The sequence below is a fragment of the Triturus cristatus genome, chromosome 1_2 (assembly GCF_964204655.1).
Source record: "Triturus cristatus chromosome 1_2, aTriCri1.1, whole genome shotgun sequence".
Taxonomy (NCBI): domain Eukaryota; kingdom Metazoa; phylum Chordata; class Amphibia; order Caudata; family Salamandridae; genus Triturus; species Triturus cristatus.
In genome coordinates this window covers 1168405962-1168550140 of record NC_140580.1, presented here as the reverse complement: position 1 = coordinate 1168550140, position 144179 = coordinate 1168405962, and the positions used below count along the sequence as shown (strand labels likewise).

Sequence of the window (144179 nt, the reverse complement as noted above, 5' to 3'; positions counted from 1 at the left end):
ACTTTTGATACTACACAGAGGGCCACTTCCATTCTGCTCATGCTTAAAGGGGTTATCAAATTCGCGCCAGAGGTCTTTAAAGACCCGGTCAGAGCCAGGGTCATCAACCCTCGCATCGAAAAGAAGTATAAGGCCGCCGCTACAGACACCACTTACATCAGAGGGCCCGCACCACTAGACTCCCTAGTAGTCTCCACTGCAAGGAAACGTGCAAACTCCCAGGCATCAGGCGAGACACCACCACCTGATAAAGAGTCCAAACTCCTAGATGCCTCTGACAAGCGAACTGCATCCCAGGCTGCCAACATATGGTGCATTGCAAACACCCGAGCGCTTTTAGCACGATATGACAGGGCACATTATGATGAGCTAGAAGCCATAATGCAACACCTCCCTGACAAATTCAAGAATAGAGCCAACGAGCTAATCCAGGAGGGTAAAACCATCACCAACACCTCCATACGCTGCGCCCTCGATGTTGCTGACACCGCCTCTAGGGCAATTAACACCAGCGTCCTCCTTCGTAGGCATGCCTGGCTACTGATTTTGGGTTTTAAACCCGAGGTGCAGGCTTCCATCCTCAACCGCCCTTTTGACCAAGAACATCTCTTTGGCCTAAACATTGACCTTGAGAAAATGAAGGAGGACACCGATACGGCAAAAACATGGGAGCCTTACAGTCACACCCTCCTAGGCGCTCCTTTTGCCGTTCTTCCTTTCGAAGCACCTCCAGAGGCTACTCCTCCGACAGCGCCTCTACTTCCTATAGAGCCCCTACACAATCCACCTTCACTAGGGGTTACCAGAGAGGTGGCTACAGGGGTAACAACAATAAAGGTAGATGCAAAACTAATATCACCCGCTCTGCCTCCACCCCTACCCAATGACCTCCCTCCACTCCCCCCAGACCATCCCACTCCGGTCGGGGGCAGACTCCACAATTTCCTTCCTGTCTGGACTACCATCACCTCAGACAAATGGGTAACACAAATAATTCGGTCCGTCTACTGCCTCGAACTAAAATCTACCCCCCCCAAACATTCCACCCAAACAACGCCCAATGTCACAGGAACATTTGTCACTTCTAAAGCAGGAGGTAATCTCCCTCCTACAAAAGAGTGCGATAGAGCCAGTTCCTGCCCACCAACAAAATATGGGAGTTTACTCCCTATATTTTCTCATACCAAAAAGGGACGACACTCTAAGGTCCATCCTGGACCTCAGACCCCTAAATCACTATATACACTCAGACCATTTTCACATGGTCACATTCCAGCAGGTACTTCCCCTGCTCTCCCAAAACGACTTCCTTGCCACCCTAGACCAGTAGGATGCCTATTTCCACATTCCCTTTCACAAAGCTTACAGAAAGTTTCTTAGGTTTGTAGTGGACAGTCAACACTATCAATTCAAAGTGCTCCCATTCGGAGTCACCACAGCACCGCAAATGTGTTTACCAAGTGCCTAGCGGTCGTGGCAGCACACCCGCGAAGACAACACATCCACGTCTTCCCATACCTGGACGACTGGCTAATAAAAGCCAACTCATACAACCAGTGTGTACAACACACTCACACCACTATCCAACTACTTCACGACCTGGGCCTAACAGTAAACCACACAAAGTCTCATCTGCAACCGTCCCAAGTAAAACAATACCTCAGCGCCACTATAGACACCTCAAAACCGCTAGCCTATCCCAGTCCTGCCAGGATAGCAAGCATTCAGGCTCTCCGCGCCAAATTTCAGCCAGAACACACTCTTCCAGCTCGAGTGTTCATGCAACTTATAGGAATGATGGCCTCTTGCATATTCATAGTACCTCACGCAAGACTCCAGATGCGTCCTCTCCAAGAGTGCTTAGCGCGCCAATGGAACCAGGCCCAGGGTCAATTAACAGATCTGGTGTTGGCAGACGGTCGTGCCCATCGCTCTCTGCAGTGGTGGACCACCAAAAACCTTTCCAAGGGCGACCGTTCCTGGAGCCTGTTCCTCAGATAGTACTGACAGCAGACGCATTGCTCTCCGGCTGGGGAGTTCACCTACTACATCACACCATGCAGGGCAGGTGGACACCTCAACAAAAGTTACTCCACATCAACCATCTGGAGTTACTAGCCATATTCTTAGCACTAAAGGCATTTCAAACACAGATATCAGGCAAGGCCGTCCTAGTCCTCACGGCCAACATGACAGCCATGTACTATATACAGAAACAAGGCGGTACACACTCTCTGCAGCTCTCTCAGCTAGCACAGAGCATATGGAGATGGGCCATACCCCAAAAAATCTTTCTCCTAGCCCAACATGTCCCAGGAGTCCAAAACACTATGGCCCATCTGCTAAGCAGACCAACACAACAGATCCACGAGTGGGAACTCCATCCACAAGTTCTTCACCCGTACTTTCAAATGTGGGGGCATCCACACATAGACCTCTTTGCCACCCACGAAAACGCCAAATGCCCAAGCTTCGCCGCCAGGTATCCACACCCATTGTCCAAAGGCAATGCGATATGTATTAACTGGTCAGGCAAATGTACGTACGCTTTTCTGCCTCTCCCACTCATTCCATTAGTGGTGCGCAAACTACAACACTCCCTTACTCTCATCCTAGTAGCTCCAACTTGGGCCAGACAACCGTGGTACACCACACTGCTGTAACTATCTGTAGTACCGTACCAAAAGTTACACCTCTCTCCACGCCTCTTAACCCAGAACCATGGAGAGATCAGGCACCCGGACCCAGCTCAGCTCAACCTTGCGATCTGGCGCCTGAAATCCTAGAATTTGGTTATCTAAATCTTCCCCCAGATTGTATGAACGTCATTAGAGAAGCTAGACGACCTACCACTAGAGCTTGCTATGCAGCCAAGTGGAAACGTTTTGTGGTTTATTGTCATAGCAATAACTTCAATCCCCTAGATGTGTCCATTCAACACATCGTAGGCTATTTATTACACCTACAAAGATGCAATCTAGCCTACACGTCTATTAGACTGCACCTAGCAGCCATAGCAGTTTATCTACAAAACAGGCAACATCTATCACTCTTTAGAGTACCTGCCATAAAAGCCTTCATGGAAGGCCTCAAACGAATATTTCCCCCCAGAGTGCCACCCTCACCTGTGTGGAACCTAAACATCATTCTCACAAGACTAATAAGGCCTCCCTTTGAACCTCTGCACAAATGTGAACTTCAATTTCTAACATGGAAAACTGCATCTCGCCTCCACTGACCTGACATACATCCCCACCATACCTGTGCCTTGTTGTGAGCAGCCGAACCAAAGTTTAATATAGTCTTTCGGCCTCGTGATTGTATAGCATAAAGTGTGGGCTAACAAAGATATTCAGAGACACTTATGTACCCATGTTTGGATGCCTCGTTGAAAGCTTCATCAGTTCAAACCACCACTGAGGTCATCTCTTTGGTCCTTGACATTACGCTGTAGCAAGGATTGTTTGTCGTGCCTCACCCTAGTCCGACTAGTCACCAGTACTAAGAGATGGGAAGTATCGGTGTTTCCTCTACAATGAAAGAGTAGAAAAGGGGACACTCTTGGTTTCTATTGTGCAGACACAACGTGGGTTTACCATCAGACACAGGGACCTCCTAGACTCCTTTTTATCCTATGTCCCTGTCATACCTGGGCCATCTCCACGTGCGTCCAATCTGAAGCTGAGCAATGTCTAGAGAAATCAATGCTGGTACAATGCAATGATGCAGCTAAGGGAAGCGCTACAGTTGTTGTAAATGTCTTACCTTTTCAAAACTCTGCCTCCGTGCAATCCAAGAACACTCAAAGGAGGCGGTGCCTATCTTCAACAATTCTCTCCCAAAGCCCATTGGGCACCAGAAGGATCCACGCTTCACATTAGTGTCCTGGTGCCGGGGGAGGAGGGGGAATTGTTGTATCCTCTCCAAAGAAGCACAGATTCTCTGGTGCCGGCTGCTGCCACACTATATTTCTAGATCAAACATCTGTCTATGCTGGTGAGGAACCGTACAGAGCCCTCAGCAGATCGAGCTTTGGTCCTGGAAGACATGAACATGATCTTATAAGAGTGCCTCACCTGCATGAGGACATGATCGGTGGTGGAGGTCCAATGGTGGAGGTCCACCCCGAAGAATACGATCACAAGCATTTGCAATGCAATAGGTCTCACATTTTTTACAGTTAGAGCTATTGACGCTGTGAGCAGCAATGTTTTTTGCATATGCGATTTGGTTTCTAATGTATATTTACCGCGTGGTATTATGCATTTCAATTTTTTTTTCATATCAGTTTAAAAGTTGTATTATAGAGATGGCTAATGTTGCTCGTTTTGTTGTCATTTTGTTTTTTATGAATGCCATATAAACCCTCTTATAAAATATTTAAGCCTGAACTGAAGGTTGATGCCAATGTATCCAGCCAAACCTGATGTCCCTGTAATGTAGCCTTGTGGAACAGGCATGTATCGTTTGACAGGTGTGTGAAACTGTTGCCCACAGAGATTAATAGTTGGCGGGGGTGGTGCTATGGAAATTAGACCTTTGCTTGCAGACCGCAAGCCCAGTTTTTTGCAAACAGACACTAGTGGTATTGTTTGTCCTTGCTGACCTTGGAAGTGGGCGGAGCTGGCATAGTGCCTCTACGCGGGGTTCCGCTGAGTTTGAAAAAAACTCCGCTCCCTCCCAAATTAATCAAAAAAGAAGGCACTGACCTGTGTGGCTGCCTCCTCCTCTGCCTGGCAGCTCCCCTTCCTGCTCCTCGCCGTCCTTCTTCTATGAAAAAACTTCTACATTGTACGTCTTGCGCGTGCGTAGTTAAGTGCCTTCTTTATTATTTTTAATTAATTTGGGTCGGTGGAGGGGCTGGCTAACTCTGCTCCGCCACGAAGGGGAGTTTTGTCTAAACTCCGCGTTCGCAACAGAGCATGGAGTAGGCAAACATCTGCAAACTCCACTGGTGGAGCGGAGTTACCCACCCGGGGTTAGGGAGATAACCATATCTTTACTTTTATATTTTGAAATGAGGCAGTAAGTTCTGTGCTAATTGCCTCTACACTGTTTTACGGGTTGATAAGGCAACACTGGAGAAGAGCATGCTATCCTAGCCTTTTAGTGGAAATAAACGGATTTATGATAAAATGTGTGACTGGTGTGACTATGGGGAATGCCATTATCTTTCCTTTTGAGTGCACCATAGCACCGCCATGTGTCATTCTATGCACAGCCCCTGCATTTATGCTTTTTGCAGCACTGCATTTCTGTGCGTAGTTGGGCCAAATGGAAAGCTGTGCGCAGGTGGGATAATTTCAAACTGCAGTGCAAAACTGTGAATAGGTGTGAGAAATACGAAATGCAATGCAAAGCTGTGTGCAGGTGAGACATTTCTTGATAAATACGAAACGCAATGCAAAGTTGTGCACAGGTGAGACATTTTGTGATAATACGAAACGCAATGCAAAGCTGTGCGCAGGTGAGACATTTCGTGATAAATACGAAACGCAATGCAAAGCTGTGCGCAGGTGAGACATTTCGTGATAAATACGAAATGCAATGCAAAGCTGTGTGCAGGTGAGACATTTCTTGATAAATACGAAACACAATGCAAAGTTGTGCACAGGTGAGACATTTTGTGATAATACGAAACGCAATGCAAAGCTGTGCGCAGGTGAGACATTTCGTGATAAATACGAAACGCAATGCAAAGCTATGCGCAGGTGAGACATTTCGTGATAAATACGAAACGCAATGCAAAGCTATGCGCAGGTGAGACATTTTCAAACTGCAGTGCAAAGCTGTGTATAGGTGTGAGAAATACGAAACGCAATGCGAAGTTTTCGTATGTTTAGGACAAATCCCAAGCACTGTACTGAGCCCTCATCCGAAACCCTAAGACTCTTAGTAGATGTAAGTGAAACCTTTACAGGAAACGGCTGCCTGCTGTCAGATGCTCTTGAGGGCCCAAGGATGGTCTGTTGCGCTGAACAAATCTGACCCGTTTCATTGCATATTCTGTGTTTATTTACATCAGCAATGTGTTTTCGAAACGCGTGTTTGCTTTAAGCCATGTCTCATGCAGCACATTTTGCCGGAATGGCTCTTGTTAAAACATTTACTGCATCATTCTTTAATTCTTGGTCAGTTAAAAACGTGTAGACAGACTGTCGTGTGGCTCACCCGAGGTAGAAATGGGTTTTCATTTTTATCAGACACACTAATTAGTCTCTGGGGTTAAAGGTGAAATATATAAGTTGCTGCAATTACTTACATAAATGTCGCAGTTTAATTTAATTAAACCCTCGCCGGGTTTGTGAGCATGGAGGGGTGCACTTGCTTTGTTTGCGCCCTGACTCTCGAGACCCCCCCGCGGGCATGAGCACGAGATAGCGACCTCGCCGGGGTTTGTGAGCATGGAGGGGTGCACTTGCTTTGTTTGCGCCCTGACTCTCGAGACCCCCCCGCGGGCATGAGCACGAGATAGCGACCTCGCCGGGGTTTGTGAGCATGGAGGGGTGCACTTGCTTTGTATGCGCCCTGACTCTCGAGACCCCCCCGCGGACATGAGCATGAGTCAGCGACCTCGCCGGGTTTGTGCGCATGGAGGGGTGCACTTGCTTTGTTTGCGCCCTGACTCTCGAGAGCCATCAGCGGACATGAGCACGAGGCAGCGACCTCGCCGGGTTTGTGAGCATGGAGGGGTGCACTTGCTTTGTTTGCGCCCTGACTCTTGAGACCCCCCCCCCCAGCGGACATGAGCACGAGGCAGCGACCTCACTGGGTTTGTGAGCATGGAGGGGTGCACTTGCTTTGTTTGCGCCCTGACTCTCGAGACCCGTCAGCAGACATGAGCACGAGGCAGCGACCTCGCCGGGTTTGTGAGCATGGAGGGGTGCACTTGCTTTGTTTGCGCCCTGACTCTCGAGACCCGTCAGCAGACATGAGCACGAGTCAGCGACCTCGCCGGGTTTGTGAGCATGGAGGGGTGCACTTGCTTTGTTTGCGCCCTGACTCTCGAGAACCCCCCCCCCCCCCCCCCCCCCGCGGACATGAGCACGAGGCAGCGACCTCGCCGGGTTTGTGAGCATGGAGGGGTGCACTTGCTTTGTTTGCGCCCTGACTCTCGAGACCCGTCAGCAGACATGAGCACGAGGCAGCGACCTCGCCGGGTTTGTGAGCATGGAGGGGTGCACTTGCTTTGTTTGCGCCCTGACTCTTGAGACCCGTCAGCAGACAGGAGCACGAGGCAGCGACCTCGCTGGGTTTGTGAGCATGGAGGGGTGCACTTGCTTTGTTTGCGCCCTGACTCTCGAGACCCGTCGGCAGACATGAGCACGAGGCAGCGACCTCGCCGGGTTTGTGAGCATGGAGGGGTGCACTTGCTTTGTTTGCGCCTTGACTCTCGAGACCCCCCCCCCCTCCCAGCGGACATGAGCACGAGGCAGCGACCTCGCCGGGTTTGTGAACATGGATGGGTGCACTTGCTTTGTTTGCGCCCTGACTCTCGAGACCCGTCAGCGGACATGAGCACGAGGCAGCGACCTCGCCGGGTTTGTGAGCATGGAGGGGTGCACTTGCTTTGTTTGCGCCCTGACTCTCGAGACCCCCCCCCCCCCCCCAGCGGACATGAGCACGAGGCAGCGACCTCGCCGGGTTTGTGAGCATGGAGGGGTGCACTTGCTTTGTTTGCGCCCTGACTCTCGAGACCCCCCCGCGGGCATGAGCACGAGGCAGCGACCTCGCCGGGTTTGTGAGCATGGAGGGGTGCACTTGCTTTGTTTGCGCCCTGACTCTCGAGAGCCATCAGCGGACATGAGCACGAGGCAGCGACCTCGCCGGGTTTGTGAGCATGGAGGGGTGCGCTTGCATTGTTTGCGCCCTGACTCTCGAGACCCCCCCCCCCCCGCGGGCATGAGCACGAAGCAGCGACCTCGCCGGGTTTGTGCGCATGGAGGGGTGCACTTGCTTTGTTTGCGCCCTGACTCTCGAGACCCGTCAGCAGACATGAGCACGAGGCAGCGACCTCGCCGGGTTTGTGAGCATGGAGGGGTGCACTTGCTTTGTTTGCGCCCTGACTCTCGAGACCCCCCCCCCCCCCCAGCGGACATGAGCACGAGGCAGCGACCTCGCCGGGTTTGTGAGCATGGAGGGATGCGCTTGCTTTGTTTGCGCCCTGACTCTCGAGACCCCCCCCCCCCCCCGCGGGCATGAGCACGAAGCAGCAACCTCGCCGGGTTTGTGGGCATGGAGGGGTGCACTTGCTTTGTTTGCGCCCTGACTCTCGAGACCCCCCCGCGGGCATGAGCACGAGATAGCGACCTCGCCGGGGTTTGTGAGCATGGAGGGGTGCACTTGCTTTGTATGCGCCCTGACTCTCGAGACCCCCCCGCGGACATGAGCATGAGTCAGCGACCTCGCCGGGTTTGTGCGCATGGAGGGGTGCACTTGCTTTGTTTGCGCCCTGACTCTCGAGAGCCATCAGCAGACATGAGCACGAGGCAGCGACCTCGCCGGGTTTGTGAGCATGGAGGGGTGCACTTGCTTTGTTTGCGCCCTGACTCTTGAGACCCCCCCCCCCAGCGGACATGAGCACGAGGCAGCGACCTCGCCGGGTTTGTGAGCATGGAGGGGTGCACTTGCTTTGTTTGCGCCCTGACTCTCGAGACCCGTCAGCAGACATGAGCACGAGGCAGCGACCTCGCCGGGTTTGTGAGCATGGAGGGGTGCACTTGCTTTGTTTGCGCCCTGACTCTTGAGACCCGTCAGCAGACAGGAGCACGAGGCAGCGACCTCGCTGGGTTTGTGAGCATGGAGGGGTGCACTTGCTTTGTTTGCGCCCTGACTCTCGAGACCCGTCAGCAGACATGAGCACGAGGCAGCGACCTCGCCGGGTTTGTGAGCATGGAGGGGTGCACTTGCTTTGTTTGCGCCTTGACTCTCGAGACCCCCCCCCCCCCCCTCCCAGCGGACATGAGCACGAGGCAGCGACCTCGCCGGGTTTGTGAACATGGAGGGGTGCACTTGCTTTGTTTGCGCCCTGACTCTCGAGACCCGTCAGCGGACATGAGCACGAGGCAGCGACCTCGCCGGGTTTGTGAGCATGGAGGGGTGCACTTGCTTTGTTTGCGCCCTGACTCTCGAGACCCCCCCCCCCCCCAGCGGACATGAGCACGAGGCAGCGACCTCGCCGGGTTTGTGAGCATGGAGGGGTGCACTTGCTTTGTTTGCGCCCTGACTCTCGAGACCCGTCAGCGGACATGAGCACGGGGCAGCGACCTCGCCGGGTTTGTGAGCATGGAGGGGTGCCCTTGCTTTGTTTGCGCCCTGACTCTCGAGAGCCATCAGCGGACATGAGCACGAGGCAGCGACCTCGCTGGGTTTGTGAGCATGGAGGGGTGCCCTTGCTTTGTTTGCGCCCTGACTCTCGAGAGCCATCAGCGGACATGAGCACGAGGCAGCGACCTCGCCGGGTTTGTGAGCATGGAGGGGTGCGCTTGCTTTGTTTGCGCCCTGACTCTCGAGAACCCCCCCCCCCCCCCCCCCCCCCCAGCGGACATGAGCACGAGGCAGCGACCTCGCCGGGTTTGTGAGCATGGAGGGGTGCACTTGCTTTGTTTGCGCCCTGACTCTCGAGACCCGTCAGCAGACATGAGCACGAGGCAGCGACCTCGCCGGGTTTGTGAGCATGGAGGGGTGCACTTGCTTTGTTTGCGCCCTGACTCTTGAGACCCGTCAGCAGACAGGAGCACGAGGCAGCGACCTCGCTGGGTTTGTGAGCATGGAGGGGTGCACTTGCTTTGTTTGCGCCCTGACTCTCGAGACCCGTCAGCAGACATGAGCACGAGGCAGCGACCTCGCCGGGTTTGTGAGCATGGAGGGGTGCACTTGCTTTGTTTGCGCCTTGACTCTCGAGACCCCCCCCCCCTCCCAGCGGACATGAGCACGAGGCAGCGACCTCGCCGGGTTTGTGAACATGGATGGGTGCACTTGCTTTGTTTGCGCCCTGACTCTCGAGACCCGTCAGCGGACATGAGCACGAGGCAGCGACCTCGCCGGGTTTGTGAGCATGGAGGGGTGCACTTGCTTTGTTTGCGCCCTGACTCTCGAGACCCCCCCCCCCCCCAGCGGACATGAGCACGAGGCAGCGACCTCGCCGGGTTTGTGAGCATGGAGGGGTGCACTTGCTTTGTTTGCGCCCTGACTCTCGAGACCCCCCCGCGGGCATGAGCACGAGGCAGCGACCTCGCCGGGTTTGTGAGCATGGAGGGGTGCACTTGCTTTGTTTGCGCCCTGACTCTCGAGAGCCATCAGCGGACATGAGCACGAGGCAGCGACCTCGCCGGGTTTGTGAGCATGGAGGGGTGCGCTTGCATTGTTTGCGCCCTGACTCTCGAGACCCCCCCCCCCGCGGGCATGAGCACGAAGCAGCGACCTCGCCGGGTTTGTGCGCATGGAGGGGTGCACTTGCTTTGTTTGCGCCCTGACTCTCGAGACCCGTCAGCAGACATGAGCACGAGGCAGCGACCTCGCCGGGTTTGTGAGCATGGAGGGGTGCACTTGCTTTGTTTGCGCCCTGACTCTCGAGACCCCCCCCCCCCCCAGCGGACATGAGCACGAGGCAGCGACCTCGCCGGGTTTGTGAGCATGGAGGGATGCGCTTGCTTTGTTTGCGCCCTGACTCTCGAGACCCCCCCCCCCCCCCCCCGCGGGCATGAGCACGAAGCAGCAACCTCGCCGGGTTTGTGGGCATGGAGGGGTGCACTTGCTTTGTTTGCGCCCTGACTCTCGAGACCCCCCCGCGGGCATGAGCACGAGATAGCGACCTCGCCGGGGTTTGTGAGCATGGAGGGGTGCACTTGCTTTGTATGCGCCCTGACTCTCGAGACCCCCCCGCGGACATGAGCATGAGTCAGCGACCTCGCCGGGTTTGTGCGCATGGAGGGGTGCACTTGCTTTGTTTGCGCCCTGACTCTCGAGAGCCATCAGCAGACATGAGCACGAGGCAGCGACCTCGCCGGGTTTGTGAGCATGGAGGGGTGCACTTGCTTTGTTTGCGCCCTGACTCTTGAGACCCCCCCCCCCAGCGGACATGAGCACGAGGCAGCGACCTCGCCGGGTTTGTGAGCATGGAGGGGTGCACTTGCTTTGTTTGCGCCCTGACTCTCGAGACCCGTCAGCAGACATGAGCACGAGGCAGCGACCTCGCCGGGTTTGTGAGCATGGAGGGGTGCACTTGCTTTGTTTGCGCCCTGACTCTTGAGACCCGTCAGCAGACAGGAGCACGAGGCAGCGACCTCGCTGGGTTTGTGAGCATGGAGGGGTGCACTTGCTTTGTTTACGCCCTGACTCTCGAGACCCGTCAGCAGACATGAGCACGAGGCAGCGACCTCGCCGGGTTTGTGAGCATGGAGGGGTGCACTTGCTTTGTTTGCGCCTTGACTCTCGAGACCCCCCCCCCCCTCCCAGCGGACATGAGCACGAGGCAGCGACCTCGCCGGGTTTGTGAACATGGAGGGGTGCACTTGCTTTGTTTGCGCCCTGACTCTCGAGACCCGTCAGCGGACATGAGCACGAGGCAGCGACCTCGCCGGGTTTGTGAGCATGGAGGGGTGCACTTGCTTTGTTTGCGCCCTGACTCTCGAGACCCCCCCCCCCCCCCAGCGGACATGAGCACGAGGCAGCGACCTCGCCGGGTTTGTGAGCATGGAGGGGTGCACTTGCTTTGTTTGCGCCCTGACTCTCGAGACCCGTCAGCGGACATGAGCACGGGGCAGCGACCTCGCCGGGTTTGTGAGCATGGAGGGGTGCCCTTGCTTTGTTTGCGCCCTGACTCTCGAGAGCCATCAGCGGACATGAGCACGAGGCAGCGACCTCGCTGGGTTTGTGAGCATGGAGGGGTGCCCTTGCTTTGTTTGCGCCCTGACTCTCGAGAGCCATCAGCGGACATGAGCACGAGGCAGCGACCTCGCCGGGTTTGTGAGCATGGAGGGGTGCGCTTGCTTTGTTTGCGCCCTGACTCTCGAGACCCCCCCCCCCCCCCGCGGGCATGAGCACGAGGCAGCGACCTCGCCGGGTTTGTGGGCATGGAGGGGTGCACTTGCTTTGTTTGCGCCCTGACTCTCGAGACCCCCCCCAGCGGACATGAGCACGAGGCAGCGACCTCGCCGGGTTTGTGAGCATGGAGGGGTGCACTTGCTTTGTTTGCGCCCTGACTCTCGAGACCCGTTAGCAGACATGAGCACGAGGCAGCGACCTCGCCGGGTTTGTGAGCATGGAGGGGTGCACTTGCTTTGTTTGCGCCCTGACTCTTGAGACCCGTCAGCAGACAGGAGCACGAGGCAGCAACCTCGCCGGGTTTGTGAGCATGGAGGGGTGCACTTGCTTTGTTTGCGCCTTGACTCTCGAGACCCCCCCCCCCCCCCCCCCCCCCCCCTCCCAGCGGACATGAGCACGAGGCAGCGACCTCGCCGGGTTTGTGAACATGGAGGGGTGCACTTGCTTTGTTTGCGCCCTGACTCTCGAGACCCGTCAGCGGAGATGAGCACGAGGCAGCGACCTCGCCGGGTTTGTGAGCATGGAGGGGTGCACTTGCTTTGTTTGCGCCCTGACTCTCGAGACCCCCCCCCCCCCCCCCCCCCCAGCGGACATGAGCACGAGGCAGCGACCTCGCCGGGTTTGTGAGCATGGAGGGGTGCACTTGCTTTGTTTGCGCCCTGACTCTCGAGACCCCCCCGCGGGCATGAGCACGAGGCAGCGACCTCGCCGGGTTTGTGAGCATGGAGGGGTGCACTTGCTTTGTTTGCGCCCTGACTCTCGAGAGCCATCAGCGGACATGAGCACGAGGCAGCGACCTCGCCGGGTTTGTGAGCATGGAGGGGTGCGCTTGCATTGTTTGCGCCCTGACTCTCGAGACCCCCCCCCCGCGGGCATGAGCACGAAGCAGCAACCTCGCCGGGTTTGTGGGCATGGAGGGGTGCACTTGCTTTGTTTGCGCCCTGACTCTCGAGACCCCCCCGCGGGCATGAGCACGAGATAGCGACCTCGCCGGGTTTGTGAGCATGGAGGGGAGCACTTGCTTTGTATGCGCCCTGACTCTCGAGACCCCCCCGCGGACATGAGCACGAGGCAGCGACCTCGCCGGGTTTGTGAACATGGAGAGGTGAACTTGCTTTGTTTGCGTCCTGACTCTCGAAACCCGTCAGCGGACATGAGCATGAGTCAGCGACCTCGCCGGGTTTGTGCGCATGGAGGGGTGCACTTGCTTTGTTTGCGCCCTGACTCTTGAGACCCGTCAGCAGACAGGAGCACGAGGCAGCGACCTCGCCGGGTTTGTGAGCATGGAGGGGTGCACTTGCTTTGTTTGCGCCCTGACTCTCGAGACCCGTCAGCGGACATGAGCACGAGGCAGCGACCTCGCCGGGTTTGTGTGCATGGAGGGATGCACTTGCTTTGTTTGCGCCCTGACTCTCGAGACCCGTCAGCGGACATGAGCACGAGGCAGCGACCTCGCCAGGTTTGTGCGCATGGAGGGGTGCACTTGCTTTGTTTGCGCCCTGACTCTCGAGACCCCCCCGCGGGCATGAGCACGAGGCAGCGACCTCGCCGGGTTTGTGAGCATGGAGGGGTGCACTTGCTTTGTTTGCGCCCTGACTCTCGAGACCCGTCAGCGGACATGAGCACGGGGCAGCGACCTCGCCGGGTTTGTGAGCATGGAGGGGTGCACTTGCTTTGTTTGCGCCCTGACTCTCGAGAGCCATCAGCGGACATGAGCACGAGGCAGCGACCTCGCCGGGTTTGTGAGCATGGAGGGGTGCGCTTGCTTTGTTTGCGCCCTGACTCGAGACCCCCCCCCCCCCGCGGGCATGAGCACGAAGCAGCAACCTCGCCGGGTTTGTGGGCATGGAGGGGTGCACTTGCTTTGTTTGCGCCCTGACTCTCGAGACCCCCCCGCGGGCATGAGCACGAGATAGCGACCTCGCCGGGTTTGTGAGCATGGAGGGGTGCACTTGCTTTGTATGCGCCCTGACTCTCGAGACCCCCCCGCGGACATGAGCACGAGGCAGCGACCTCGCCGGGTTTGTGAACATGGAGAGGTGAACTTGCTTTGTTTGCGTCCTGACTCTCGAGACCCGTCAGCGGACATGAGCATGAGTCAGCGACCTCGCCGGGTTTGTGCGCATGGAGGGGTGCACTTGCTTTGTTTGCGCCCTGACTCTTGAGACCCCCCCCCCAGCGGACATGAGCACGAGGCAGCGACCTCACTGGGTTTGTGAGCATGGAGGGGTGCACTTGCTTTGTTTGCGCCCTGACTCTCGAGACCCGTCAGCGGACATGAGCACGAGGCAGCGACCTCGCCGGGTTTGTGTGCATGGAGGGATGCACTTGCTTTGTTTGCGCCCTGACTCTCGAGACCCGTCAGCGGACATGAGCACGAGGCAGCGACCTCGCCAGGTTTGTGCGCATGGAGGGGTGCACTTGCTTTGTTTGCGCCCTGACTCTCGAGACCCCCCCCCCCAGCGGACATGAGCACGAGGCAGCAACCTCACCGGGTTTGTGAGCATGGAGGGGTGCACTTGCTTTGTTTGCGCCCTGACTCTCGAGACCCGTCAGCGGACATGAGCACGAGGCAGCGACCTCGCCGGGTTTGTGAGCATGGAGGGTTGCACTTGCTTTGTTTGCGCCCTGACTCTCGAGACCCGTCAGCGGACATGAGCACGAGGCAGCGACCTCGCCGGGTTTGTGTGCATGGAGGGGTGCACTTGCTTTGTTTGCGCCCTGACTCTCGAGACCCCCCCCCCAGCGGACATGAGCACGAGGCAGCGACCTCGCCGGGTTTGTGAGCATGGAGGGGTGCACTTGCTTTGTTTGCGCCCTGACTCTCGAGACCCCCCCCCCCACCCCCCCAGCGGACATGAGCACGAGGCAGTGACCTTCCCGGGTTTGTGAGCATGGAGGGGTGCACTTGCTTTGTTTGCGCCCTGACTCTCGAGACCCGTCAGCGGACATGAGCACGAGGCAGCGACCTCGCCGGGTTTGTGCGCATGGAGGGGTGCACTTGCTTTGTTTGCGCCCTGACTCTCGAGACCCCCCCCCCCCCCAGCGGACAGGAGCACGAGGCAGCGACCTCGCCGGGTTTGTGAGCATGGAGGGGTGCACTTGCTTTATTTGCGCCCTGACTCTCGAGACCCCCCCGCGGGCATGAGCACGAGGCAGCGACCTCGCCGGGTTTGTGAGCATGGAGGGGTGTGCTTGCTTTGTTTGCGCCCTGACTCTCGAGACCCGTCAGCGGACATGAGCACGAGGCAGCGACCTCGCTGGGTTTGTGTGTATGGAGGGGTGCACTTGCTTTGTTTGCGCCCTGACTCTCGCGACCCCCCCCAGCGGACATGAGCACGAGGCAGCGGCATTGCCGGGTTTTTGAGCATGGAGGGGTGCACTTGCTTTGTTTGCGCCCTGACTCTCGAGACCCCCGCGGACATGAGCACGAGGCAGCGACCTCGCCGGGTTTGTGAGCATGGAGGGGTGCACTTGCTTTGTATGCGCCCTGACTCTCGAGACCCACGCGGACATGAGCACGAGGCAGCGGCCTCGCCGGGTTTCTGAGCATGGAGGGGTGCACTTGCTTTGTTTGCTCTCTGCCTGCTGGGGAGTTTTGCAGCAGCGATTCAAAAGCCTGGGCTGCAAGGAGAGATCTTAAATGTCATAGGTGCAAAACAATGCAGGCGCTGTGCCCAAAAATTAAAGGTGCGTGGCTGCCATGGTGTGTGATGTAGCGCACGACGTGAAGCACAGATCATGAGTACAAACTTCATCGTGCCTGAAGTAGGAGAAACTCATTAGCGAAAATAGTGCTTACAAGAGTAAATAACACGTACCCATGTAACAACCAAGTAAAGGGCCAGTAGCCATGGGAGGTTACAAATGACGATATGGCTGTACTAAGGAGGGACAAACAAGCCTATTTAGGAATCAGAAGACAGCATTTACGAAGGACAAAGACTCAAGCCAATGAAGAATGTGGGTGGGGCTTCTCTCCCGTACTGAACTACAACAGATCATCGCCAGAGCAGCACTGGCTCAGGCTCGACCTAAAAACGTTCACCGCCTTCTACGAACGATGAAGAAACCAGTACTTCCGACCTTCCTAATTATTTGTAAGAGGACACAAAGGTGATTAACCATGTGACATGGAATCGTGTGCAAGGAGAAGCCTGCTAGAAAGGAATAACTTCAGTATGAAAGTGGGTAGGAGCAGAGGGAGCCATCTGCTTTCCTTCCTTATATTCCTTCCCTCTTTTACCTTTCATAGAGTTGTTCCCTAGATCTCTGGACTGGGAGTGAGGAGGACAGGACTACAGCAGACCGGGTCAGAGATTCATGGGGGTGTTCAGCTGCTACGCCTCGCCTTCTTGGCACCTTCCAGGGGGTGTGGTTGCTGCATCACAATCCAGCAGTTACCTGTTTCTCACATGTGAACAGTTCTCATAGAAACACACAGGAAATAACTAAAACTGTGTTTGAGTGGACTATACTCATGTCAATCATGACCGTCTTTCACTGGTGGGTGAATATTACCCTTATCACACAGCCAACCTGTTTATTAGCCAATAAGGGCCGCACATTCGTATCCTGGGCTCTATGAGTGTTTAGACCAGCTTGCATCAAGTTCCCTCCAGACAAGAGGATGAGGCAATAGAATTTTTAAAATACGTATACTACTGAAAATATTACACCTGTTTAGGGACCTACAAAACGGCTGAAAAAATTAGACTATTTGTTGCAGTTTATTATGGGAATAAAAGAAACCCGGGAAAGCCCTTAAATATATCAACCCACCCCTAGATAAAGGTGGTTGGGAGTGTCCCAAAATTAGATATTTTTTTGCAGCTGTATTACAACATATACATTTTCTAGTTATAGGGACGGAGTGACAATTTGGAAACGGAGAGAGTGGCCTCCATTGATGAAATAAGTTTTGGGAAGTTAGCACCTAGCCATCTTTTGAAATTCAATGAATGAAGCAATTATAAAAAAGTGAGCTTTAAAGCAGTTCTAGCCGCGGTGGGGCTAGGACTACACGCCTCAGGAGTGATTGCGGCTCTGGCTGCCAATGCGAGACCTGCCACAGCCGTTATGCACCCGGAGGCACACACTTAGCCGGACTTGCCTCCCGCTGAACGGGACGTGCCTGGGCAAAGACTGGGCCTGTCTTCGCCCATCATCGCCTGGAGGAGGCTGTGTGCCCCCCCCCCCGTGGAGCTGCAAGAGGAATCGACCTGGCCGAACGCAGGCTATCACTAGAGGCGGGGGGGGGGTCTGGTCCGTCTCTTTGGGGGGGTAGCCTGCTCCACAAGATCATTCAGCACCCCAGCCTAATTAAAGCCTTTCCTGCTTGCCTTCTGTGGCTCATCCCAGACAACCCAGTTATGGTAACCCCTAAAAGCAGTCTATGCTCCCCCCCAGCCCAAAAGGAAGAGGCAAACCAAACAACCAAATGGCGTGGGGCCTTAAGGGACTTTCAGATGCATCTACCACTCAGCCTACTACCCAGCCCAGCGCTAACTGTCCGGTCCCATTGAGTCTCGCTGCCATAGACTGGGCAGATTTGTTTGGCAAGCTCAAAGACGCGATCCAGCTAAGCATTGCCCCTCTGTTCGAAAGAATATCCGCGCTGGAGACAGCTTTAACAAAACAAGCTGCTGGGCTCGATCCACTTAAGGATGCTACAAACTCAATCTGCTCCTTGGGGGGGGAGGAGCACGGGGGCTGATTTGCTTATCACACATGGACGGGATACCTTGCGAGACTTGGGGCAGCTATTTCCACTTCCAACCCCCACCTGCTGCTCCCTCAGCCTTTGGCTCCTCCAGTCATACTAGCTGCAGCGGCTAGATACCAAAGGACTCGTGTGGGTCATTCAGTACCTGGGGGGGCAGGCTTGTTAAGCCAGGTGTACAGCTCCCATGTTTAAATCTGCAGCCGGGATGTTGTCCTTACACAGCCATCCTGGCAGGGGTCCCGAGGTTAAATGCTAAAGATTCTGAACATTTTGGCCAATTGAAAAACAAAGTCTGCTACTGGCTGCCAAGCATATAAGGATTATGATGACATCTTGTTTGTCAAGAGGGTAGGGTGGGTTGGACCGATGCATATGTTCTTAGAGGGTTATTGTGTTGTAATCAGTTGTAGGTCACCTGACTTGGCCAAGCGACTACTTCACAGCTCTGTATCATTGACCATCAAGGAAGCCAGTATCAACATCCTCCCTCTTGGTTTTTTCTACCGGTACTTGCAGTCCCCACCCCCCTCCCACGGACAGCATGATCCCCCGTTCCTTTAGGCTATGAGCCTTCTCCCCTGCACAAATAGCTATTCCTGTGAGAAATCAATACAAAGAATAAAAAAATAAAAATAAATTGCTATTCCTGTGAGTAATAGATTTGACCCCTTAAGTGCCATGGACCAAAATGATCAATCCCCTAAGCTCAGAGAAGGGTCTCCCAAACTCACTACCTGCAGAGCTAACACCATCAAGTGTCTCATGGCACCCATTAAAAATCTTAAACTGGAATATAGCAGGCATCAGAGACAAGCTAGCTGACCCTAACTGGCTCATTTTTACCTCTGAGTTTGATATTATTCTGCTACAGGAGAGTTGGGCTCTTGACCCGGTTGGCCGAGATGGATACGAAAGTTTCTGTGCGGTAGCAATCCCTTCCTCCTGGTCGACGGCCTCGTGGAGGCCTAATCACCTCAGTAAGATTTGCAGCTAACTTGAGAGTATATCCAATCCCCGTTAAACATAGTGGCATTCAGATCCTTTGGGTGTATATTACTAAAGATTTTAACTTTTTCCTTGTGAATTTGTATAACTCTCTTGGGGACCCCGGGTGCCAGATCGAGGAGCTCTTTGAAGCATTATCGCGACTTGAGCGTAGATAGTTTGCCTACCTCAAATCCTTCAGTTTAATAATAGGCAGGGACTTTAATGCTAAGCTGGGCCAAAACTGCCATGAAGGTAATCCATTGGCGCCAGAAGACTTTGTGATTAGCGACTCAGAGTCTGACCAAAGGGGCCGGACGCTCTTGGTCAGGTTGGGTTAAGAAATGTAATGTCCGGGTGCCCTAGTCCGACCAGGGAATTGCCCACCTTTGGGGATGGGGAAAAGGGACCATTAAAGACTACATCTTTATTTCGAGATCCCTTGATAGCCTGGTTAGCCCTGGATTGGTCCACAAAACCACTGTCAGCAACAATAACCCCATAGACATTGCAGTAAAACTCAACGTTGGCCCGGGTGTAACTCCTGACCCTGGCTTGACTGGCTTAACCACTAGGGATAGTGTTATATTTCATATCGGTACCTTAATACAGGTCCAGGGAACATCGTACATACACTTTCCCTACATCAGCACCTATTATTTCATATGAACGAGCCTTATAAGGACATATCTCCAAATAAGGACAGAATGCCTTAAAAGGACTGCAGCCTTTTATGGACTAAACCTTTCACCTAGTTCCTTGCAGAGGGTGGGTTTTTCCCCAATCGATATTGCTAAGACGTCTTCCTTAGCACATATGAATAATTGATGAGTAGTACTCTCCAGGAGGTATACTTCACCTCTCCCATCGACACACAGGTTTATTCCCCAACGTCATCCTCATACTGAACAATGGGTAACACACATACGTAGACTGTATAAATACAGCACCTCTTGCTATCAGAAAGCAGGAGGGAACCGAGACTTCGAGGCCGACACACTGACCTGAGACGCTGCATCTCCGGCATGCCATCGCTCCAGCTGACAGTGGTCTAACGATCCCTTGCAGGGTGTCCAGCTCAAGTACAGGATGAAATCCCACACCCTCACTAATCAGGTATAGGGGTTTGACTAAATCCTAGTAGGATTCTTGGCTCATAGGGGCTTAGGCTCTGTAGCACCTACTCACGTGCTAGATACACTTAGGTACATCTAGTCCGGCATCTTAGGAGTACGCACTTTATTTTATAAATGCATTTCATATTCAGGTATGTGTTCATGACTATTGCAAAATGGTAGAACAATACTATTCCTTTTTATTCACTGTACTGCTGGTTCTATATCTCTGCTACTGTGTTACAGTCGTAACAGCGCACTTATCCTACATGAGAAGAACAGTACAATAAATTCTTATTGTAAACACGCTGGAGTGTATCTTCTCTGTATCTCTCAGAGAACAAAACAAGCAAGCACGAGTGACTTGGTGAAAAGTAGTATATTGATTCCACGAGTCTGAGGTTATTGTGTTCTAAGGTTGCCAAAAACGAAACTCTCTGATAACAGGAGATTCTAGTTGCACTGCGAGCTAGCTAATGCAAACCATAGGCTAACATATGCGGTGGGGGTGTACGGAGTCAGTCTGCCACCAGACCCACAGTATAGGTTATCCGTAAACAGCGTAGGTCCTGCATGACAGGGTACTATTGGGACTACACTACAATAGGGGATTAAGGGTAACCTCCCAATGGCCAAAGTGAATAAATATGTGGCGATACAGAATATTGCTATTATCTTGGAGCCCCTGTTAGCCCTGGATACATCTCCCGCCCTACTGGTGGAAGCCTTCGATCAGTTAAAGGAATACACTGTTAACGCTATAAGGGATATGGCGAGTAAACCCTGGGGTGCCAAGCCGGGCTGGTTCAACAACATATGCAGGTCCGCAGGCAATTACTTGCGGGAGGTTCTGAACACTTTGCCCCGCAACAAGGAAAATATTAAGGAGGCCAGGAGGGCGTATAAACTTGCCTGAGGGAAGCGGAAGGCAGAGCTCAAAGAAGCATCTTGGGACCGGTTGGTGTCTACATGCTCCTCTAGAGACTCCAGGGGCTTTTGGGCAGTGGTCAATGGAAGGCAGCCCAATCTGGCTGCCTAAGATGATATAGGCTCCTCCATCCCCCCAGCCACCTGGGTCACACATTAACAAAAGGTGTATGCGCTGGACAATGATCTCCCCTTTGGAGATTAGGTTTGAGATGAGGAGGTATACAAGGCAATCATGGGCAGTCCGTCCAACAAAGCACCCGGGCCAGATGGAATACCTATGAACTTTTACAAGGACAAACCTCATCTCTAGGCTTCAGTTCTGGCAAATGTTCTTAATGCTGTAACCCAAATAGGTCTCCCGCCGATTTGGAAATCAGCCACTATAGTCCCTGTATTTAAGAAGGGGAATCGGCAGGACCACACCTGTTACAGACCAATTTCGTTGTTATGCTCAATAGTAAGTGTGGTTGGGTGTATTGTCCTTCAGCGAGTTGAAGTCTGGGCTCGGGAAAAAGACATCATCTGCCCTGTCCAATAGAGATTCAGGGAAGGAATGGGCACTGTGGAACCCTACATCCAGACTCTCCGCCAAGATAAAAACTATGGTGGGAGAAGGAATCACCAACAATTGGATTACAAAACACAAAGCTAAGTTTCTAGTGGGTGACGCGCCTCGGACCCCAAGGTTCTATACCCTTCCGAAAACCCATAAAAACAAGGACCCACCTCCGTGGAGACCCATTCTGTCAGGTATCAGTTCAGTCCTCGAACCACTATCGCAGTTTTACGATTGGTTCTTAGAACTGATCATCCAAACATCACCATCATATCACAAAGACACTTAGGACATCTTATGCCTCCTTAGGAACATAGAGATCAACCCAAGAGAAGACTGATTAATCACCATGGACAAAGAGGCGCTCTACACAAGCATTCCGCAGAGACGCACTCTAAGTGTTGTGGAACACATTCTCCAAGAAAAAGAACAAGACTTCATCACTCCTCGCAGCTTCATTATGGAGTGTGCAAAGATGGCTCTAACTGAAAATTGCTTTGAGTACAATGACACCATCTACCACCAGATTAGGGGCACGTCAATGGGAAGCACCTTTGCTCCCAGCATGGCGTGTTTTTACGTACACCAATGTGAGGACGATTTCATATTTAACCAAGAGAGCCCCTTTAGACAACAACTGAAACTCTGGCGCCGATATATCAATGATATCCTCATCGTTTGGCATGGAGACGATCAACAAGCGACCGAATTCTGCGAGTGGATCAACACGAGAGACGAACATCTCAAATTCAAGTGCAACATCAACAAAAAAGAGGCAGTCTTCCTGGATCTTGTGATTACACTGGATGGAGACAATGTAAATACGAATGTATACAATAAACCGACAGACAAAAACAGCCTCCTCATGTTTCACCCCAAAGCCCTACGACAAAATCTTCCTGTGGGCCAATTCCTCTGCGTGAGGAGGAACTGTTCATCTCTAGAAACATACGACCACCAAGCACAAACTCTGGAAAACAAGTTGCTCCAATGGCATTATCCAAAGAAAATGGTGACAAGAGCTAAAAAGAGGGCACAAAACAACCGTGACGCACTGCTGGAACACAACGTGAAACAGGAGAGTGACATAATTGTGTCTGTGTCACGACGTACACCCCTATCTCAAACAAAGTGCAAAACATCATCCTGTAAACATTGGTTCATCCTGAATGTGGCAGGAAAACAATGGCCTGCGCCCATGTTTGCATTTAAAAGGAATTCTAACATCAGGGACACACTCGTCCACGCCAAAGTTTCACCACCCACTATGGAGACCCAGACAACATTATGGGATCGGAATAGACCCGTCGGCCACTACCCATGTGGGAACTGTGTAGCGTGCCAATTTACCCATTCAACCAAAGAAGTCAATATCAACACAGATCGACCGTGGATCCTGAAAAACCTGACCAATTGGAATGTGGTGTATCTAATTAAATGCCCCTGCAACCTTCTATACATAGGCATGACATTATGTAAAGTAAAGGTGAGGATCAACAAGCATCGGAGCACCATAAGATGCAAAAAGAGCAACACAAAACTCACACAACATTTTTTGGGGCAGGGACATTGTGATAAAGACCTTGAGTGGGTTATGTTGGAAAAAATGCACCCTGGTAGTCTCAACCTACAAACAAAACTGCACATACGAGAACAGAGGTGGGTGTACCACTTTAAATCGAGTGACCATGGGTTAAACGACGAGATACCATGGCTCCATATGAACTAAAACGGTTCTGATACCTAGAATGAGTGAGATGCAGCTACATATACTTTAACCTTTTCACACTTGACATGTGATGCGGGTCGACACCCTCCGGAGTCTGTCTGACCCTTATATCCAAATAGTAATAGAGGCATTGCAAACCTTTTTTTCCCTCGTTTCCCTTGCTCTCCTTCTGCGCATACGTGCACTTTATCTACTTGTAGGTCCTTTCTTAAAACAAATATTTATTTTATCTTAAAAATACCGATCCTAAAATAAGCGTTTATTTTCACAAACCACTCGAGTTATTTTGAAAGAATCAGTTTCAGAACTCGTGGGTCTTCCCAATCTCAGTTTACCTTTTACACGCATGCGCGACTAGCCTAACATTGCGCATGCGCAACTGAGTAAACGCTTGGCCGGACAAGGTCCCGACGAAGCTCTGATTGGGAGGGGTTCTCCAAATGAGTCGGCACTGACAGGCATGCGCGTCAAGCCCAATATCGCGTGTGCGCGACTGGGTGAACACTGAGCCTGACAACGTCATTTCTTCACGAGGACGCTGTGATCAGGCTGGCTAGGCAAGACAGCGGAAACAACACGCACTATTCCAGCATCTTATTTAGTGACTAACAGTCCACAGGTGCAAGTCATGAATTTAGTTAGGGTCAATTAACGACCGATCCTCGCGTATATATACCGCACCACTTTCCCAACCATTCAACATCGGGGAAGCGAAGAAGACGGATATTAGGAATAAAGCGAGGGACGCACCTTGACGTAGTAAGAGTGTGGATGGAACTGTGAGATGGAAGTTTTCCACTGCTATTTTGAGTGAATGCATGTTTGAATCCACGCTGTGCATTATCTATTTTACTCTAACGCTCGCTTTTATAACTTGGTTCTCAGTTTGACTACAGGGGTCCTGTAATGTTGCCTGAGTCGGGCCCGACCACTTATTACAGGGGACCCAGGCGAGGGGTCTTGCAGGACCTCCCCGTGAGCGTGTACACAGTGGGCGCGCCTGACGTGCTGACTGAAGGCACGCCCGTGAGTGAATAAAGAGCCCAGGGTGCTGGGCGTGAGAGGCATGTTGCAGACCACCACCCTAAGCACACGTGTGGTCCAGATCATTTCTATGCCCGAGGCCTAAACACTACAGTGGCGACGAGGTGGTCTCGCCACCCCATCGCGTGCATCGCTACATCACGCTCTTGCCCAAGGAGCGGATCGACGCAGCCCCTGCAGCCTCCCTCCTCCTTACAGCCGAGTGCCTGTCTCTGCCGTGCTGCGTCAGCGCGTGTGGCCCCAGCTGCCCCTGAGCCGTGGACACCTCGCCCAGCATCTCTGCCTGCCTCCCCCCATCTGGCCGAGCTCGAGGCAGCCCCTGGCCCCCAGCGACCGCCTCCTACCTGCCCGGAAGCCTTCTGCCTCAGCGGAGCCTGCTCCCGCGGAGCAACGTGACCGGCCTGCCGTTCCTCACGCTTCTCGCGTGCAAGGAGTCACCGGACCCTGCTGTTTCTCACGCATCTCGCGTGAGGTACCATTTTGGCTGTTTGAAGGCCCCTGGTCGCTCCTCCTGCGCTCCCAGGCGCCCCTGGTCGTCGAAGCAGCCCTGTACACCGTCGAACACCGCCTGAACAGCTGGCGTACCGTCCCCGAAGTGTGCAGGTGAGGCCCCCTGCTGCCCGCGCCCCTCCTCAGCGGCCATGGCCAACGTGCCCCCCCTGGAGCCGTTCGCAGTCACCGGCACCCCCCCCCGTCGCAAGCCGCACGGTGGAAGAAGTGGGTGGAACGACTGGAGAACTACTTCATGGCGGCGGAAGTCGCGGCTGAGCGGCGGCGTGCCATGCTGCTACACCTAGGAGGAGAAGCGATTCACGACATATCGAAGGACGTAACCGAGGCTGGCCCGCCCAGAACATACGCCACGTTGCGCGACGCTATCACGGCGTATTTTGAACCTTTCGCAAGCACGGACTATGAATGATTCCTGCTCCGCCAAGCCCGCCAGCTCCCAGATGAGTCAGTTGACGTTTTTTACGCAAGATTGAAGAAGCTAGCCAGCACGTGCACTCTTCCAGATGTGGACGACGAGATCCGCGCCCAATTCATCCAAGGCTGTGCGTCTTCGAAGCTGCGCGAGAGGGTATTGGAGGCAGACAACATGCCCATGCGCGACATCCTCGTACTAGGGCGATCAAAGGAGCTATCCAAGGCCAGAGCTGCGCACATGGAGCCAAAGGCAGCGGTCGCCGTCAAGACAGAGCCCCTGTGATCCCTCAAGACCGTGGCCACCGAGAAACGCACGAGACAACCCAGGCGAAGAAACCCAAGATCGGCTCAGCCCTCCCCCAGCCGCGCCTGTGCGTGGTGCGGAGGCGCGACGCCCCACAGAGGAGCATGCCCGGGACAAGGCAAGATCTGCAGCGCATGTGGAATAGCCAACCACTTCGCAAGTGTATGTCTGTCGGCATTAAAAAAGAAGCAGTGGCCCGCCCAGAAGGATAAGACAGCTAGAGCCACTGCCCAGCACCTCTACCAGCAGTGACATGGACGACGATGAAGCGGACGTAGCCTCCGTCCATGTTGTGTGGGTGCTCAACACCCTGGCAGCAACGCCGTCTGCAGAACCCATGTGCACAGTCAACGTGCAGGACCAAGCAGTAGCGGCATTGATCGACACAGGCGCGTCAATCAACCTGATGGCCGCCAGCGTGTACCGGACACTAGATAATGCACCAGCACTCCATCCCACGAGGGTGCTAGTATACGATTACGGCACCAGTTGCCCACTACGCCTATGTGGGATGTTCCGGACGAACCTATCCCACGACGCCACTCGCCTGCAAACCAAAATCTACGTGTCGCAAGAAGGATCAGGCTTCCTGCTGGGTTGCAGAACAGCCCAAGACCTTGGGCTGATCCAATTTGCACTCACAGTCCAAGCCCGCAGCCTTGACCATCTAGTACTAAAGCACACGCCACTATTTGAAGGAATCGGCTGTTTGAAGGGACCCGCCCTCCACCTCCACATAGACAAATCGGTCGCCCCAGTGGCCCTCCGGCACCGACGCATTGCGTTCCACCTACGACCCAAGGTAGAAGCGGAACTGCAAGTACTCGAGCAGGCTGGAATCATCGAAAGGGTAAGCGGGCCCACTCCCTGGGTGTCGCCCATAGTGGTAGCCAAGAAGCCGAAGCAGCCAGACACCGTGCGGATCTGCGTGGACATGCGCGTCCCCAACCTCGCTATCAAGCGTGAGCGCCACCTGACACCAACCATAGATGACATTGTTGGAGAGTTGTCTGGCTCAAAGTGGTTCTCGAAGATGGACCTGAGGTCTGGATACCACCAAATTCCCCTACACCCAGATTCGCGCCAGATTACCACCTTCTCCACTCACGCTGGCCTCTGGCGGTACACCCGGCTCAACTTCGGGATATCGAGTGCAGCGGAGGTGTTTCAAAATATCATCCAGAACGTTCTGCAAGGGCTGGACGGCGTGTTAAACATTAGTGACGACATTTTAGTCCACTCCCTGACCTTGGACGAACACATCCGACGCCTCCAGGCAGTGTTTACCCGGCTTCAAGAGCGAGGTTTGACCCTCCACTGAGAGAAGTGCGTCTTCCTACGCAAGGACATTAGTTTTTTTGGCTACAGGTTCTCCGACCAAGGAATAGGCCCGGACCCAGAAAAGGTCAAAGACATCCACGCAGCCCCCGCCCCTACGTCAGTAACAGCAGTCCACAGCTTTCTAGGGATGGTCACCTACTGCGGGAGGTTCATCAAGGACCTGTCTGACCTCACCGGCCCCCTCTGCAACCTCACAAAAGCCTCTGCCACCTGGGAGTGGGGTCCGGAACAGCAAGAGTCATTCCAGAAGACCAAGGCGGCGCTCTTAGCTGACACGACCCTCGTCTGCTTCGATCCTCGGAACGAATCACAACTCGTGGTAGACGCTAGCCCGACTGGTCTAGGGGCCGTGCTGACCCAGCGACAAGCATGCGGAGAATGGGCCCCCATCGCATATGCTAGCAGAACCCTCACCTCAACGGAACAGCGGTACTCGCAGATTGAAAGGGAGGCCATCGCCATCCTGTGGGGGTGCCGGCACTTCCACATCTACCTGTATGGGCACCCGTTTGTGGTAATCACAGATCACAAACCCCTCGTCCCGCTGTTCCAAGGCTCCTCCTCGCGGCCTCCTCCTCGGATTGAGAAATGGGTGCTCCAGCTCCAGGAATTCAAGCTCACCGTGGAGTATCGACCAGGCACCCGAAATCCAGCCGACTTCTTGTCGAGACACGCCCGCCGGCCACTGACTCAGAAGCTGCGGAAGCCGTGGCCACGGAGGAGTATGTCAGAACGGTCAAGTCCTCTGCCAATCTCTCTGACTGACGTGGCGCAAGACACCAAAGACAACGACTGCCTACAGATCGCCATCCAGGCCGTCACATCGGGAAACTGGAAACCACTCCAAAGCCCATCATCCTTCCGCACACCGGGTGCCCAAGCAACGCTGAAGGCGCTTCACCAAGTCCGGAACGAACTGTCCGTGTCCCCGGAAGGATGCCTCCTGAGAGGCCCCTGCCTGGTGCTACCCGGCTGTCTCACCCAACAGGCCGCCCTCTTGGCGCGCACCAAGGCATCGTAAAATCAAAAGACCGCCTTCGAAGCAAACTCTGGTTCCCAGGCCTTGATAAAGCAGTGGAAACAATCGTCCAACAATGTCCTGTGTGTTTGGCGACCAGCTTACCCAACCCTCCGGCATCAGTGATCACCGAGGAAGGACCGACGTCTCCATGGGTGCGAGCCAGTGCAGATTTTGGCAGCCTCCCCGGGGGAAAATACATGTTGGTTGTGGTGGATGATTTCTCACGGTACCCCGAGGTAGAGATACTGGCCTCGACTGCTGCCTCCGAGGTAATCCCCAAGCTGGAAAAGATAATTGCCACCCATGGCCTCATTGGGGAACTGCGCACGGACAATGGTCCACCATTCAATGGCGCCGAGCTGGCTGAGTACCTGCAATCCCACCGTGTCAAACACCGACGCATAACCCCGAGGTGGCCTCAAGCTAACGGGGAAGTCTAGAGGCTGATGAGGACCCTAAACAAGACTATTCAGATAGCACTAGCGGATGGACAAGGCCTGGAGCTAGCCATCTACCAATTCCTCCGCGAATACAGGTAGACGCCCCACTGCACCACAGGTATTCCTCCAAGCCGCCTCTGTTTTGGCAGGGCAGTCACAGACACTATCCCACACCACCCCAGGTGGGCGTCATCACCAAACCCGCCTAACCGATCCATGGAACAGAGAACAAAGACCAATCGCGAAGCGTCCCAGAAGAGAAGGGCCGCCGACAGCCCTATCAAAATTGGGGACAGGGTGCTAGTGAAAGACCGCCTTCCGGGTGGAAAGTTCCGCCTGCCTTTCGACCTAGATCCTTGGACTGTCACGAACATCAACGGTAGACTGATCACGGCGGTCAGGGACGGCGAAGAGGTCACAAGGAATGTGTCATTCTTTAAGAAGGTCCCACAGGGAGTCTAGGAGGAGTTTTCTGAGCCAGAAGATTACCGCCCAGCGTCATCCCAAAGTCCTCGAGAAGCCACAGAGGAAGAGACTCCACGCAGAACAGACAACACCGGGAACGACTCGGCCACGCATGCCCACGGAGATTCAGTGTCACCAGGGACACAGAGCCGCCCAGACGTGGTTGAGACCGACTGTTCGGAGGACATGTTCCAAACCCCTCCAGAAGGGCGCAGCCAGAGGAAGTACCATCTACGCCCCCATCTGCAGCCCTCCCAGAGGTACCGAGACTTTGTGGCCCGCTGCCGACTGCTGGAGTGAGAGTGGGCTGTACCTCCGCCAATACCAAGTAAGACTGTTCCATTTGTTTTGGTCATGAAACTTACAGAGACTGGGGTAGATGCCTAAAGACTTTTTGCATTATGTTTGCTAGTTGTTAAGTTTTTACATCTCCGGGTAAAGGAGGAATGTAATGTTGCCTGAGTCGGGCCCGACCACTTATTACAGGGGTCCCAGGCGAGGGGTCTTGCAGGACCTCCCCCTGAGTGTGTACACGGTGGGCGCGCCTGACGTGCTGACGGAAGGCACGCCCGTGATTGAATAAAGAGCCCAAGGCGCTGGGCGTGGGAGGCATGTTGCTGACCATCACCCTAAGCACAGGTGTGGTCCAGATAATTTCTAGGCCCGAGGCCTAAACACTACAGGTCCCTCCACTCCTCCCTTCCCATGGGACATCCCTATACCTATAATAGGGTAAGAGTGTGAGCTGGTCTCATAACTACTTTTGTTTTGGAGCACCACGTACGGAGTGACACGTGTGCTCACTATAGGCACCCTTAATGCTTACTGTGCATGTCTCAATCTGATTTCTATCTGGACAGCATGAGTTTAATACTGTCTTATTTACACTGTTATACTTCATTTTGACTTTACTGGTGTTCTGAAAATTTGACGGTAGAGCTGGATTAGTTCCAGCCTACAAAAAGTGGATTCATCTTTGTCTCTTAGAGACGAGATAGGCGCCCCCTTTTTCCCCCCCCCCCCCAACGCCCTGATGAATGCCATGGACCCTCCTGGCCGTATCAGCAGAAACATGTTGGCAATACAGATGAAGATGGGGTACGAAACCCCCTAGTCTCCACTACTAATTTTTAATATCGAGCACATCCTCCACTATTAAAAGAATTCACGCAGAATTGTGCATAGGTTTTTAAACACCACTCACTAACTTTCTCAGCACGGGCCCCCACTTAGTTTTAGAAGTGCCTCCCTGTCTCCAGGTGCAGGTCTGCCCTTTATCAAACGTGGTTTTTAAAGGGCGAGGACAGCCGATGATGAAGCATGACACCTGGTGGTGTGCGAGGCCAGTCTATACAATTTTTGTAATGGCCAACACCACCTAAACCATTGACATAAAGTGCCTCCATATGCATTAATAATCAGAATTGTTAATAGGGTAGCTTCTTGTTGTGTGATACACTGTGGAACAATGCCTTAACCTCAACCTTATTATAGGGAAATATGTCGTGGTGAAGCAGGGATCCATTTTACCTGCATTCATGGATCTCAGTAGCGCTTTCGATCGGGTGAACAGGTCCAAGCTCTGGGACATTCTTAGGGAGCTGGGACTGTCTGCTGACCTGATTAACTTTCTTAGAGCTTTGCATATGGATGTAAATGCATGCATTGGATACGGCACAGCTGGGGTAACTAATGAATTGTTTTGCCTACATTGTTGGCCCCATTATTGTTTTTAATATATATCAATAGCTTGAACACACACTTGACCGAAAATTGAGCCGATCTGCCGAGGGTAAAGTCTAGCTGGGTCCTATCCTTGCTATATGCCGACAACGCGTATGGATGGCTTGGACGGCTAATGGTCTAAAACTCCTGGTGGACCGGTTCGTGAAGTTCATGGATGGCCTTGACCTGGATACGAACCTCTCCAAGACACATTATTTGGTCTGCGGGAGGAGGTCAGCCAAGACGGGGCTTATTGATCTTAAAGTGCAACACATCACTAGGGTCTCCACTTATCCTTAGCTGGGAATTTTATTCGATCACCAGAATAACTGGCTTCCTTGTATTTCCAGCCGTTCTAAATTCACCCAAGCCTACCGTGCCTTATTTAGATTTTCACTGTCAGTAGGTAATAAGCCCGTTCTGCCCCGGTTGCAAATACACAGGGGCAGATCTACAAGAAAGTGCTGCAGTGCAACACCAAAGCCCTTTGGCAGTGCCAAGCTGCAGCACTTTCAGAGCACAGGAATGTGACATATTTACAATGATATGTCGCATTCCTGTACTCTCCCCTGCGCTGGCGCACAAACAGCTGCTATGCGCTGGGAGAGGCACCCTTGCTGGGAGAGGCACCCTTGCACCATGGCGCAAGGATGCCTGCGCCATGGGGATTGTTTTTGTGCAGGAAGGTGCACAGGCATTTTCCTCTTTCAATGCGTGCTGTAGAAAGCAGCACACGTGGAGGAGAAATGAAAACATTTCTCCTCGTTAATAATAGACAAATTTATAAAGCGCATGGCTACACTAACTAGTGTGTATCCGCGCTGCGGCACTAAGAAAACCAGAATCAAAGCAAAAGAATGAAAACAAGAGAGATCAGACGGGGGGCTGAAAGAGGGAGAGAGTCAGGTCTTTAGCTTTTTCCGAAAAGTTGTCTCCGAAGACTCCAGCCGGAGCCTCGGGTGGAGTTCATTCCAATGTTTGGCTGCTAAAAAACGAAAGGAGCGACCACCCATCCTTGCTCTCCTGATGGTCAGAATGCAAACCTGCCCCGTACCGCTAGATCTCAGTCGACTGGTCGGAGAGTATGGAATAAGTAGGTCATGCAGATAGGTGGGCCCCTTTCTCTGTAGGATACGGTGGCTGACACACAAATCTTTAAAAAGAATTCGATCCCTTACCGGGAGCCAGTGAAGGGAGGCTAGGTCCTTGTTGGAAGGGGCTCTCCTGGGTAGCATTATGACGAGACGAGACACTGCATTCTGAATGCGTTGGAGTCTCTGTACACATTTGGTACTAGCTCCCAGGTAAAGGGTGTTCCCATAATCCAAGCGAGACGTCACCAAAGCGTGGACCATAGTTTTCCTTACTGTAACTGGCAGTACGTCTAGAGTCTTCCGGAGTCCTCGCAAAACCCTAAAACATTTTCCCGCCACTCGCCTGGTGTGGTTCTCAAAGTAAAGCTTGGTATCCAACCACATCCCTAGATTCTTTACCTGATCACAAGGGGAAGGGGTAGGTCCCAGAATCTGAGGCCACCACGCTGAAGACCAGATCGAGGGAGCTTTTCCTATCACTAGAACTTCAGTTTTGTTACCATTACGTTTAAGGCAGTTGTTAGCCATCAAGGACGTCAGCTCCTGTAGGCATGTCGAGAAATTGATGGCTGCCTTCTCATGATCTTGTGTTAGGGACACCACCAATTGCGTGTCATCAGCATATGACACAACACGAACACCAAATTTTTCAATAATCTCTGCCAAGGGGGAAATGTAGAGATTAAAAAGGGTGGGGCTGAGAGTAGAGCCCTGTGGGACCCCTTGATTCAGCTTGATACTTTTAGAGTGATAAGGTTCTTGAGACACCTGGAAACTACGATCGTGTAAGAAAGACTCCAGCCATTCCATGGCTCGGCCAGCCACTCCATGGCTCGGCCAGCCACACCTCCTTTCCTGAGGGGCTGAAGTAAGGTTAGATGGGCCACAGTGTCAAATGCGGCACTGAGGTCTAATAGGACTAAAGCAAGCGTCTGTCCATCATCTACATATTTGCGGATGATTTCAGTGGAAAGCAGCAGAGCAGATTCGGTAGAATAGGATGCACGAAAGCCCGATTGAGTGGGGTGAAGTAAACTATAATTACTAATGTGTGCTGTCAATTGAATGTTAACCACATTCTCTGCAATTTTGGCAAAGTATGGCAGCAATGAGATTGGACGAAGGTTCTCCAGTTGGCTCATGCTAACATGCGGTTTCTTTTTTAAGGGGAGGACGATCGCCTCTTTCCATCTTTTAGGGACAGTTCCTGGGGTAAATTGCGCCTGGCGACGCCACCCCTAGGGTGGCGTAGCCAACTAACACATTTCCAGATTTATGATTTCTTGTAAATCTATAAATGTGTCTGGTTCCATGGGTGTTGCGTGGGAACACCCACAGCAACACCCATGGAACGCCCCTTTCACGCAAAGTGCTGCGTGTAAAGGGGCCTTATTTACAAAGACAGGAAAAGTGACGCAGGGTGGCTTTTCCTGTCCTTGTAAATATGGGGCAGAGAAATGCGCTGCCAGTGCGTCACAAGAAGTGATGTACTGGCAGCACAAGGGGCTTGTAAATCTGCCCCACAGAATTCAGTGTCTCCCAGTCCTGAGTTACGGAGCTGCGATCTGGGGGTACCATAAGTGCAAAGGAATCCAGCTGGAAGAGGACCGATTCTTTAGGAAACTCTTGGGGGGAGTCCAAACAGTTCACCCATGAGGAATTGGGTTTAAACTTTGTGGAGGACCAGGTTAAACTGGGTCCTTTGTTACTATGGATTTCTGTCTGGGCTAATGAGAGTCTGTGGTTTAACAGGAGTGTGATTGAGGACTGTATGGCCAAAAGATACCGTGGATAAACTACAAAAAATTGTTTGCCTGCTCCCTCGATTGCATGGATATCTTCAATAGGCCACATCTCCTCAAATAGGGTGATCACAATCTCCAAATGGAATTATTTTAAAATAAGAGGAAAGGGAAGATCGGGCACACACTCTGTTGCATGATTTTAAAATGTTTACTTAAAGTGAATAGATATTTAGGATTGGTTGTGAAATACCTTCCATACTGGACGTTTCTCTGGTCTCCACTTTGCACTTACGATTCCCTCTTTCATGTATATTTTCATGCCTTGTTGTTAGAGATGTTCACAATGTAAACAATTGGCTAAAGATAACCATGCACCTGGGTGCTTTGGTAATGGAGTCTTATGAGACAACCATTATGAGCATGGACTCATGTTGTTTATTTGTTTATAGCCCTGATAAAGTCAGTGATGTACACACATCAACTCTGACGAAACGTGTTGGCTGTGGCTATATGAAGAGAATTTTTGTGGTTTTTGAAGAAGAGTGACTAACCTCTGAAGAAGTCCTGTTGAAAATAAACTAATTGGATAAAGAGAACAAGGCATACTTTCATTGTACACATTTGGTGCTCAGGATAATTTGTGGACTCCATTAGATCTTCCCTGTTGCTGAAATCTGTTAGTTGCCCCGAAAACTATCGCACTGCAGTTAAGCACCCGATGGACAGATCTTTACTTTCTAAATTTCGTTTGGGCACTATCCGTAGGATGATTTGCATCCCTCTGGATCAGTTTGATCCCCATGCCCTTTTAATTTGTCCTCGTGATGACCGTTCCCCCCAGACCCTAATGCACTTTGTCTTATTTTGTAAATATTATGAATTTCTACACAGAAGATATTTATTACCACTTTTAAAAGAGCGGGGTTTAACTCAATTCAGACCTGCTTTCCTATTCTTACAGTTACTACAGGATGCGGCGGTGATGACGGCAGTCATCGGCTATTTAAAAGGCGCCTTACACTGGAACAAAATAATGTGTGCCTAGTAACAACGATGCATATGTTAGGCCAGGGACTGGATCTTAAATGGACTCTCCATGTTTATGTTTTTTTTTTTTAAGTGTATGAGTTGATCTGGCTTGTTTTTAATAATGGGTTTTAACGTTTTGTGTGTTCCTTTTTAACATGTGTTCTTATCTTTTATGATTATAAGATATAATCAAATAAAGATTAATATCAATCAATCAAGAGGTGTACTAGAGTGAACCTGGGTGAAGGTGAGGTACCATCTAAAAGATCTTTAAAGACAGACATAATCACCCTTAAGGCGGCTAAATTGAGGATGCAACTTTTCAAAACCATGTTTAATCCTGATTATACCCCAATCAAATTGCATGCGTGGGGAAGGAGGCTAGACTCGGATGGGGGCACTGAACAGAGACATATCGTGCAAGTGCTTGCTACGTGTAAGGAGCTTTATGAGTATTGGGAAAAGACTGCAGGATTCCTTGGTAAGGTATCTCGGTACACAGGTTTCTCTTACCCCAGAAGTAATTTTGCTTGTCCAGAATAAATTGTCTGTCTCTCTCAACCCAGGACACATTATTCAAATTTTGTAGCAATGGCGAATGCCAGAATCGGCACCACACCTGACTGGTTGAGACATGCGCTGGCATTTCAACAATGGCTGTGTGGATATATATCTACTTATCTGGAATTCGCCCTATATCTATGTAAAGGAAAAAAGCTAAGGGATTGGGTATGCACATACGGGGTCCTTTCTATCCAGACTTGATCAATCCCAGGTTCATTAACAGTGACTAAATGATCACTCTTTGTATATTGTTCTTTTCACGTGCACTATTTGTCCATATCTTTTTTTTTTGTTGTTGCAGATTTATATAGCGCGAACTCAACCCGATGGCATCAGAGGCTTTACATGAGAACCCGCTGCGTTACAGACGGACACATCCATCTTTTTTGGTTAGGCACGGGGAGATTAAGTGAATTGCCCAGAATAACAGACTGTTGAGCGTCCCTGCCGAGACTCGAGCCTGATTCCCCAGCTTCGAGGTCGACTGCTTTAGCCGTTAGACCACATCCTCCCTAGATTGATTAGCGTATTTAGAATGGATTTGAACCGTATGTATCATTAAGTATTTAGCAGGCAGAAATTTCTTTGGAAATTTGCTCAGTTTTTGAGATGTATGTATCATTTATACATTGACATCCTGATGACCTTAAGCATATGTACTCGTATTTGGCGAAGCCATTATGACCCGGATTCTATTTTCTGCCCTTCGCGTTTGTATTCCCCCAACAAAAATAAAGAAAGCCTTGCCCCCTCTTCCCGCATTGCAGCCACATTTTTAATTTTTAATGCTTAGGCCACAAAGCATATTTAATAAAGATATTCTAGAAAAACAAATGCAACTATGGCCAACAACCCCCCCCCCCATCGTCCGCTTAATTTGGCCCATTCATTTGCTCACCTGCTACCAAAATCACCTCTCCGTCGAACATTTAAGCCCCAGCTCCTCTGAATACCCCTTCTACAGCCAATGAACAACGGTACCAAAAGCATCATCCGGAGTCAAGCATGAACCCCAAACTTTACATTCCCAACGCAACACTAGTTGGCTGGAAATGAACAAAGCAAGTGCATCTACGACCATATCAGCTGCAAAATGAGAGTTACAGGTAAGAAGCATTTTCCTTTTCCTTGTAGTGGACGAATTAGAGCTCGATTGGCATTATCCAATATTAAACGCAATAAAAGGCACACATCCCATATAGTTTATGATGAGAAAAGGCATTCTGTAGATTCGGGCCAACGTGCAGTTCTTAGGACTAATGAGGAAGATCTGATGAACAGCCAACGTGCCTCTTGATGCCTTATTGAATTTAGGAGATCCAGTATTGGTTGAAATACCTCTTTCAGGTTGTTCTTTTAGAATACGTAGACGCAAGGGAATATGCCAATGTTCCATTGATGGTTTGGAACTGCTATTTTTTGTTTATTTAATTTAAGAGACTGCAACTCTTTTGAACCAACCATTGTAGAATTAAAGTCCTTGACATTCCTGGCTCAGTTCACAAAGCTTTCTTTGATAAGTGGGTGCAACTTAACCATGGAAATGCAGCAGTACATAGAGAAACATCACACCTTCTCTGTAAAGTCTTTGTGAATAGGGCACCCATGGTGGCACATTGAATGTGCAGAAGCAGTTTATTCTACTTCCCCCTAGCTGAAAGATCTCGCATAATTGGAAATAATCCCTTTGCTTCAGGGGAGCCGGATCTGTTGCATCCACAGAAAGCTGCCGGTTCTCTCTTCTTCCAGGTCTTTGGTGCTGGAAGAGAGGCGACTTCTGCTGTTCCCGAGCACGCCGAGATCTGGCCTGTGTTTTTCCAATACAGGTAAGAACAAGCTGCAGGCCAGGTCTCTAGCCCTTGAACCACATCATAGCTTTTCTTTAGCCCAAAGCCTACTGAGTTTAAAGAACTCCACTTCACTATTCATCATATAGATATCTTTCGCAGGAGACATTAAGAGAGAAGCCCATAAAAGGAGCATTGAAGAGCTTCTGCTGCACATGAGTAGTCAGCCATCACCGGGAATCACAACCGCCTCTGCTGGAGGGACAGCTCGTGGGATGTTATTGCTATACTGAGGGCGAGCTGCGGAGTGCCCAAACCCTCCTTGATTTTTGATTGCTCTATTGGCTCACTCATGTAAGGAAGATCACCCACTGGAGATGTAAGAAGTCTATATGTGTGTTGTTCCCAAGACCTATCCATCTGATATTGCACTGGGGGGGGGGGGGGGGGGGGGGGAGCTGGTGTTGTATGTCCTCGATGATATCAGTGTTTGGGCCAGTTATGTTTGGGCGGATGGTTACACGATGTGAAACAGGCTTTCCAAGCGAAACGCATCAGACGCTGCATTTTTGGATCTGCCACGCTGAATAAATACCATTCACATCACTGCGAGGGGTGCCGTTCTGTTTATAACCAAACAAATGTGTTTTTAATGTGTGTGTGTGTGTGTATATATATATATATATATATATATATATTTATTTATGTGTTTGTTTTATGTGTGCGTTTCCTTTAACAAATTTTCAATTCTATTATTTCAAGTTGTGTTCTGCATAGGCACAGGTATATTCTACTATTTGGGAACAGCAGTTAGAAGGCAATAATGCAAACAGTGGCTTGCATTACTTCCCGTCCATTCCGGACAAAAAAAAAAAACCTTCATTTAAAGGGATGATTCTGCTCATTACATTTATCTTTTGGGAATTATTGGTGCTGAAACCATAGCTAAGGAGCTGCTCTTCCTCCCAGCGTGGACTTAATTGATCAGGCTTCTCCGACGACCTACTGGTAGCTCACCAGTTACCTGTAAGGAGCTCTCCTGTGTGCGGTCCACCCTACTAAATTTGAAGCTGTGACTTGCTTGAATTAATAGGTGTGTACCAAAATTGAAGAGTGTATTTGAGACGAAAATGTGAGTGATTTTAGAAGTCAGAAGATGATGAAATGGCATTTGAATTTCCACTTCCAGTCAACCAGTCCAACCACTGAGTTGAGGTAACAAAAAACATGTGATTTGACACCTCGGTGTGAACTTGCACTTTACAAAGACACACTTTAAGTTATATGTAAAGCTGATATTTGAGTGATAAATTCTGCAAAGTTGGGGAGACGGATTACCTTGGTGCATTGCAGCTATAGCTGTTCTGTATTACCTATGTAGAGGCATTCCAAAAGGATGTTTTCCATTACTGCTGGCCACCCTGGCAGAAACAGCGGTGATCTCCGCTTATGAACTTGCACGGTGCGCCCACTCATGTAATCTCGTCTGAAGTGCTCACCATTGATATTAGTAGCCTGGAAGGAGTTTCATTGAACATGAACGGCTCTTAGCACAGAAAAGGTTGGAGACCCCGGTACAGAGAGTGGTCTCCTCTATCCCACTAGGCGTCTCTCTCACAAGCGATAGTAGATTATTGAAAAGAAAACTAATCACTACGTAGAATTCAACATCCCGGAAGAAGCACTCGTCCCAGAGAAATTGGTCAGCTCTGAGAACACCGCACAGAAAGAACCTTAGCGGCGTGGGCTGGAACTAAAGACAGGAGCAGGGGAATGAGTTGAAGCAGCTTTGGAACTCAAGGCTGGGATTGGGCAGCGGTCTGCAATACGAATGAAGCACAATAACTACACACATTGTCAGTTCACACTGTTTATTGGAGCCCCGAGTGAGTTCACCAGAGGAAAACAGAAGTTTGTCCAATGAGGCCTCAATTTCAAATGCCCAAAAAAACTGGTGCCCTTGTTGGGAAGAGTGGATATTACAGAGCAACAGAAAATACCAACTTTGGAAGGACTCCAAACTGATGAAAATAAAACAATAAAAAGGAAAATCTTTTTTGATAGAAGCATCTCCTACTGAGGTGAGAGGAGGATCTACTCTTACTTGGGCGAGGCCCTGCTACAAGAATTGCTAAATCGAAGGATATTCCTGATTACACATTAATGTTCATTCCTCCAGCCCAAGTACTCCATCCAGACAGCCAGCTTCCAGTAACGAGCCGGAGCACATCACTCTCTGTCCCACTCTGTGACAAGTATGCAGACAGGACTCGCAGACATGAGATGCGAAGAGAATGATGTAATTACAGAGGTACAAAGATCAGTGGTAGAGGCAGGTCAGTGGCAGCACAACCCCTGGATGGCTGAGCGATGTGTGTTTTCAAAGACCATAGACTGGAGAGCACCGCGTGGTCTTACATTCCGGATCATAGCTCGTCTTGATAGGTGCTGTGATCCACTAACAGGTAGAACTTCAGCCTATCAGGAAGAGGCAAGCTCTTGACTTTCACATCCAGTGGCCAAGGCCTCAGCTGCTTCCGGATGTCCACCCTACACAGGTGCTTCAGCGGTGGAGGGGACTGCGCCAGCTGCTTCAGGTAGTGGTACAGGGCTGAGATCTTGTCTGCATACCGGCTGCAGCCTGCCAAACTCATCTGAAAGTTGTCGGGCAGTTGGACTCGCGCTGTGTTGGCAGCCATGAGCTCCAGGACAGTCTCAGCCTTCTGAAGGAGTTCTGCCATAGAGGACGGGGTGTGCTCGGAGCAGCCCAGCTGGCCACACAGTTTGTCCAGGACAATGTGGAAACCAGACCAGCAGGCCGGCCCATGGAGGGAGCAGTTCGAGGACGCCCCTGACTCCAGCAGGAAGCGCAGAAGGGAGAAGTGGGACTTGAAGCCTTTAAGGCAGGCGTGAGTGAGAGACTCATGGGATGGGCACTCACTGGGGTCAGCATGGTGAGCCATCAGCAGCTGTGTGACTTTAAAACAGAAGTGGTTTATCATCTGAGCCTCATCTGGTTCCCCTCCAATAGCCTCTCCAAGGAGAAAGATGATGCAGGTAAATACGGTGTCGCCATCTTTAGTGGTGACTGTCACATCAGCGCCTGAAAGAAGAGACGAAACACACAGAGGTTAAATTCTGCAGCACAAATCAATGTCAGAAATCCACATCAGTGAATTAAATTGGCCTCTCTTCATCAGCTCTTTAAGGGAGTAATCAACAGTCAGTCAAACCAGACTCACCTCCCTCCAGCAGGTGCCGGATGTTCTCCGTGTTGTGGATCTGTACACCGTCACTGCTCGCCAAGGCATGCAGCAAAGCAGTCTTTCCTGCAGACAGAAGATATAGAGGCTCTCATGAGGGGCAGAAAGAGTACAAGCCACAAAGTGTGTTCTTGGGGGCATGGGTCGGGGACAGGGGTAACCTAGATGACATAAAACCTTAACCAGAGATCTTACGAGAACTTTTGTAAAGCGAGAAAGAAGGGGGTTACAGCCTTTTGATATTCTGAAGAGCCATATTAAAAATGATCACTCTTTACTAGGTCAGTGTGCTCCAACAGCAGAGTGCAATGCAGATCACCGGACGTTCAAATTAGGATGTTTTGTACAGGTCCAACTCAATGTACCCCCATAAAGGCTTGCGTCACCGCAATTAGCAATGTTCAAGGCATCTTAAACTGACCATTTTTGTCTGCTGCGTTGACATCAGCACCAAGGGCCAGGAGCCGCTGCAGGCAGGGGAGGCGCTCGGTCTCCTCGCTGGCCAGGTCCAGAGGACTGCTCTCATGGATCTGAAAAGGAATCAACAAATTATTCAAAGCTCTGTGCAGGGTGCAGAGGATAACTAGACTCTGGAGCAGGATGCTTCATCACTACAAATATCAAATTAAATCCAGAGAACTTCATCTGCACACACTTGCTTCTACCCTTCAGTGTCCTCTCTAAGCGCATCACCTGCAGACTTGCTTCTACCCTGCAGTGTCCACTTTTAGCGCGTCACATGCATGGACTGGATTCTACTTTGCAGTGTCATTCTTAGTGCATAACCTGCATAGACTTGCTTCTACCCTGCAGTGTCCTCTCTAAGCGAGTCATCTGCAGACTTGCTTCTACCCTTCAGTGTCCTCTCTAAGCACGTCACCTACAGACTTGCCTCTACCCTGCAGTGTCCACTCTTGGCGCATCACCATATAATGCACAGTAGTAGAATCCCAGTCCACGCGATTATGGGTTGTACTGAATCACAAGGTACAACTACACTGCAAAGTGTTCTTTGAATCCTGAGCCACAATCTGTACTACACACACCAAAGGAGCAGAGTGCAAGGCCTACCCAACACTGACAAGCTTGCACATAAAGAATTGGAACACCACCAAACACACACCTCTTGTCGCCTCTCAAATGAAAATATTACAAATGATTTTTCTGGTTTCGGCTAGGTCCAAACCATGCCACAACTTGCAGTCCAAAGAATCCCGATATATTTATTATTTGTGAAGGTGCCTATGAGCTCTTCTAAGGCCATGTGCCTGCCTGGGCATCATTGCTATTCCACATCCATCCCGTGACATGTTTGCAGTTAGCACACCGTTTTACTGCTCTGATCAGGGCATCATTATTTATATTATGAATCCACTACTACACCAAAATATAATTAGTGCGCTCTTCAGAGGCCCAGCATTCATATGAAACCAACTCCTGGTGCCCATTTTATCATCCTTTTCATGACAAAGGATTACTTTAGAAACATTTAAATTGGGTCACATTTAAGGATATAGCTAGCCACCAGAGTGCTGGGTAGTGCAACAGGTATTCATGAAGACTGTATTGGCACACCACATCAGTCGCCCTGCCTTACCCACCCTCCACATCGAAGGAGCTATGCCGTACCCTATCACCGTAAAAGCCTCATCCTTTACATAGAGCGCAAGAACTTGGATCCTGAGCTTTATCCACACTGAGAGCTAGTCCTGCTTCTCGTGATCAGGGCTGGATGTCATAATGCTCTGCTTCAGACTTTCTTACCCGATCTCGCCGGTTAATGTCAGCTCCATGTTTTACAAGCTTCTCCACCATGTCCGGCTGGTTCCGGAGAACAGCGATGTGTAAAGCAGTGTAGTAAGTGACAGGATCTAAAAAAAAGAGACCGTTCATTAAACTATCAAATGTAACCACAAAAAGTACAACACTGAAGCATTAAACAACCATATTTTCGGGACTATGTCCTTTGCAGGATAAAAGCATCAATACTGCACAAGATTTAATGTAATCCCAACATTCTTCCCCCTCCCCACACCTGTAGACCTGGTTCAAAAATTCAGAGAAGGAACTACGACCTTGTAGGTTTAAATTAAGAAGTTGTTTGCTGCAGTATTGAGAATTCTTTGCAGGCACCTCATGACTGAAGCCGACACTCCTTGGTATAAAAACAAGATCTATACTCATTGCTTAGATCTCGTGTGCTAATTCTAGGTTTGGGAAGCTACTCGTGGTATGTTTTGCAGACTTTCTTATCTGATTAACTTGAGGTTTCATAAGAGCACTCGGTCCCTTATTAGGTTGAGCCTAGAGCAGCGCATGAGCTGCTTGCTCGACTTTGTGAGAGGGTTTTCAAAGTGCTGTCTACAAGCTTTTCCTGGCCTAAAGCTTGCGCGCATTTGCGCGTGAACGCACGCAGCCGCCATCTGCCTTTCTTATCTCATTAAGCCTTGTTTTACAGTTACGAGCCGTCATGGTTCATTAAGTGCTTTCGTGCACAGCGCGCGCGCACCCAACTCCCTCCGCCTCTCTCTCCCGCTGCAGCCCCCATCTATGCATTCCGCGCGGCCAATGCTTGTTTCACTTAGTCTTATAGTCTTCGTGTATTTTTACATGACATCTGACCCTTACGATTATTTGCGTGCGTGTTGTGTACATTTTCCATCGTAGGGCAGATTCAGTTCTCTCGTTTTCCTCATTACCTTATCATCAGTAATACTTTGTTTTCTGATTCTTTGTGTTTGATCTTTGAAAATTAAAGTATTTTTTGTGTCCTCTAATATTCCAAAAGACCTCCTCTGGACTGCATGACATTATTTTTCACCACTTTAATTCAGTGTATTCTTACATTTGGCTGTCTGAGTAAATAACACTGGCTTTCATGGGTCATATTAGAGAGAAAAATAGAGTATTGGCACAAACGTCTTTCTGTATGGATGTTAAATTTGAAAATTGTAAGGTTCCATTTCTGAGAAGTCATACCTACTGTCTTTTCAAATATGGAGAATTAAAAGTTCAGTCTAGGTCAATAAACAAACACATTTAACATCCATTAACAGAAACGCATGTCGTTCAGAATAGGAGCATGTGCAGACTAAGAATGTGCCGATGTATTTCAAGTAACAAATTGCCAATATTGACACTTGTAATTTTAAAGACTGAATAGCTGCGCAGGGGAAAAAAACTTCTTTAAAGCTCCAATATGACAGACTTGCTGCAGACCTCTGTATTGCTACTGAAAACTCGCTAGCAAATTGTATTGATTTCTCTGCACATTTGATCTTTCCGTCTAAATCCTTTTTTGGTAGTATGTGAAGAATCGAATATGAAGTGAATCCATCACAAACACGAATGCAATGAATATGTTTTATTCCTAGTGTCGTCGTCTATCAGCATGCACTGCACATCATTAGTGCATAGTTCTTTAAAAAAAAAAAAAAAGTCAGTCGCTAAAATTTCAAATGGATGCTCGTTAAGCCCAACTAAAGATGGAAGGGGAATATCGTCTGCCTCATGCTCTCACTACGACTTCCTCTCCTGAATGTAAATGGTTTTGCTACAGAGTGAGGCATTTAATTGGTGTCATTGATTCAGAGATAGAAGCATCTAAATACATGTTGCCATTGCTTTCCTGTAACACAGGGCTCCAATTTAGAGCTGGAAGTGCATGTGCACTGTGTGTTTTCTCGCCCCTTTGATCACATTTGTCTTGACTGAATTCTGAGGCACCTAATACTGCCTGTCTGTTAGAATTTCAGTGTGAATGTCAGCATTGACTGACGGGCATGTGGATTAGATGTGTTTAGAAGTAGCTCAGGGGCACCTCTGTCTCCTTAAACACTTTTAGGAACTTCCCTTTTCTAGATTTTAGGTCTTGCGCGAGACAGTGGAAGAGATTTTGTTTACTAACATTGGTTGCTTACCATTCATTGACTTAACTGTCACTCTTATTTGCTGGCTCCTGATTGGCCAGTGTGCCTGGTTTCACTTTCACTTTGTTTCGGTCTTCCTTGGAGCATGGATCAAGTACTGATGGCTTCTTTTTGATTAGTGTCCTGCTGCTACTCACGCTCCGATTGAGTTACTTACTTTTTCTTTTTTCTACCCTGTAGTGCTTGTTGCCCCATGCCCATTTCCACGTTAGTATATGTACCACCAGCCCACCACTCTACCAACATCTACAACAACCACACCACCTTACCACCATTGCCCTTCCACCACCATCCCCTCACATATCAGTATGTTTATCACCACCCAACCACCCCCTACTTCCAACACCCTACCAATGCCACATCGACCTACCACTCGTAACACCTGACCCTAATCACCACCACCACCCTAGCTACCACTCCCACCACCACCCTAACTGCCACTACCGTAACAAGCCTTCCACCATCCTCTACCACCAACTGATCCACCACCACCACCCTAACCAGCCAACCACCCTACCAATAATGCCACCACCCCTACCATACCATAACAACCAGCACACTACCCTAGCAACTACCACCCTACCGTGACCTTCATCACATTATCCTAACCACTACCACTCTAACCTGACTACTCTACCCACTACCCCTACCCTAATCGGACCCTACCCTAACAACCCACCACCATCCTAGTGCTACCACCATCACGCTCCCCCAACAGCCTAACCAACACCACCCTAACCACAACCCCCATAACCACCACCTTCACCACCACCACCACCCTTGCCACACCACTACACTTACCAGCCTACCATCAACACCCTAACCACCACCAGCCTAACAACATCAACCACCAGTCTACCCATCACTACCCTAGCACTAACTTCAACCTACCCTATCACCGCAACCCTAACCACCACCACCACCCTAACCTCCAGCACCCTCTCAACCCTCACCACTACTCTTCCTCCACTACCATACGACTCCCACAATTCTAACCACCACCACCCCCTCACTAATACCTTTCACCACTATCTCTCTCGCCCATACTACCATCAACCTAACCAACCACTACTCTTTCACTGAACATGGCTCTCAGTTTTTGTAAACGCTCATCATTTTTTAACAACCATTTTCAATTAATTAATTGATTGTTGTTCTCATGGGAAGTTGTGGTCTACATTAGCGTTTTTTTTTTTTACTCGTGTAATTTGTTCTCTCCTAAAACTATGCAACTCGGTATCCAGTAAAGTTAAGTCATATCAAAGATTGAGAAACATTCACATGTCGTCAATAGCCATCTGTCGGCCTTATCTGTAGAAATCAATATGTGAACGTTGAGAAGAAGCTCAATGGTATGATGTTGCTTTGAACCCTAGGGTGAGTACTCACTTGGCAGATAAACATTTACATACATTTCTTATTTGATTGCCTTGCACATGCCAATTGCTGTGCAGAGGGAATGAGAAAACGTAGTGTTCATTGCATAAAGTGGCATGCTTTTAATAAAGCAACCTACAAACTCAGCCAATTCTGCTTCGAAGACTGGTTGTGTGGGCTTATTTTCGTCCTTCTTGTGTTTGTCTCTCCCTGAAGATTTATTTGTGTCCTATGACGGCTTACATTCCGGACACTCCTTTTTTGGGTCGAGCCATGCACTTTTCGAACACTCGTGCGTGTGGCGGCATCCACCTTGCGGGAGTGAGCAGCGGCGAGCAGGGGCCATCTGTTTTTAATTAGCGTGGCCGCGCGAGCTAGTTTACATTTGCCTGTCTTGCGATTGCTTTCGCTTTCGTGCCCTGTAGTCTATGTGCCTAAATTGTCGCAGTACATGTCCCAACTAATGCAAATGTGTATTCTTAGGAGTGCAAATGTCCAAGCGCCTCATCCTAAGACTCAGCATGTTACCGATCCTATGTTGATAAGATGCGGACCATTTCTGATGTACAAGCAGTTGCTAACATTTAACTTAATTTTAGTTTGTCGTCTTTCCCTTTCCACTCACACTCGGCCGTGTTTTTTCTTCCCACCACTCCACTCCAACCATGTTACTTATTCCCCTCTTAACCCTCACCCTCCCTTTGTCCGTATTAGCCATTCCCAAATGAAAAAAGCGATACGAGATGCCCAGCGCTCGCCGCATCACAGCGTTTTCTGGTGTCCTGTTGCTTTTTTCCCTCCCACCCTCCCTCTCGTGTCCTTTTGTTAAAAATGAATATGAACGAAAGTGCATGAAGAGAAGGTCTCTCCTGCTGGTGTGAGCACGTTAACACAGCAAACAATGTTGCTACCACTCAGATAAACCAATATTGGAGTTTAGTTATGAACGCTCATGAGCGGGTATACAGTCTTTCAAAACTTTTTATTGCATTAATTCCATGCAAATCTGATTCATTTGGAATCAAGTTGTGTGAAACAAACACTAATCATGCGAAAATGACATAATTCATCAAAACCCAATGCATTTCGGGTCAAATCCAGACCCTTCGTCAGGGGTCATTTCATCCATACTGAAAAATAAACAAAAAGGCAATTTACCAAACGGTCCTCACATCATGATGTCAATCTGTACTACCCATTATTAACATTGATGTGTGTATAAAGATACAATTGTGCCCTTAATAAACGTTTGGATGAGTGATAAGAAACACGATAGCGAGATGTAATCTAGCAACTCGGTGAGCAAAACGTGACTAATAAAGACATGGAAATCCTAAAAAACAGTGGCTCAAGCATGAAAAACACGGAGTGTTTACCATAGATTACACGAAGTAAAATAATTGCTACTGAGGCTCAACCGGCTTAAATATAGTGCAAATCACGATTAAACTGCCAACTCACCAAGTAAAGTGAGGTTACGCGCCAAAACGCCAAGAATTTAAAGAGCGCAGCGAACTTACCAAGAGTAATCATTGTGCATGGCTTCTCAGCCAGGAACGTTTACGTAGCGTGAATCAACGTGACTATTTAAAGATCCCATAACCATAAACATAGAAAACGGGTCACCGTGAATTGTGATGAACATAGAGAGCGGAAATGAGTAGAAACGCTGAAACAAACACAGGATCAAACAGCCTAAAACTAATAAAGATGCCGATAGTTCATCATGAAAAAAAGTAGCAAGAAGTTCAGCAAATATATATGTCACGTACAAGTTCTATTTACAAAAAACAACTAAATTCAATCCTGTCATTTAATCCCAATGGTTGGAGAGATTGCAATTTTTTGGTCCAAAAAAATTCAGAACGTGCCAATGATTTAACGGGATCATGCTCTCCTGTGGGTTTTTGCACTTCCAGAATAGTGAAACGCAGTTGCGCTATGTTATGCCTTGCTTCTTTCCAATGCAATGCTACTGACGATTTCTCATTCATCAGTCGAATATTGCTCTTGTGTTCTCCTATTCGTGTCTTGACTTTTCTTTCAGTTCGACCTACATAAATTTTGTCGCAAGGACATTTCAAAGCGTAAATCACGTTCTTGGTGTCACAAGTGCTTGAGTGCTGTAAATTAATTTTATACCCTTTAGTTGGATGATAAAAAAGAGCGTCTGTCATTACGTTGTTACAGTGTATGCAATTCATGCATTTTTGCATGCCTTTGAATGTTATTTTGGGATCCGTGGATTTCTTTGACAAGAGTTCTTTGAGATTTTTTGATCGTTGCATTGCAAAAATCGGACGCTGCGGAAAGAGATGATCGAGATCTGGTTCGGTTTGTATGATGTCCCAATGTTTTATGATGGTTGATTTGATCAATGACGATTGTGTTGAATGTTTTAAGACACAAACAGGGCGGTTGGTGTATGGTTTCTCAGTGGACGTTAATAAATCAGTACGGCCAACAGTTTCCAATCTTTGACAGGTTTGTTCAAGAATGTGATCTGGATATCCTCTTACTCGAAATTTATCGGAAAATTTATGAATGATGTCTACAGTATCTTGAGGATCAGAAGTTATTCTCTTTAGACGAATGAATTGAGAATATGGCAAGTGCTTTTTGAGTGTAAATTGATGGAAACTTCTGAAGTGCAAACTTATTTCTGTCTGTGGCTTTGACAAATACGTTGGTTTTGATGTGACCTTCGTGGATTTGAATCAATACATCTAAGAAATTGATTTGAAGTTTGTTGATCGTATAGGTGAATTTAATACGATCGTGAATATGATTGAGATCGCCAATGTTGTTTTCAAGAAGATTAGGGTCGCCTTTCCAAATTATCAATATGTCGTCAATGTAACGCTTGTATAAGATCAGATGTTGAGACCATGTTTCATTGTGCAAGATGTGATCATGTTCAAGTTTGGACATAAAGATATTGGCGTACGAGGGTGCCCCCGTAAAGCCCATCGAAGTGCCGTTCTGGGCATAAAATATGCCTTTCCATTCGAAATAACTATGGAATAACGCAAAATGCAGCAATTCTAAAAGAAACACTTTTTCAGCCTTAATGTTGTCATGCTGCAATAATGCCCATTCAATAGCGTCAAGACCATCCCTGTGTGGTATGGAGGTATACAAAGCGGTAACATCCACGGTACATAAGTGCCATTCATTGATGTGTTCAAGGTTCAGGTTTTGAAGAGTATTCAAAAGGTCAGTTGTATCTTTGAGATACGATACTTGATGTTGCACGATAGGCTATAGAAAATAGTCCAAGTATTTGCCAATGGGTTCAGAAAGAGAACCACATGCTGACACTATAGGTCAAAAGGGTGGTTTTGTCAAACTTTTGTGTATTTTTGGCAGCATATACAACTTTGGACGTCTAGGATACATAGTGTATAAAAATTCCTTGGTCTTGTGGTTGATCCAGCCCTTTTCTAGCGCCTGTGTGAGGATTTGATTAAGAAGACCTTGGTAACTCAAAGTAGGATCATGGTCAAGTCTGGTGTATGTGTCACTATCCGTGATGTGTTCCATTACACTTCGTTCATAAAAATCTGTATCAAGGACCACAAGAGCCCCTCCTTTGTCGGCTTTGGAAAACATCAGAGCTTGATTGTTGGATAGTTGTTTAAGAGTACTCCATTCTTTATTGCTGAAATTTTGTTTGATTTTCTTGCCAAAATTGATTTTGTTCATGTCTGCTTTCACCAATCTTTCAAAAGTGTCCATCGATTTGTGTGAAATCGGGGAACAGAAGGAGCTTTTGGGTTTGAATTCCTTTAAAGAACTATCTTCCATTGTAGATATAGGAGATTCAATGGTGCTGAAGAAATATTTCAATTTCAATGTTCTGACAAACTTGAAAAAAGCGATTTCACTCTCTGCAATATTACTGTGATACGTTGGTACATACGATGTGCCTTTATTCAAGACTGCAATTTGTGCTTTAGTTAAGTCAACTTTTGAGATATTCACCACTAGGTTGCTCTCGTCTTGCTCCGAAGAGGTCTCTTTTCTGTTTCGTTCGTTGGCACTTTTTCTTTTGCTTCTCCTTGTTTTTGTGTAGATTTTTCTGGTTGATGATTGGCTGCTGGGCTGATGGCTAAAAAAAAGAGGTCTTCTTACTATGTGCGCTACCTGATGTACTCGGTTGAGTATCAGTTTGAATGTCAGATCTGTGTACAGGTGGTCTGTTCTGAGCCAAATCTATATCGGAAACAACACTCTCTTCAGATGACCCTGTTTTTTGTTGTGGTCTTTGCCATCTGCGTTGGTTGTACATTTCAGCCCAGGTGTACACCTCGTCCAATTTATAATTGATTGTATCGCGGCGAAACTTTCTTATTTTTCTTTCATGTATTTCTTTGGCATACCGGTCTAATCTTGTAAAAGTTCATCCCAGTTTTCTGTGTCTTTTTTTGATAATTCTTCTTGAATTTGAGTTATTTCCATTTCCAACGTTTTGAGTATGTTAGATAGCTCTTCGACAATGAGGAGAATGAGATCCAATGAACATTTATTTAGAATCCGATACCACCTTTCCATGAATAGTTTATTTGTTTTACATAACATGGGTTTTAAAGCGATCCGTAACCCTCTTGGAATTCTTTTAGTTTTATGATACTGGATGAGAGTGGTTGCGTGTAATCTCTGATTTATCTCTTTCCGACTCAAATACTCAAGTTGTTTTAGAAGTTGCGTTGTGGTTGATATGTGAGGACTGAAGAGTCTTGCCTCTTGTATCAAATCATATATTTCCGATGCTGCTTCAGGGGAAAATGCTAAAGTGTCTGCTTTATTTGACGTCAGTGAAGCAATTTCTTCAAACGACATGTTGCTCAGTGGTGCTCCGTTGGAGACTGTCGGACAACTGGTAGTGAATATACTATATAGATGCCAACGTGCACTCTTTTGTAAAAACGTTTTTCAATAATATTAGTTCCTTGTGCTCTAAACACCAAGACGATTGTCCAAAGCGTCACATAGATGAATATGAACGAAAGTGCATGAAGAGAAGGTCTCTCCTGCTGGTGTGAGCACGTTAACACAGCAAACAATGTTGCTACCACTCTTTTGTTAAAACTGCACACACCAAGTGATTTATTGCAGGATGTGCAGAGGAACAGTTTACAAGAACCTCTAAGAGGGCACCATGGACGCTGCTTCGAGAAGGCTTACTCCTTCTAGGCATTTAAGTGACAAGATTCCCAAGTCTGTGCATGAGTTTGTGAGCCCACAGTGCTCAAGCATTGTTTAGCAGTGCCTGGAACTGCTGTAGAGAGGTGCATCTTGCCATTGTGTTGGCTCGGACTATGTCAATGCATTGGCACAGCAAAGATTGCAGATTGGAGATAACACGTCATGCAAGAACACACACAACAGGAGGCTGGTACACAAGGATTGAAAGGAAAGCCTCAGCAGGGTGCGCCAAGTAAACATACAAGACAAACATTGGCATAGCCAATTGGTCTCGCTTTTGGGACCTTATAAGTATTTAGTTATGCAGCACAATATCCTTGGTGAAACAACATCAACTGTTGCATGGCTAAACACTTATAAGGTCCCAAAGGTGAGACCTACTGGCTATGCCAATGTTTGTTTTTCCTATGTTTCCTACTTGCTTTGATATGGTTGTCCTAGTTCTTTCGGCCAACATGTCAGTGGATCGTAGTTTTTCCAGTCCCCTCTAGTTACTCTCGCGGTTTTGGATGCATCAAGTTTGATGTATTTTGTTTTCATCCAGAGAGCAATACTAAGGTAATCACCTAGACTTGAAGCCCCTAGGTCACTAGGTTCTAACAGTTTTATTATCAGAGTATAGTCAGCATAATTATAGCATGTGAGATGAAAGGATGGGAGGAGCTCCAGGAGTGGTCTGATGTACATTTTGAACAGCAGTGGTGAGGTGCTGGAGCCTTGTGGAGCTCCTGCCTTTCATGGCGTGGATGGGAGTATCAGAGCCTTGTGGCGCTCCTGCCTTGCATGGGAGTATCAGAGCCTTGTGGAGCTCATGCCTTGCATGACGTGGATGGGAGTATCAGAGCCTTGTGGAGCTCCTGCCTTGCATGGCGTGGATGGAATGGGAGTATCAGAGCCTAGTGGAGCTCCTTCCTTGCATGGGAGTATCAGAGTCTTGTGGAGCTCCTGCCTTGCATGGCTTGGATGGGATGGGAGTATCAGAGCCTTGTGGAGCTCCTGCCTTGCATGGCTTGGATGGGATGGGAGTATCAGAGCCTTGTGGAGCTCCTGCCTTGCATGGCTTGGATGGGATGGGAGTATCAGAGCCTTGTGGAGCTCCTGCTTAGCATGGTGTGGATGGGAGTATCAGAGCCTTGTGGAGCTCCTGCCTTGCATGGCGTGGATGGGAGTATCGCAGCCTTGTGGAGCTCCTGCTTAGCATGGCGTGGCTGGGATGGGAGTATCAGAGCCTTGTGGAGCTCCTGCCTTGCATGGCATGGATGGGAGTATCAGAGCCATGTGGAACTCCTGCTTAGCATGGCGTGGATGGGAGTATCAGAGCATTGTGGAGCTTCTGCCTTGCATGGCATGGATGGGATGGGAGTATCAGAGCCATGTGGAGTTCCTGCTTAGCATGGCGTGGATGGGAGTATCAGAGCCTTGTGGAGCTCCTGCCTTGCATGGCATGGATGGGATGGGAGTATCAGAGCCATGTGGAGCTCCTGCTTAGCATGGCATGGATGGGAGTATCAGAGCCATGTGGAGCTCCTGCTTAGCATGGCGTGGATGGGATGGGAGTATCAGAGCCTTGTGGAGCTCCTGCCTTGCATGGCGTGGATGGGAGTATCAGAGCCTTGTGGAGCTCCGGCCTTGCATGACGTGGATGGGAGTATCAGAGCCTTGTGGAGCTCCTGCCTTGCATGGCGTGGATGGGATGGGAGTATCAGAGCCATGTGGAGCTCCTGCTTTGCATGGCGTGGATGGGATGGGAGTATCAGAGCCTTGTGGAGCTCCTGCCTTGCATGGCGTGGATGGGAGTATCAGAATGCTTGATTGATCCATGAGAAAGGATCTCGCTGTCCAAGCCTAATGAGGAGTGTTTCACTGGGTACAGTGTTGAACGTGGCAGATAAGTTGAGAAGTAGAGGTGCTGCTAGCCAGTTTCTGTCAACCGTGGTTTTCGAAGTATGTCAGATGGAGGCTAGGGCTGCCCCAGGCCTCTCTTTGGACAGAAGCCTCCTTGTTGTAGATTAGTAGATTGTTCTCTTCTTAGAAATAACACATTTAATAGACGGTTGCTCTTCCTTAATTTTCAGAGGAATGGTCCATTTGAGATTGGTCAGAGTTGTTACGGTCACATGGGTCCAGGCTGTTCCTCCCTTAATGAGTGGTCAAGAAATACTCTGGGATCAAGGAATGGTATGGACTATATTTAATTGCTGGGAAAGCAGCCTACATCAACTGTTGTCGTTTCTTAAATGCTTGAGGCAGGCCCAGGTCTGACAGAGGTTTGGCTACCCTACTGACTTTCACCAGCTCGTAGAATTCTGAAAGGATCATTTTCATTAAGGACGATAGGGTCCGGGCCTTGTCTTTTCGAGTGCTTATTTGCAGAAGTAATGGTGTTCTTCTCGGAGCGAAAACCATTGGAGATTGAGAGAGTTAGTTACTAAGCAGGACAATGGACAATAATAACTTGGGAGCCCGAGATTCTGTGTGCATGGTGTATGCAGCAGTAAACTCTGCCCTTCAAGATGGCAAGCGCTGTGGAACTACGACAGGCAACAAAAGGGATTGGCTGGTGGGAAATGGAAAAGTTCTCAGTTTGACATGGCACGGGATGAATGGCTGACATTGCACTTTGCAGTCCATGGGGTTGAGCAGTATTCTTGGCTACTCTTCGAGGTGGAACATCAGAGCCAGGAACTCAAGACAAAAAAGTACCGTAGACACAACCATATCTAAATTGTAAAATCTTAGAACAAGGAGCTACAAGACAGGTAGGCATGAGGGACAGGAAATGTGAGAATTAAGAGGATAAGGGTTCAGATATTTAGAGGTATGCCTGTAAGGGAAATGGGAATCACGGAGGAATGCAGGTTTGCCCTGTTCAACAGAGCAGGGATGCTCCATGTCCTATCACGGCCTGTTCACTGGTCTAAGATTGGAGGAAGCGCCCCCTGGAAGAAAGCAGAGCCCACTATTCCCCTAACTAACCAAGCGTTTCCTATAAATTTATTTTCATTTGACATCAGTCAGCGGATGTCCCAGAAACGAGGCATTCCTTTGCACCGGGTTAATATCAGTACAGAGTGGGAAGGTATTCCGCTAGTCAACAAAAGGAACTGAGAATTGTAAGCCAATAGGGAAGAAATGACGTCGTAGCTTCGCTGAAGAACCTTCTTGGTTCTTCAATTTAGCTGCTTCCCAGGCTACTTTAAATTCACATGGGGCCACTAAGTTCCCAAGTTGACTTGGTTTTCCAGTTCTTTTTTGTGTGTTCAAAATGTATTAAGCTGGAAGATTGTTTTGGTACCACAATGGAATCAGTGCCTGGTGTGGAGCATAATCCTGCCTCCTACAATTAAATTTTTTTTTTAAAAACACAAAAAGAGAGTACCTGAGGGACTGAATTATAAGATGTCGGCCAGCTATCCACCCTGCAACTCTGACCCCATTGGGACCCAGTGACTGCAGCTCAACAGACAGAAAAGGCTACAAATAAAACAAAATGTTCAGCTCACAGTGCAAGATGACCCACTTCCGTTTCGGACCAGGAATTATGTGGCACAATAGACAGTGGATCCTTCGGAGTAGCTGTCACAAGAGATTAGGGATGAAATAAAAGGTAAGGTCTTCTCTGATCAGAGTACTCTTTCTTTAGAGTTACAGACCCAACATAAACATCATATCGTGGTTAAGACGCAGAGTGCCAAAAGCTCCTAATCCCAAGTGTCCAGAACGGACCAGGATGCTGACTGACTCTCGCACCCGATTACACAGCCAAAGTGTATAACTCTTCCAGGTGACAAAGCAAAGAACACAAACATGGCTCCTACTTTGCCGAGGGAGTCCTGATTCCAAATAAGCTGAATAACAATGTTTGCAAAAGTGTACATGAAGAGGGTTAGGAACATCAACATCTCTATATAGTGAGCCACACAACCGCCCATCGAAGGAACCTTCAATACCAGTGTGCCTGGCGGGAAGATCAAGGCCTTTATAGTAAACGAGCATCAAAGAAAGTTACGTTAACCTATGTCTTAGATGGCTAGACTACCACTTTCTTAGTCTATTAAGTTGAACAAATATAATATAAATTCACTGAAAAAAATCAAAGGTCAAAGTAACGTTATAGCTGGGTGAATTTGTCAATGACAATATTAATGTTTAGAACTAAAAAATAAAATAAAAACCACAAAGAAATTCACCAGTTATAGTTAGCAGTATTAACTATAACTTGCGCCCCCGCCATGCACTGCTTATGACATCACTCATGACATCATCCAATGAGTGTGCTAGTTTGTTTTGCAGTTTACACAGTGGGGGTTAGGTACTACATTACGTGTGTACATCATTTTGTACAGCCTGGGTCCAGCTGATAGGTGTAACTGTTTACAAAACACATGTGCTCCTAATGCACAATAGGTGAGTAGAAGTATTGACCACGTTCTACATTTATGTATTCAAGAGGAGGTCTGTGTGCAGGTGACAGCTGACAGACTTGTGTTCATTCTGTTCCACACAAACTTATTTGGTTCTGTAGAGAAGGTTTTCAACAGGAGTAAGATTCTACATAGTAGATACTAACTTTGGGAACTAGCCATGAGTCATTAGATAGACTCGTGTCAACATGACAATTTCTACTTAACATAGAAGACTGTGTGCACCAGCTCCTAACCTATGTACATGTACTTGTTTTATTTGAAAAGATGGTCTATCTGTAAAGATTTCACCACAGTATGAAAAGTAGGGAAGTATGATGTTTAGCAAATTCAGATCTTGGTTATTTTTTATCAAATGGTGGTTTTTTGGTTGTTGTTTTTTTACAACTGTTGCACAGAGTGTACACTGTTCTTAGCAAATACTTAAATACCCTGTGATGTATTTCTCATGAAAGTTTCACTGTTTGCAAACAGTGTGGTATACAGTAAACTCTCCATAGAGTAAGAACTGTTCTCTACGGATATCAACTTCATTTCTCAATGTAGGTTCGGCGAGTTTCAGGTTCGATACAGATAAAAGCTGTCCATAGTAGGTCATTTATTTTGGAACTGACATTCACTATTTTTCGGAACTTGGCTTTCTGTGAACAGTTTTAATGAGGGTTTCCTATATATCTGTAGTTAATTGTTAATGTGAACTATACTAGCTGTAAAGCGTGTGGTACATGGTCAATGCTGCACATAATGCATGCTTTCTATATTTAAGGGATTTGTATCTGTGATGGCAGTAATGATGGCTGATATTCTCTCAAGTACTTTGTACATACTGTCAGGCCTCTAATGCCATAGTAATTCATAGAGTAATATGCAGGAAAACAAAGTTTGAACGAGGCCATCAGTTAAGTCATCAATGACATTATCAATGATGGTATTTGAGATGTCATCAGTGATCTCATAAATGATCTCAGAACATCAGTGATGTTATATGTGAGGTCACAAGCCGTGCATGGCGGGGGAGCAAGTTATAGTTAGTGCTGCTAACTTACTGGTGAATTTCTGTGGTTTTTTTTGTTCAAAGCATTAATGTTCTCATTAACAAATTCACTTAACTAGAACGTTGCTTTAACCTTTGGTTTTTCCAGTGACTTTCCACTTTTTTTTTCTTGTTAATGAAAACAGATCTTTTTATCATACCCATCTATAACATTTTGTTTTTTCAGTGAATTTCTAGTTTTTTTTTTTTAGTATAAAGTAATACTTAATTACCATACTTAACCCGTTAACCGCGGCGCAAATTCCACCGCGGTGTGGGACTTTTAATGAGTGGGCGGGGCCGCGTCGGCCAACGGACGTGCGCAGCACTAGCCAAGTAGTGCTCACGCCGGCCATTGGCCGACGCACGCAGGGAACGGGTTATATGCAATCCTCCTCCCGTCACGCATGGGAGCCAACCCCAACATGCAGCCAACCCCAACATGCAGCAAGCCATGCGCAATGGGAGGTTTGCCACAGCGCCTGGCCCTGGGGACCCCATCCCCCAGGGTCTTTTGTAGGTTGAGTGCTGCTCTGCGAGGCATGCTGTATTGGAGTATGGACTTGAAGCTCTACCACACCATGTCCATATTTGTCATTAACTTAGTCAGTGTCCTTTGTAAATGCTGGCTTCTGATTCGTTAATAGGCTTGTTAGTCCCTCCTTAGTGCCGCCTTGTCTTCATTTGTAACCTCCCATGAGGACTGGCCCTTTTACTTCTGTTGTTACACGGTAGGTCTTCTTTAGTCTGTAAGCACTATTGTTTTAGGAATTTCTCCTACTGCAGGCACAACATGCTTTTCTGCAACATTCAGCACGCCAAGCACGCGGTTACTTTCCAAGCAGCCCAGGGCAATGGCAGCCCCTTCTTTGAAGTGAAATAGGTCTCGCATTTACAAGAGTTTGAGCTATTTGCATTGTAAATGACAATGCCTTTTATTTATGTGTTAATTATCAAAACAGATAAATAAAAGACATGGTCATTTACAATGCCAATAGCTTAAACTCTCGCAAATGCGAGACCTATTGCATTGCAAATGCTTGTATTTTGAAGAGGTGTGGATGCTCCGGGGAGGAATTAGCGTAATATTTGTATTTGGCGGTGTGGCGATTTTCACAAACTGGCCTTTCTTGCGCTGACTGTGAACTGAAGTTTCAGCTTAACGGACCCTTTCGGTTTTACAACACTTCGCACACGCTGGTTGAATTGCTTCAAAGAAGGGTATCGGGCATTTCTCGTTTCATCAGTCAGGTAGGTAGGTATGTTAGCCAAGGAGCCGCTCCGGTAGGGTGCCCGTGCTGCATGTTGATGGCATGGATATGCACGGCCATGACCCTTTCGTTTGGACTCGAAGTACTTGCGTGTCCGCTCACACTCAGTCGTGCCTGGCGTTGCACGAGAGGTGTATACACACTTCAGAGAGAATGGGGGGACAAGGAGCGGATGAGTAGGAAAGGGAAAAGGTCCTGTACCGGTGCTCCTGAAGTTAAACCACATGCAAAGTAAGGTAACAGTTCCTGAAGAAATATATATGCCAGTATGGTCTACTATGCAAGAGGAAGGGGAAAAGGGGAGGATGACAAAGGGTCTCAGACTAGGTTCGCAAATGATAGTGTGATGGAGACTAGAGACTCCTGGATGGTACTAGAAGTGCCCTCACACACCCTTGCGGGTGCAAAGCATCATCATCGGGCTGTGCTCCTCGTGGGGGTGGCGCTGCAGTCCCTCACGGGCCCTAAAAGGGCTCTCTATCGGAGATCTTTTGGTGGAGTCGCCGTAGTTGTGCGTGTGGGTGTGTGGGGAGGGGGGTGGTGGTGAGGCTAAAAAGACCTAATGGTGCCCTAACTATTTATTGGTGGGCCCAGGAGGTCTGCTAAAAATAACGGGGGATAATGTTATATAAACATTCTGAGTGGGGGAAAAAAGCTGTAAATACGTCCCACTGCTCTCGGCCCGTAAGAGTGAGGGTTTAAAGTGAGAGAGAGGGAGTGCAAGTGATGGTCAACATGTTTCGCGCTGTTGCCGGTCCCTAATGGATCCTAGCGCTTCGTCAGGACCAAGGTGGTGATTAAAAAGAAAGGGGTGGGATTCAGAAACAAGGGGGGAGAGTATACTGTAATCCCAGAAACACAACAAAGTTGTGGGAGGAACACGGATTATTCGTGTCCTTGACGTCGAACCTGTGATGGAGAGGGAGAGAATAAAACATTAAAAAAATATATTGTGGGGCTTCCTACGAAAGAGGGCTCGAAAAGCATGCACCAGAGAGAAGAGTATTCCAGCCGTAGTCGTGCTAGGAACGGGTGCTCGTGCCCTGTGTGACGTCGATGGAAGCGCCCAGCAATGGGGATTAGAACAAGACAAACACAAACTGCAAGTAAGGTTTCTCAGATTGCCCGTATAAAGTCCCTTCTAAGATAAACAGGCTAAATGTGACGGTGGGGTTTAAGAGACTCAGTGACAGCGCTGTGTGTGGTGACAGGAGTTTACTCACACCAGTGGGCGATTGGCTGACTCGTCTACAAGTAAGGCGGGAAGTGATCAGAAAGTTAAAATGACTCCCTAGCAGTATTTTAAATAAAATAGCCCAGACATAATAGGGTGATTCGATATGAGTATGGCATGGACGTGGAGGGATCATGCCATAGGTTGCAAGTGCTGGGTACGTGAGAGTACAAATAACGAGTGTAGACGTAACAAAGATAAATACATGCTTGTAGACAATGATTGGATAGACAGTCCTACCCGCAAGAATTCCGGGTCCACGCGGTGCCGGGTCTTGACAAACTGGGGCGGGGGCTTCAGCTGTGAAGGTAATGGGTTAAGGATGGAAACCAGGCAGCATAAGTTATGGAGGGGGTTGTTGTTGTGCAATGGCTCGCACACGGGGCTAAAAAGTGTAGTCACGCCGTCTATCACAACAAATACAAAGACTGTATGAAGGTCGCTTAAGACCGTAGGACGTACTTACATCTGCCCCGGGAAATCGCCTCGACAACCTAAGGTGCCTCCAGAGTCGCCGGTACTGCTTATCGGCGGCGCAGCGTCTTAAATGTGCGCTCAAAGATCAATGGTCAGAAGGGTAGGGTAGATACTGAGAAGAGACTCAACTACGTCTCAAAAGGGTAGCGGCCATCTTGGAACGGCAAAAAAGTCCGAACATATTCCTTTAGCTGTAAGGCAAGGGCTGGTATCATAGGTGGTGGGGTTAGGCAGAGTGTGGGTATAGGTATCCCGCATAGCCATATGCAGTGATTTGGGAATGCGTATGGCTGTGTATCCAGTATTGTTATTTGTTGGATTCAGCTACGTCTCAAAAAAGTAGCGGCGGCCATCTTGGAACGGTAAAGTGTCCGAACCTATGTCTATTGCTGTGTGGCCGGTGCTAGTATCATAAGTGGTGGGGTTAGGGAAAAGTGTATGTATAGGTGTCCCATATAACCATATGTAATGGCTGTTGACTGCATATGGTTCGATGATCCAGAATCGTTATGTTAGGACCATAGGAGTGTGTGTCACAAGTGTCAGAATGTCACAACACATAGAGGGCCAGTGTTATGCTCGTAAATGGAAAAAGTCTACAAGTTCCCCAAGGAGGCTGGTGCTAGGAGGTTAATTGGCAAAAGTATATGCCAGGAGTTCAGTATACCACGGGGGGATATAGGGTGCCACCATCTAAGGATGCTCAGTCATGATGGTACGGCAGGTGGAAGGTGTATTACATTGTTTTCTAAAAGGTAATGAATCAGGCGTGGAGTGTGGTCCACGGAATGTCGTCATTAAGGCCAGACACATTAGACTTAAGTCTAAAGACCCATCGCTGTTCGGTTTTGAAGAGGGTCCCAGCTGACCAGGAAGGGTTGTGATCAATGACAACCCAACGTAAGCTCTCAGGGGGGTGGTTGAGTTCGAGAAAATGGTTCTGCAACCTCGTTTGGGTTCGTTTACATCTTATTGTGCTTTTGTGTTCCCCAATGCGTGTTTTGACGGGTCTTGACGTCATCCCGATGTAGTGGAGTCCGCACGGACATGTTAGTAAATAGATGCAGTTCTTGGAGTTGCAGTTTGTATGGCGTTTTAATTGCCATGGTCTAGACATGCCTAGATCAACCTCCTTTGTAGATCTGGTTTGGGAACAGCACGAACACGACCCACAGGGGAAATGGCCCGAGATGGGAGGTAAGTGCCAAAGGGTTGGAGACGGTTTAGGAATGGTTCTGGGGCGTGTATGTACAAGGATGTCCCTCAGGTTTTGAGTGCGTTTGAAGGCAAACAGGGGGGGGGAGGTCCCGGATCAAACGTCCCAGTACTTAGTATTCGCCAGTGTCTTTTCACTATTTTTTGGATAGTGTTGGAACGAGGGGTGAACGAGGTCACGCAGGTGAGTGCAGAGTTCTCTGGTCTTGTTCTTGTTTCCAACAAGGACTCGCGATGGTTGTTTCTTGCCCTCTTATGAGCTATTTTGATGATGTTGGTGGGGTAGTTCCTAGCAATGAGGTTTTTACTCAGTATGGTTGCTTGTGTCTCGAACTCGTTGAGGGTGTTACAATTTCTTCTTAGGCGGAGGAACTGGCCCACAGGGAGGTTGTCCCTAAGTGATTTGGGGTGGTGGCTCTGATAAAGTAGGAGGCTATTTCTGTCCGTGGGTTTTTTGTAGTTGGTTGTGTAAAGCCCACCCTCTTTGAGTGTGATGAGGAGGTCCAGAAATGGTATGGATTCGGGGGAGTGGGTTCCTGTGAATCTGAGGAACGGGTCAATTGTATTCATCCAAGTGAAAAAGGCGATACATTCCTCTACACTACCTCTCCAGAAGATGAGGATGTCGTCGATGTATCGGCGCCAGAGGAGGATGTTATCATGGAATGGGTTGGAGGGTGTTCTAATTTTTGCTTCCTCCAAGTCGGCCATATAGAGACATGCCAGGCTCGGCGCAAAGGTGCTGCCCATGCATGTACCTTGGATTTGGTGGTAAAGTTTATTGTTGAATGCGAAGAAATTTTCTTTAAGTGCAAGATGAGCACAGTTGCAGATGAAGGGTATCGGAGTGATGTATGGCCATGGGTCCACATTCTGTAGGGCACGTTCAAGGACTGTCAAGGTGGCGTCCTGCGGGATGTTCGTGTATAGTGCCTCAACGTCCATAGTTACGAGCAAGTCAATCGTCTCTGGAGAGTCAAAAAGTTGTATCAAATGGAGTACCTCCATAGTGTCTCTCAGGTAAGTGGGTGTCTTGCTGACTAGAGGTCGTAAAAAGAAGTCGCAGAACTTACTCAGAGGTTCAAGTAAGGAGTCAATACCTGAGACTATGGGGCGTCCTGGCGGCGGATTCATGCCTTTATGAATTTTTGGAAGGCAGTAGAAATACGGTGTCCGTGGGTTGGTTTGGTTTAGGAAAAGGGCCTCATCATGCGAGATCCAATCCTCAGCCTCACCTTCTGTGGTCAGGCTCTGTATCATGTTCACGAGGCGTGGCGTAGGGTCCGTTTCAATGAGTTGGTAGTATTTGGTATCTGAAAGTTGTCTTTCACATTCCGCTTCATAAATCCCTTTGTCAAGGATGACGATCGCGCCGCCCTTATCAGCTGGTTTGAGGATGATCATCTGGTCATCCGCGAGACTTGACAGGATACTTCGTTCTGCCTTGGATAGATTGTCATAGTGATGGCCAGTGACTCTGGTCTCGGTGACTTCTTTAAGGACTGCCTGTTCGAAAGTGAGGACTTCGTTAGGTGTCATGGCTGATGTGGGGGTGAACCTGGATTTATTCTTCAGACCAGTCCCTACTGTCGGGGGAGCAGGTTTACCATAAAAAAATGCCTTGAGACGTATTTTCCTAAAGAAGAGGTGAAGTTCCTGATGGAGTCTAAAATCATCCTCTCTGGGAGTTGGAACAAAACCAAGGCCTTTCTCCAGGAGTTGTTGTTCGTCCGGGGTGAGTGATCTAGATGATAGATTCACTACTAGGGTTTCGTTTACTTGCTCCCGAGAGTCATCCTGTCCTGGTCTTGCCACTGGACATTTTTTCCTCCTGTTCTTCTCCTGCCTCTTCCTCTGCCCCTCCCTCTGTTTAGAAAAGGGGGGTTCGGAAATTGGTTGTACTGAGGTATGGGCTGGTGGGGTCCAGGTGGGTGGTTCCAGAGAGGTTGGGGGCCCATCCATGGTCCTTGATACATAGGTGGTTGATAAGGGAGGCCCGGGAAGCCTTGAAACAGGGGAGGAGGTGGTGGTGGTTGTCTGTATCCTCCTCGGTACCTTGGTTGTCTATTATCATAGCTAGAATTGCTATTATTGGAGCCTGACGAGTGGTTGCTGCTAGCATCATCCGAAGTATCAGGAGTTTGACTAACATAGTCTTCTTTCGTGTATGGAAAGATTTTCTCTTTATCAAATCTTTTCACATCCTTCTGGAGTTGGTGAATCTTTTGTTTGGTCAGGTACTCCTTATGATCGTTCATCTCCTGATTGATCTCAGACAGGCGTGACTTAAAGGTAGTGATGGAAATGCCTGTCTTAAGTCTATTCTCGGACAGTGTAATTTGTATTAGGAGTTCGTCCGATAGTCTTTTGGCTGTGTTGATGATTAACACCAGCCAATCCCTCGTGCACTTCCATGCAATACGGGACCATTCCCGTCGAAAAATGATGTCCTCAAGGAATATACGTGGCGAGAGCGTGACAAGTAAACCATTGGGAGCAATATTGGCTCTTAGGTACTCGGTCATAATTGTACCATGTAGGGCTGTTTTAATTTGTAGCCTCCTCAGAGTTTGTAGGGCTTTCCAGTCGTCGTCCCTGCTGCCTGATGGAAGGTTGCCGTCCTCTGATAATAAAGAGGGGGCTCTTAGAATCTCGGCTACTGTCTCGTCATCGAAACAGAGGCCAGGGTCATCCATGATGGATCAGGGGTCTAAAGATGTTAGGGGGACTATAGAGTTTGTGATGTCTTGTGTGGAGGGGGGGTGGGGGGTGTGGGAAAAAAAGGGAAAAGGGGCAGGTTATGTTAACCAAGCCAAAGAGATGAAAAATAGAGGGGTTGTCCCACGGCTAGCTGCCGTTCTAATATGTATACACACTTCAGAGAGAATGGGGGGACAAGGAGCGGATGAGTAGGAAAGGGAAAAGGTCCTGTACCGGTGCTCCTGAAGTTAAACCACATGCAAAGTAAGGTAACAGTTCCTGAAGAAATATATATGCCAGTATGGTCTACTATGCAAGAGGAAGGGGAAAAGGGGAGGATGACAAAGGGTCTCAGACTAGGTTCGCAAATGATAGTGTGATGGAGACTAGAGACTCCTGGATGGTACTAGAAGTGCCCTCACACACCCTTGCGGGTGCAAAGCATCATCATCGGGCTGTGCTCCTCGTGGGGGTGGCGCTGCAGTCCCTCACGGGCCCTAAAAGGGCTCTCTATCGGAGATCTTTTGGTGGAGTCGCCGTAGTTGTGCGTGTGGGTGTGTGGGGAGGGGGGTGGTGGTGAGGCTAAAAAGACCTAATGGTGCCCTAACTATTTATTGGTGGGCCCAGGAGGTCTGCTAAAAATAACGGGGGATAATGTTATATAAACATTCTGAGTGGGGGAAAAAAGCTGTAAATACGTCCCACTGCTCTCGGCCCGTAAGAGTGAGGGTTTAAAGTGAGAGAGAGGGAGTGCAAGTGATGGTCAACATGTTTCGCGCTGTTGCCGGTCCCTAATGGATCCTAGCGCTTCGTCAGGACCAAGGTGGTGATTAAAAAGAAAGGGGTGCATCTATTTACTAACATGTCCGTGCGGACTCCACTACATCGGGATGACGTCAAGACCCGTCAAAACACGCATTGGGGAACACAAAAGCACAATAAGATGTAAACGAACCCAAACGAGGTTGCAGAACCATTTTCTCGAACTCAACCACCCCCCTGAGAGCTTACGTTGGGTTGTCATTGATCACAACCCTTCCTGGTCAGCTGGGACCCTCTTCAAAACCGAACAGCGATGGGTCTTTAGACTTAAGTCTAATGTGTCTGGCCTTAATGACGACATTCCGTGGACCACACTCCACGCCTGATTCATTACCTTTTAGAAAACAATGTAATACACCTTCCACCTGCCGTACCATCATGACTGAGCATCCTTAGATGGTGGCACCCTATATCCCCCCGTGGTATACTGAACTCCTGGCATATACTTTTGCCAATTAACCTCCTAGCACCAGCCTCCTTGGGGAACTTGTAGACTTTTTCCATTTACGAGCATAACACTGGCCCTCTATGTGTTGTGACATTCTGACACTTGTGACACACACTCCTATGGTCCTAACATAACGATTCTGGATCATCGAACCATATGCAGTCAACAGCCATTACATATGGTTATATGGGACACCTATACGTACACTTTTCCCTAACCCCACCACTTATGATACTAGCACCGGCCACACAGCAATAGACATAGGTTCGGACACTTTACCGTTCCAAGATGGCCGCCGCTACTTTTTTGAGACGTAGCTGAATCCAACAAATAACAATACTGGATACACAGCCATACGCATTCCCAAATCACTGCATATGGCTATGCGGGATACCTATACCCACACTCTGCCTAACCCCACCACCTATGATACCAGCCCTTGCCTTACAGCTAAAGGAATATGTTCGGACTTTTTTGCCGATCCAAGATGGCTGCTACCCTTTTGAGACGTAGTTGAGTCTCTTCTCAGTATCTACCCTACCCTTCTGACCATTGATCTTTGAGCGCACATTTAAGACGCTGCGCCGCCGATAAGCAGTACCGGCGACTCTGGAGGCACCTTAGGTTGTCGAGGCGATTTCCCGGGGCAGATGTAAGTACGTCCTACGGTCTTAAGCGACCTTCATACTGTCTTTGTACTTGTTGTGATAGACGGCGTGACTACACTTTTTAGCCCCGTGTGCGAGCCATTGCACAACAACAACCCCCTCCATAACTTATGCTGCCTGGTTTCCATCCTTAACCCATTACCTTCACAGCTGAAGCCCCCGCCCCAGTTTGTCAAGACCCGGCACCGCGTGGACCCGGAATTCTTGCGGGTAGGACTGTCTATCCAATCATTGTCTACAAGCATGTATTTATCTTTGTTACGTCTACACTCGTTATTTGTACTCTCACGTACCCAGCACTTGCAACCTATGGCATGATCCCTCCACGTCCATGCCATACTCATATCGAATCACCCTATTATGTCTGGGCTATTTTATTTAAAATACTGCTAGGGAGTCATTTTAACTTTCTGATCACTTCCCGCCTTACTTGTAGACGAGTCAGCCAATCGCCCACTGGTGTGAGTAAACTCCTGTCACCACACACAGCGCTGTCACCGAGTCTCTTAAACCCCACCATCACATTTAGCCTGTTTATCTTAGAAGGGACTTTATACGGGCAATCTGAGAAACCTTACTTGCAGTTTGTGTTTGTCTTGTTCTAATCCCCATTGCTGGGCGCTTCCATCGACGTCACACAGGGCACGAGCACCCGTTCCTAGCACGACTACGGCTGGAATACTCTTCTCTCTGGTGCATGCTTTTCGAGCCCTCTTTCGTAGGAAGCCCCACAATATATTTTTTTAATGTTTTATTCTCTCCCTCTCCATCACAGGTTCGACGTCAAGGACACGAATAATCCGTGTTCCTCCCACAACTTTGTTGTGTTTCTGGGATTACAGTATACTCTCCCCCCTTGTTTCTGAATCCCACCCCTTTCTTTTTAATCACCACCTTGGTCCTGACGAAGCGCTAGGATCCATTAGGGACCGGCAACAGCGCGAAACATGTTGACCATCACTTGCACTCCCTCTCTCTCACTTTAAACCCTCACTCTTACGGGCCGAGAGCAGTGGGACGTATTTACAGCTTTTTTCCCCCACTCAGAATGTTTATATAACATTATCCCCCGTTATTTTTAGCAGACCTCCTGGGCCCACCAATAAATAGTTAGGGCACCATTAGGTCTTTTTAGCCTCACCACCACCCCCCTCCCCACACACCCACACGCACAACTACGGCGACCAAAAGATCTCCGATAGAGAGCCCTTTTAGGGCCCGTGAGGGACTGCAGCGCCACCCCCACGAGGAGCACAGCCAGATGATGATGCTTTGCACCCGCAAGGGTGTGTGAGGGCACTTCTAGTACCATCCAGGAGTCTCTAGTCTCCATCACACTATCATTTGCGAACCTAGTCTGAGACCCTTTGTCATCCTCCCCTTTTCCCCTTCCTCTTGCATAGTAGACCATACTGGCATATATATTTCTTCAGGAACTGTTACCTTACTTTGCATGTGGTTGCACGAGAGGTGACAGCGCTGCTCTTCTGGCCTCCCTCGCTCTCATACTAATGGAATCCAGCATGAAATGAAGGGATGTCACGAGGGGCAATGCATCCTGGGCCATGCAATTTGGTTATTCAACAAAATGCACCAATGATACCTGCACAGCTATGAGGGACGGCGGCTCTTAGAAGATAGTTGAAACCATCTCGGTCTTTAGAGTGAAACATTATTCTGAACTTTTGCTTGGAATCATCAGTGCTAAAAACTGGTGTCTGCTCGTGAAGAGTACACTTACCTACTGCTACTTTAAGTCCGGGGTACTGGGGTGAAAACCATTTCATAAATAGCATAGAAGGCAGTGGCGTCTTCAGTAGTGGCCATATTGGTATTATTTGATGTTTATTTCAAATAAATGGACACAATGCATTGTGTTTTACAGAATCAAGGCTAGTGCACCGGTTTAGTTGACAGAATGTTTTTAATAGAAGAAGTTCACTCCGGCAGATGAGCGCTGCCGACGCCAAGCCCATTCTTGTACTGTCGTGGCCCTCACTACCAACGTGGTGATGATCGTCCCCTGTCCCTTACCTGAAAAGAGGGTTGTCATAGCCCACTCTTAAGTCTCCCTAACTGCCATCATGTCCCATGTAGTAATGTTTACAAACCTCACTCAACAAACAACTGCCACTAATTGATATGCGTCGCTAGTATGCAGTTGTGTCATGTTACGTTATAGATCTAGTGAAGGATGGCTATATTTGCCCCGTCAGGTGAACTACCAATTGGCCACAGTTTGGAAACATAATTACATTGGGTACCCTAACTATTGAGCTATTTTACTCCCCTCGCAGCTCTTTTACCACCTCTCCCTGCAACTAGAGAAAAGTTTGTGGGTCCTGCCACACAGTACAGCAAGATCACACGGCTGGAAGGTGACAGCGCAGAATAGGAATAAATACAGCTCTTACACTGACTGAAGTAGGTGCTTCTCGCACAGTTGTATGCCCCGGTCCCCCTTAACACCCTCTCCTGAAGTGCACACATTTTTAACAAGCTCCTCTCCCCAGGCATTTGTGTATGTATGTTTTTTTAAAAATCCATTTTGCCACAAATACCAACATAGAAGTTTGTTGCTGATTCTGCTGCATGAGGGGAGGGAGGACCAGGCAGGTAGAAGACATGTTTTAGACGGTTCTTGGAAAACAAACATGTTGCTTTAATTTAACACTTTAGTAAAACTCCAACAAGCGGCTATTTTATTTGTTTGAAGGTCGAGTTTAGCCTCCACGCTTGTATCAAAAGCTTTTGACATTGCCATTTTAAATGTAATAGGGCATGGTTTCTCAAGCTGTTTTATTCTGTGGACCCTCACTTAATCATTCCTGGATCCTAAGGACCCCCACTGAATCATTATTGGGATCCAGGGGCCCCACTTACTATTTACTGAAAGCCAGGGACCCCAATCCAAGATGTTTTGATAATTTCGACAGCAAAATAATACATGGAAAATACAAAAGCACATATATATATACAAATGATTAAATATTCTATTTAATTCACAAACACACTATATATATATATATATATATATATATATATATACACATACATACATATACACACACACACACACACAAATAATGGTAAGATCAAGAGTTTCTAAATTTAATTTACGGGTTGGGGAAGAGCAGCCCCGCTTCTCAAGCCTCTTTAGACACTGGGGACCCCATCCCCCAGGGCTGTGCATTTAATCAGGGGGAGGGAAGCATAGCCCCCTCCCTGATATGTTATCACCCCGGGGACCCTAACCCCTGGGGCCACTGATTAAATAAAGAGGAGCTACGTGGCCCCCATCCCCGGTTAGACCCTAGGGAACCCATCCCCCAGGGCCACTCTTTTAAATAAAGGGGAGAGAGGGGTGCTTGTAGCTTTCCTCCCTCCCAGATGTTAGCCCAGAGGACCCCATCTCCTTGGGCCTGGCATTGTTTTGAAGGCGAGGGTGGGGGCACTGGGGACCCCCATCCTCTGGGTCCTGGCAGCATTTTGGAAGGGGGTACACATGCCCCCCCCATTGCTGGGGCAATCTTGGCCCGGGTATCCCATCCACTGGGGCCCGGCAGCATTTACAACTGGGAGGGGGCATGCAGACCCCCTCCCATGGCCTTTTTCAGCCCCTGGGACCCCATACACCGCAGGCCGGTTCAATGAAAGGTGGGTGCACTCGTGGCCACCCAGGACACCCTGTCCTGGGGGCAAGGTGGAGCTCCCAAGGCCCCCGCAGTCACACCTGCCTCCCCGCATACAACGGGAGCCGGCATTGCTACCAAGGGCAGGAGCAATCTTTTGATCTGTTTCCCTGCCCGCATAACTGCCTGCCACTGTCATAGAGGGTGCTCAGATGTAGCCAGTGCCTGCATGCAGAGCTTTACAAACACAATAGCTTCAGATACTGTAACCCACTCCCTGCCACTGTCAAAGAGGGTGCTCAGATGTAGTTCATGCCTGCATGCAGAGCTTTACAAACACAATAGCTTCAGATAATGTAACCCACTCCCTGCCACTGTCATAGAGGGTGCTCGGAAGTAGCCAGCACCAGCATGCAGTGCTTTACACACAAAAAATACAAATACACCTTAAGTTATGTGTCATTGGCACTGTACCCAAATGTATGCGTAGCAGGTCTGCATGTCAACCCTCTGTAACTTGCTGCCTTATTCCCCCAGAGTTACCTTCGAAGCCGAGATCGGCTCCATGCTGCAGTAGGACCTCAGCTGCACGCACCAGTCCAAGCTCAGCTATCTTCAGCATCGAGTAACTCACTCCTTCCTGATAAAACGGTGATGGGGTCTCCCTCTGCAACACGTTGTGGAGAACTTGAATCTTAGCAGCATCTTCACCAGGGCAGCTGTCAGAATTGGAGAAAATACCATATCCTCTTTTAGAATGTTAAATGCAAATCTAAAGTGTCTGCTAGACATTGAAGAAAGATGCTGCCTGATCACCAAGCACTCAGTACTCTGAATGAAGCCCAGGCGGGAGAGAATCGGTGTGAAGTAAAGAAGACGTGAATGAAATGTGGCTTTCTTATGAAAAACAAGGTAAAAATTAAAGATGCGAACACCTGGTCTGCGGAGTGACCTCTCGTACTCAGAGTTCGGGTTCCCAAGAATAACAAAGACAAATGAGCCCCCCGAACACTGTGTGTTCAGGTGGTCTTTCCCACCCTCTCTGCACTCCCTCCAACAAAGACTAAAAAAAACATCACCTCAGGTAGTGCATGCAACTAACAAACAGAAAGGAGACAGTGCCTTGAAGCTGCCACGGTGGGCACTCCAGCTAGAACAGGGGCATGCTGCTCTTATAATATGCCGCTATTTCACATGCTCATCCTGCCCTCCCCCTGATGTGTGGTCACACTTCGCCATCTGCAGATAGTCACGCCTGTCAGACGATGAATTAACTGTAAGGCAGTGTGTGAAGGTCAGTGGACAAAGAGTAACACGTGTGGCATAGGAGCACTGGCTATGAGCAACACACATGAAGAGTTAAAGATAATATGTGTGCAGTCATGCAACAGCAATATGGACAGCAACCAACATGTTCCGAGATGGAGCTACGGACTGAGAGCAACACCTGTATAATGGAGCTCTGGCCCACAAGCAACACGTGGTTAGTGACTAAGACACATAACGTGATCACTTTACATACAGTGACGGAGATTAGACCACAAGCAACAGGTGAAGCGACCGAGATATGAACCACGAGCTACAAGAGCAGCAACTAAGAAACATACTATGAGCAGCTTACACACGGCGACCGAGATATGGACCACAAGCTACAAGTGCAGCAACTAAGAAACATACTGTGAGCAGCTTACATACGGCGACCGAGATATGGACCACAAGCAACAGGTGAAGCGACCGAGATATGAACCACAAGCTACAAGTGCAGCAACTAAGAAACATACTGTGAGCAGCTTACATAAGGCGACAGATATGGACCACAAGCAACATGCGTGCAGTGACTAAGATACATACTGTGAGCAGTTTACATACAGCAAGAGATATGGACCACGAGAAACAAGTGTAGTGACTAACATGCATACCGTGAGCAGCTTACATACAGCCACCAAGATATGGACCACTAGCAACATGCGTGCAGTGACTAAGATACGTACTGTGAGCTGTTTACATACAGCGAGAGATATGGACCACTAGCAAAAGTGTAGTGAATAAGATACATTCCGTGAGCAGACCACAACGGATTCAGAACTCGGCTGCCAGACTACTCTTGCATATTAAACCGCGAGACTATGTCCTCCCTGCTTTGAAAGCCCTGCATTGGTTACCAAAAGAGCCACGGTCAAGTTGTTTTGTATCACCCACAAAGCGATACATGGAATGGGACCGCTCTTCCTCAGGAACAAAATCACCAAACACATTCAACAAAGGAACCTCCGCTCTAGAGGGGCACCTCACCTCAAAATCCCAAGATACAAGAGAAACAAGCATTGGCATAGCCAATAGGTCTTGCCTTTGGGACCTTATAAGTGTTTAGCCATGCAACAGTTGCATAACTAAATACTTATAAGGTCCCAAAAGCGAGACCTATTGGCTATGCTAAGCGGCCGTGAAAGTGAAACTGATTGCGATCAAACATCAAAGCGGCCGTGAAAGTGAAGGTAATCGCGGTAAAAGCAGCGCGCATGTCAGCGCACATGCACTGTAGCTCTAGGCTGGCCTGGTAGCACTTTTTAGAGCTCTCTCAATAAGTCTCGCCAGACCAGCGCATGCGCTGGGTCAGGCGAGACCTAAACACATGGGTGGCACATCCTTCTCTGTTCAAGCAGCCAAACTATGGAACTCTTTACCCCCCAACATCAGATCCACCAACAACCACCTTATCTTCAGAAAACTGCTCAAGAATTGGATCTTCCCCACATAAGCACCATACGCAAACAGAAATATACAGCATATCCCTCTGTATACAAGCATTTATTTGTACTATAGATATGCACCTATATTTGTGTATTGCCTTGTATATACATGTAGAATAATTACGGTTTTTTTTTTTAAATACAACACTTGAAAACCAGAGTTTATCGAATGCAATCTTTAACCTACTTATACTTCCTTCCTTTATGCATCTATTTACCTTTCATGTACTGCATGGGGTACTCACAAACATTCTCTCGGGGGACAAATTTACAGTGTGGTTTGTGGCCGAGGGCCGCACTGGTGGGGGCGGGTTCAGTGGATGGTGGGGGCGGGTTCAGTGGACGGGGGGGGGGGGCAGGGCTAGAGAAAAAAAACTGTGACCAAGAGGTTGAACACAGGCTCCTGCAGCGGACGTATTAGTCTACTGAGCCACCAGACCCAGCATACACACATCTATCTATCTCTCTATCGCTGTCTCTATCGGTCTCTAGCCGTCCGTCTCGGTCTCTAGCCGTCCGTCTGGGTCTCTAGCCGTCCGTCTGGGTCTCTAGCCGTCCGTCTGGGTCTCTAGCCGTCCGTCTGGGTCTCTAGCCGTCCGTCTGGGTCTCTAGCCGTCCGTCTGGGTCTCTAGCCGTCCGCCTGAGTCTCTAGCCGTCCGTCTCGGTCTCTAGCCGTCCGGCTCGGTCTCTATCTGTCACTATCTCAGTCGCTATCTCCATCTCTATCTGTCGCTATCTCTGTCTCTATCTGTCTCTGTCCAAACAGGTAGGTTCCCAAAACGCCCTTTTAAAAGTCAGCTGTGAAAGCACCTACAGCTGACTTTTAAAGGGCCTTTTGGGAAGCTTTTCGAGTGTGCCATGACCTCACAGAGGCCGGCAGTCACAGAAGATGGCCGTAGGAGCATTTCGTAGTGAATACCTATTTAATACGTATTCACAACGTATGCTCCTGCGGTCATCTTCTGTGTTTACTGCTGGCCTTACTTGAAACTTAGAAACTGCAAGGCAAGGTCCGCCGGCCACCAATGAAGGCCCGCGGGCCGTACTACGAGTACCACGGATGTACTGGGATCTATATATTACTTTCCTTCTCCCCCCCCAAAAAAAGCATTTTCAATGCACTACCCTATTTCTCACCCTATACCTCTATCAATATCTTTAATCTACATATACTTACTTCCTTTATACATCTATAAGCTTTCCATGTACTTATGGATCTATATATTACATTCTTCTAATTCAGCATATCCAATGCACTACCCCATTTCTCACCCTGTACGTCTATCAATATATCCTCCACATCCACTCTCTTATTCATCTCAAACCCCATACCACTACTATCAACCCCAAAATAGCCCTTTCTAGACTCTCCCCATCTCTACCCATCCATGCATCATCTGACACCTCTTTTACTATACTGATCCCCCAAAACAAGCCTTTCTAATCTCTTTCCTCTTACTCTTCCCCTACACATCCCTTTTTATTCATCCCACGCCTCCTACTACTGCTATGACCTCCATAAAAAAAAAAATTCTAAATCCTTCACTCTTCTATCCCTCCACTATCCCTTTCAATCAAAATAACAGACCAATATCCACCACACAAATTACTTTCATATTTCACTATACTAATTCACCAATAATCCTTTATGGGTTCTGGAGTAGCGTGCTACTCGCCAAAAAAGCACTTCAAACCCCCCCATCAGGGGTAACAAGCAAGAGATATATATATATCTTTGTCCCTCTTTTATCCCTCTGCCACCCTTCTCAATACAAATAACTGACTAACATATCCACCACTCAAATTACTTTAATATTCATTATACTAATTCAACACTAATCCTTTAATGGGTTCCGGAGTAGCATGCTACTCGCCAAAAAAGCGCTTCAACACCCCATCAGGGTAGTAAGCGCTATATAAATGCAATTATAATACAATACATACAGTGACGGAGATATGGACCACAAGCAACAAGTAAAGCGACTAAAATACATACCATGAGCAGCTTACATACAGCGATGGAGATATGGACCACGAGCAACAAGTGTAGCGACTAAGATACATACCATGAGCAGCTTACATACAGCGACGGAGATATGGACCACGAGCAATAAGTGAAGCGACTAAGATACATACCGTGAGTAGCTTACATACAGCAACGCAGATATGGACCACAAGCACCATGCATGCAGTGTCTAAGATATTTACTGTGAGCAGTTTACATACAGTGATGGAGATATGGAACACGAGCAACATGCGCCATTGACTAAGATACGTACTGTGAGCAGCTTACATACAGCAATGGAGATATGGACCACGAGCAACAAGTGCGGTGACTAAGAAGCATAATGTGAGCAGCTTACATACAGCAATGTAGATAAGGACATTGAGCGACAAGTGTACTGATGGCGATGAACAGCAGAAGATTCGTTGTAGAGACATGGAGTAACCAGGACCATCACTGGTGCATGATAAGCAGTTATAGATTCTTGTACCGAGGTCACGGCTGCCCTCAGATTACCCACGCCTTGGTTATGTTACCTTAGCATGTTTTCTGCTCCCTCATGCCTCTCGGGGTCCAGTATTCCGAGCGCCGCCAAGATCTCATCCACCAGGGGCTGATATTCGAAGATGATCCTGCGGAAGCCATGCAGAAACGGCATAACGCAGACTTGTGTAAGAACCATTCACAGTCAGTATCTTCCTTCGGCAAGACTCATCCCGATCTGGACAAAGAAACCAAACAGTCACTGTGAATCTAAAATTGTGTATCACGTGGGTGATGCATTATAGGTAATGAAGGACCTTAGTGTGAACAGCCTGCCTCATGCCTGCCAGCCTGCATGCTGGAAAACTACCACTTCATATGCATATCCCTCCCGAGGTCCTTACAATGTTTCGACACTCATCATTACAAAAATACTGTTTGTTATTGACCGATAATGATTGGACTTCTGACACTGCAATCATACTGTATTGTAGAAGACTGCTAAGGCATTACAACGTTGTAAAGCGTTCCGACACCCGTGTGTCTTGCCAGTGCCAAAGAAAACTCTTTAAATAAAATAAATAAAAATAATGGCGTTAAGGATAATGAAGGAATTAAGCAGAAAACGTTTCAGAAGGAGATGCAGAAGCTGGAAGGAGTGTCATCAGGAGCTCCTGCATGTCCAAATACTGCATGGGCGCTGCATGGGTGCTGCATGTGGCAGGCACGGGGCTGCATGTGGCAGGCAAGGGGGCTGCAGCTATACGCAGATCTCCACCTGGATGTCCAAGTACTTGGACATCAGGTGGAGCTCTGCGGATAGCAGTGCCTGTGGTAAGACAGACCCCCCCCCACCGCCTGCCTCATGTAGCACTGTTGCAGTACTTGGCCATGCAAGTGGAGCTTTGCGGATAGCAGTGCTTGTGGTAAGACAACCCCCCTGCCTGCTTCATGTAGCATTAACCGCAGTACTTGGCCATGCAGGTGGAGCTCCGAGGATAGCAGTGCCTGCAGTACAACAGCCCCCTGAGAGACACATGCAGCCTTACTGCAGTGTTTGGCTATCCGCGGAACTCTATCTGCAGACCTCAGAGTTCTAGCTAGAGCGCCCATCTTCCACAACAATGCACCTACTGGTGTTCTTTAAATGAAATACTATACCAGTAGTCTACTCTCCAGAAAGCTCCAACTGCATGCCTATCGACCCATGTCTATGCTTAGGTATACACAGAGCGTTACCACTATTCCAGCACTCTGTTATCCACAGGGCGCTACCGCACGTCTATCACCCCACCCACACACCACTATTCCACCACTCTTGAAGGTATTCACCAGGCTCTACAGTAGGTCTATGTCACCACCCCACACACCGCTATTCCACCGCTCAGTTAAGTTATTCACAGCGCTCTAACTACAGGTCTATCACACCTATAATATACAGCACTTTTTCAGGACTCCCCTATCCACACACGTCATACCTACGCCGTGGGCCACTGTTTCAGTACACAGCTATCCACAGACCTTAAAAAATGCATGCCCCAGTTTACCTAGGACATGCATCATTATTCAGTACTAAGCACAAAGCTCAAATAACGCACCTCTATCATCCTTACACCATGCACCACCTTTCACCTATTCAGCTGTCCGCAGAGCTCTGGCAATGCACAGAACTCTCACACGGTACCAGTATACTAATGAGTAATATGCATTAGTGCTGCTATATAGAACCCTCCCAGCGCTCTTACACTTGCATTGCAATACTTTCCTCTCTCCATTTTTATAGCTCTGTATCTTAATGCATCTGCTAAAGAGAACCATGTAGAACTCTAATTCATAGATCTGAATACAGAAAGGGCCAACTTATATCCATCCAAGTTCAATATCCCGGAGTTGTAAATAATATCTTATGGTAATTCCATTTAAAGGTAGTAAAATCCCTAATAATGTAGCCATTATAATTCAACATCTGCTCTAAGGAACAGAAGTAGGCGTGTGAAGGGCTATAGTCTTGCTCCCGTCACAACAAAGAAGATAGAAGAAGGCCCATAGACATTGTGCTGCCTGTCCCAAATCGATCGAAAACAACAAGATACTTCAAACCTACAAAGAGGACAAATGATAGTCCATTGAATCCACCCCACACCCTTTCACTTCAAGCACAACAAAGACAGGGAAGCACCCTTTTCATATTGAACCTTCCTCTCCCCAAGAAGATACTAGCATTCTGTTCTGAGCATACACAGCAGCATGGTAACATAACAAAGGTTTCCAAGCAGCAGCTGCAGCATCATCATACTGAGCTACTCATAAGTTGTTAATGCTTCTGAACACCAACTACGTGTTTCGCAGTCCCTGGAGGCACCCATCATAAGTCTGAAGCAGATCCTTACCTCCCTCAGAAGGGGCGCCCTCTGTCCTGCGCTACCAGCGTTTTGGTGTGTGTGAAGTACACAGGCATTTAACAGGCCTAGGCAAGAGAAGCAGGCTGAAAAGGTAAGAAGGGGGAAATCAGGATTATCCTCTTCTAAAATGGCACCCATGATGGGATATTTAGGGAGATGTAACGTTGGAGGTTTAGAAGCTGGTATTGGATCAAGTGCTTATGAAGAGGGACGTCAGCTGATTATCAGGTGTTCAGATTTCTAAAGCCAGGAGGCTCACAAGGCAGTATGTGTAATCACCCGAAGCTTAGTAGGAATAGCACATAAAAAACACAGTTCGCTGAGAGGGCTGTCAGGATATACCTTAAAGAAGGGTAGCATCAGACGTGGGAGCCATAAGTGGAAGGGAACAACTTCAAGAGACAAATAATCTGATCAAGGGTTTTAAAGTAGGTATCATTCCTTCAGACAAAAACCTTCAAGCAAAGGGGATGGGAGGTGGGGTCATGAAGCCTAGGAAGAAGCAGACTTGTGGGGGTGAAGGTTGAGTCAAACCCAGTGACTTTAACAGTGAGGGCTAAACAGATCAACAAGCTTTTAAGAGGGCAGGGCTCAAGTCTCGGGCATTCACTGCTGTGGGGGGCGAGGCGTCAAGTAAAGGTCTCTCAAAAATTGCATATACCATTACGTACAGGACTAAGGGCGGAAATACCATTGTTTCTACGCGGGAGTGAAGCGACCCACTTAAGCTGGCAATGCACTGTGGCGAAACCGTCCCAAGAACAGGGAGCACCCAATGAGATTGGGGCGAAGGCACAGAACTAGAAGAGACTTGAATGCAACGCTGATCCAGTAAGCTGCCAAGCACAGTCATGATGCAAGATATTAAAATGTCCATGTGTTCACTCACTTGAAGTTCTGGACCAGAGTGCTCGGGGGGGAAAACCCTCCCACAAGAATGAGCATCAATTCTGAATACTGCATTACCTTAGGATGGAAGGATGATACACTGATCGTCCCCTGTTTAGTCGGAGCGTAAGGGAAAACACAGCAAAGTTGAGTATACTCAACAGACACCATATCTGAGAGTGGACTCCAGGTGGAACACCATTTATAGCCAAATTCAGAATTCTTGATGCATGGCGCTGAGGACAGACAGGCAGGTTTCAATCTCTGAATTCTTGCTGCATGATAGGGATGACTGTCAGGCAGGTTTCAATATTGCTTCTTTATTGGCAGTCTGCGTAGAACATATATTGTTAGCGGTTTCACAAACCTTTGACAACTATTACTCCATTCATTTGCCTCTATTTGTAATATATTTTGTGAGTTTTTGATCCAAGGGCATCAGAGCGCTTTACCTGCAAGCTAGAAGTTGCACATATTTTTTAGGCATGGTAGGTTAAATGATTTGCCTAGAGTCACAGGATGTTGAGCTAAGGTCGGGACTCCAGCCTGCCCCCCCCCCCCGTTCCAAAGGCGGCCGCTCTGGCCTTTAGACCACTTCGCTTCCCTTTGTAATGTTTTTATAGGTTGGGATCCTGTTGAACATACAAAGAATGTGACATAAAACGCATGAGACAAAAAGGAACAGCCATCCTTTTCCTGGCACTTCATTAATTTCCCTCCATAACAACGGACCCTTGTATCATCTCTCACTTTAGTCACAATCGCATGTTGATTTAAGGCTGGAGTATCCTAATTACTTAAAGATTCAAACAGGGAAGCAGCTGGATTTACCGGAGAGTAACCTACATTAATAGCTTGAACAATGTGAAAGGAAACAAATAAAAAAGTATCTCACATGACCGTAAAATACACAGTATAAACAAACTGAACAGACTCTCAGTAATGGGTGTTCTAGTTAGTACCATCATAAGAGCGGGGGCCAGATGGTGCAGCAGACATCTGAACCTGTGGGGTTACACAGATCTCTAGCCTACTGAGTTGATTTTGGGTTTTCCACTAAAAGCTTCCATGGGAAAGAAATGCAGAGGGGGCAGTTAAACCAGCACAGGCAGTTCTCCACTATAGCTGGACATGTGTTGCTTTGAAAGGGGTTACCAATTGAATTCTAGTACAGTCCAAGCAGGCAGTCAGAAAGTGGGCTAGTACAGCCCTTGATATGCAATATATTTGTGAAGAAAGTTTATTTTTGTGTGCCGCTCACCTTCTGCACTCCTTTCTGGAAACAAGTGTTCTCCATTGAGAGTATCAGTTCAGAAGGGTCAACACTCAGTCTGGTTTATGCATCAGTCCTCATAGCACCCTGTAGCAAGGACGGTACTAATCCAGCTGGGTGCAGTGAATAGAGTTTTGACCTGGTTGGTCTTAAGGTGATTTTTGCAGTGCAATGGGCACAATTTGAACCTTTAGAACTCCTGAATAAGTTAATAGAGCGTGATTTCGCACACAAAAGGCACCCAAGTGGAAACATCAGTTCCTACTGTTGTTCACAATGCAATACGAATGGTGTGTGGTTGTTTTCAATGCTTGAAAGACGAAATAAGTAAAGCTCAGTGAGGTAAAACATTGCTCAAGATAATATTTGCCCATGTGAAAACCCTGGACAGAAATCCGGTTTAACAGGTAGTAAAACCTACAACTTAGGGACCACAGTGTGCCCTTTCCTTTGTCACCACAGCTCCTTTGAGTCCATTTCAAGAATATACCTCGACTCCAAATTCCTGAGCTCTTTCTCCTAATCGCCTCCTTTTGTCCTTCTTGGTATACTGGCAATCACACTATTTCTCAGCTGCTTCTCCTCTCCACAATAGAATTTCTGAAAATATCAGGACACTGGATAACTTGTGTACGTGTTTTTTTTCTTGCTCCCACGAGATGACTTATGCAACAAGGCATAAAGCAGTCACTCTGGAACCAATTTGAACAGTGTTTACTGAAAGGTTTGGCAGCTAAGATCTGAGCAGGTGCATTGGAGACAAAAGTATCTCCAGATAGATATAAACACTTCACCTACCAACCCACCTAGAATCTTATTCATGAGTAGCAAATAGTTCGAACTAGGACCATTTTATGACTAGTTATTAATGAGTTAATATGGCCCCTACCTCTGCCGAAACTAGCGGTTAGCAACCGGCCGTACATCATAATGCAGTTTCATAAAAAAGGATAACAATCATCTTAAATGTCCCTTCATTTCTAGCGCTCTTTAAACAGTTGTTCTAAGACACTGACATCTGAAAGGGGTAAAATAAAAAGTTACCAAACCCCATTCCTGAACAGTGTTAAGTGTGATTCCTAAAGGCAAAGCAACCAAACCCTGCAGAACTGATCTACTCTACACAATCCCATATAGTAGCCTACCCACTACAGAAAAGAAACTACAGTGCCTATGTGGAGCCCAACCCCGGTGAAAAGACAACAGCAGAGACCTGGGGGCAGCTCCTCCCTTAAGAGCTGTGGTGGCGGAGCCTTGGGCATCGTGCAGTCACTGCAGAGAGCAGCCATAGGCGCTCAATGACCTCAAGGCAGTTGTGCATCTTCTTCCAGTCCTGGCTTTTGTAAATAACAATTTGCATTCTGTGATAAGTAGTTTCGCGTCCACGTTTTTAACACAGGCTCAAATATCAATACATTTAAACTGCAGTTTCCTTAAAAGCCAGGGTGACAGAAGATGACGTGACTTTAGACAAAGTGTCCGCTACAGGTAGACTGAAGATGACGTGACTTTAGACAAAGTGTCCGCTACAGGGAGCTGAAACCTATCACCATCTTGGAGACACCCATGGGAGCTCCAACCTCTGCTGTGCTTTACAAGCAGAGCTCCAAAGATAGATCCGCCCTACAGAACAGTGGGGGTGGAAATCAGGGTAGCACACTTTTGAGCCACAATTTGGGCAGAGACCATGCAGTAGCCCAGACTCCGCTGCGCATTGTAGTAGAAACCATGGGGTTATGGCACAGTGGAGGTGGGACCCATGGGTAGTTGTGTAGAACAGTGGGGCAAGCACATGGTAGTCCATCCTCTGATGCGCATTGGAGGTAGAGCCCATGGGAGTGTGGCAGCGTGGAGGTGGGGCCCAGGGGTAGCCCCACCCTGCACAACAGTGGACAAGCACAGGGTACTCCATCCTGTGAAATGCATTGGAGGTGGAGCCCATGGGAGTGTGGCAGCGTGGGGGGGGCAGGGGTAGCCCCACCCTTCACAACAGTTGGGCAAGCACAGGTTAGTCCATCCTCTGATGCGCATTGGAGGTGGAGCCCGTGGACATGTGGCAGCATGGAGTTGGGGTCCAGGAGTAGTCACGCCCGGCAGAACAGTGGGGCAAGCACAGGGTAGTCCATCCTCTGATGCGCATTGGAGGTGTAGCCCGTGGGAGTGTGGCAGCGTGGAGGTGGAGCCCAGGAATAGCCCCACCCTGTACAATAGTGGGGCAAGCACAGGGTAGTCCCTCCTCTGATGCACATTGGAGGTGGAGCCCGTGTGAGTGTGGCAGCAAGGAGAGGAGTTGGCCTAATGGCTAGGGCGCTTGACCTCGGACCTGGGTTCGAGCCTTAGTAATGACGCTGAACAACCTGTGATTCTGGGAAAATCACTTAATCTCCCTGTGCCTAGCAAAAAAAAAAAAATGTATGTGTTTCCTCATGTAACGTAACGTGCTATGTAAAGCGCTCTGATACCCGAATGGATTCGGTCAAGTTTGCGCTATATAAAACTACAAAAAAAACGAGGTGGGGCCCAGGGGTAGTGTCGCTCTGCTCAACAGTGAGGCAAGCAGAGGGTAGTCTCACCTTAGATGTGCATTGTGTCCTAGACCATGGGATAGATTCACCCCACCGCATAGCCCCTCGCAGAGGTCTGAGGTTGCCAAGTTCGACCACCTCATCAAATTCGATTGTTTCCATGGTATTCTGGGACCTGCAGCTTCTTTTACCCCATTACTGAGCCAGGACTGTAAATACCCAGGTGTAGAATTGTCCGCTCCACTGGGGGTGGGTGAAGACTAGGTGCGGCCTAAGTGGGCGGGACCAGGTGAACCCACCTCCGCGGAACAAAGAGGGCGGGACCATGGGAGCGCCCCGTCTTCGCGGGCCTGAGCGGGGGCGGGATCTAGGAGTAGCCCCGCCCAGCGGAGTCTAGCCGGTTGGGGGGGGGGGTTGACCCACCTTGAAGAACTGTACAAAACCCCGGTACCAACATGCCGCTGCAGCCCCAGCACACTCACCGTCCTGCCGCTGGCCCCGGCGGCGCACAAAGAACCGTCCGGGCGATGGCCGGTGTGGCACGGTGTCCGGAAGCAGCGCAGGAGAATGACGTCGCTGACGCTAACAACGCCCGGGTGGTTCACGGCGGCTGCTGCGGTATGGAGTTCTCACTGGATAGATCACCGGCCCCGAGCTAGTGCCTCGCGCGCCGCCTCACTGAGATTGACGGGCGCGTACCCAATGAAGAGGCAGTATAACTGCAGACGTCACTAGAGCCGGTCCACTGACGGATTGCAGGAGACGTGCAGCATCTGTGTCCAGAGCGCACGCCCCTTTGAGACTACACAGCCAATGAGCAGCCAGCAAATAGCTCTCAGCCCATCCCAGGGTTTCGAGTAAGCCACGAAACTCTACAGCCAATGCAGATTCGACGTTGACCCGCGAGCAGAGCCGTGACGTCACGTAAACCCTCTTAACCATTTAAAAAGAAATATATATATTTGTGCATTTTTATAAAGCGCGGACATTACCCGAAGAGGTGTCAGAGCTCTGTACAATAGAGCCAGTTACATTACAAAAGAACGGTGGAACACAATAAAGCGTTACAAAGAAAAACAGTAGTGCTGTACAATAGAGCCAGTTACGTTACAAAAGAACAGTGGACCACTATAAGACAGTGCAAAGAAAAACAGTAGTGCTTGTAGTGTTTAGGGGTGGCACGCAGGTGCAGGGGAGGCCTAGGGGCAAGGGGAACTACCAGGACAAACAGGACACGACAGCCGGGGTTACTGTGGTGGGCCGAAGACCACGAGCGGTCTCGCGCCCGTTTATTTATACCGTCGGGCGTGCCCGCCCTCCGGGTGCGTGGGTGCGTGAACAGCGTGCTGGAACGGGCCGGGTGGCTCCGTTACCACATCCCTCCAATCTTTCAGATACAGAGATCATTTCTCACTGAACAGTTCGGTTCTTGTGCACACCACGCAAAGTCTCTGAGTCTCTTACTTGGGGCCGGGTTTGGCCGAAGTCCATACGGCCGACTCCGTGGAACATCTCCTCGGCCTGTTCCTCCTGCCCCTCGGCCACTGGGCGCCTCGGCCTCGGCGGAGGGCCCGCCTTCTCGATCGCCCGCCCCGGGCAGTGGGGGTGTGTTCTGCGATGGGCTTGCCAGCACTCCTGGTGAGCCGCACCCTTCCGGGGCCTCAAACTCTTCCTCCTCCTGGTCGGTCTCGGGGACGCCAGATGTTATTCGTTTGAACCAAGACGCATTTCGCGTTACCGTCCGCGTCCCTCTCCTGGCGGACACCATGGTGCCCCGCACTCCGGTCACTTCCCACACCTCCGGTTCGAATGGGGTACGATACTTCCAATTCGGGTACCGGTCTTTCAGGATGACCCCGTCTCCCACCTGGAGACTCCTCGCCCGGGCTCTTCTCTTCAGACTGGCTTTCTCGTTGGAGGTCCGCCTTCTCCCTTGCGCCGCCTCTTGGTCTAGCGGCGTGGGCTGCCACACATGACTCGCCGGGATATTGTCCCTGGGGGCCTTCTTGAACAGAAGGTGCGCTGGCGCACACCTGGTCTTACAGTGGGGGGTCCGCCGGTACGCACTTAGGAACTGCGAGAGGCACTGATCCGCATCTTCTCCTTGCTCGACTCCGATTCTCAGCGCCCGGTTCATCGTGCGCATGAAACGCTCCACCTCCCCATTCGCCTGGGGCCACTGCGGGGTAATCTTCCTGTGTCTGACCCCTCGCGCCGCGAGGTATTCCTGGAACTCTCGCCCTTGGAACGGGGGCCCGTTGTCCGACCGGACTTCCTCAGGTAGGCCCATCATGGCAAATATGCGATCCAGCGCCGCTCGCACCTGGTTGAATGCCGTCGATGACACCACTTCCACCACCGGGAACTTGGAGTGTGAATCCACCACCACTAAGGTGTGTCGCCCATCCGGGAACGAACCAAAGTCTACACTCAACTTGGACCAGGGTTCCAGACAGGGATCCTCCGTGATCACTGGGTGAGGCGTCGGCTCCCCCCCCGTGATGCTGCACGAGTGACAGTTGCGGATGGCTTCCTCAACCAGCGCGTCCATCCGAGGGAACCACACCTTGCTCCGCAGCCTTGCCTTGGTCTTAGAGATGCCTTGATGCCCTTGATGCGCCAACCTAACCACCTCTCCTTGGAGACTCCTCGGAATGACGAGTGTTGCTCCTCGCAGGACCACGCCATGCGGCCCCTCGCTGAGTTCACTCCGCGCGTTCCACACCTGCTGTCGATACACTTTCTCCTCTTCTGTGAGGGCTTGCACTCCATCCAGGAAGTTCCGCCAGTGGTGGGTCGCCAGCGTGCGCTTCACTTTCACGAGGCAGTCGTCCAGCTCCGTGGCCTTGCCGATATCTTCCAACGTGAGTGCCACCGGGCATGCCGCTTGCGACATCAGTCGGACGAACTCCTCTGTTTCCGCCTCATCCGCCTGATCAGGGTGCACCGGCTCCGGGTGGCGGGACAGGAAGTCCGCTGGGTTGCTGGCCCCGGGTCGGAACACGACCTCAAATCGGTACGCTTGTAACTGGACCGCCCATCTCTCGATCCTTGGGGGCCCCAGCCTCGCCGTGCCGGCAAAGAGCGGAACCAGGGGCTTGTGGTCGGTGACCACCCGGAAGTCGTGACCATAGAGGTAGAGATGGAAATGTTGACAGGCCCACTTGATGGCCAGCGCCTCCCGCTCAATCTGCGCGTACCTCATCTCCGTCGCCGTCAGAGCCCTGCTGGCATACGCGGTCGGGACCCATTCTTTCGCCTCCGTCTCCTGCATCAGGACCGCGCCCAGCCCCACGGGGCTCGCGTCCACCACCACCTCTGTCCGCCGGTGGGGTGTGAAGTACGCCATCACCTTGTCATCTATCAGCGCGTCCTTGACCGCTTGGAACGCCATATCTTCCTTAGCCGCCCAGGTCCAGGGATGACCACTCTTCGTGAGAAGCCGGAGCGGCTCCGACAGGGACGCTAGATTGGGAATAAACCTCCCGCAGTAGGTTGCCATTCCTAGGAAACTCCTGACCTCGGTGGCAGATGTGGGCCTCGGGGCCGCACGGATCGCTACCGCTTTCTTCGGATCCACTCTCAGGCCTTCCCTCGAGAAGATGTAGCCGAAGAATTCGACCGACTCCTGGTAGAAGGAGCACTTGGCTTCGTGCAGGGTGAGGCCACTATCTGCTAGCCGCTGCAGCGTGTCTCGCAGATGCCGATGGTGTTCTTCCAGAGTTCGTGAGAACACCAGAATGTCGTCACTTAAGTTGATGACTCCCTGGAGACCCGAGAGAGTCTCCCTTATGGCCTTTTGGAACACTTCGGCCGCTGACGAGATTCCGAAGCTCAAGCGCTTATATCTCCTCAGGCCAACGTGGGTGGAGAAGGTGGTTATGTTGCGGCTGTCGGGGTGGAGTTCAAGCTGGTGGTACCCCGCGTTGAGATCCAGTTTCGTGAACCACTGTGCGCCGTTGAGGTCGGCCACAATATCGTCCATGGTGGGCGTGAGGTGCCTTTCGCGCTTGACTGCCTTGTTTGGGAGGCGCATGTCTACACACAGTCGGATGGCGCCGGGCTGCTTGGGTTTGGGTGCCACAACCAGGGGGGACACCCACGGGGTCGGTCCCGATACCTTCTCAATCACCCCCAAGTCTTCCAATTTTTGCAACTCCTCCTCTACCCGTGGTCGCAGGAGGAATGGTATTCTCCGGTGACGCAGCGCCATGGGCCGGACTGTCGGGTCCACGTGTAGTTTGAACTGCTTCCCGCGTAGGCATCCTAGGCCTTGAAACAACATCGGAAAGTCCTTCAGTATCTCCCTTGCATGCAGGTCGTGCACCTGATTCGCGAAGAATACCAGCGCCAGATCTTCGGCGGTGTGGCAGCTCAGCAGGGTGCCCCTCTTGCCTTCCGCCACGTGGAATGTCGTGGCCAGCTGCCGGCCTTCGCTGACGACTTCAACGTCGATCACCCCTCGCAGGGCCAGTGGCCGGTCACTGTCATACGTGAAGATTTGGGCTTTGGAGGGTCTCAGGGGTGGGCGTGGCGACAACCTCTCATACTGGCAGCTGTCCATGACGTTCACCGACGCCTCCGTGTCGATGAGAGCACTCACCGGGGACCCGGCCACCATGATGTCACACATGGGCGGCGGTCTTCTCCTCGTGCCTTCCCGGCCTACGAACGACACGAAGAATACTTCCTCTTCTTCCCCCTCTTCATCGAACTCTGGCTTGGAGTTTTCGCGCAGGGCGGCGGATTCCTCCACTGTCAGTTGGTGTACGCGCGCCGCGGCCCCACGTGGGCCGGAAGCACCTCCGCGCCCCCTTCGGCCACCTCTGCAGACCTTCGCAAAATGGTTCGCTCGGCCACACTTCAGACATGTTTGTCCCATTGCGACGCACCGTCCGCCAGGTGGGTGACCTAGGCCGCAGTTGCCACATGTGCTACCCTGTGGAGCCCTCGTGGCTCCTCGCTGTTGGTTCGGTCGCTTCTGCAGCGCGTCCACTCTCTCCTCCTTAATCGCTGGCGGTTTCGGGGCAGTCGCTGGCCGATTGAGGGCCGCCTTCATCGCATCCGCTCGAGCATTGGACAGCTCGTGAGACCTGCCTAGGACCAGGATGTTGTCGAGGGAGATGCCCGGCTCCCGTAGGATGAGACGCCGCAACGGGACCGACCTGCACCCTTGTATGAGCTGAGCCCGAATCTCTGCCCTCTGGTCCGGCAGCTCACAGGACAGCGAGAGTTTCCGCAGGCGTGCATAGAAGACGTCGATGCTTTCATTTTCTTCTTGTCGCGCCTGGCGAAGCTTAAACCACTCAAAATCGGGGTTCGTTTGGGGGTCAAAATGGCGGTTCAGGGCCCTTATGGCGCCCGCATAGTCGTCGTCGTTCCCCCGGTCCGGTAGAGTTTCGAAGAGGTCGTATAGTTCTTCACCACCGTAGCACATGAGGAGAGATCTCTTGACCGTGTTGTCCGTCTCCCGCACTCCGACAAAATAGTGCTCCAGCCGTCCGATCCATGATCGCCACCGCACTGCCGCTGTGGAGGGGTCCGACAATTCGCTGAACGGCGGCAGCGGGGCCACCGCGCTGTGTCCAGGCGCGGCGGCCGCGGGCTGCGCGGCGGCTCCTTGCTGCGTTTGCTGCGCCGTGCCACTTCCGCTGGGGGCAGGGGTCGTCATACTCGTCACCCCTCACTGCTCACCTCCCCGACCGTGGCTGCTTGGCTGGTGGCCAGGCGAGACCACCGTTGCACTCCTCCCTTGACCGGGCCGCTGCAGGCCACCTGCCTGTCGCCGCGCGCAGGCGAGACCTTCTCTTTTGCTGGTGCTGCGCGTGGGCGAGGCCTGTGCTGCTATTGGTGCTGCGCGTAGGCGAGACCTGTGCTGCTCTTGGTGCTGCGCGTAGGCGAGACCTGCTCATTCACCGTGTATCTTTTTTCTTTTGGATGCTTTATTGTCCACTTTTCCCCTCAGGCACCGCTGAGGACGCCCTCTACTGTAAACTGCTGTCGGGGCCTTCACCGGCAGACCCAAAGCCAGCTACGACCTTCCAGACGCTCATGCAGCTCACGAGGGCCGACTCCCCCCTCCGACGGAGCTCACCTGCAGAGCGCCAGCTTCGAGACCTCCAGCGCGAGGACGCGCGCGGCGAGGTCCTCCTCGTTCCGCCTCCGCGGAGAGCGCCGGGCACCCCCAGGCAAGTTTGTAGAGCGCCGGAGAGGCGAGGCGTGGGTAGGCTCCGCCCTCGTCGCCAATGTAGTGTTTAGGGGTGGCATGCAGGTGCAGGGGAGGCCTAGGGGCAAGGGGAACTACCAGGACAAACAGGACACGACAGCCGGGGTTACTGTGGTGGGCCGAAGACCACGAGCGGTCTCGCGTCCGTTTATTTATACCGTCGGGCGTGCCCGCCCTCCGGGTGCGTGGGTGCGTGAACAGCGTGCTGGAACGGGCCGGGTGGCTCCGTTACCACAGTGCTGTACAATAGAGCCAGTTACATTACAAAAGAACGGTGGAACACAATAAAACATTACAAAGAAAAACAGTAGTGCTGTACATTAGAGCCAGTTACGTTACAAAAGAACAGTGGACCACTATAAAACATTGCAAAGAAAAACAGTAGTGCTGTACAATAGAGCCAGTTACGTTACAAAATGTGGTGAGGCGCTTGGGGTATTTAGAGGCAGACACGAAGTGCGTTTATAAGTATTTATTATACATATGTATCGGAGCACTGGGAACAACTTGCGCTCGCCACCCGCTATATTCTTTATTTCCGCATGGCCGTCCGCGCTCCCAGCATTCCTTGCCACGTCACGGCAGGAACACTGGAGCGCTACGCTACATATCTACCCCCTTTATAAACTGCAACCAACAACGAACAAAACGCTACAGTGTCCAAAATTGTTCCTGAAACTTATGATTATGTCTTCATGTCGAACTCTTGATACCTTTTGGGAAGCACCACTGTCCTGCCAGCACGAGTGTGTGTCACCGGCGTGCCCACCCTGGTATCTCCGCCACTACTGGGTATGGTGTGGTATAGTGTCTCTTGTGTTTTTCCTTCCCTTGCCCTGGCACTTTCTCCTGGGACTTCTCGTTGCGCCTTTGTACCTTTGTCCTCCGTAGTCCATGGTGTACTATTGGTGTTTTTCTCCTCTACGTTGGTGCTCCTCAGGCCGCTGTTGGTTATTTCCCTTTCTGTGGTCTTTTCTTCTCCCTCCAGGTTCTCCTCACTTTCTCTTTCAGGTTGCGTGTCTCCTGCCCTGGTCCAATTAAGCACCTTGTTGCACCGTGCCATTCTGTCCAAAGACCATATTTTTCCGTCGCTTAAGCATGCTGATCTCAGGTATACTTCATGTACTTGCAACGGTGTGCTGTACTTGCTGTCGCCCTTTCTTCTCAGCTGAGCCAACTTTACTCTGACCCACTCCCCCTTTTCCAGTGATGTGTCCTGGACGTTATGTCTCTTGTTGTAGTTGTCAGTGTAGATCTTTTGCGCCCTCTCCAAATTGCTCCGCACCACCTCCGGAGACCATTTACTCTTCACCGTTCGTCGCTTTCACGCTACATTGTCTCTCGTGAAGGGATCCCGGCCCCTTAGTATTTTGAACGGGCTCTATCCTGTCTTTGTGGGGGTGATTCGGTACGCCCAGACTGTGCTTTTGAGTTCAGCTTCCCAGTTCTTCCCGGCATTGATCGCTGCCTGTACCAACCCCATAATAACTTGGTTAAATCTTTCTGCTAGACCGTTCCTGGCCGGATGATATACCGGGGTGTGCTTGATCTGTATCCCATTCCTCTCCATGAATGCATTCCATTTGTCTGACGTGAATTGAGGCCCATTATCACAGGTTATGACTCTTGGTATCCCTTCTCTCAGGAACGTGGCTGTGAGAAATGCCAGTACCGCTTCTGTGTCCACAGTTTCACACACCTCTATTTCCAGCCACTTTGAGTACCTATCTACCAGTACAATCGCATATTTGGGTATGCTCTGTTCATCCAGAATGGGGCCTAGTATGTCCACGGCTAACTCTTCCCTGCATAGCTCCACTTTTAGTAAGATCTGCATAGCTCCACTTTTAGTAAGCTTCGTAATTTCATAGCGCTATTATCCCACAGCGCTTACATTGCTTTGATTGCATTGTTGTGTGTGATTTCCCCCGGCGCCCTGCTCTGACCTCCCCTCCATTTTGATCCTGCTGTTGTTGTGTTCCCCTGAGCCCGCCACGCCTCCCAGCTGAGCCGCCCTCCCACAAGCACCCAAAAGCATTCCCCAAACCTCGCAGCGCTGTGATTCACTCGCTGCTTCCGCCTTGAGTGATCGCTCCCCTCGCTGCTCCTCACAGCGTGGTATCGTATTGCTGCATTGTAACCAAGTTGTGATATCTGCATAGCTCCACTTTTAGTAAGCTTCGTAATTTCATAGCGCTATTATCCCACAGCGCTTACATTGCTTTGATTGCATTGTTGTGTGTGATTTCCCCCGGCGCCCTGCTCTGACCTCCCCTCCATTTTGATCCTGCTGTTGTTGTGTTCCCCTGAGCCCGCCACGCCTCCCAGCTGAGCCGCCCTCCCACAAGCACCCAAAAGCATTCCCCAAACCTCGCAGCGCTGTGATTCACTCGCTGCTTCCGCCTTGAGTGATCGCTCCCCTCGCTGCTCCTCACAGCGTGGTATCGTATTGCTGCATTGTAACCAAGTTGTGATATCTGCATAGCTCCACTTTTAGTAAGCTTCGTAATTTCATAGCGCTATTATCCCACAGCGCTTACATTGCTTTGATTGCATTGTTGTGTGTGATTTCCCCCGGCGCCCTGCTTTGACCTCCCCTCCATTTTGATCCTGCTGTTGTTGTGTTCCCCTGAGCCCGCCACGCCTCCCAGCTGAGCCGCCCTCGCCCCTCCCCCTCCGCTATCCATATATGACAGTAGTTCCCGCGCGCAGCGTCCACGCGCAGCGTCCGCGCCCAACCCGCGCCGAAGGTGCGCCAAAGGTAAGCCCGTCTACGCCCGTCCGCGCCTGGACCGCGCCCAGCGCCAGACCCCCTGCCCCTCGAGCTGCCCAGCCCTCCCGCATTACCTACGATGCCGCCTCCCTCCTAGCCCTCAACCCCGGTCGCGCCCCCAACTGCGTCCATGCCGCTCCTGGACACACCCATGGCCCTTTCTCCTGCTACTCCTGCAAATTCAGCGGCACCGACAACATCTCTGCTACGTCCACACCACAGATTCCCGACCCCAACCACCTACAATGCATCCTTCTCAACACCCGATCGGTCCATAGGCATGCCATTGACCTATGGAATCTACTAGACACCATTTCCCCGGACATCGCCTTCCTTACGGAAACATGGATGAATGCTTCCTCCACACCAGACATCACCATTGCCATCCCTGAAGACTATAAGATCACCCGCAAAGACCGTACCAGCCACACAGGAGGAGGAATCGCCATCGTCCACAAGAAATCTATCCGCATCTCAACCAGCTCTGACGTCAATCTCGCCAACTCCGAACATCTTCACTTCCAGATCCACATCGACCCCAAAACAACACTCAGAGGCACTCTCCTCTACAGACCACCAGGACCCCGCGCAAAATTCAGTGAAGACATCACGGACTTCATCACCCCACACGCGCTCCCCTCCAAAGATTACATCCTTCTGGGAGACCTCAACTTTCACCTTGAAAAGACCAACGACCACAACACCTCCACCCTCGTGGACAACCTCGCCAACCTCGGACTTAAACAACTAGTCACTTCCCCCACCCACATCGCAGGTCACACACTCGACCCCATCTTCACATCCAGCAATCATATCTCCTTCTGCCACACTACGGATCTCCTCTGGACCGACCACAGCTGCGTTCACTTCATCTACAACAAGCCGAAACCCATCATCCACTCCCAACCTACCCTGCAAAGAAACTGGAACAAAATCACCACGGACCAAATCTCCGCATCGCTCCTTCGAAACTCCCCAGCCCTCTCTTCTAACGCCAACGAAGCCGCCGCCAACCTCACCCTATGGTTATCCAACACCGCCGACACCTTAGCTCCACTGAAAAAACGTCAAAGCAAACCTGGCAGCAAGAAAGCCTCATGGTTCAACGATGATCTCAAGAAGTCCAAGAAACTCTGCCGCTCCCTTGAAAAGGCCTGGAAAAAAGACCCAACCACCAGCACCAAGGACGCCTTCAAAAACGCCACCCGCACCCACCACCAACTGATCCGAAAAGCCAAGAAAACAGCTTTCAAGGATCGACTTGACAACAACGCCCACAACAGCAAGGAACTTTTCAACATCGTCAAGGAATTTTCCAATCCCTCGGCCAACTCCAACGACATCACCCCCTCTCAAACCCTCTGCGACTCCCTAGCCTCTTTTTTCCACAACAAGATTGCAGACATCCACAACAGCTTTGACAACCAACCCGGAAACCAACCCACCCTACCATCTGCTGACCACCTTCCCCCCGTGAACACCCTTAACGCTTGGAACCCAATCTCCACTGAGGACACCATCCGCCTGATGAATTCCATCCACTCAGGATCCCCCACAGACCCATGCCCTCACCACATCTTCAACAAAGCAGACTCCGTCATAGCACCGCACCTCCGAGACGTCATCAACTGCTCCTTCAACTCCGCTACCTTCCCAGAAGACTGGAAACACGCCGAACTCACTGCCCTTCTGAAAAAACCAACAGCGGACCCCACCGAACTCAAAAATTACCGCCCCATCTCGCTTCTTCCATTCCCGGCCAAAGTCATCGAGAAAGCCGTCAACAACCAGCTCGCCGCTTTCCTCGAAGCCAACAAATCCCTCGACTCCTCACAGTCCGGCTTCCGAGCCAAACACAGCACTGAGACCGCCCTCATCGCAGCAACAGACGACATTCGAACTCTACTGGACAACGGAGACACAGTCGCCCTCATCCTCCTCGACCTCTCTGCAGCATTCGATACAGTCTGCCACAGCACCCTTCTACAACGCCTCAATAACATCGGAATCCAAGGAAAAGCACTTGAATGGATCACCTCGTTCCTCACCGGAAGAACCCAGAGAGTCCGCCTTCCTCCATTCAAGTCCGAGGCCTCTGAAGTCATCTGCGGCGTCCCTCAAGGATCCTCACTCAGTCCCACCCTCTTCAACGTATACATGAGCCCCCTCGCGGCCATCGCACGCCGACACAACCTCAACATCATCTCCTACGCGGACGACACTCAACTAATCCTCTCTCTCACCAATGACCCTAGCACCGCCAAAACTAACCTACACGAAGGAATGAAAGAAGTTGCCGAATGGATGAAACAAAGCCGTCTGAAACTGAACTCAGACAAAACTGAAGTCCTCATCTTAGGTACATCCCCTCTGCATGGGACGATTCCTGGTGGCCTGAAGCCCTCGGAAAAGCGCCCATCCCGACAGACCACGCACGGAACCTAGGCGTCATCCTGGATTCTTCACTCTCAATGAACAGACAAGTCAGCGCCGTATCCTCTTCCTGCTTCAACATTCTTCGCATGCTCAGAAAAACATTTCGCTGGATCCCCCTCGAAACAAGGAAAACAGTTACCCACGCTCTAGTCACGAGCCGACTGGACTACGGAAACACCCTCTACGCGGGTACTACCGCAAAGCTCCAGAAGAAACTCCAACGAATCCAAAACGCATCAGCCAGGCTCATATTAGACATCCCTCGCAACGAACACATCTCTGATCACCTTAAAGACCTCCACTGGCTACCCGTCAATAAGAGGATCACCTTCCGACTGCTTACCCACGCACACAAATCACTCTACGACATCGGACCAGATTGCCTCAACTCTCGACTGTCCTTCTACACCCCCTCCCGCCAACTACGATCTTCCAGCCAAGCCCTCGCCACTATACCTCGCATCAACAAGACCACCATGGGAGGCAGATCCTTTGCATACCTGGCTGCTAAAACATGGAACTCACTCCCCGCCTACCTTCGCCTCACCCAGAACCACCTAGCGTTCAGAAAGCAGCTTAAAACGTGGATATTTGACAAATAATCCTCCTCCCCTTCCTAAGCGCCTTGAAACCCTCTGGGTACGTAGTGCGCTATACAAATTTTTATGACTTGACTTCCCAAGGATTTACCGGATTGGCAAATTTCCCCAGTGGGGGTCTCAGAGTGGTCTGCGTCTTGTCTGCATTGCTGCACCAGACACAACCCCTGATGTGCTTCTCCACTTGGTTGTCTAGAGCCGGCCACCAGTATGCTTGCTTAGCTCTCTGCTCGGTTTTTACTATGCCCAGATGTCCCTCATGCAGTAGTGTAAGCAATCGTTTCACCAATTGACTGGGTGGAACCACTTTGTCTCCTCTCAGTATGAATACATTGTTGTCCCCAACTGACAGTTCTTCTCGAACTTCATAGAATTTGCGGTGTTCTGTCCCCAATTTCTTGTTCTCTGGCCATCCCGCAATTATGAACCTTTTGAGGGTGGTGAGGACTGCGTCATTGTCATATGCCTCCTTCCACTCTTGTGCGCTTATGACCGCTTCCTGGTCATCTGTGAAGGCTATGGTGTAGTCATCTTCGTCTGTAGGTGTCGGCGCCTCTTCCATAGCCGCAGCCCGACTGAGGTAATCCGCCACCTTATTCTTGGAACCCGGGATGTATTCGACGTCGTACACGTAGTCCAGCAACCTCAAAGTCATTTTTGCAATGCGAGGTGTGGCATTCTCATGTCCACTGGATGTGAGCACCTTCACCAGGGGCTTGTGATCTGTCCTAAGTAGGAACTTGGATCCCCAAAGAAATTGCTGGAAGCGTTCCATTGCCCAGATTGCCGCCAGCATCTCTTTTTTTATCACGCTAAACTTTTCTTCGTTAGGGCTTAAGGAACGAGACGCAAAGCTGACTGTCGACATTTCGCCCTCTTCCGACCGCTGCATCAGTACAGCTCCTAACCCTCTGTCACTCGCGTCTGTGGTGAGAATGGACAGAGCTTGTCGGTCGAAGCCATGTAGAGGCATCGTGTCACAGACGTCTTCCTTGATCTGTCGGAATTCTTCCTCAGATGCTTCTGACCATGCGAAGGCAGTCTTTTCCTTCAGTAGTTGTCGCATGTTGTGCGTTTTTGTGGCAAAGTGAGGCACGAATTTGCTATAAAATTCCGCCATTCCTAAGAAGGAACGAACATCATCCTTGCTTCTCGGCGTGGGAGCTTCCCTTATCGCTGTGGCGTTGGCTTGTTTGGGTGTGACTCCCTTGTCGCTAATCTCATGGCCCAGATATGTGACTGATGTCACTCCGAATCTGCACTTGTCCCATTCCGCTGTGAGCCCATTCCTAGCCAGAATGTGCAGGACCTTGTTTAGCTTGGCGTCATGCTCTGATTTGGGTTTCCCCATGACCAGGATGTCGTCTTGGAAATACTGTACTCCTTCCGTGCCCTTGAAGAGTTTGTGTATTAACTTTTGGAATACAGCCGCCGCGTAGGCTAGACCAAAGGGCATGCGTCGGAATTGGTAGCACCCGAACGGCATGATGAAAGAAGTTCGTTTTTTGCACGCAGGATGTAGTGCAATTTGGTGGTAGGCTGAGGTCAAGTCTATGGTGGAAAACCATTTGACGCCTTTCGTGAGGGCCAGCATTTCGTTTATCCTGGAAAGCGGGAACTTATCGATTATTAAGTTTTTGTTGAGCTCCCTCAAGTCTATACATAGACGCACCTTCCCATTGGGTTTCCGAGCTAGCCAGTTCTTGTTGTACTGGCTCCCTACAGTTGAACGGTATATTCCGTACTTTGTGGCTTACTGGCTGAGCGCCCTCCTTGAGTCTTATTCTGTGAGTGAACTTTGTCAACTTGCCGATGGTGCCTCCAAAGACCATTGGGAAGCTTGTCTTCCACGTGTTGCCTTCATTCATCTGTGGGTAGTCTGTCATCAAAACTTGCGTTATGCCTCCTGGGTTGAGTTGGATCCCTAGTTCTCCTTGATCTACCCACCCTAACCGAGGGTCCCTTCTCCGCCACATATAGTTTTCCCTCTGTTATGTGCCCTTTGAATTTGAACTGTAGCTGGCAATACCCCACCATGGGGATAGGTTCTCCTGTGAAGGTGACGGGATGAATGTCCGGAGGAAGGAGGTGTGTGTCTATACTGTTCGCAAAGTCTCTGTCCCGAAGGCTGCATTGTATGATGGTGTATGGGGACCCCGAGTCGGCAACCATGGAGACCTGAACACCTCCGATGGACATCTCGCACACTGGTTTGCGTGCCCTAACGGAGTCTATGCCTAAGACTTGGTCATTTATGCAGAGCACACTGTCTTCGTCCTCTTCGCCTCCACCTTCCTCCGTCTCTGAGTCTTGTGCCACGTACTTGACAGCTGTCTTCCGGGGTTTGCGCCTACACACTTTCTCGAAGTGCCCCATTACTCCACAGTATAGGCATTTGGCTCTGAAGGCTGGACACCGTTTGTCATTGGCAGCGTGTGCCCAGCTTCCGCACCTGTAGCAACCTTTCTTGTCTTCTCCTTGGGTTCTTTTGTTAGTGGCCGTTCTAGTGGTATTTTTCTGGGGCTGTTTGGATCCTCCCTGTGCTGATTGCCTCCGCTCTTGGGCGCCGGTTTCTGTCACTTTGCTTACCGTGGCTCTACTAGCACTATCCTTTTTAGCGGCCTCCGCGCACCTCTTTGAAAGTTCCGCTTTTTTGACCATCGCGACTATCTCCTTGAGCGGTGCGTCGCCGCTGACCCATAACTTCTCCTTTATGGACGTATTCACCGTATGCATGATGATTTGGTCTCTTATTAGGTCATCATGGAGTCCCCCAAACTTACAAGTGGTCGCCAACTTCTTCAGCGCCGCTACGTAATCATCCACAGATTCTCCCACGTTCTGTTTCCGCTGGTAGAAATTGAATCGGTCGATCGCTGTACACACCACTGGTTGATAGTGGCTATCCAGGTCTTCTATGGCATGTTAAAATACGTCGTCGTCTGCGGGCCTCGTCTTTTTCACTAAGTTCATGTATACCCTGATGCCTTCTGGGCCTAAATTGTGTAGCAGAATCTTCTTTTTCCTCTTGCTCGGAAAGACTTCGTCCCCTTCGTCTTCCAGCGCAGACAGGTAGTTCAGGAAGTATTCTTTCCCGTCTTCCCATCTCATGGCTGGTTCTCCTGGTTTCGGTAAGAAGGGAACCGGATTCGTGAGGGAGAAGGTTTGGGCGCACATGGCTGCCTGCCGTCTCTGTGGCACCTCGTCCGTCCTGGGTGGTGGGCTCCCTGGTGCACTACGCTCGCTCGAGCTCGCCGCCCTCGCTGGAGATGTGAGATCCTCTCCACCCCTGGTCTGTCCTTGGTGCGCCAGGATCACTCTTCCCCTCAGGCACGCAGCTCCTCCAGTCGCCAGCTCGTGTGGCCCTATGCGAGGTTGTGTGGGAACTCTGGGGACGTTCCGGCTGTGCTGGTGAGAAGACGCTGGACGCGGTGCTCCCTGTGTCCTCTTGGGGGATGACTTGCAGCACCTTGCCCTGCTCTGGTCCCCCTCCAGTGCTTTGGTGCTGGGTTGGGTGCTGTAGGTTTCAAGAGCAGTGGGTGCTGGGGCTGGGGCGCCCTGTGAGGTGGTGGGGGTGAGGAACACTTTGTGGGCTTTCCTCCCCCTGCTGGCCCTTCGTGGCTTGTGTGCTATTACTGCCCTCTCAATCGTGTATGCCTAGTCCTTCACTGGCGGGGGGGGGGAAAGGGGCGCTGCTTCACTCACTGCACAGCATGTCGTCCTCCAGCTGGATGGATGCACTGCTTCTGACCGGCCTCTTACAGCGCTGCAGTCTCGCGCTGTCTATGTGTCGGTTCGGTGGGCGGGGCTCCGCGGCCACTCCTCTGCCACGCTCCGACACTGCTCCAGAACGCGAACCGCATTGGAAAACGGATGGCGAAACAGGAGACACTCCGGAGTCCGCCTCCCCAGCCTCGTCGCCAATTTGTGGTGAGGCGCTTGGGGTATTTAGAGGCAGACACGAAGTGCGTTTATAAGTATTTATTATACATATGTATCGGAGCGCCGGGAACAACTTGCACTCGCCACCCGCTATATTCTTTATTTCCGCATGGCCGTCCGCGCTCCCAGCATTCCTTACCACGTCACGGCAGGAACACTGGAGCGCTACACTACACAAAAGACCAGTGGAACACAATAAAACACTACAAAGAAAAACAGGAGACTAAAAATGAAGGTTACATAGACACAAATTCCGATAAAGCACGCAGGAGAGAGGAATGTACAGGAAAAAATACAAAATTTTACAATGAGGAGCGAACTTCAAAGAGGGGCCTGAGAATGAAAGTATTAGATCTCAAAGTGTCTTTGGAAGAGGAGAGATTTTAAATCAGCTTTGAAGATCCGGGTAGAGGAGGTGGCACAGAGCAAAGGGGGGAGTGAGTTCCAGATTCTCATCGCATTGCCTGAGAAGGATTGCGCCATCGATCTTTCCCTTTTGAAGATGGGGGGCTCAAGCAGAAGCTTTTCCGCATTGCGAGAGGGTTGAGAGCCTCCGGCCAATTTCAATTTGTTTGCCAGGTAACGAGGGGAGGACGTGTGTAAGGCTTTATGCGTGATGCAGGCAGTTTTGCAAATGGATCTTGCCTCAATCGGAAGCCATCGAAGAGCGGACAGGATAGGGATGACGTGGTCGCTTCATTTAGACCCTGAAATGAAGCGAGCTGCTGAATGGAGGATGGATTTGAGAGGGGAGAGGTGGGATTTAGGTAGGCCCGTCAGGAGAGAATTGCAATAATCCAGTCTTGAGAGAACCAGTGATTGTACCAAGGTTTTTAAGTCTTTCTCCTGGAAGTACCGACGGATCCCCCATAGGGGGCGCAACTGGTATTGTGCGTTCTTGGCAATAGAGTTGATGTGAGAGATTAGGTTGAGTCTTTTGTCGAGAATGACACCTAGGGATTTAGCGCTGTCGACAATGATGGGTTTGCTGTTTAGTAAGTTCAGCTGATCCATCCACGATTGAACGGGAGGAGGTGAGAGAGGTGTAGAAAGGAGGAGGAATTCAGTTATGGCGGGATTTAGAATGAGTTGGTGACCTAACATCCAGTTGTAAATGGAGTTGAGAGTAAAGTTGAGTAGTGAGAGATCATGTGCGGAAGACACCTTGAGGTAGATTTGAGTGTCATCCGCATATAGATGGTAGAGGATCCCAGATTTGCTTAGGAGGTTCCATAATGGTTCTGGTAGAGATTAAACAAGGTGGGTGCCAGGATAGAACTTTGAGGGACGCCTTGACCTACGGCCAATGGGGATGAAAGACTGTTCGCTATCTTAATCATTTGGATCTGTCTGAGAGGAAAGAGGCAAACCATTTAAGCACTGTGCCATCCAATCCCATTCTTTGTTGAAGAGTGTTCAGGAGGGTACTGTGATTAACAGTGTCAAAGGCTGCTGAGAGGTCAAGAAGAATCAGAAGGCAGGATTCCCCGGAGTCGAGTATGTGCAGCGCATCATCAATCACTCGCAGCAGGGCTGTTTCAGTGCTGCAATTTTGGATGAAGCCAGATTGGAAAACGTCGAAGGGATTATTGTCCATAATATGTAGGGCCAGTTGTTTCGCAACACATTTTTTGGTGATTTTCAACAGAAAAGGGAGGTTGGTGATAGGGCGGAAGTTGTTCAGGTCGTTCGCATCAGCTGAGGGTTTTTTTAGAAGAGGGGTAACCTGTCCTGATTAACCAATGCCTGGTTTTTAGGTCTCGCCTACCAGCGCTGTTGCTGCGAGGGGTCTTGTATTCATTTATTTATTTAATGCAGTTTTACAGTCCTGCCACAGTCCTGTGGGGCTCCCGCATGCTGGCCCCACAGCACATAGGAATCACCCAGTAATGCAGGAGTCCCACGGCATTCCAAATCCCCAGCTCGCAGAGCCTAGCTTTTCATTCCGTTCACAGTGAAGGTCAGTGTTCTAAATGAGGAGGGATTTGTTCTTTAATTGCACTTCTTCAATTTAAAAGAGAGTACCTGCACTTTATCATGGTTCAATACTTTTAAAACGAGAGAACCGGCACTTCATACTAGCAAACCGGTACACTGGAATAGCAAGAGCACCTACATTTCTAGGTCTCGCTTAGTGTTGCAGCACATGCGCTGCTCGCTCGGCGAGACCTATAGTTAGAGAGGAGATTTTAGAAGGGGGCTCAAAGCCCCGCCCCTCATTTCCATTGGCTTGCGTCACTGTTTATGCTAAACGGTGGCCTGCCATTGGAAATGTTTTTTTTTGTCGCTGCCCTTTCTCCTTTTCAGACGGCCCGTTCGGACAGGCTCGTCTGCTTCACCGCTGTTGTGAAGCACTTTCTTATCTTTATCTGTTTCTAATTAGCATGGCCTTAGTGCGGCCATGCTAATTAGAAACAGATGCCCTCCCCTAAAGATAAGAAAGTCTGCAGGCACTACCCTGCACAATGAGGTTTCCGCTTCAGCACCCCCCCACAACACACACACACACACACGGGGACGTTGGTGATCCCTTAGCAGCATGACATTGCCATGAGATATTACTTTGGTATCACTGACAATTGAAGGATTATTTTAAAATGACCGATTTCTGGTATTGTAATCCACGTAGTGACCCGCTCAAACTTGCCGTCTCCCGCCTCAGCCGGTTCTCATCAAATATGTTCCTACCTCACGTAATTGTATTTCATAAAAGATTATTTTTATTTGAATGAAGACTTTGGAAATCTATATTTTACTTTTCATAGTCATACATGTACGTGAAAATAATGCGGCATTCCTTCGTCTTGGCAGCTCAATACAACCGCACTCAGAGACAATGGCGCTGAGTGTCCATGAGATGCTGCCAGACTCCATGGTAAAGAGCCTGGCGGACCTTTGACCGCGCTGGTGCCTCTGCGGAGACCGCCCCTTGGCTTCCACCCACCCTCACCCCCATGCTACCGCTCCCTGCAGCCCTACTGCTGCACCGTCTGCCCTGCTGCCCCTGCCCCATGCTGCCTCGCTTCCTGCGGCCCTACTGCTGCACCTTCTACCCTACTGCCCCGCCCCCATGCTGCAGCGCTTCCTGTGACCCTACTGATGCACTTCCTTCCCTGCCGCCCCTCTGCTGGCACCTTCTCCCTTCCTGCCCCTCTGCTGGCACCTCTTCTGGTGCCCCTCTGCTGGCACCTCTTGTACTGCCCCCTAGCTGGCACCTCTTGTACTGCCCCCTTGCTGGCACCTCTTGTACTGCCCCCTTGCTGGCACCTCTTGTACTGCCCCCTTGCTGGCACCTCTTGTATGGCCACCCTTGCTGGTACCTCTTGGACTGCCCCCTTGCTGGCACCTCTTGTACTGCCCCTTTGCTGGCACCACTTGTACTGCCCCCTTGCTGGCACCTCTTGTACTGCCCCCTTGCTGGCACCTCTTGTACGGCTACCCTTGCTGGCACCTCTTGTACTGCCCCCTTGCTAGCACCGCTTGTACGGCCACCCTTGCTGGCACCTCTCGTACTGCCCCCTTGCTGGCACCTCTTGTACTGCCCCCTTGCTGGCACCTCTTGTACTGCCCCCTTGCTGGCACCTCTTGTACTGCCCCCTTGCTGGCACCTCTTGTACTGCCCCCTTGCTGGCACCTTCTCCCTTCCTGCCCCTCTGCTGGCACCTCTTCTGCTGCCCCCTTGCTGGCACCTCTTGTACTGCCCCCTTGCTGGCACCTTCTCCCTTCCTGCCCCTCTGCTGGCACCTCTTCTGCTGCCCCCTTGCTGGTACCTCTTGTACTGCCCCCTTGCTGGCACCTCTTGTACGGCCACCCTTGCTGGCACCTCTTGTACGGCCACCCTTGCTGGTACCGCTTGTACTGCCCCCTTGCTGGCACCTCTTGTACGGCCCCCTTGCTGGCACCTTCTCCCTTCCTGCCCCTCTTGCTGGTACGTCTTGTACTGCCCCCTTACTGGCACCTCTTGTACTGCCCCCTTGCTGGCACCTCTTGTACTGCCCCTGTTAGAAAGGGTAGATGGACCGGGAGGGTCGGCCGGGGACAGGAGGAGAGGTCTCCGGGGAGAGCCGTCTCCAGCGATCGTACAGACAAGTAACTTCCCCCCCACAGACAGATACCACACACGGATAAGGTTCAGTGTTCTTTATAAGCACTTCTTAAGGTACGGTTGAATGGTACAAGGAGGTCTGGACTCAGGGGTCCCCTCGATTCAAGTCTCTCAAAGCAGGGTAAGGGGTAGCGGGACAGTCTGTCTACCAGTCAGGTAGTTCGGATGAGATGATGACTAGCTCACAATCCTCGAGCTTGGTGGCTTAGTTGGTACGGGCCGCGGCTGCGCCAGCAGGTCCTGGTTGAGATGGTCGGTACACGGTCCGCGGCAGCGCCAGCAGGTCCCGGAAAGATGGTCGATGTACGGTCCGCGGCAGCGCCAGCAGGTCCCGGTGAGGATGGTCGTTACAACGGGCCGCGGCAGCGCCAGCAGGTCCCGACGAGGATGGTCGTTACAACGGGCCGCGGCAGCGCCAGCAGGTCCCGACGAGGATGGAGGTTGCAGAAGGCCGCGGCAGCGCCAGCAGGCAGGACGATGGTTCACAAGAGCGGGCTACGGCAGCGCCAGTAGTCCGTCAAGGCTGAGTTCTCTCGGTGTCTCTCGACTCCAGGATACAACTGCCTTCCTGCTCCGGAGTTGCCCCAGTTATAGGGCAGGCGCCCTTTGATGTCCGGACCCTCGCACTTGGAGGTCGGAGGGCCCGGGATGAAGGTGTCCAGACACCCAGCAGGGGGTGGAGCCAGCGCCTGGGGGAGCTGGAGGCGATCGGCACCTGGCGGGGGGAAGAGCTCTTGACACTTCGTTCTCCCATTGACCTGCCAAGTGGTCCGCTCACCTCCTGGGTGGAGGGTGGTGCCGGGATGTCGGGGCCGGCCAGGCCCGGGGTTAGGGTCGGGCCGAGGCCACGCGGCCTCGTGGTGCAGGGCCCAAGATGGCGGCTTGAACCGGCCGGGGGAGCCGGTGGGGCTGGGCCCCGTGATGAGTAGAGGTCCGAGGGCAGAAGATCCGTCGGGAGACGGGGTACAGGTGCTTTTCGTGGGTTATGCCTGGTGGGCCGGAGCTCGGGCCCTGTCGTGCGGGGAGGGACCAAGCCCTTCGTGTGGCCTGTCCAACATGCGTCCCCCCCAGCTGAAGGCGGGGAGAGTCACCCATCTCCTTGGGGACTCTCTTCGTCGAGGCGGAAAAAGCGGGACAGGCCGTCCGCGTTGGTGTGGTCTTGGCCTGGTCGGTGCTCCACAGTGAAGTCCATTCCCTGCAGGGAAATGGACCAGCGCAAGAGTTTTGGGTTCTCCCCCCGCATCTGCATCAGCCACTGCAGGGGTCGATGGTCGGTTTGTACCCGGAAGTGGGTACCGAAGAGATAGGGCCGGAGCTTTTTGAGGGCCCACACCACTGCGAAGGCCTCCCTCTCGATGGTGCTCCAGCGCTGTTCTCGGGCCAGGAGACGTCGACTGATGAAGGCCACCGGCTGGTCATGACCCTCGGGGTTTAACTGAGAAAGGACGGCCCCGATGCCGTGGTCGGAGGCGTCGGTCTGTACCACGAATTCCTGACTGTAATCGGGGGCCTGGAGCACAGGGGCGGTGCACAGGGCGGCCTTCAGCTTCTCGAAGGCCGCTTGACAATCGGGGGTCCAGTTAATCCGCTTCGGCTGGTTCTTGGACGTGAGACCCGTGAGGGGCCCCACGATGCTGCCGTAGTCTCTCACGAACCGCCGGTAGTAGCCGGTGAGCCCCAAGAAGGCTCGGACCTCGGTCTGGGTGACGGGGGGCTGCCAGGACTGGATGGCAGCAATCTTAAGTTGTAGCGGGGCCACCAGCCCGCTTCCCACTTGGTGCCCAAGGTAGGTCACAGACCCTTGGCCAATTTGGCACTTGCCGGCCTTAATTGTGAGACCGGCCCGCTGGAGGGCCTGTAGGACCTCTTGGAGGTGACGGAGGGGGTCGGGCCAGTGGCGGCTGTATACAGCGATATCGTCCAGGTAGGCAGCGCTGAACTCTTCGAGCCCCGCCAAGACCTGGTTCACGAGGCGTTGAAACGTGGCGGGGGCATTCTTCATGCCGAAGGGCATGACCTTGAATTGGTAGTGGCCATCGGGGGTAGAGAAGGCTGACCGTTCCTGAGCCCTGGGTGTGAGGCCGATCTGCCAGTAGCCCGCTGTTAGGTCGAAGATACTGAGGTAGCGGGCGGCCCCCAGCCGGTCGATCAGCTCGTCGGCTCGGGGAATCGGATGAGCGTCGGTCCGGGTGACAGCGTTCAAGCCCCGGTAGTCGACGCAGAATCTCAGTTCAGGTGCGGTACCGGGGGCAGCGGCCTTGGGAACCAATACAACCGGACTGGCCCAGGGACTGTCCGAGGGCTCGATGACCCCGATTGTGAGCATCTTGGCCACTTCCTCCTGTATGCAGGCCCGTACCCGATCTGGTACGCGGTAGGCCCGGTGTCGGACAGGGGGACTGTCCCCGGTGTCCACGTCGTGCAAACACCAAGGGGTGACCCCGGGGGTGAGGGAGAACAGGGTAGCGAACTGCAGCAGGAGGTTCCGGCAGCCCTGGCGTTGCTCCGAAGTGAGGGCGTCAGAGAGCCGGACCCCGTCCACGGAGCCGTCATTCTCCTGAGTTTTCAGAAGATCCGGGAGGGGTTCGGAGTCTTCCTCTGCCCCACTGTCCGTAGCCATCAGGAGGCTGAGTTCTGAGCGCACAAAGTGCGGTTTGAGTCGGTTGGTGTGGAGGACCCGGAGGGGGTTCCGGGAGGTCCCCAGGTCGATGAGGTAAGTGACGGGGCTTTTGCGCTCGACCACTTTGAAGGGCCCCGTCCACTTATCTTGCAAGGCACATGGTTCGGTGGGGGACATCACCCACACTTGTTGTCCAGGCTCGAACTCAACGGAGGAGGCATTGTGATCATACCACCTCTTCATGTCCTCCTGGCTGGCCTCGAGGTTCGCCTTGGCCATCTGTCTGAAGCGCCGGGTCTGATTGCGTAGGGCCAGGATGTATTTGAAGACGTCTGGAGGGGTCTTTAGGGGGGCCATCTCCCAACCTTCTTTTACTAGGCTGAGGGGCCCTCGCACAGGGTGCCCGTACAGGAGTTCGAAAGGGCTAAACCCGAGGGACTTCTGGGGAACTTCTCGGTAAGCGAAGAGGAGGCACGGGAGTAGTACATCCCACTGGCGACGGAGGGGCTCTTCCAATCCCCCAATCATCCCCTTGAGAGTGTGGTTAAACCGCTCCACTAGTCCGTTCCCTTGGGGGTGATAGGGGGTCGTGAATCTGTAGGTGACCCCGCATTGTTGCCAGAGGGACTTCATGTATTTGGATATAAAGTTCGTGCCTCGGTCGCTGACGACTTCTCGGGGGAAGCCTACCCGGGAGAAGATCCCCATTAGGGCCCGGCCAACCACCGGAGCTGTCACGGTCCGTAGGGGCACCGCCTCGGGGTATCGGGTGGCATGGTCCACCAGTACTAAGATGAACCTGTGTCCTTGTGCCGTGCGGGGGTCCAGAGGCCCCACAATGTCTATCCCCACCCTCTCGAACGGGGTGGTGACCACAGGGAAGGGTTGCAGAGGGGCTTTCAGCTTCCGACCACTCTTCCCGCTGGCTTGGCATGTGGGGCAAGATCGGCAGTGGTTCAGGACGTCGTTCCTCATTTTCGGCCAGAAAAAGTGGGTCACTAGGCGGCTGTACGTTTTGTCCTGGCCCAGGTGTCCAGCCAGGGGGACATCGTGTGCCAGGTTGAGCAGAAAGTCTCTGAAGCGGAGAGGTACCACCAGTACTCGACCGGCCCCCAGCTCGGCGATTCTTTGCTCGCTGTATAGCAGGTCGTTATCCCAGTAGACCCAGTGAGTTCCGGTGGAGTCCCCTGCGTTCTGGGCGCTGGCTTGTTGGCGGAGTCCCTCGAGGGAGGGACAGGTCTTTTGTTCCTGGCGGAACTGTTCTTGGGTGGGCCCCCCTTCTTGACGCCACTGGGCCAGGTCAGGAAGGTCCTGGGATTGCGCGTCCCCTTCGGTCGTCGGGTCTGGGAGGCTGGCCTTGTCGTTGTCTTCTACTGGGGCGACCGGGGGCGGAGGTGCCGGCCATTCCGGTTCTTCTGATCGAGGGACGGCACGGGCGGCCATGGACCGGGTGGTTATGCAGGCCCAGTCCGGGAGGCCCAGCATCCCCAGGTGCTCCCTTCTCTCAACTGTGGCCCACGGGGAACTCTCGAGGTCATTCCCCAGGAGGCAGTCCACGGGGGCATCGTCCCGGACCGTCACCTTCAACAGGCCGGAGACCCCTCCCCATTCGAATGGGACGCAGGCCATTTGACACATACTTTCAGAGTTGTCTGCCGAGCGGACGGGGCAGAGAATGTTCGGCAGGATCTGCTCGGGCTTCACCAGGTGACAGCGGACGGCCGTCACACTGGCGCCTGTGTCACGCAAGGCCTCGGCTCGCTGTTCATTAATGGTCACCCACTGACCGTACTTCCTGGTGTTAGCGGGTAGGGGAGCCCGCGGGACCATGTCTCTTCCCCCTAAGCACGCCAGGACCATGGCGGCCGGCTCCCACTCTTGCTGGGCCGGCTCATACTCTTCTGGTTCCTCCGATGATCGCTCTTCCCCCAGGGCGGCGGCAGCTACCTGGCGGGGCTTGGGTGCTTGGTTCTGCGGGCAGCTCGGGTCATTGGCGTAGTGGCCGACTCGCTGGCATCGGTGGCACGTGACGTTGGCTCGGGCCCCAGGACGCCACGGGGGGTTGCCCCGGCCGGCCGGAGGCGGGGTGCTGGTCACGGGTGTTGTTGGCAAGGCGTCTCTCCCTCGCCCCTGGCCCCCTCCTCCTCCCCGAGGACGGTGCTGGCCTGGGTTGCTTCTGTTCTGTTCGGGTGGCCCCCTCCGGCCCACTCGGGTGCTTTCCCATCGGTCAGCTTCGGCGGCGAGCTGCCGGGGGTCAGTCAGCTTACTGTCGAGGAGGTGCTGCCTGAGCTCGACGAAACAGTTGTTCGACAGGTGCTCCCATACCATAAGGTTAAAGAGTTGTTCGTAAGTGGTGACATGGCTCCCCTTTATCCAACCCTCGAAGGCACGGCTGAAATAGTTCACGTATTCTACCCAAGTTGTACCTGGGATCCGGGTGCAATCTCTGAACCTCTGGCGGTACATCTCGGGTGTGAGGCCGTAGCGGGTGAGGAGGGCAGCCTTCATGTGGTCGTAGGACGACATTTGGTGATCTGGGAGCTGCAGTAGGGCATCGCGACCCTCGTTGATAAACCTCCCCCAAAGTCCGGCTCCCCAATCACTCCGGTCGATCCGGTGGGAGGTCATGGCGATCTCGTAGGCTTTAAACCACTGTTGTATGTCGTCTTCTCGGACATACTCGCGGACAACATCCTTGGGGATGTGGACTTTTTTCTCGATTGGCCCCGGGGTGTGTGGTCGCTCAGGCACCCCCAGTTCTTTATTTTGTTTCCGAAGTTCTATCTCCGCTAGTTGGCGCTCGTGCTCGAGCGTTATTTTTTTCTCCTCCAGCTCTCTCTGTCTCTGCTTCTCTTCTCGTTCATCTCGGAGCCGCATATGCTCGAGGTTGAGTTTCTGTTCAGCTAACTTGAGTTCCCCATCCATCTTGAGTCGTGCCATTTCCAACTCGTGCAATCTGGTTCTTTCTCTTTCTCGGATCTCCTCCTGCGAGAGGCCCGTTCCCCGCTCCTCGGGAGCCGTGGCGTTCCCCTCTGGTGTGATGCTGCTTTGGTCGGAGGGTCCGGCGACCCCAGTTTCTGTCCATGACTCTAGGGCGTGCTTTAGATCATCCTTGGTACTCAGGCCGGTGGTAGCAATGCCAAGTTCTATGCAGAATTGTCTCAGTTCGCGGTGGTTGTATTCTTCTAATTTATCCATTTGGAAATTCTCGGTGGAGCTGCTATCTTTGGCTGACATCGTGTTTTTGTCGTGGGGTGAGCTACTCTCTGTACGGTTATGCGTTGATTCGGATCGCGCCGCTGGCCACCAATGTTAGAAAGGGTAGATGGACCGGGAGGGTCGGCCGGGGACAGGAGGAGAGGTCTCCGGGGAGAGCCGTCTCCAGCGATCGTACAGACAAGTAACTTCCCCCCCACAGACAGATACCACACACGGATAAGGTTCAGTGTTCTTTATAAGCACTTCTTAAGGTACGGTTGAATGGTACAAGGAGGTCTGGACTCAGGGGTCCCCTCGATTCAAGTCTCTCAAAGCAGGGTAAGGGGTAGCGGGACAGTCTGTCTACCAGTCAGGTAGTTCGGATGAGATGATGACTAGCTCACAATCCTCGAGCTTGGTGGCTTAGTTGGTACGGGCCGCGGCAGCGCCAGCAGGTCCCGGTTGAGATGGTCGGTACACGGTCCGCGGCAGCGCCAGCAGGTCCCGGAAAGATGGTCGATGTACGGTCCGCGGCAGCGCCAGCAGGTCCCGGTGAGGATGGTCGTTACAACGGGCCGCGGCAGCGCCAGCAGGTCCCGACGAGGATGGTCGTTACAACGGGCCGCGGCAGCGCCAGCAGGTCCCGACGAGGATGGAGGTTGCAGAAGGCCGCGGCAGTGCCAGCAGGCAGGACGATGGTTCACAAGAGCGGGCTACGGCAGCGCCAGTAGTCCGTCAAGGCTGAGTTCTCTCGGTGTCTCTCGACTCTAGGATACAACTGCCTTCCTGCTCCGGAGTTGCCCCAGTTATAGGGCAGGCGCCCTTTGATGTCCGGACCCTCGCACTTGGAGGTCGGAGGGCCCGGGATGAAGGTGTCCAGACACCCAGCAGGGGGTGGAGCCAGCGCCTGGGGGAGCTGGAGGCGATCGGCACCTGGCGGGGGGAAGAGCTCTTGACACTTCGTTCTCCCATTGACCTGCCAAGTGGTCCGCTCACCTCCTGGGTGGAGGGTGGTGCCGGGATGTCGGGGCCGGCCAGGCCCGGGGTTAGGGTCGGGCCGAGGCCACGCGGCCTCGTGGTGCAGGGCCCAAGATGGCGGCTTGAACCGGCCGGGGGAGCCGGTGGGGCTGGGCCCCGTGATGAGTAGAGGTCCGAGGGCAGAAGATCCGTCGGGAGACGGGGTACAGGTGCTTTTCGTGGGTTATGCCTGGTGGGCCGGAGCTCGGGCCCTGTCGTGCGGGGAGGGACCAAGCCCTTCGTGTGGCCTGTCCAACAGCCCCCTTGCTGGCACCTCTTGTATGGCCACCCTTGCTGGTACCTCTTGTACTGCCTCCTTGCTGGCACCTCTTGTATGGCCACCCTTGCTGGCACCTCTTGTACTGCCCCCTTGCTGGCACCTCTTGTACTGCCCCCTTGCTGGCACCTCTTGTACGGCCACCCTTGCTGGTACCTCTTGTATTGCCACCTTACTGGCACCTCTTGTACGGCTACCCTTGCTGGCACCTCTTGTACTGCCCCCTTGCTAGCACCGCTTGTACGGCCACCCTTGCTGGCACCTCTCGTACTGCCCCCTTGCTGGCACCTCTTGTACGGCCACCCTTGCTGGTACCTCTTGTACTGCCCCCTTGCTGGCACCTCTTGTACTGCCCCCTTGCTGGCACCTCTTGTACGGCCACCCTTGCTGGCACCTCTTGTACTGCCCCCTTGCTGGCACCTCTTGTACTGCCCCCTTGCTGGCACCTCTTGTACTGCCCCCTTGCTGGCACCTCTTGTACTGCCCCCTTGCTGGCACCTTCTCCCTTCCTGCCACTCTGCTGGTACCTCTTCTGCTGCCCCCTTGCTGGTACCTTTTGTACTGCCCCCTTGCTGGCACCTCTTGTACGGCCACCCTTGCTGGTACCTCTTGTACTGCCCCCTTGCTGGCACCTCTTGTACTGCCCCCTTGCTGGCACCTCTTGTACGGCCCCCTTACTGGCACCTCGTGTCCTGCCCCCTTACTGGCACCTCTTGTACGGCCACCCTTGCTGGCACCTCTTGTACTGCCCCCTTGCTGGCACCTCTTGTACTGCCCCCTTACTGGCACCTCTTGTACGGCCACCCTTGCTGGCACCTCTTGTACTGTCCCCTTGCTGGCACCTCTTGTACGGCCCCCTTACTGGCACCTCTTGTCCTGCCCCCTTGCTGGCACCTCTTGTACTGCCCCCTTACTGGCACCTCTTGTACGGCCACCCTTGCTGGCACCTCTTGTACTGCCCCCTTGCTGGCACCTCTTGTACTGCCCCCTTGCTGGGACCTCTTGTGCGGCCACCCTTGCTGGTAGCTCTTGTACGGCCCCCTTACTGGCACCTCTTGTACGGCCACCCTTGCTGGCACCTCTTGTACTGCCCCCTTGCTGGCACCGCTTGTACGGCCACCCTTGCTGGCACCTCTCGTACTGCCCCCTTGCTGGCACCTCTTGTACTGCCCCCTTGCTGGGACTTCTTGTGCGGCCACCCTTGCTGGCACCTCTTGTACTGCCCCCTTGCTGGCACCTCTTGTACTGCCCCCTTACTGGCACCTCTTGTACGGCCACCCTTGCTGGCACCTCTTGTACTGCCCCCTTACTGGCACCTCTTGTACGGCCACCCTTGCTGGCACCTCTTGTACTGCCCCCTTGCTGGCACCTCTTGTACTGCCCCCTTGCTGGCACCTCTTGTACTGCCCCCTTGCTGGGACCTCTTGTGCGGCCACCCTTGCTGGTAGCTCTTGTACGGCCCCCTTACTGGCACCTCTTGTACTGCCCCCTTGCTGGCACCTCTTGTACTGCCCCCTTACTGGCACCTCTTGTACTGCCCCCTTGCTGGGACCTCTTGTGCGGCCACCCTTGCTGGCACCTCTCGTACTGCCCCCTTGCTGGCACCGCTTGTACTGCCCTTTTGCGGATACGTCTTTCCTGGTTACAACGCACTTGTCGCCTCTGCCCTGTTGCTGCTCAGCTTGCGCCTCCTCTTTACTGCCTCTCAAATGACGCCTCATCTGCCCCCAGCCCCGGTCCCCAGTCAACTCCCCTCCATCCCTCCCCCCCCAGCCCCCGAGCCCCGGCCCCCAGCCCCGGCTGGCACCTCTTCCTGCACTCCGTTTTGTCATCTGTTCCCTGCTGCCACTGTCCCAGTACAACTTCCGCTCTGCTGGCACCCCTCGCTGCCAACCCTACAGTGGCTCCTCTTCCCTGCTGCCCATCTACTCGTACCTATGTTGCTGCCCTTCTACGGGTGCCCTCGTCTTTGTGGTCATCCTTCAGGCACGTCTTCCCTGCTGCCCGCCGCTGGCACCTCTTCTTCCACCCCGCAAATGCCACTTCTCCCCCCCTCTCTTCTGGGGCCCTCTTTCCAGCTTCCTTTTCCCTCGGTGTGTGATCTTGGCATGTGCAGAATGCGTTTCTCTTTGTCTTGCAAAAACAGGTGTTATTGGCATGAACACTTCAGGTGAAAGCAGGTCCTGGTATCTTTGACGAGCCCCCCCACCTGACGGATCGCCAGACCCTCCACAACGCCCTGCCCTCTGTTCAATAACAGCCTCCCACCTCCCCCTTTTCAGGGAGGACGAGGTCTCGGCTCCTGCGTCGCCCCTACTCAGGAGATGCGATGTGAGATGGGTGTATGACGTTACAACGCATACTTTTACAACGCATGCACTTACAACGCAATTTTTACATCGCGACATCCACTACAACGCATTCCATTACATCGCATGACACTACAACGCATTTTAAAAAACTACCTTTACAACGCATTCCATTACATCGCATACTACCTTTACAACGCATACCATTACAACGCATACTGTTACATTGCATTTAAGGTAAGTATTGGATAGTATAGGGGTAAAAATTACTATTCTAACTCCAGGGGGTGCAACAGTAGGGTAAGTGTTGGATAGTATAGGGGTAAAAATTACTATTCTAACTCCAGGGGGTGCAACAGTAGGGTAAGTGTTGGATAGTATAGGGGTACAAATTACTATTCTAACTCCAGGGGGTGCAACAGTAGGGTACGTGTTGGATAGTGTAGGGGTTAAAAATTACTATTCTAACTCCAGGGGTGCAACAGTAGGGTAAGTGTTGGATAGTATAGGGGTAAAAATTACTATTCTAACTCCAGGGGGTGCAACAGTAGGGTAAGTGTTGGATAGTGTAGGGGTTAAAAATTACTATTCTAACTCCAATGGTATGCATTGTAATGGTATGTGTTGTAATGGTATGTGTTGTAATGCCTGCGTTGTAGTGACATGCGATGTAGGGTCTGCATTGTAATGGTATGCGTTGTAGTGTCATGCGTTGTAAAGGATGTTCCGTTGTAATGCCTGCGTTGTAAGTGTAGTGCGATGTAATAGTTGCGTTGTAAACGTTGTTTCCCATGTGAGATAGCACCTCAACTATTTTATCCATTGTGTCGCGCTACACAAACGTGTCTTTCAGTTTGCTGGCCGCCGCTAGGCGCTAGGCGCTGGCCGCTCGGGGTACAGCTCGTGGAGGTGATTTGGGTGGAGGATTCAAGGCGGGCGTCGGTGTGGGGGAATCTGCGAGGATGCATCAGCCGTAGCACTCAGACAGGAGGTGCGATCGGATGGAGTGAAGATCTCGGGGGAAGAACGGAGCGCCGAGAAGCGAGGACGCAAGGCGCCCACATAGCAAATGTCTTTGAATTGCAGAAGGTGAATGTTTCCAGGCCCAAAAAATAATAATAGAAGCACCCCAAACCCGAGCGTCGGCCCGTCCCGGCAGGCCCGGTTCTAGAGGGTGGGCCGGGTGGGCCAGGCCCACCCAAACAGGAGCCTTGGCTCTCACAGTGAATCTGCCAATGAGGCTCAACGATAATAAAAAATGTACTGATAACTCTGGTGATTATTGATCCTGCTGGAGAGCAGTCATTTTGTCTGTTGGTAGTTTTCAAATCCAGATAAACTGAATTTTATGTGGATAGCTCAATGGGTTACTGCCTTTGTCACAGAGACTGTGCATGTTCTCCCTTCTTCCTAAATCCTGAACAATCAACATGAAGAGGCCGTTTACGTCGTAAATGGCGTTCAAAGTGGGGAGATTTGCAGATCAAAAGAAAGTCGAGGCTTGTGTGAAATCATACAACGCAGTGGACTTGATAGGATACAAAGCAAGGCAGTATAGCCCATCGTGTCAATGCGCCTGCAACTGCTGTGTGCAACATTCAGCCTAGACGGACATTCTTATTGGACCAGCTGTGCCTTTCATCCCTCTGAGTTTGAAATGGGCACTGTGAATTCGGGGTGATATGAACCCACAGATGACCTATTCCTGTATGGTCGTCCCCTGAGAATGAGTTACAATGTGAAACAATACCGTGGTGCTCGCCTAAATCCTTCTAGACAGCACTCCCCGTTCAAACCAACATCCTTCAAAAGGGGCATTTTAATTTAAAATAAACACAAGATTTGCTGCACCACTGCCCCCTACAGGTACAAACAAACATACAGAAATATACATAAAAGCCACTAACTTTTTACTTTTTAAAAAGTCATGCAATTGATAACACATATTAAAAACATTGATTTGTGTTTTTTGCGCAGCCACTTTCAGTCCAGAAGTCTATCTACTCCGTGCTTTTCATTGGCATGCTGCACCTATCACTTTACACCCAACAATCCCTTCACAACCAATGGCAGGTCAGAACACTGATGTGGACAAGCGGGGAAGACATAGTTAGGGGCAGTCTTGTTCATTCATTGCATGGCCTCTGTGCTGGAAGCCTGCACAGCGGGCGGGTCTTTAAGTGCTTGCTGAGAACAGGTGGCGGACAGGGTCTGTCTGAAGGACAGCCAGAGGGTTCACACTGCAGAAATGCTCATTTTCTTTTATATGGTGCGCATGTAGTCCGAGTTGAAGTCAGAGCCCTTTAATAAAAGGCACACTAGACACTGTACATTATGTACATTCAGAGCTGAAACAACGAAATCACGATGCCTCATCAGAAGTAGTAAGTGCTATAAAAATAAATTGTCATTCACACGTGTCCTCATTACAGAAGTGCTCTCTCAATGAACAAAGGTTGTGCGTGAAGAATTTGAAGACCCGCAGGACGAGGGAGCGTCATGGCCAGAAGAAGCACAGGATTTAAAACAAGCATTTGCAATGCAATAGCTCTTGCATTTGCTAGAGTTTGAACTATTGGCATTGTATATGACAATGCCTTTTATTTATGTGTTGGTTTTTAAAACATAAATAAAAGGCATTTTCATTTACAATTCCAATAGCTTAAACTCTTGCAAATGCGAGACCTATTGCATTGCAAATGTGTGTTTATTTAATTAGCAGTCGGGTCATTAGGGCAACTGTGGAATATACTTTAAAGTGCGTTCTAAATATATTTATTGCTATATTCAATGTTTCAACTCTGGAGGTGATTTTACTAATATTTTTTACCGGGAATAATGAAAGTGGAGCCGGATGGTGGCTGGTATGGGGCTGTGGACCAAGGTCAGCTATGAGATAAGATGCACTGGAAAGGGGTGGTAGAAAAGTAGATAATCAAGCCTGTAAGGGAGTGCGCTGCAGAGTCAGGGGTGAGGTGGAGGTAGCAATGAAGAGGGATTCTCCCTGAAGGCTCGCACAGAAGGAGACTGAGTAGTGTCACTTGCCTGATACCTCCACCTCAGAAACCTCCTCTTCCCATCAAAGGGACATTACATGGAAAAAAAAAACTTTTTGAGTGGGATAACATTTAGAAAGAGATTTGGAAAAGAGTGCATTTTACTGGTGTTTGTAAGACTAAGAAGAGATAAAGGACCGCCAAGAAGCAGGCCTGGCTAGACCTATAAGTGACATATCGGGCTTCCAGTGGCCCACCCGAATGCACCCTTGGCCCACCCAAATAAAAATTCCTGGAGCCGGGCCTGCGTCCCAGTGCGGCGCCTGTCCATGGGATCAGCCTCTAAGTGCTCTAAGGGATAATTTATTTGTTTTATTGTATGTGCTTATAACGCGCCGCGTGACCGCGAGGGGTGTAACAAAACACTTTGAGAGTATCCCTCTTAAAGTAAAACATTATTAACTGCTGAAATAAACGATAGACCTTGGAACCTTGGGGACAACATCGACAATTTGAAGACCAGACACTGCGAACCGAGCAGCCGTCTGTGCTCAAGGACTTCAGCTCTGGAGGGTTTTCCCCAGTGTTCCACAGTGATGTTCAGGGTCTTCCTTGTGTTCATGTCTGCTGTTTCTCCCCCTTGCTCTTGTAATTAAGCTTCCTTCCTTTGTGTTTCAGCCTGTATCCCCTTTTCTTGTGTTTCATCCTGTCTCTAATATTGCCCTTGTGCTTCAGCCTGTGTCTCTCTTTCCCTTGTGCTTCAGCTTGTGTCTCTCTTTCCCTTGTTTCAGCCTGTATCCCTTTTTCTTGTGTTTCATCCTGTCTCTAATATAGTCCTTGTGCTTCAGTCTGTGTCTCTATTTCCCTTATGCTTCAGCCCGTGTCTCTCTTTCCCTTGTGCTTTAGCCCGTGTCTCTCTTTCCCTTGTGCTTCAGCTTGTGTCTCTCTTTCCCATGTTTCAGCCTGTATCCCTTTTTCTTGTGTTTCATCCTGTCTCTAATATTGCCCTTGTGCTTCAGCCTGTGTCTCTTTTTCCCTTGTGCTTCAGCCCGTGTCTCTCTTTCCCTTGTGCTTCAGCTTGTCTCTCTCTTTCCCTTGTTTCAGCCTGTATCCCTTTTTCTTGTGTTTCATCCTGTCTCTAATATAGTCCTTGTGCTTCAGCCTGTGTCTCTATTTCCCTTATGCTTCAGCCCGTGTCTCTCTTTCCCTTGTGCTTCAGCCCGTGTCTCTCTTTCCCTTGTGCTTCAGCTTGTGTCTCTCTTTCCCTTGTTTCAGCCTGTATCCCTTTTTCTTGTGTTTCATCCTGTCTCTAATATAGTCCTTGTGCTTCAGCCTGTGTCTCTATTTCCCTTGTGCTTCAGCCCGTGTCTCTATTTCCCTTGTGCTTCAGCCCGTGTCTCTTTCCCTTGTGCTTCAGCCTGTGTCTCTTTCCCTTGTGTTTCAGCCCGTGTCTCTTTCCCTTGTGCTTCAGTCTGTGTCTCTCTTTCCCTTGTGCTTCAGCCTGTGTCTCTCTTTCCCTTGTGCTTCAGCCTGTGTCTCTCTTTCCCTTGTACTTCAGCACGTGTCTCTCTTTCTCTTGTGCTTCAGCCCGTGTCTCTTTCCCTTGTGCTTCAGTCTGTGTCTCTCTTTCCCTTGTGCTTCAGCCTGTGTGTCTCTTTCCCTTGTGCTTCAGCCCGTGTCTCTCTTTCCCTTGTGCTTCAGTCTGTGTCTCTCTTTCCCTTGTGCTTCAGCTTGTGTCTCTCTTTCCCTTGTTTCAGCCTGTATCCCTTTTTCTTGTGTTTCATCCTGTCTCTAATATAGTCCTTGTGCTTCAGCCCGTGTCTCTATTTCCCTTGTGCTTCAGCCCGTGTCTCTTTCCCTTGTGCTTCAGCCTGTGTCTCTCTTTCCCTTGTGTTTCAGCCCGTGTCTCTTTCCCTTGAGCTTCAGTCTGTGTCTCTCTTTCCCTTGTGCTTCAGCCTGTGTCTCTCTTTCCCTTGTGCTTCAGCCTGTGTCTCTCTTTCCCTTGTGCTTCAGCACGTGTCTCTCTTTCTCTTGTGCTTCAGCCCGTGTCTCTTTCCCTTGTGCTTCAGTCTGTGTCTCTCTTTCCCTTGTGCTTCAGTCTGTGTCTCTCTTTCCCTTGTGCTTCAGCCCGTGTCTCTCTTTCCCTTGTGCTTCAGCACGTGTCTCTCTTTCTCCTGTGCTTCAGCCCGTGTCTCTCTTTCGCTTCAGCCCTTGTCTCTCTTTCCCTTGTGCTTCAGCCCGTGTCTCTCTTTCCCTTGTGCTTCAGCCTGTGTCTCTCTTTCTCTTGTGCTTCAGTCTGTGTCTCTCTTTCCCTTGTGGTTCAGTCTGTGTCTCTCTTTCCCTTGTGCTTCAGTCTGTGTCTCTCTTTCCCTTGTGCTTCAGCCTGTGTCTCTCTTTCCCTTGTGCTTCAGCACGTGTCTCTCTTTCTCCTGTGCTTCAGCCCGTGTCTCTCTTTCGCTTCAGCCCTTGTCTCTCTTTCCCTTGTGCTTCAGCCCGTGTCTCTCTTTCCCTTGTGCTTCAGCCTGTGTCTCTCTTTCTCTTGTGCTTCAGTCTGTGTCTCTCTTTCCCTTGTGTTTTAGCCTGTGTCTCTCTTTCCCCTGTGCTTCAGCACGTGTCTCTCTTTCTCTTGTGCTTCAGCCCGTGTCTCTCTTTCGCTTCAGCCCTTGTCTCTCTTTCTCTTGTGCTTCAGCCCGTGTCTCTCTTTCCCTTGTGCTTCAGCCTGTGTCTCTCTTTCCCTTGTGTTTCAGCCTGTGTCTCTTGTTCCCTTGTGTTTCGGCTTGTGTTTTTTTTTAACTTTAATAAGCGCGGCGGCGTCTTCACGGACACCGCGCTATGCAATGCAATAGGTGTTGCTTTTAGGTATTGTAAATAACAATGCCTTTTAATTTTTTTAAAGGTATTGCCATGTACAATGTCAATAGCTCAAAATAATGTCATTGCGAGACCTATTGCATTGTAAATGCTTGTTATATTTGCATTGCAAAATCCTGCCAACTCGGTCCTCTGTGTGGTGCCAGAGAAGTATGCAGCTTCGCTGCTTCAGAGCCAGTGTTACACGTCATGCACACCCAACAGAAGTGACATAAATGCTGTACTACCATTTGATGCTCTAAATGGTAAATAAGCTGTAAGCCTCGTCAGTATACAAAAGACGGGTTCAATGGAGCACGACTGAATTATATCGTAATACTGGAAGGGACAACAAAGTCCACATGGAGACTCTGCTTCTACTTGCTGGAATAAGACGGGGGCATGTATTATGAGGCAAGCTGTTTTCGTATTGGAAATAAACGCTAAGCACCAAAGCTGAGACGGCGAGTTGCAGCCACTTCCAGACTACAGGGGCACTGCCAGCAAGCTCACCTGCTCTCCTGTCCAAAAACACGGGCAAAGAAGCTCTCTGCCTCAGCCTGGCACTGCAGAGAGGACTTTCTTCTGGAAGCAAAGAGAAGAGCAATGGAACAGCTTCTGATCTGTGTAATGGGGGGCATTATCGAATAGACTGTGGAAAAGGGGCTAAGATACTTTTAGAACTTCTAATTTCTGAAAAGGGTCTCATTTGTAATATTTGATGTCATTTGGCAGTTGGATGTCACTCATAAGACTGGGACCTTGTAGAGCTAACCCTACACAAGTCCCTATTATCCACTTCACCGACCAGGATTCAATTCTGTGTCTCTCTGGGTCAGCGCATTAACTAGTAGAGGTCCCAAGCGGCGAGCCCGGACAGACTCCCATTAGTGCCTTCCATTCCTGGAGCTTTACCGCAGTTTAAAGATCTTCTTAGAGTTTCTTGTTGCTCTAATGGGTGAACTTTTGGATATTTATATGTTTCCCCATCGTCATTGCTTGATTTGTGCTCGCAACAAAGTGTCACTCATAGTCATTGAATGTCACTCATAAATACACCGAATTTATGAAAATGTCACACACAAGCAATCTGAAACCTTAGCGGCTATGGTTTTATACAGCGCAAACTTTACCCAAAGGTGTCCGAGCGTTTTACAAAAGAACCAGGCAAGTTACGAAAGGTACACAAGATAGGCTAAACACGCTAACAAGTTACATATAAACAGTTACAGGTACATAAGATAGGCTGAACATGCTAAAAAGTTACATACATGCAGTTGCAACGCTAACAAGTTGCATATTTGTATTGTAAAAAATATAAAAGGTGTCAGCTTTAGGTTAGAACAGGAGTTAAATACATATTTACAAAGTTAACCTCAAATGAGTGCCAGGTAAATTACTACAAAAGGTACACAAGATAAATTTAACACGCTAACAAATTACATATATACAGTTACACAAGATAGGCTGATCAAGCTAACAAGTTACATATATGTAGTTACAATGCTAACAGGTTGCATATTATGTTGTAAAAATCTGAAAGATGACAGCGTTAGGTTGAAGCAAGAGTAAAATACATATTTACGCAGTTGTCCTCATGTGAGTGCTACATGGTCGTGGTGGTCAAAAAATAGGTTGAGTTATTCTAGGAAGGGCCTTTGGAGGAGGAGAGTCTTAAGATCTCTTTTGAAGGTACGGAAAGAGGTGGTGGTTCGGAGGGACGGGAGATGTGTTTGTGGTAACGGGATCTTGCGAGGCGGAGATTGGATAGATTGGTGGTGGAAGGAGAATGTCTCCATCATTTCTCACGGTATCTCAAGTGTTTTCTTTCTTTGTAGAGGGATTTATTGAACCACAGAGCAGAAGGAGGGGGTCTTTCCTTTATACTTTGAAGTGGGGCAACATTATCCATTACAGCTGATAGACTGGTGAGACATCGGGTGGTCAGGTTGTTGACATCAGAGTAGGTGTTTAAGATTGGAAGAGAGCTCAAAGTTGTGTTGCATAAAATGTCCAGGCCGATGTTTTTGATGTTGCAGAAAAAGGTAGGAGTTCTTTTAGGTTGGCCAAGAGTGACAGAATGAGACAGGTGCAGAGAGAAGGGGATGAGGAAGTGGTCAGACCAATTTACTGGTATAGGATCAACAGCAGTTAGCATATCTAGTTTGGAGATAACAAGGTCAAGAATGGAGCCCTTAGAGTGCGTTGGCTTTGTGTTACATTTAACAAGATCATTTCCTAAGAGGAAAGTGGCAAGTCTGTTGGCTGCTGATTACCCCAATGAAGATTAAAGTCTCCAATAAAAACCCGTTTGTCGCTTTGCGACTATCCTACTGTCTAACCTACCATTTGCTGCTTAATTGTCATTGTATGTCAGGACTGGAGGCTCCAATTACGCTTCTCATATCTTTACTAGGAACATTTCAGCAGCCAATCACAATAAACTAAACAAAAACTACATTACCCATGTTTCTCACCATTTTGTGTCCTTTTTCCTTTGTTAGATAAAGCCATCAGTACAGAATATTCCAAAGGGAAACAGGGTAATAGTCACCAAAGTTCCATTCAGCCCAAACTTGGACTTTAAACTTCCAGGTGATCCAACAGGGATGTACACTAACCAACCATGGCCCGCAACTGAACTCCGAATTGGGCCTCCAAGACTGAAGCGAAGAACAAGCCATCCACAACTTCTCTCACGAATATAATCCACAAAGTCAAGGTGATACTCTCAACTGTACTTCTGGTCGTTTCCTGAAATAGAAAGATCACCAACGTGAAGTCTGGCATCATGAATATACATTACAGGGTACCTGCCAACAATTAACGGGTGGGAGAAGAAGAGAAAACAACACCATTTTATATCAACATATTGCTATAACATTACTTTTAAAATTGTACCAATACATTAAAGACAATTGCATCTAATGGGTGGGATAGTCCTCGCCTCTGTGTCCTTTATAGAATTGAAAAGCTAGAATTAAAAAAAATCTTTTTAGTTGCCTTGTAATTGGTCACTATATGCCCATGTCACTGCCTTTTATTTCTATGGAGCAGGGACAAAATTCTAATTTATTTCAGTTTCTGACGCTTGCTCTTCAGTTCCAAACCTCATGTGATCCAGCCACCACTTGCTCTCGGTCCCGACTTCCTGGTATACCTTCACAACCTCCAAGTATGTCACCCACTTCTTAGGTGAGATGCCTTCAGTCTTTGACAGTCTGTCTCTCTGCATGACCTTCCTAGGTTCCTTTTGAACCCAGTCATCATCTTCTCTGAGGGGATCAGGATGGCCTTTGCCGAATCTTTTGCAAATCCCAGAACAGACATTGACTGATTAAGACCCAAGTTTCACTTTGCCTGGCTGATTTCAACGCTCAGTTCCTGAAGTAAAACAATAGCAGTGTTCAGGATGGAATGCAATTGCTTATAGAATTGGCCCATCAACAGAATGTCATCCAAGTAAATGATCAGTCTGACGCCGCTCGTTCCCAGATATTCCACCACCAAATGTAGTAGCTTGGTATAGCACCAGGGGCTGTTAATAATCCGAACGGCAGAGATAGAAATTCATACACCTTATCCTCCCACATGAATTGAAAGAATCTCCTATAGGGGGCAAAAATGGCATTGTTAAATGGGCACCCTTCAAATTAAGTCTGACTATCCAACCACCTGGAAAGAAGACATCTTAGAAGGTGGCTTCAGTCCATCTTGAAATGGTGGTACACCAGCCTTTCGTTTAACTCCTTCAGGTTTGTCTCCGGCTTGAACCCCTTGTCTTTTTCTCAACCAAGAAGAGGTTGCCTATAAAACAAAGGGGGAAGGGAGCACACTGGCTCACTTTCCAGCCCTCAGGCAGCTTAGATGCTGTGGATGGTAACACTTACTTCAATGAAAGTTTTTACATTTTCGCCATTTTGGTTCAGTCAGTGCTGTGTATTTTTAGTTGCATGTTTCAGGACAGTTGTCTTTTATCAATAGGGAGTAACACGTTGTTTTTAGAGGTGCTGGAAATGCTGCTCACAGTCTTCTCAGGTCTCTGTACCACTCACTGAGCGCAAGTGCATCAACAAGAACTCTTCAGCTCATCAGCCCTAGGGAGCCTTGTCAAACAATGGGGAAAGGAGCACACTGCCTCACACCCCAGCACTCAGTTCACTCACATGCATTATGGGAAATGCAGTGCATGGTAAAACCTCAGTAAAGGTCTTTGAAAACCCCTGGGGCAAAGTACTGACCTGTAAATTGCTGCATTGCTCTCCACTCCTGTCACTTCCTTGACTATAAGATCCATCTCTTGGCTTGAAAACCTCAGGGGTTGGGCTGAGAAGTTTGACATTGGGACCCATAAAATTCAATGTGGAAGCTCTGTATCCTTCCCAATAACCACTGATCGGATGTGACTTCCCCCCATTTATCCATGAACTATCTCAACTGCCCTTACGTTTGGAAGGGAAAATGGATAATCGTTATCCTCCTGGGGAATTTGCTTCTCCTCTGAAATTTCTTCTGCTGCCCCTGCCTCTTCCATATTTTCTTGGGGGAAACCATGTGCCTGCTTGTGGTCCAGCTTGCCAGCCATTGTTCCTCTTGCTACCCTTTGAAGAGACCTTGCCGAAAAGAATTTATTTATTTATTTTTTATTTATTTGCAAAGTTTTATATAGCACTGGCTAGACCCCGAGGTATCAGAGAGCTTTACATGAGGGCCAGCAAGTTACAGGTTACATAATTACATCAATTACAGGAGCCAAGTATAGACATAGTAGAAAAACATGAGATTACTCAATAATATGAGTTGTTAGCGCGTAGCATAGCCGAGACACACGTCTTATGGGGAATGAAAGGTGGAGGGGGAATGATAAACAGGGGTAAGGAATGCAGATAGAGTCAGGCAGACCAGCAAGGGGGAGAAGTAGTCAAAGTGCAAGAAAGACAGAACCGACCTGAGTATTGGTGAAAGTATACGAAGGGAGGGGTGTGGGAGACCATGGGGGGGGGGGGGTGGACTAGAAGAAAAGGTCAATCAGGCGAACAAGGAGCAGACCAGTAGCAAAGAGGATAGGTCGAAGCCGCCATGATGAAGGACTCAACAGAAGCCAATACTATTATCCCAAAAAGGCTGGATATACAAAATCAAACAAAAAACAATAAAGGTTGCTGACTACACGGTTCCACGCAGGACTGGAGAAGGCGAGGCAGCCAAAGAATCACCGAGGGAGGAGGCGGGGGAGAGAAGGAAACACAACGGGGAGACGAGGAAAACAATGTCCAATGTCCGGCTGGGTAGGTGACGGCCAAGGGGGTGAACCACAGCCAAACTCGTCTATAGCTGTATAGGACAGCTCCACCGGGCATTGGCCAAGGTTGCTCGGCTCCTCTGTAAGTACCAGCAGTTATGGTTTCCGCCCAGGGGGCATCGTCAAAGTTCCATCGACAGCACCGGTCCCGGTGTTACTGGGAAGCGCCGTCCGCCTCGTCCTCCAGCTCGCCCCCAGGTCAAGAGTGGTGAGAGGAGAGGTGGAAGAAACAGTTTCAAAGTCTGCAGATGCATCATAGGAGGACGCCATATTGTTAATAGCATTCGCGTGCAGCACCCGCCCCAGACTCACCCCGTGAAGCACCAGTGTTACTGGTGACTGCCGCCTCACCTCTGTTCCTCACTAGAGGGCCAGTGCTGAACGGGTTCCAGCCACAAGGGGGCCGGCCCCCTCCACGGCCCAAGACTGCACGTCTGGAAGGGGCACCCCCGGGCCAGAGAGGAGGGGATGAGAATCACTCACCGCCTCCTGACGTCTCTCTGCTGGTTCACTCGTTGCGTGGGTCGCCGCCCGCTGTGCTGTGCTGACAGGCTGCCGGATTGCGTTCCTGTTGTTACTCATCCCGGGCTCATTACACACCTAAGATGGCGGCCTTTGGGTTGTCTTCAGGTGGTCTTCCGAGAGCCAATTCAATATCCACTCTCCCGCCGGTGGCGATGGAGCCCAGAATGCTGTAGGTGCCAGTGGCGTAACAAAATTTGAGGCCCCCCCTGCATACTACATAGAGGGGGGCCCCATGCTTCAGACACAGTAAGGATCCCTCAGACCAGGGGCCCGTGCTCAGTCTCCAAGGGGGCCCCCTTGAGCTCGTACCTCCCCCCCACACAGTAGGGGCTGTGGGGCTATTGTTACGCCACTGTTAGGTGCTGCCCCAGCCTTTTTGGCCTCAGGGAAAACTTTGAAGTAAAAATGTTCTTTGTATATGTTTGAGCTTTGCATAAGTAACAACTTCCCCATTTCCTTAACTAAAATGACTCCTGATAAATTGCCTTGGGCAATGACTCTCTCCTCAGATGTGGTGACATCCCCAAGTTTGGGTCAGTTTTAAGAAGGATGGTCCTAAGTCATTCTATCAAAAGGGTGCAATTGACATTTTCCAGCATACATACCTCCTTTTTTGCCCATCTGGACACAATCTCAGCAGACATAGGTCAGCCCGAGGCTTTAGTCTCTGTCTGCTCCAGGAGTTTTGTGAGAGGACCCATCACATGAAGTAGTGTATCCTGTCAAGCCCTCCAAAAATGATCAATACTTTTTTTAGATCCTTCATCTACTTTGCACAGAAAGTACACATTTTGGTGTCTATGTTGGACATCGAGGTCACTTTGCCTTCCAAAGAGGGTCTGCCCTAAATCTTGCCCTGACATCCTTCTGCAAAGTTTGCTTGCAGGATCTTTTTTGCAACATATTCCGCTTCTTTTTGGCCTGGAATCCTTTTTGATGGTCTCTAATGGTAAATGTGTTGTAATTCAAACATATCTGTTTGGACTGTGTCTTCATCTGCAGCAGGTCCTGGCCACCAGGGTCTATTAATTACCCTTTGGCTCCTCATCTAATGAGACATTATCATCTGTTTTGTGGGACCCTGTCGTAGGGTTGATGTAGGGGTGCCTTATTCTCCATCCTTTCTCGGTAATGTAGCCTCCAGGGTAGGTGCCTTAATGTGCAAACACTCATAATCTGTTTAATCCCTCTGTGCACCCTTTGCCACTAGAAGTCTTTTCAGGTCGCTGAACCTCCATATCCCCACAGTTATTTTTGCCTTGAAACCGCGGGCTGCTCCCTTCTCCAGTAGGTTTGGGAAGTCTCACTAGCAGCACGAAGTGAGGAGGGGGTCATTCATGGGTCTGAGGGCCTCTGAAAGCGCCAAGGAAAGAGTCCTCCCTCACCCCTTGGCAGACATTGCCCTGACGGGAACGACTCTTCTCCGTCAGAGTACTTGTGGTCCTCAATGCCTCCATGAATTAAAGACGGTAGCACCAACTAAATAAATAAACACAGCCCGCTCACTGGTGCTTAATATATAGAGACCCTGCTAGGGATCAACCTCACCGCAGAGGGGTGTCAGAAAAGGCTAGGACGCTTATGAGTCAGAGGCTGCCTCTGCATGTCACACTAAATCAGTGAATTACCCTGCATGCACTGGGCTTCCTCACCTGGCTAGGGCTGAGCGCAAACATATATGCGTTGGGGAAGGCTGCCGATCGGCAGAGCCCAGCGCCCCCTTAGTGCCAGTCTATGGTGGGTAAGTCACCCAACTACTTGGGTCTCTTAGAGTAGGACCTGCCAAGCTAATGTGGGAAGAGCTAGACTACTCAAGTAGCCAGCAGCCCCAGCCGCTCCACCAGCACATCAGCTATGGGAATTGAGTGTGCACCCACCTTGGTCCCCTCATTGAGAGCCCAGCAGTCCACACAACAGTGAACATCTCTGGATCCTTGCATGGGCACCAATGCTGCGGGGCAGGCTCAAGGACTATGGGAATGCTCCATCACTGCCAGGTCCCTCATCTTAGCAGCTTCTGCTCTGATGCACCCTTGGACCCAGTGTGACATACTACAGACCTTCCTCTTCACTGGCAAGCTATCCTTTGCATCCATGTCATGGGCACCCGCAAGTGTCAACCCTTGTGTCAGCAAGAAGGGATGGGAAAATCGGCCCAGTACTTCTCTACACTCTTTCTACTGTCTAAGAGTCTTGGAGGCAATTTGTACCCCTTCTACAGAACCAGCCTTTTTACCATTGTACGATACGTCAGGGAGTGGTTCACTTTCCTCATCAACCTCCTCTGTCATTTCCAGAATGTAACGGTAAAGTCTTTCCAGAAGGAAAGCTTCAGTGTATTTGGTTTTCTTTGATTCTTCTGTGGCACCGGTTTCCACCAAGTAGTTCACCTCAAACCTTCTGCAATACCTTGTATGGCCCACACCACTTATCCGTCAAACCTCTGGGGCTAATGGACTTTAGCACCATCACCATCACCTCCTAAGTACTCTGTAACCTTTGCTTTCTGATCATACCACTCTTTCATAAGCCATTTGCCGGCCAAAGGTTTTTCTTCGCCTTACTCTTGTGCCAACCCAAACACTTCTTGAGGCTATTCATATAGTTTACCACATCCTACTTGGGTGACTCGGAAGCTCATTTCCAACCTCCTTTAGCTAAGGTTGAAGAACCGGGCTCATTAAGCCTGGCGGCGCAGGGTACGCCTGAAATCTTCTGAGTTCGCCTTCCACATTACAGAGACACAGAACACTCTGTCTGGCATAGGAACTTCAATTTATTAGCTGCAGCTCGGTACAGTTGTCCTAGAAGTACATCAGTGGTAGGTTCTCAGGAGACTGCCACTTCAATCGTGGCTCACAGTCTTTTGTAGCGCTTGAATCCCCTAAAGCAACAACCCCCACAAGGTGCAATAAAAATACAAATCATCCACAAGAAAACATTCTTTGTACAAGATACAGGATAATGGGTAATAGAAATTCCTTCCCTAAGGTCGTGTTCTCTCCCCGACCCTATAGGTCAGGCGGCATAGCCATTCCTTGGTTACATTAATTTACGACAGGACGTGTTTGCGTGTTGAAGATGGTGATTCGTAAAACAACTGGAGAGGCCGAGAACAGTCCCCAAAGGTCAATAGATGGTTATCTGGGGAATTAGTTGCTTCGAGCCGGGTCTCAGAATGGACTTAGTTCAGGGAAACAGGAAAGGTCGTGTAATGTGCGCAACAGTACAGAACGTGAAAGAAACGCTATGGAGATTGAAGGGGCCTGAGTGAGGTCAACAGCATATTGGTGTTACAAGCAAAGATGGGGCCGTATTTGAATTTCCTCAAGGTAAGTAGGTCATGTACTGGGCCCCAGGCAGAAGTTGATAGGGCTTAACCCAACTCATATCTGAGGAAGTTCCATGAAGGCAAATGAGAGGCATGACAACTCCACCTCCTCCCGAGGTTCTCTGATAGAGTTCTCACCTTGCTGTTAAGGGTTTTGTTAAATCATTCGACCAGCCTTTTGGTCTGTGAATGATGTGTTGTAGAGAAGTGGTACATCACGCCAACCTCAAATGTAAGAGGAGATAAAGTTTGCTCCCTGGTTAGAAATCAAAGTTTTGGGAAATCCAACCCTTGAATAAATCCATAGCAGTGTCCTCGCAATAACCAAGATATACTTGCTGCCTCGTGCTGTGGAGGTATGGGGAGGATGGGAGTCAAACGGTCTATCAATGTCAACGCCCACCCACTTTAGTGTAATATATTCTACTGGCAGTGGCACTAATGTGGCATTGGTATTACCTCTTGATTTAACACTCAATGATTAAAGCAGGACAGGGGTTACAAAACCCCTCCATGTCCTGGTACATCCTTAACCAATGAAACAAAGAATCCCACCTATCTTGGGTCTTTCTAATGCCCTACTGACCTATGAAAAGCACTTCATGGGTCAGTGATAAGACATTTCTGTGCAATCTCCTGGCTCAGGGTTCAAAGGCTCATGGTACCATAATCAATTCTCCCAGGCAACATGTCTTCCAACCACTCCTTGGTTGACCTGTTCCTGGGATCCGTTCTGAAGTCTGGCAAGTGTAGAGCACTCAACTTGTGCCTGGCGGAACTCCTACAGGCTCGATCCCCTGCCAGCTAACAAACCCTGCAGATCTGGCAGTGACTCAAATACCTGGTCTGAGACTGGCGGAACTCCTACAGGCTCGATCCCCTGCCAGCCAACAAACCCTGCAGATCTGGCAGTGACTCAAATACCTGGTCTGAGCCTGGCGGAACTCCTACAGGCTTGATCCCCTGCCAGCTAACAAACCCTGCAGATCTGGCAGTGACTCAAATACCTGGTCTGAGCCTGGCGGAACTCCTACAGGCTCGATCCCCTGCCAGCTAACAAACCCTGCAGATCTGGCAGTGACTCAAATACCTGGTCAGAGCCTGGCGGAACTCCTACAGGCTCGATCCCTTGCCAGCTAACAAACCCTGCAGATCTGGCAGTATCTCAAATACCTGGTCTGAGCCTGGCGGAACTCCTACAGGCTCGATCCCCTGCCAGCTAACCAACCCTGCAGATCTGGCAGTGACTCAAATACCTGGTCTGAACCTGGCGGAACTCCAACAGGCTTGATCCCCTGCCAGCTAACAAACCCTGCAGATCTGGCAGTGACTCAAATACCTGGTCTGAGCCTGGCGGAACTCCTACAGGCTCGATCCCCTGCCAGCTAACAAACCCTGCAGATCTGGCAGTGACTCAAATACCTGGTCTGATTTTGGTGCCTCATCCTCCTCTCTGTCTGGCCTTTTTAGAGTCTCCCTTGAGCGTCGCACTATCTTTTTCTGGTCTGTGCAAATCTGGGATGGCCCGGTCTCTTCCTGAGTCTGATGTCCATTCTGTGCTCTGGTCAGCACAGCTGATGTGTGTAGGAGAGTAGGGTCTGCTTTCTATGTTCACCCCCACTTTTTGCTTTTGCTTTACTGGTTTACGACTTAGATGTGGCTGTGGGCCTGCTAATCAGACCCACAGCCCTGCTGTTCTCTCTCTAAATTAATACTATGTACTTTAGGTGCATAACCCATTTGGATAGGATCACCTTATTGGGCCCTGTACAGTGTTCCCTAGGTACCCAGGGCATAGGTGTACCCTAGGCCTACCAGGGGCTGCAGCATGTATTGTGCCACCCCTGGCCTGGCCTTCCATTTTGACACAACTGGCTGATCACTCAGCTGGGGCAAGGTCGTGTAATCACCCTTTGCTTAGGTGTAGTATTCCTATACCTAACTTACATATAGACACATGTGTACCTATCAGTCACTCCTATGGCAGGCCTTGACAATCCTGGAGGCAGAGTGCTTGGTCACATGTGAGATGGTGCTCTAGCATGAGCTGAGCCTGTCTGCAGCTTTCGGAACCATGTCCTTATAGCTGTTCTATGATATAGCCTACCATATACTCTTAAAGTACCTTATAATCTTAGACGGTTATGGTAACTAGGGTTTGGCTTTATCAAAACATGTCGTGTAAGGTGTCTAACACTCGGGAATAATACCCCCATGCCATTTCTGGACATGAGAATATTATTCCCCCCTTCTAGAGGGCAAGACATGTTAAAATCATACTTCAACTGTTAGCCTCTGACCAAAGCCTCAGCATCACAAAATGGATGCTGCTGCCACGACACAAGTCTGACCTCCTGCAGCTGGGAGTGATCCCAGCCAGGGAGGCCTGGACAATAGGTTTCCTGCTTGGGGAGGTGCTAGCACCTCCCCAGACAGCCTTTAGTGTATTGGGGCAGGGTGGGCTGAAAGGAATGAGACATGCCTGGGGCACACAAGGTGTTCCTTGCATAGTCCAGTTCAAACCGGCGCTGGGGCACTCCAGCCCCAGCTCTGGCGCGAAACTGGACAAAGGGAAGTGGGTGTAACCACCCCCTCCCAGGTCCCACCCATAAGGCGTGACCTAGCAGGTATCCCAGCCCCCCAGATTAGTATAAGAGTGGGAGTTGGGCCTCAAGACTTTAGATTATCCTGAACCTGCAAAACTGAACAGAAACTCTGGACCTTCGACATTCGACGAAAGAAGAAGACTGAAGAATCTCCCTTGTAGCCAAGGAGTGGCTACCCTGTGCAAACAGGCACCATCAAGAGACTACCCTTTGCTTTGTGAAACGTTCAACGAGGAACCGACTGCAGAGCCCGACCAGAGCCTTGATTTCCAGACTTCTCCGACCCTCATCCACATCTGCAGCAGAGCTGAGATCCGTGGAGGCGACGAGCGACGTGGGACCGGCTACCTGGGAAAAGTGGCTAGTAACTTACAGCGCAGCTTCTGAGGTACCCTCGAAGTTGTGCACCGGGGATTGAGAAGCCCCAACCCCAAGCACCAACTGCACTGAAGATCAGCCCCCCACACTCCACGAGTCCTGCGTGGGGCCCTTCAGCATTTTCCTGCTTGCCGCGTCTGTCCGGTTGCTTGCCCGCTGGCTAGTGGCCTCTGTGACGACGCTCCCTGAAATCTTCTGCGCTGGTTTGGCTCCTCCAGACTGGCTCCCGCTTCTCTGCAAAGAAGAAGCACCCCAGACCTTCCTGGTCTGCACCAGAAGCAAGTCCCTTGTTCTTCGTGGGTTCCGCTTGCCAAGGCTTGGTGAGTCCTAGTCCAACTTCGACGCCGCCTACAGCAAGAGCCTTCGTGGGACAGCTCGCCTCCTGGTCCTGGTCGTCCTCGACGCTTCCTGGTCCTCCTGGCTGCAGCGACAAGCTTCACCTTCACCTGCAACTCTTCACGACATCGCCTGGTTCCTTCCTGGTTCCACGTGGTCACTGGCTAGTGACCTTGACTCTGTCCCTTCTGCTTGCAGGTTTCTTCTCTTCTTGATCCCAGCCTTGGGATCCACCGGACACTCTTCACTGACTGCCTGTCAGCATCTTTCTTCAGGCATCCATAGGAGTCGACGACGAAAACGACGCATCTTCACCCCTATGCACCCGCAGCCTGTGGGCTAGGTAACTTGGGTACTCCGGTGCTCATCAGGATAGTGACTATCCTAGTGTCTAGTTTTCAAGTCTCAACTTCCTAGCTACTCCGGAAGTGTCCTAAATCTATCTATTTCTAAACTGTAACATTGCTATTGACTTTTACGCATTACGCGTGAGTGTTTCCACTCTGCACACGAATCCCGTGGGCCTCCCACTTCCTAACTAACGCTAGTGTAGTGTAGCCCCAGCGATTCCCTAGGCCTAGGCCTATTCTATTTCCGTGACAGTGGTTCTTATACCACTTATTTAGTATATGGTTTGCGTGGCCCCTAGGGCCTAACTGTATTACTTACCTGTGTGACTTACTGTATGCATTAATAAGACTGTGTTGTACTTACCTCTAAACTCATAAAGAGTGCTGAGGGTTTGCTTAGAATAAATACACTTTATTTTATATATATATCTGTTGTGGTGTCCTTTCATTTGGTATTCAAGGGATTATATATGGTATCACAGCTGGCTTCACATGCCATTCAGAGTTTAGCCTAAGACTGCTCTTGTCCATGCTACCACTAGGATAGCTGGTCTATAAGGTTGACTTTACAACCAATCACCATAAGGGTATTTGGACTGATATAAGGTGTACACTATAACTAGTGACATCATACATGAGGCCAACTTCTCACAATGTGGTCCAAGCCATGTACGTTTCTGGCCCTGGTTCTAAACCACTGGCGATCAAATCACTGCCCGTGAGACATTCGGCACTTTTTTTCTCTCTTACCTCTACATTGAATGCCTCTGACTTACCGTTGACTTCAGCCTCAACATGGAATCAGTGGTGGGGGAGTTTTTGTCATAGTGGCAGAGCATACCTTCTTCACCTGTTCTCTGGATCTGAGATAGAGGCTTACCAGCCTCTTCCTTCCAAAATGCCCGGATAGTACACGTGTGTGTAGCCTAGGTGTGTGGTAGTCTGTGCCTCAACTCTGTTCGTTGTGTGAATGGGAGGTCCGAGGGATCCATCCTGGATTGCCTTTGAAGTTTGTACAAGATAGAGTTTGGAGACAGCACACTAGACTAGCTTTGTGTAATGCTGGCTTTCCTAAAGCTTTTTCTCAGCATCAGACTCAAAAGTGCGGGGAGGATGGAGGCCGGGCCTCTTTAGAAGTGCAGAGGCTTTGCTTTGCTGCCACGCCTGTTGCTCATGCATGTAGCACTCCCTTTCGATTGGGAGGCTGTGGGGAGTCTGTCGGGAGTGGCCTCCTCTGAAGTTCAGGGTTAGCTTGTGGGCAGGGCTTGCCTCTTTTGTCCTCTCACAGGGGATGCTCCCGAAAAGCTCAAGGGTGTCAGCTGTGAAGGCGTCTCTCCTGTCTGTGCTCATATTGTGGGGTTCTCCCAGTGGAGACGCCCCCATTACCCCCACTGCTTGCTATCACCTGGCGCCAAAGAAGAGGTTACAATCAGAGAAGGCTCCACCTCGCATCAGTTCCAGGTCAGAACGGGCGGAATATACAAACCCTATCTGAGAAAGGAGTTAAAGGGGAAGTCTGCAGCTGCCAGTCAGGATTCCAGAACCTGTCATCGAGCAGATCTGGTGACACCCCACTGGGCATTACGGAAATATTCTGAGATCCTGCGCCGGTGTCCTTGGCAGCTAGCTTCCCAGAGGTGAGGGGACATCACCTGAAGAAGTCTCCTTGAATCTGCTGCTGGAACAAGTGAAACTGCATCACATGAGTGAGAAGAACTGGGCTGTGTGTCCAATGCAGGCTGAGTGCTCCAAGCGATGCTAGGGCATGAGCTCTAAACCCAGGCATTGCCCTGTTAGGTTTCAGGGCAAGACACCGCGCAAGAAAGCTAGGTCACATATCACATGGAGGAGATGGGGAACGAAGCCATGGAGACTACAGTCTTGGAGGACAGCAGCTTCCAGCATAGGGTCCCAAACACGCCGCGCTCGCACCAGAGTACCAGTAGTTGACTTACAGTTCAGAAAAGGCAGAGCCCTGTGAAGGGGCAGTGACTGTAGGAGACTGTGAGGCAACACCAGTTGTTTTAACTCTCTCGATCGATGTTACAGTTTGTTCCCAGTATTCTGTTCCCACGCGGTTCCCTCGGTCTCGCTTCTTCCACTTACTTGTACTGACCCCTGTATCTGTTTTTGGACTGATCCTCGTGATTTGGCATGGGTACTGGTTTTTGACTTACTCCGGTGACTTCTCTAGATTCTACTTAGTCGACTAGGAACCTCCTTTGACCTGGCTTTGGATTTCCCCTTTTAAACCGGTCACTAAGGTCCAGCTTTCCAGTGGACTGAATTTCTACTCGTCTACTGTTCTCGGGCAAGTTTCCGGGTTTGCTTGGGGGCTAGTCACCGCGCTGCATCAGCTCACACTGGTTAAACTGCCTCAAGTATTTTTATATTAACTATTATAAGAACTTTTTTTGTTATCATATACTCACTGTCTTTTGTTTTCTTTCTTGGCAGTGAGTCGCACTGTGACGCTGTGCCATCCTGTACCTCAGAGAGTCCAGCCCAGGTCTTCTACCCACCATCCTGCTGGAAACAAGTGTCTCCTTACCTGACACCCCTTCTAAGAATCAAGTGTTCCCTCTTTCCTGGACTGTGATACCTGAAGTAGAACCACCATGCAGGGGAGGAGGCAGGGTAGCCTTGCTTTCCCTCAGCCTGAGTTGCAATGGTCATAGCAAGCCCCCTTCCACACTCAGGTGTGTCCATTGCGCTTCATGTTTGGGGGGGTCTGCCTTGGGCCTGAGAAGCACCTTGACTGCTCCCCTGCGACTTGTAGTGCACAAAACAAGAGTTTCTTCGGAGTACATTTAAACCAAAGTCAATACATTATGTAGGGTATGGAATGTAACCCTATGGAAAATAAAGAACCATATACCAACAAGCCATATAAGTTCCTGCACAACCATGTATAGAAGATCGCTGTCCCTTAAAGAAAAGAAAACACGGCTCATAGTTTTGAATACAGTTGTTTCAGGCAGGAGCATCTCAAGTGGTGACCTCCAGGGGGATGGCCAGCTTGGAAGGTGGAGCTCACTCCTTGCTATGTTATGTTATGTTACAGATTCTTGTAGAGCGCATGGATACCCAGACATGGGCTTCCCAGAACTAAAAGGGATCTTGTCTTGTTGGTGAGTAGCGGCATGTGCCAACGTTCAACAGGACATTAGCCAGATTAGCTACCGCTGCACAGTAAAGTCACATCCTCTGTTTTAATTCAGTTACGCTTGCTTGAAGTCTTCACAGTCAGTCCAATGATCCGTACTGTGTCTAAATGTTGATGGGATAGATAGTTTTTTGTTGCATTCCACACAAAGTGAAAGTAACTAATTGAAGCCTGTAGAGCTGCATGCAAACAAGCTGCTGCAATGAAATGCTAAAGTGAAAGCATTGTGCTGCTGAGTGCTGCATAACAGAATTAGAAAGAATGTTTAAATACAGAGGTTTGGGCTGTAACTTCAAGAGACCTAACATTGTGGTTTATCTGCAAAACATCTGCTTGTTTGAGTGCATAAGAACAAGAGGAAAACAGTCCAAAAGAATTGAGAGTCGGTGACATGTTTTGACCCTGATGAAACCACATAAAAGGTTTTATAGCTATGACATGGCCTGTAATTACAGATTTAAACTCGTAGACAGGTATTTATTAACTACAGGGATGTAATAATGTTTTTACATACTGTCCTATTACTGAGGTGCTTTAATTGAAATGAGTTTTGTTAATCACACGATAAAGAGCTCCTTCATTCACAGAAGAGGTGGTCAGGATAGGGGGGCAAAGCCCTTGTCCTGCAGTGCCCTGTGTGGGAACACAAAGTATGAATGAATATGAGATAAGATGTAAGGTAATCCCTAATGCCCCAATAAAAGGTAATACCCAGTATAAATGGGCTTGAGTACCTCAGTATGGGACTGAACTGAAATAGCATAAAGGGCAAATTTAGGGGCATATTTATGACCCCCTTGCGCTGCCAGAGTGTCCTTTTTATGACTCTCCCGCGGTACAAATCACAAACTCATATCTATGAGGCCATGCAAAGCCACTATCCCTGGCTTTGGAGTGCCTCATACTTAAACAGTAAGGCAAGACAGCGCAAATCACTGCATTGCCTTACTCTGCGCTCTGGTGAATTTTCCCATGAAACACCTCTGGATTTTGACACTTCCCCAGATTAATGAGCGCATGTAAACCCGGTAAGGTGCCAAAAACATACGCCTCCGGAGGCGAGGTGCAACGAGAAGAAATATCTTTATTTCCCCTCGTTTTGTCCTCTTTCTAGGTTTACTGTATTCTGCTGCACACATTGGAAGAGGAAAATGCCTCTTAGGACTTTTTCTGTGCAAGAAGGTGTACCTTCCTACATAAAAACAATCCCGTCGACAATACAGGCACCCTTGCACCATGGTCCCTGCATTGAAGCTGGCCGCCGTAACGGCACCAGCGTAGGGGGAAAGGACAGGAATGCACCGTATTGGATAATACCTGCCCTTTCACTTAGGCGTGGGGCAGCGCAGCAAACTGACTTGCTGCGCTGCCCTATGCCAAAACCACGTAAATGAGGCCCTTAGTGGCTAGACTACAGCGTAGAGCCAATTGTAGTGTGGTTTAGATAAAAGTGCCATACATTGGTTTATCCCCAGAAAATGGGAGGAAGGAGAAACCGGTGGTGAAAAGCATCTACTCTTGAAAAAGAAAGGAACCCTACAAGGGGTAAATAATATGGGCGCAGAGGAAAAGATTTCCACTACCATGAGCATGTGCTTGAAAATCATAATTATTTGCTTGAATTGTGGCTACTTACAGATGGTCATAGCCTTGTGGCTCTGGTCCTCATTGGTAGTAAATGCTTCTACCGCACAATGTATGCCCTCTACGGGACGGAGAAAGACAACAGACTAGATTTATAGGCTGCCCACTACTACAGCTCATTAAAGAGCCTGAGGCTTGGGTCACTGAATTTACAAGTAGATGCTCGCCATGCATCCCGCGAGCGGCACCTGCCCGGATTCCCCCTGTAGTTCAAATTTCCCTGAGTTCTAGTTTACTTCATATTAACAGTATTTCTGTATTCAGATGTTCCATATCTCTGTTTAGTATTTAGCAATGGTATATTAACATACTTTTTCTGAGCAGGTAAGAGCACTGGCTCAGCATTGCATTATTAGTCAATATTGGGTGTATTGTTGTTTTCTGAGCCTCTGACCCTGCCCCACCTCCCTGACTGCCTCCCTTGCCACCCTGAGAGCTAAGTGCTAAAAAGGATTACTCTGTTACCAGCAGCCATAGTGGGTCAGGTCGCGGGACATCAGTGGTAAATGTACTCAGTCACTTCAGTTGAGTCCCAGTAATCTCTTGTGGTCCAGGATGTACAAACTGGGCCTTACTGACCGATTCTGAACAGACGCGTCTTTAGGGACTTCAAGAGGAACAACAGGTTCAGTTTGAGTTCCTTGGGCCAGTGGTTCCGGATTCTTGGTGCTTGGCCAGAGCGAGACCAATTCAGAGTTTAGTTTCTGGGATTTCAAGTATGAGGCAGGGTTCAATTTCAGTATGAAAGCCTTGCTGTTGTTTGATTGTGGAAGGAGGGAGTCTGTGGGAGGACAAGATCCTAACAGTTTTATACAGGAGCATCTTGAGTGGTGACCTGCAAGGGGGTGGCCGGCATGGAGGGTGGAGCTCACTCAGTGTTATGTTATGTTATGTTACAGATTCTTTTTTTTTTTACTCTTTTTATTGAAAAAGTGGCATGTTAAATATCAGAGACACAACATATCTCATGTAGTCATTGGCACACTTTGTGTTAGCACATCAAAAACCTTTTCTCCCATTTGCAGCATAGGTGATACCAGGAAGAGCATGTCATTCAACATTAATAGCCTTCTCCCCCCGACCCCCGGGTGGTTCACATATCTCCCCCCGGAAAATTGTTCCAATGCCCCCAAATTTGCGACCACTTTTTCGGGCAGCCCCTGGAGACATAAATAGGTATCTCAGTCACCATGCACCAGTCCATGTCCTTGGCCCAGTCCGCAATGTTCAGTGAGGCCGGAGCCTTCCACAATCGTGCGATATTCCGGTTTGCTACCATGAAGTCCAATGTGACCCAGGTCCTCTCTCTGGCTGTAAGATCAGTGGGGTCCTATAAATTCAACAAAATCAATTTGATATTACACTGTATCTGCCGCCCCATTACTTCCTCCATCATCGATACCACCCCCTCTCAGAATTTCTGAATTGTGTCGCATTCCCAAAGTGTATGGATGAAGGTGCCCTCTTGGCCGCACTGCCGTGTACACCCATTGCTTAGGGCATACCCCATATTAACCAATGAGGGTCCAGACAGGTACGTCATGTGGAGGATTTTTAGCTGAACCAGTCGGAGTCTGGAGGAGATGGCAACCTCACGGGGGGAAGCCACCGCGGCTCGCCATTCCTCATCCTCCAAGCCGGCAACATCGTGGTCCCACTTAACTCTGATCCGTGTTAGGGGATCGGTCATGTTATTTATAAGCTTCTTGTATATGAGGGATATGGCCTTTTCTGGCAGATCTCCATCTAAAATCCTGTCTTCCAGAGGAGAGGAATCTGGGAGGGCTGTACCTCTAGGGAGAGCCGATAGTAGTGCATGCCTAATTTGAAAACTTGCCATTTCATAGTCTTGGTGTAATTGAGAAAACAATATGACATTCCTGGATCTCCAGAGGTCTCCAATTCTAGAGATACCAGTGGTATCCCGTTTGTCGAACCCCAAGGAGCGCGACAGCTGACCCAGCTGGTCACAGTGCCAAAGTGGCGTTGCCTGTGTAAGCTTACCCTCCCAACCCAGGCTTTTAGTGGCTTCTTTCCATATGTGCACAGCGTGTTTGGTCGGACCGGTCAAGACGTTTTTCTGAGATTTTGTATATAGTGCACCCACAAACCCACCCCCGGGGAGGAGCCATCGATCGATCTGAAATGCCGGGTCATCATGTCGCCTGTAGGTGCATTGGTTAATGACAGTAAGCTGCGAGGCCCAGTAGTATCTTTCCATGTCTGGGAGTTCGATGCCCCCGTCAAACCATCCCAGTGTGAGCTTATGTGTGGCGATGCGGGGTGGTTTACCCTCCCATAGCAAGTCTCGCGCTGTGCCCTCCAACAGTAGGATGCCGTGACCGGAAGGGGTGTGTTTTGTAACACATACAGAAGGTGGGGGAGGGACATCATCTTGAATAGGGCTGCTTGTCCAAGGAGGGTCGGGGGGCGATTTCCAGTGTTGTACGTCAGATTTGAGGCGCTCTAGTGGTGGCCAGAGGTTAGTGTCATGAAATCGCGTTAGGTCCTTAGATACCCAGATCCCCAGATATTTGAAGCCATCAACGGCCTCCGTCAGCTGGCAGTTACAGATTTTTGTAGAGCGCATGGATACACAGACATGGGCTTCCCAGCACTAACAGGGATCGTGAGAGAAGTAGTGCGAACCAGAAAAGTACTGGAACTGCATCGCGGTGATGCCAGTTAATAATTTCAAATCCGGGAGTGAAGCAGAGGTTATGTTGGTGACAGTTTGAAGAAGAGTCGAGTGTTATCCTCAACTAAGTGGGTGTGTCATGTTGGTGAGCAGCGGGATGTGCCAATGTTCACCATGACATTAGCCAGATTAGCATGCTACCGCTGCACAGTAAGTCATATTCTCTGTTTTAATTCAGTTACGCTTGCTTGAAGTCTTCACAGTCAGTCCAATGATCCGTACTGTGGTCTAAATGTTGATGGGATAGACAGTTTTTTGTTGTATTCCACACAAAGTGAAAGTAACTGATTGAAGCCTGTAGAGATTCATGGGTGTTATTGGCCCAGACAGTTTAGCAAATATGTTGCTAATCTAAGGCCAGAACCAGATGGAGAACATGAAATTTACTCCCAATATTCAGTGTTGTTATCCTCTGGCCTCTCCCTTCGTTTTGTCGCACTCTTGTCCATTCCAAAGAAAGAGATTTTGTGTGAACCCTGCAAAATATCGACTTCTAGCAATGCTTTGTCCACCATCAATGCTTGTTACTAAAACACTGTTTGTAAAATGGCCAAGTGGATGGATTACAATGCCATTGATCCCCAACACACAAATCAGGTTTGTAGGAAAGTGCCTCTTTTGACATGTTTAGCTCGCACTTTTTGCCTGATGTATGTTGTGTGTGAGAAGTTGGCCTGGTATATGCTGTTCACTAGTTCTAGTGACCACCTTGTACCATGCCAAGCAACCCTTATGGTGTGGTTGTAAGTCAACCTTTTTGGACTAGCTGCCCTAGTGGTAGCGTAGGCTAAGCAGTCTTTGAGGCTAAACTCGTGATGCGTGTTAAGCAAGCTGTTTTACCAATAGTAACCCCCTTTTATACCAATGAAAGGACACCACACAGATATATATTCAAAATATATATGTATTTATTTCTCAAAGCAACCCCTAGTCTCTTTATGAGCACAGGAGCACAAATCGTCAAACAAGATTATCACAGAATACACAGAAGTTGCACTTTATATGGATAGGCCCTGGTGGCCACTCGAACCATATACTAAAATAGTGGTATAAGTACCACGAACAGGAAAGGGAAAAGGCCTAGGGCCTCTAGAATCGCTGGGCCTACAAGGAGCTAACGTCAGTTAGTGACCAGGAGGTCCACGGGTGGCGTGTGCAGAGCAAATAGTCACACGCGTGCTCCCATAGGTTTCAATGGGTGCGTAAAAAGTACAAAGTTACTGCAAAAGGAATCTTCCGGATGACCTAGGAACTTAAGATTTGGAACACAGGCACTAGAGATGTAATACTACACTTGGGCACAGGAGTGCCAGCTTTACCTCACCCACAGGAAGCGGGTGCATAGGCCTCGAAGTGCGTCGGGTTTCTTCCATCGGTTCCGTGGGGCCTGTAGACAAAAGTGCTGCAGGCGGTCGGTCAGGAAGAGATGCAGTGGATCCAAGAGTGGATCGGAGATGTTGAAGACCTGTAAGCAGAGGGGACAGTGTTCACAGTCACTAGCCAGTGACCAGCGTGGCACCAGGTGGGTACCAGGCGATGTCGGGGGCAAACAGGAAGGAAGGTGTAGCTTGACTCTGCAGCCACGTGGTCCCTGAAGGTCGACGACGTCCAGGAGTCGAGTCACGAGCTGTCCCACGCAGGCTCTCGCTGTCGGCGGTGTCGGCGACTTGATCGAAGCAAACAAGCCTTGGCAAAAGCAATTGTTGTGGGCAAGGAGTTTAAGCTGATGGTTCTGACCAGCAAGGTCAGAGGGACTGCTCCTTTGGAGGGGAGCAAGGGCTAGTCTGGAGCAACCAGACCAGCGGTGTTTGTTGTAGATTTCGTCGCCAAGATGGCCACTAGCCAGCGGGCCAGCAACCGGTTAGGCGCGTCGAGTGGCAAAATGCAGAAGGGCCCCACGCAGATCGTGGAGATGCTGGAGGGCTCACCTTTGGTGCAGATGCTGCTCGAGGGTCGGGTTTCTCAGGACCCAAAGCACAACTTGGAGGGAGCCTCGGTTGTTGCACTGGTCAGCTTGTCGTAGTCGTGTCAAGATGGCTGGCTCCACGTGTCTCGGTGCCTCCACGGGTCTCCTCTTTGCAGGGACTGTGGATCGGGCGGTGAGAGGTCTGGAGGTCCAGGTCTTGTCAGTCTCTGGGCTCGGGCTCCGGCGGGAGGCGGCGGCAAAGCAGACGTTGATTCGCTGGATGGTGCTTGCGTTAGCAAGGTGGTCACTCCCTGACCACAGGGGAGATTGGCTTCAGTCCTCTGTGCAGCAGAGCGTCGAAGTTCCCGTCTTCTTCTTAGTTTTAAGTTGATTCCAGGATGTCTGAAGTCTTAGGACACAGCTCCTACCTTTAAGCGGATTCTAGGGGCCGGACTACCTGCTAGGTCCCTCCCTATGGGTGGGACCAGGAAGGGGGGTGGTTACACCCCCAATCCTTTGTCCAGCTCGCCCCAGGCCCGGGACTGGTGTGCCCCAGGACCGGTTTGAACTGGCATATGCACCGAGGCTCCTTGTGAGCCACAGGCATGTCTGGTTTCTTTCAAGCCCTACCTGACCAATACACAAAATCCTGTCTGGGGTGGTGCACGCACCTCCCCTGGCAGGAAACCCTTTGTCCACACCTCCCAAGCTGGAAGGACTCCCAGCAGCAGGAGGGCAGACTTGTGTCTGTGGTGGCAGCATCCATTTTGTGGAGCTGAGGCTATGTCTGATTTTACCCGGGTTTCAGGTACTGTACATGTCGTGTCCCTCTAGAAGGGTGGAATGCTAACCCCGTCGCCAGAATTGGCGAGGGGTTAGTATTCCAATTCGTATGACACCTTACTCGACATGTTTTGATAAAGCCAAACCAAAGATAGCATTTAACCGCGAGGTTCATAATGCACTTAAGAGTATATGGTATGACGATATCTGGAAACAGTAGAAGGAAGTTGTTCCGACCACTGCAGACAGGCCCAGCTCATGCCAGAGCACCATCTCACATGGAACCAAGCACTCTGCCTTCAGGATTGTTAAGGCCTGCCATAGGAGTGACTTATAGGTTACCAGGTGTCCCATTTAAGGTTAGGTATAGGTATACTACACCTAAGTAAGAGGTGATTACACCAACTTACCCCAGCTGAGTGATCAGCCAGTTGTGTCAAATTGTTAGGCCAAGCCTGGGGTGGCATAATACATGCTGCAGCCCTTGGCAGGCCTTGGGTACACCAATGCCCTGGGTACCTAGTGTACACTGGTACAGGGGCTGACAGGGTGATCCACTTCCAATTGGTTATGCACCTAGGGTGCATAGTTTTAATTTAGTAGAGAGAACAGCAGGCTGGGGGTCTGATTGGCAGGACCACAGCCTCAATATGTCAAAAACCAGTGAAGCAAAAAGCAAAAATTTGGGGTGACCATAGGATAGCAGACCCTACTCTCCTACACAACCCCCCCCCAAACGCTGGGACATTAAACTAGCCTTGACCAGTCTCGTCTTCATGTCCTAAGTGGAAGTACCTGGAGAGACCATCTGCATTCCCATGGTCAGTACCTGGCCGGTGCTCCACTGTAAAGTCCATCCCCTGTAGGGAAATGGACCACCTAAGCAGTTTGGGGTTTTCACCCTTCATCTGATTTAGCCACAAGAGGGGCTTATGGTCGGTCTGAATCTTGAAGTGAGTGCCAAACAAGTATGGCCTCAGCTTCTTCAGGGCCCACACCACAGCAAAGGCCTCCCTCTCAATAGCTGACCAATTCTTCTCTCTGGGGGTCAACCTTCTGCTAATAAAAGCAATGGGTTGGTCTTGACCATCTACATTAAGTTGTGACAGCACAGCTCCCACACCCAACTCAGAAGCATCTGTTTGGACAATAAACTCTTTGGAGTAGTCAGGACTTTTCAGGATAGGTGCAGAGCACATGGCCTCCTTCAGGTCATCAAATGCCTTTTGACAGCTTACTGTCCACTGAACCTTTTTGGGCATCTTCTTGGATGTCAGATCATTAAGAGGAGTCACAATGGACCCATAGTTCTTAACAAACTTCCTGTAGTACCCAGTCAAGCCCAAGAAAGCTCGAACTTGAGTCTGGGTGGTTGGAGGGGACCAGTCCTTGATGGATTGTATCTTACTCTCCAGTGGTTGAACTTGGCCTCCACCTACAAGGTGGCCCAAATATACAACCTTACTCTGCCCTATCTGGCACTTTGTAGCCTTGATAGTGAGGCCTGCCCTTTGCAGAGCCTCAAGAGCCTTCTTCAGGTGGATCAGGTGATCCTCCCAGGTGGAGCTAAAGACAGCAATGTCATCAAGATATGCTGCGCAAAAGTCATCCAACCCAGTAAGGACTTGGTTCACCAGCCTTTGGAAGGTGGCAGGTGCATTCTTCAGACCAAAGGGCATCACCACAAACTGGTAGTGCCCACCTGGGGTTGAGAATGCTGTTTTGGCCTTAGACTCCTCAGCTAATCTGATTTGCCAATAGCCAGCTGTTAAGTCAAATGTGCTCAAAAACTTTGCAGAAGCTAGTTTGTCTATGAGCTCATCTGCCCTTGGAATAGGGTGTGCATCTGTCCTGGTGACAGCATTGAGTCCTCTGTAATCCACACAGAACCTCATCTCTCTCTTGCCATCTTTGGTGTGAGGTTTGGGGACCAGAACCACTGGGCTAGCCCAGGGGCTCTCTGAGGGTTCAATGACACCTAATTCCAGCATTTTATGTACCTCAGCCTTTATACAGTCCCTGACGTGGTCAGGTTGTCTGTAAAGCTTGTTCTTTACAGGCAGACTGTCACCAGTGTCCACCACATGGGTACACCAGTCAGTTTGACTAGGTATCAAGGAAAACATATGTGAAAATGATTGTAGAACCTGTCTACATTCAGTATGCTGATGGGCAGTGAGGTTGCCTCCAAGGGTCACTCCTTCAACTGAGCCATCTTCAGGGTTCTGAGACAACAGGTCTGGGAGAGGGTCACTCTCTTCCTCCTGTCCCTCATCTGTAGCCATGAGCAAGCCCATGTCTGCCCTGTCAACATATGCTTTAAGCCTGTTAACATGGAGTACCCTGTGGGGACTCCTGGGAGTTCCTAGGTCGACCAAGTAGGTGACCTCTCCCTTCTTTTCCAGGATTGTATGGGGTCCAGACCATTTGTCTTGGAGTGCTGCTGGGGCCACTGGCTCCAACACCCATACCTTCTGTCCTGGCTGAAACTCAACCAAGACAGCCTTTTGGTCATGCCAAGCTTTCTGTAAGGCCTGGCTTGCCTCAAGGTTTTTGGATGCCTTCTCCATATACTCAGCCATCCTGGAGCGGAGACCAAGTACATAGTCCACTATGTCTAGCTTAGGCTTTTTGAGAGGTAACTCCCAGCCTTCCTTCACCAAACACAGTGGGCCTCTCACAGGGTGCCCAAACAACAATTCAAAGGGGCTGTAGCCAACTCCTTTTTGTGGGACCTCTCTGTAAGCAAACAGAAGGCAGGGTAGAAGGATGTCCCATCTTCGCCTGAGCTTTTCAGGTAATCCTTTGATCATACCCTTTAGGGTCTTGTTGAATCTCTCAACAAGCCCATTGCATTGTGGGTGATAAGGGGTGGTGAACTTGTAGTTGACACCACATTCCTTCCACATAGCTGTTAAGTATCCTGACATAAAGTTGGTACCTCTGTCAGATACTACCTCCTTAGGAAACCCCACTCTGGAGAATACTCCCAGCAGGGCCCTGGCCACAACAGGAGCTGTAGTGGTCCTAAGGGGAATTGCCTCTGGATACCTGGTGGCATGATCCACTACCACCAGTATAAATCTGTGCCCAGATGCAGTGGGAGGATCCATGGGACCCACTATGTCTATTCCCACTCTTTCAAAGGGGACCCCCACCACAGGTAGTGGTATTAGGGGGGCCTTTGTTGTGCCACCTGATTTGCCACTGGCTTGGCAGGTAACACAGGAGCGACAAAACTCCTTTGTATCTTCATTCATATGAGGCCAGTGAAAGTGAGGGACAAGTCTGTCCCAAGTCTTGTTCTGGCCTAAGTGTCCTGCTAAAGGAATGTCATGGGCCAAGGTAAGAAGGAAGCCCCTAAATTGCAGAGGTATAACCAACCTCCTGGTAGCACCAGGCTTGGGGTCTCTAGCCTCTGAATAAAGGAGCCCTTCATCCCAATACACTTTATGGGTACCTTGAGCATTCCCAGCAGCCTCAGCAGCAGCCAGCTGTCTGAGGGGTTCAAGAGAGGGACAGGATAACTGAGCCTGCCTCAAGTCAGCCCTTGAAGGTCCCCCTGTCCCCAGAAACTCAACCTGGTCAGGTTCAAGCTCTTCAGGGACAGTTCCTTCAGGGTCCTCTAGATCAGCTTCCTGGGAAGGCTGATCATCACTCTGAGGCAGGGGGGAAGGCACAGCCTTGACCCTCCTGTTCTTCTTCTTGGTAGGTGCTTGGTCCATTGTTCCAGGATCCAAGACCTGTGGTTCAGTGAGGCACTTTTTGGCCTGTGACCTGGTCACAGCAAGGACATGTGATGATATACCTAACATCTCTGCATGAGTCCTGTACTCCACTTCTGACCATAGAGAACTCTCTAGGTCATTGCCCAACAAACATTCTACTGGGAGGTCTGCACTAACCACAACCCTTTTGAGGCCAGTTACCCCTCCCCATGAGAAGTTAACAACTGCCACACTATGTGAAGTAGTGGCATTGCTGGCATTGGTCACCAGGTAGTTCTCACCTGGTATGTACTGTCCAGGGTCCACAAAGCCTGGTGTCACCATAGTGACACTGGCACATGTGTCCCTGTAGGCTTGAGCCACTTTGTCATTAATTAAAGGAGTCTGTCTGTACTTGCCCAGGTTACTGGGGCTCACAGTCAGGGACAAATCAATGTCCCCATCACAGATCAAGACTGCCTGTGTCAGGGTTCTGTCTAAGTCAGAATCTCCTTCAGTTCCCATAGTGATTCCCACTACACCCTTTGTCTGGGGACCAACACTGCTAACAGTAGTACTGGGAGCAGGTGCCTTAGGGGCAACAGTGTTGGGGGCTCCACCCTTTTTGCAATCACTAGTCCAGTGAGTTGTATTCTTGCAATGATTGCACCAGGGTTTCTTTTGACCTTCTTTCTTCTTTTTGGACTGTTGTTGGGACCCACCCTCCTTAGCAGTAGTTTGGGGCCCTGTTGAAGACTTCTGGTCTTTAGATTTCTGATCTCCACCCTTTTGGTCTGTTTTCTTCTGATCACCCCCTTGGCCCTGGTTCTGGTTCTTTTGCTTAACCCTGGTTCTGACCCATTTGTCTGCCTTCTTTCCCAATTCTTGGGGAGAGGTCAGATCAGAGTCAACCAAGTGTTGATGCAGTTGCTGGTTTTGACAGTTATTTAAAATCTGTTCTCTCATCATCAAATTATACAATCCTGTAAAATCAGATACCTTACTTCCCAGCAACCAACCCTCCAAAGCCTTAGTGGCACATTCAATGTATTCAGACCAGTCCTGAGTCTGTGTCTTTTGGGTGTCTCTGAACATTAACCTGTACTGCTCAGTGGTTAAGCCTAACCCATCAACTAGAACACTCTTCAGGACTCTGTAGTTTCTGACATCCTCTTCTCTAACAGTGAGGAGTCTGTCTCTGCCTCTTCCCTCAAAGGAGAGCCAGAGGATTGCTGCCCACTGGTCTTCAGGAACCTGCTGTACTTTGCAGGCTCTCTCAAGAGCAGTTATCCACTTGTGGATGTCATCCCCACTTTTGTAGGGGGGCACAACCTTAGACAGGTTTCTATTATCGAAAACCCTATCTTTGTCCTTAGGGACAATGCTGCCACCAGTGGGTATAGACCCACTCTCTTTATGCTGTCTAGCCTTGCTCAGTTTCTCTTCCATCAGGGCTACTTCTAGCTCCTGCTTCCTGATCCTCAGCTGGGCTTCTTGCATCT

General features: G+C 50.1%; 1 protein-coding gene across 3 annotated transcripts; it reads right to left on the bottom strand.

Annotated features, from left to right (window-relative positions):
- Window positions 1–38424: 38424 nt before the first annotated feature.
- Window positions 38425–81283, bottom strand: ASB6 (ankyrin repeat and SOCS box containing 6). 3 transcript variants are annotated; one of them, XM_085614001.1, is made up of 7 exons: window positions 81080–81283; window positions 73563–73747; window positions 68815–68990; window positions 41598–41704; window positions 40255–40363; window positions 39813–39899; window positions 38425–39673 (listed from the first exon to the last, which is right to left on the bottom strand). In XM_085614001.1, exons 2-7 carry the CDS (start codon window positions 73706–73708, stop codon window positions 38997–38999), a joined length of 1302 nt encoding a protein of 433 aa, XP_085470127.1. In that variant the 5' UTR covers window positions 73709–73747; window positions 81080–81283; the 3' UTR covers window positions 38425–38996. The 3 variants fall into 3 exon arrangements, with proteins under 3 accessions (XP_085470127.1, XP_085470128.1, XP_085470129.1); XM_085614002.1 differs by lacking the exon at window positions 81080–81283 and adding an exon at window positions 80646–80844; XM_085614003.1 differs by lacking the exon at window positions 81080–81283 and adding an exon at window positions 75900–75994.
- Between the last annotated feature and the right edge of the window lie 62896 nt (window positions 81284–144179).

What these genes read in the sequence shown, in the direction of transcription:
- ASB6 (XM_085614001.1), bottom strand. Translation starts at nt 73,708, where the DNA reads ATGGTTCTTACACAAGTCTGCGTTATGCCGTTTCTGCATGGCTTCCGC. An exon ending in GGAGCAGAAAACATGCTAAG is followed by an intron (nt 68,991 to 73,562) that starts GTAACATAACCA and finishes CAATTCTGACAG; the next exon opens with CTGCCCTGGTGAAGATGCTG. An exon ending in CCGGCACCTGCTGGAGGGAG is followed by an intron (nt 39,674 to 39,812) that starts GTGAGTCTGGTT and finishes CTCTTCTTTCAG; the next exon opens with GCGCTGATGTGACAGTCACC.